The sequence below is a fragment of the Coregonus lavaretus genome (assembly GCF_964263955.1).
Source record: "Coregonus lavaretus genome assembly, chromosome: 12".
NCBI classification, from domain to species: Eukaryota; Metazoa; Chordata; class Actinopteri; order Salmoniformes; family Salmonidae; genus Coregonus; species Coregonus lavaretus.
The window spans coordinates 43,748,295-43,892,473 of NC_139999.1; the positions used below are offsets into that span (position 1 = coordinate 43,748,295).

General features: G+C 43.4%; 1 protein-coding gene across 1 annotated transcript; it reads right to left on the bottom strand.

The window, feature by feature from the left end:
- Nucleotides 1–27,136: 27,136 nt before the first annotated feature.
- On the bottom strand, nucleotides 27,137–92,031 carry LOC311138222 (uncharacterized protein; the record flags this gene model as incomplete). The annotated part of the gene is made up of 10 exons (XM_084172898.1): nucleotides 27,137–27,211; nucleotides 30,561–30,623; nucleotides 31,521–31,567; nucleotides 32,644–32,837; nucleotides 39,287–40,192; nucleotides 44,581–44,758; nucleotides 46,856–47,026; nucleotides 63,792–63,854; nucleotides 66,018–66,131; nucleotides 91,999–92,031. 9 exons carry the CDS (start codon nucleotides 92,029–92,031, stop codon nucleotides 30,569–30,571), a joined length of 1,761 nt encoding a protein of 586 aa, XP_084029024.1. The 3' UTR covers nucleotides 27,137–27,211; nucleotides 30,561–30,568.
- Nucleotides 92,032–144,179: the final 52,148 nt, after the last annotated feature.

The window sequence follows — 144,179 nt, forward strand, 5'->3', positions numbered from 1 at the left end:
TATGAAACAAACAGTTTCCCAGTTTATTCTACAAAACCAACTTCATAAGAGGTTTTAAAAATAGGTTATATTTGACTCAACGTTCGATGACGTACACAAAGGTATTTCTTTATTTATTATTATTATTTGATCCCCTGCTGATTTTGTACGTTTGCCCACTGACAAAGAAATGATCAGTCTATAATTTTTATGGTAGGTTTATTTGAACAGTGAGAGACAGAATAACAACAACAAAATCCATAAAAACGCATGTCAAAAATGTTATAAATTGATTTGCATTTTAATGAGGGAAATAAGTATTTGAAACCTCTGCAAAATATGACTAAGTACTTGGTGGAAAAACCCTTGTTGGCAATCACAGAGGTCAGACGTTTCTTGTAGTTGGCCACCAGGTTTGCACACATCTCAAGAGGGATTTTGTCCCACTCCTCTTTGCAGATCTTCTCCAAGTCATTAAGGTTTCGAGGCTGACGTTTGGCAACTCGAACCTTCAGCTCCCTCCACAGATTTTCTATGGGATTAAGGTCTGGAGACTGACTAGGCCACTCCAGGATTGTAATGTGCTTCTTCTTGAACCACTCCTTTGTTGCCTTGGCCGTGTGTTTTGGGTCATTGTCATGCTGGAATACCCATCCACGACCCATTTTCAATGCCCTGGCTGAGGGAAGGAGGTTCTCACCCAAGATTTGACGGTAAATGGCCCGTCCATCGTCCCTTTGATGCGGTGAAGTTGTCCTGTCCCCTTAGCAGAAAAACACCCCCAAAGCATAATGTTTCCACCTCCATGTGGGGATGGTGTTCTTGGGGTCATAGGAAGCATTCCTCCTCCTCCAAACACGGCGAGTTGAGTTGATGCCAATGAGCTCCATTTTGGTCTCATCTGACCATAACGCTTTCACCCAGTTCTCCTCTGAATCATTCAGATGTTCATTGGCAAACTTCAGATGGGCATGTATATGTGCTTTCTTGAGCAGGGGGACCTTGCGGGCGCTGCAGGATTTCAGTCCTTCACGGCGTAGTGTGTTACCAATTGTTTTCTTGGTGACTATGGTCCCAGCTGCCTTGAGATCATTGACAAGATCCTCCCGTGTAGTTCTGGGCTGATTCCTCACCGTTCTCATGATCACTGCAACTCCACGAGGTGAGATCTTGCATGGAGCCCCAGGCCCGTGTGGCAAATGGCTTGTTTGTATAAAGGCCTGCTCTAGCTCTGATTGGCTATAGCGAACCAGTCTGTGTAGACTCCGGTCCTGGACAAGACAGATGTTTTTATTCAGTTTCATTTACTGCTGTGATGAGGTGATTTTGAAGGAGTCAGACGCAGGAGGGTAAATCACAGAATAACAGGATTTATTCTGAAACACAGAATTACGCAGTAATGCGTCAAAACACTCCAGTGCGCAAAACAGGCACACTGGAAAATGCAAGGCACACGGGGAAATATCCCGGCGATACAAAATACACGGAGCTCCACCAAGCTTCTCTATCCTCCACAATAAACAATCACACACAAAGACAAGGGGGCAGAGGGAACACTTATGCAGGTACTGATGAGGGGATATGAACCAGGTGTGTGTAATAAACAAGACAAAACAAATGGAATGAAGAGATGTGGAGCGGCAGTGGCTAGAAGGCAGGTGACGACGAACGCCGAAAACTGGCGTCATGTTCCAACATTCGGGCCAGCACTTTGCGAACCAGGGACACATCCTCGGCGCGCGTAGCGGAATACACCAGAATGTCATCGACGTAGACCACTACATCGCAACCAAGCATGTCCCAAAACACCTTGTTCACAAAGGACTGGAATACAGATGGAGCATTCATCAAACCGTACGGCATCACCAGGTATTCGTAATGCCCCGTGGTTGTGCTGAATGCTGTCTTCCACTCGTCCCCTTCTCGGACACGCACCAGTTTGTACGCACTCCGGAGATCAAATTTTGTGAAGAAGCGCGCCCCATGCATTGATTCAATCACAGATGGAATGAGGGGTAGGGGATAACTACAATGTATTGACCCCTTGTTCAGTGCTCTGTAATCAATGCAAAGGTGCAGACCTCCGTCTTTCTTCTTCACAAAAAAGAAACTTGAGGAGGCACATCGGTGGAGGGACGTATAAACCCCTGGCACAGGGACTCGGAGACGTACAGTATGTCTCCGTTGCTTCCGTTTCAGGGGATACACATGACTCCTGGGAGGCACATCGTCTACCCAAAAGTTTATTGCGCAATCCCCCGCCCGATGAGGTGGTAATTTGGTCGCCTGCGTTTTGGAAAACGCGTGCGTCAAATCTAGGCATTGGGGGGGAATGTGCATGGTGTAGGTACTGTCTGGACTTTCCACCATGGTTGCACCAACGGAAACACCTAGACACCTACCTTGACACTCTCGCAACCACTCCGTGAGAACCCTCTGTGGCCATGAAAAGGTGGGGTTCTGTAGTGCTAACCAGGGAAGACCTAACACAACAGGGAAATCAGGAGACTCAACAATAAAAAAGGTGACTTGCTCTCTATGGGTCTTGTGCATAACCATAGAGACTGGTGCTGTGACCTCCCTAACGAATCCAGACCCTAATAATCGACTATCAAGTGCTCTGATGGGGAGTGGAATGGATAGGTGAACCAATGTAATCCCTAGACTGTGCAAATGACCTGTCCATAAAGGCCCCTTCCAGGACGACCTCTAGAAGCCAGCAGGTTGTCCAACCGGATGGTCATGTCCACCAGTTGATTGAACAGGCTAGCTCCCTTCTGACTTCCTCTCGTAGGTGGCACCGGAAGTGGTCGATGAGGTCCTGCTCATTCCACCCGGACCCAGCCACTAGAGTACGAAACTCCAGGGTGAAGTCCTGCGTGGTTCTTGTCCCCTGCCTCAGGTGGACCAGCCGCTCACCCGCCTCTCTACCCGTAGTTGTCCAACGCGGCTCCTCCTTAACTTCAGACCAAGTTGGCCCACTCCAAGGCTTTCTCCGAGAGGCAGGAGATGAGGGCGGACACCTTCTCCCACTCTATTCCGAATGTCTAAAGAATCCATATGTTGTTCTGAAATATGAACACAGAAATACTGGACATTTTGAACTCTTATTATGGTGGTGGTTTGACAAAATTACAATCATGGTCTGGTCTCGGTCTTGACTCGGTCTCTGACCCCTTGTCCCCTTCCCGGTGTCGGACTTGACTCGGTCTTGACACCAACGGTCTTGATCTTGACTCGGACTCACTTTAGGTGGTTTTGAACACAACACTGGTATAGAGCGTGACCAAGTGCCCCCTGTTGGACAGGGAGAGGTATAGTCGGAACGATGGTATTGCCAGATAAGAGAAATAATCTAGCTTGATGCCTTGGTATTCGCTTCTCTGTTCGGGAACCAAACAGCTCTTGAACCCTAACTCGGAGAGATGGGTCTTTTACAAAACGCTGTTGAGCATCCGTAGGTCCGGAATGGGCTGTATCCCCCACCCCCTTTTTTGGGAATCAGTAAACACCGGGCATGGGAGTGAATATGGCTCCCTATTGCTGGTGTTGCTCTGATAGCCCACTTGCCTAATAGAGAGGAGATATCCTACTCCAGAATGCAAGCCGAGTCACGAGTCGCTATTGGAACAAGAGTTAGTGAAAACACTAGGATTTGGGGACAGTGCTTGCCAAAGTGCAGAGGGGAGAGCTCTTGCACGGGGCGCACTCGGTGGTTGATTGAGACCACCCCCCTCCCCCCGTCTTCCCTGTGAGCGGACACATCGAGATGAGCCGCTGCACGAGCGGCAGGGTTAAATGAGGGTGGAAACAGGACAAAGGGTGACTGTTGGCTGCTCCTCTCCGCCGCTGGGGAAGTACCCCTAGGTCGGATGCTCCTTCTTTCCCCTGCTTCCCCCATTGTTGAATTCTGTTAGGAGAGCCAAACTGTGGGTTTTCAGCCTGCTGCATCAATGGGGGTTTTGCGTTATGGAAAACCTTGGTGCCTGCATTTTGCCCTCTCCCTACTGCAGAGCATTGGCTCAGATCTGAAGGGCAAGCAGAAGTTTAAGGCTTCGCCTTCCTTATTACAAACTTCACAAGGCCCAAACAGTTCCTTCGGTGCGATAGCGTCGAGGAAACCTGCCTTTTCCTTGTCTGAAAGGCTAGACAAGTCGAGCCACAAGGCTCATCCCATAGCCTCTGGTTGACTTTGCCGAAGAGATCCCACATCTCTAGTTGTAAATCTGGCTGGTAAGCCAACAATAAGGACGTTCCATTTAAACGAAGCCAATCTGCTTCATGTCCTGTATGTCCAAGCCCAGAAAATGCATGGTTTGGACACTACTGGACAAGGGCTTGACCCAGTTGCATTTAGTTTTCACTAAGCATGCTGGGGCTGCTGGGGATGCTTGGAGAAATTGCATTCCAGGGATGGTGCGAGAGGAGAGTGTGTTCCTGTCGAACCAGAACCTTTCGTTGCTGCCACCCCCTACAGGTACGAGCCACTCAATATTGAGTCTAGTCGCTGCCAGTTTTCAGACATAAGCCCATGTTTGTCATCGGGTTCCGAAGCTCCACTGAGGGAGGAAGAAGGCCTTGAGCCTGTGGCTTGGGCTTCCTCTTCCTCCTTTTCTTCCTCTGGAAAGATGCCAGGCTCTTCCCTGCCATCAAACTTGTCAATGACGAGGTACCCTTCTCCTCCATCTGCTATCATATCATAGAACAGCAGCTGGAGGTCCTCAGGGTAACCCTCCACTACCTCCACCCAAGTGGGTTGAGGTTGCAGGGTAGTCTCCTCGCACGTAGCTTTGGAGGTTGAAGGGGTAAGCACAGCTGTTTACGCAGCCTTCACTTGCGGGGGGACCTGGTAAAGTCCCTGCAGTCAGTGCACTCAAGACTCCGGGTTAGCGAGAGTGCAGCTCTAGTGTACTCTTTTCCCAGGCAGTGCATTTAGATTATTTTTACATCTTTGGAGGGAGTTGACACGGACTGTCAACTCCCTCCAAAGATTTTCTATGGGGTTGAGATCTGGAGACTGGCTAGGCCTCTCCAGGACCTTGAAATGCTTCTTACGAAGCCACTCCTTCTTTGCCCGGGCGGTGTGTTTGGGATCATTGTCATGCTGAAAGACCCAGCCACGTTTCATCTTCAATGCCCTTGCTGATGGAAGGAGGTTTTCACTCAAAATATCACGATACATGGCCCCATTCATTCTTTCCTTTACAAGGATCAATCGTCCTGGTCCCTTTGCAGAAAAACAGCCCCAAAGCATGATGTTTCCACCCCCATGCTTCACAGTAGGTTTGGTGTTCTTTGGATGCAACTCAGCAGTTCTATTTTGGTTTCATCTGACCATATGACATTCTCCCAATCCTCTTCTGGATCATCCAAATGCACTCTAGCAAACTTCAGACGGGCCTGGACATGTACTGGCTTAAGCAGGGGGACACGTCTGGCACTGCAGGATTTGAGTCCCTGGCGGCGTAGTGTGTTACTGATGGTAGGCTTTGTTACTTTGGTCCCAGCTCTCTGCAGGTCATTCACTAGGTCCCCCCGTGTGGTTCTGGGATTTTTGCGTGGGGTGAGATCTTGCGTGGAGCCCCAGATCGAGGGAGATTATCAGTGGTCTTGTATGTCTTCCATTTCCTAATAATTGCTCCCACAGTTGATTTCTTCAAACCAAGCTGCTTACCTATTGCAGATTCAGTCTTCCCAGCCTGGTGCTGGTCTACAATTTTGTTTCTGGTGTCGTTTGACAGCTCTTTGGTCTTGGCCATAGTGGAGTTTGGAGTGTGACTGTTTGAGGTTGTGGACAGGTGTCTTTTATACTGATAACAAGTGCAAACAGGTGCCATTAATACAGGTAACGAGCGGAGGACAGAGCAGCCTCTTAAAGAAGAAGTTACAGGTCTGTGAGAGACAGAAATCTTGCTTGTTTGTAGGTGACCAAATACTTATTTTCCATCATAATTTGCAAATAAATTCATTAAAACTCCTACAATGTGATTTTCTGGATTTTCTGGACAATGTGATTTCCCAGCTTTGATGCACCTGTACTGACCTCGCCTTCTGGATGATACGGGGTGAACAGGCAGTGGCTCGGTGGTTGTTGTCCTTGATTATCTTTTTGGCCTTCCTGTGACATCGGGTGCTGTAATGGCGCCGGAGGGGATGGCTGCCGTTTTATGCACTCTTAACCAACCGGGCTATTTTTTATTTTTTTTGCATTGTTTGTAACTTATTTTGTACATAATGTTGCTGCTACCATCTCTTATGACTGAAAAGAGCTTCTGGACATCAAAACAGCAATTACTCACCTTGAACTGGATGAAAAATATTTATTTAATGAGATGGACGAGAGGGATTTCCTCCAGACACCCGACAGGGCCCTCATCCCCGTCATTCGCAGTAGAAAGAAAAATAGATATCGTGGAAGGAGATCGGAGTGTCTGGTAAGGAGCCGGCGATGAGTGGCTAATCTGCCTTTGCCATCGATACTATTGGCCAACGTACAATCGCTTGATAATAAAATGGACGAACTACAAGCACGTATATCCTACCAACGGGACATTAAAAACTGTAATATCTTATGTTTCACCGAGTCGTAGCTGAACAACGACATGAATACCATACAGCTGCCAGGTTATACATTGTATCGGCAGGAGAGAACAACAGCCTCTAGTAAGACAAGGGGTGGCGGTCTATGTATATTTGTAAACAACAGCTGGTGCACGATATCTAAGGAAGTCTCAAGGTTTTGCTCGCCTGAGGTAGAGTATCTCATGATAAGCTGTAGACTACACTATCTACTAAGAGAGTTTTCATCTATATTCTTCGTAGCTGTCTATTTACCACCACACACCGATGCTGGCACTAAGAACACACTCAATGAACTGTATACGGCCATAAGCAAACAGGAAAATGCTCATCCAGAGGTGGCGCTCCTAGTGGCCGGGGACTTTAATGCAGGGAAACTTAAATCCGTTTTACCTCATTTCTACCAGCATGTTAAATGTGAACCAGAGGGAAAAAACTCTAGGCCACCTCCTTTACTCCACACACAGACACGCGTACAACGCTCTCCTTCATCCTTCATTTGGCAAATCTGACCATAATTCTATCCTCCTGATTCCTGCTTACAAGCAAAAACTAAAGCAGGAAGCACCAGTGACTCAGTCAATAAAAAAGTGGCCAGATGAAGCAGATGCTAAGCTACAGGACTGTTTTGCTAGCACTGACTGGAATATGTTCCGGGATTCTTCTGATGGAATTGAGGAGTACACCACATCAGTCACTGGCTCCATCAATAAGTGCATCGATGATGTCGTCCACACAGTGACTGTACGTACATACCCGAACCAGAAGCCATGGATTACAGGCAACATCCACACTGAGCTAAAGAGTAGAGCTGCCGCTTTCAAGCTTATAAGAAATCCCGCTATGCCCTCTGACGAACCATCAAACAGGCAAAGTGTCAATACAGGACTGAGATCCAAACGTACTACACCGGCTCCGACGCTTGTCGGATATGGCAAGGCTTGCAAACTATTACAGACTACAAAGGTAAGCACAGCCGCGAGCTGCCCAGTGACAGGAGCCTACCAGACGAGCTAAATGACTTCTATGCTCACTTCGAGGCAAGTAACACTGAAACATGCATGAGAGCATCAGCTGTTCTGGATGACTTTGTGATCACGCTCTCCGTAGCCGATGTGAGTAAGACCTTTAAACAGGTCAACATTCACAAGGCCGCAGGGCCAGACGGATTACCAGGACGTGTACTCCGAGCATGCGCTGACCGACTGGCAAGTGTCTTCACTGACATTTTCAACCTCTCCCTGTCTGAGTCTGTAATACCAACATGTTTCAAGCAGAACACCATATTCCCTGTGCCCAAGAACACTAAGGTAACCTACCTAAATGACTACCGACCCGTGGCACTCCATGAAGTGCTTTGAAAGGCTGGTCATGGCTCACATCAACACCATTATCCCAGAAACCCTAGACCCACTCCAATTTGGATACCGCCCCAACAGATCCACAGATGATGCAATCTCTATTGCGCTCCACACTACCCTTTCACACCTGGACAAAAGGAACACCTATGTGAGAATGCTATTCATTGACTACAGCTCAGCGTTCAACACCATAGTGCCCTCAAAGCTCATCACTAAGCTAAGGACCCTGGGACTAAACACCTCCCTCTGCAACTGGATCCTGGACTTCCTGATGGGCCGCCCCCAGGTGGTAAGGGTAGGCAACAACACATCTGCCATGGTGATCCTCAACACGGGGGCCCCTCAGGGATGCATGCTCAGTCCCCTCCTGTACTCCCTGTTCACTCACGACTCCAACACCATCATTAAGTTTGCAGATGACACAACAGTGGTAGGCCTGATCACCGACAACGAAGAGACTGCCTATAGGGATGAGGTCAGAGACCTGGCCGTGTGGTGCCAGGACAACAATCTCTCCCTCAACGTGATCAAGACAAAGGAGATGATTGTGGACAACTGGAAAAAGAAGAGGACCAAGCACGCCCCAATTCTCATCGACGGGGCTGTAGTGGAGCAGGTTGAGAGCTTCAACTTCCTTGGTGTCCACATCACCAACAAACTAACATGGTCCAAGCACACCAAGACAGTCGTGAAGAGGGCACGACAAAACCTATTCCCCCTAAGGACACTGAGAAGATTTGGCATGGGTCCTCAGATCCTCAAAAGGTTATACAGCTGCACCATCGAGAGCATCCTGACTTGATGCATCGCTGCCTGGTTTTGTAACTGCTTGGCCTCCGACCGCAAGGCACTACAGAGTGTAGTGCGTACGGCCCAGTACATAACTGGGGTCAAGCTTCCTGCCATCCAAGACCTCTATACCAGGCGGTGTCAGAGGAAGGCCCTAAAAATTGTCAAAGACTCCAGCAACCCTAGTCATAGACTTCTCTCTGCTACCGCACGGCAAGCGGTACCGAAGCGCCAAGTCTAGGTCCAAGAGGCTTCTAAACAGCTCCTACCCCCAAGCCATAAGACTCCTGAACATCTAATCCAGTACCCAGACTATTTGCGTTGCCCCCCCCCCCCCCCCCCCCTATTTTAATCTGCTGCTACTCTCTGTTTATTATCTATGCATAGTCACTTTAATAACTCTAAGTACATGTAAATATGACCTTAATTACCTTGACTAACCGGTGCCCCCGCACATTGACTCGGTACCGGTACCCCCTGTATATTGCCTCACTATTGTTATTTTACTGCTGCTCTTTAATTATTTGTATTTATTTCATTTTTTATTATTTCATTTTTTGGGTCTTCTTTCTTAAAACTGAATTGTTGGTTAAGGGCTTGTAAGTAAGCATTTTACTGTAAGGTCTACACCTGTTGTATTCAGCGCATGTGACAAGTAACATTTGATTTGATTTGATTTGTAGGTGTCCTGGTGGGCAGGTAGTTTGCCCCTGGTAATGAGTTGGGCAGACCGCCCACCCTCTGGGGAGCCCTGCGGTTGCGGGCGGTGCAGTTGCCGTACAGCATGCTCTCAATTGTGCATCTCTAAAGGTTTGTGAGGGTTTTAGGTGCCAAGCCACATTTCTTCAGCCTCCTGAGGTTGAAGAGGCACTGTTGCATCTTCTTCACCACCCTGTCTGTGTGGGTGGACCATTTCAGATCGTCAGTGATGTATACGCCGAGGAACTTAAAGCTTTCCACCTGCTCCACGGTGGGCCCATCGATGTGGATAGGGGCGTGCTCCCTCTGCTGTTTTCTGAAGTCCACGATCAGCTCCTTTGTTTTGTCGACATTGAGGGAGAGGTTATTTTCCTGGCAACACACTCCCAGGGCCTTCACCTCCTCTCTATATGCTGTCTCGTCATTGTTGGTAATCAGGCCTACTACTGTTGTGTCGTCTGCAAACTTGATGATTGAGTTGGAGGCGTGCCACGCAGCCATGTGTGAACAGGGAGTATAGGATGGGGCTGAGCACGCACCCTTGTGGGGCCCCTGTGTTGAGGATCAGCGAAGTGGAAGTGTTGATTCCTATCTTCACCACCTGGGGGCGGCCCATCAGGAAGTCCAGGACCCAGTTGCACAGGGCAGAGTTCAGGCCCAGGGCCCCGAGCTTAATGATGGGCTTGGAGGGTACTATGGTGTTGAATGCTGAGCTATAGTCAATGAACAGCATTCTTAAATAGGTATCCCTCTTGTCCAGATGGGATAGGGCAGTGTGCAGTGCGATGGCGATTGCATCGTCTGTGGATCTATTGGAGCAGGAAGCACATTTTTAGTGGGTCTATGGTGTCAGGTAAGGTAGAGGTGATATGATCCTTAACTAGCCTCTCAAAGCACTTCATGATGACAGAAGTGAGTGCTACAGGGCCATTGTCATTTAGTTCAGTTACCTTTGCTTTCTTGAGTACAGGAACAATGGTGGACATCTTGAAGCAAGTGTGACAGCAGACTGGGATAGGTAGAGATTGAATATGTCTGCAAACACTCCAGCCAGCTGGTCTGCGCATGCTCTGAATACGTGGTTATGGATGGTGTCTGGGACGGCAGCCTTGCGAGGGTTAACAAGCTTAAATGTCTTACTCACGTCGGCCACGGAGAAGGAGAGCCCACAGTCCTTGGTAGCGGGGGTAGAAGGTGTTTAGTTTGTACGGAAGCAAGACATCAGTGTATGCGACTTGGCTGGTTTTCCCTTTGTAGTCCGTGATTGTCTGTAGACCCTGCCACATACACTACCGGTCAAAAGTTTTAGAACACCTAGTCATTCAAGGGTTTTTCTTTATTTTTACTATTTTCTAACATTGTAGAATAATAATGAAGACATGAAAACGATGAAATAACACATATGGAAACATGTAGTAACCAAAAAAGTGTTAAATAAATCAAAATATATTTTATATTTGAGATTCTTCAAATAGCCACCCTTTGCCTTGATGACAGCTTTGCACACTCTTTGCATTCTCTCAACCTGAGCACTTGTTGGCTGCTTTTCCTTCACTCTGCTGTCCGACTTATCCCAAACCATCTCAATTTGGTTGAGGTCGGGGAATTGTGGAGGCCAGGTTATCTGATGCAGCACTCCATCACAATCCAGGAGGTGTGTTGGGTCATTGTCCTGTTGAAAAACAAATGATAGTCCCACTAAGCCCTAACCATATGGGACGGTGTATCCCTGCAGAATGCTGTGGTAGCAAAGCTGGTTAAGTGTGCCTTGAATTCTAAATAAATCACAGACAGTGTCACCAGCAAGCACCTACATACCATAACACCTCCTCCTCCATGCTTTACGGTGGGAAATACACGTGTTGATCATCCGTTCACCCACACCGCGTCTCACAAAGACACGGCAGTTGGAACCAAAATCTCCAATTTGGACTCCAGACCAAAGGACACATTTCCACCGGTCTCATGTCCATTGCTTGTGTTTCTTGGCCCACGCAAGTCTCTTCTTCTTATTGGTGTCCTTTAGTAGTGTTTTCTTTGCAGCAATTCGACCATGAAGGCCTTATTCACACAGTCTCCTCTGAACAGTTGATGTTGACATGTGTCTGTTACTTGAACTCTGTGAAGCATTTATTTGGGCTGCAATTTCTGAGGCTGGTAACTCTAATGAATCTGGGTCATCCATTCCTGTGGCGGTCCTCATGAGAGGCAGTTTCATCATAGCGCCTGATGGTTTCTTGAAATGTTCCGTATTGACTGACCTTCATGTTTTAAAGTAATGATGGACTGTCACTTCTCTTTGCTCATTTGAGCTGTTCTTGCCATAATATGAACTTGGTCTATTACCAAATAGGGCCATCTTCTGTAAACCCCCGCTACCTTGTCACAACACAACCCGATTGGCTCAAACGCATTAAGAAGGAAAGAAATTCCACAAATTAACTTTTAACAAGGCACACCTGTTAATTGAAATGCATTCCAGGTGACTACCTCATGAAGCTGGTTGGGAGAATGCCAAGAATGTGCAAAGCTGTCATCAAGGCAAAGGGTGGCTATTTGAAGAATCTCAAATATAAAATATATTTTGATTTATTTAACACTTTTTTGGTTACTACATGATTCCATATTTGTAATTTCATAGTTTTGATGTCTTCACTGTTATTCTACAATGTAGAAAATAGTATAAATAAAGAAAACCCTTGAAAGATTAGGTGGTCTTAAACCTTTGACCGGTAGTGTAAGTCTTGTGTCTGAGGCATTGAATTGCGACTCCACTTTTGTCTCTATATTGATGTTTTGTCTATTTGATTGCTTTACAGAGGGAATAATCACACTGTTGGTATTCAGCCATATTCCCAGTCACCTTGCCATGGTTAAATTCGGTGGTTCGCACTTTCAGTTTGGTGCGAATGCTGCCATCTATCCACGGTTTTTGGTTAGGGTAGGTTTTAATATTCACAGTCGGTACAACATCTCCTATACACTTCCTAATAAACTCAGTCACTATATCCGTGTATTTGTCGATGTTATTCTCGGAGGTTACCCGGAACATATCCCAGTCCGCGTGATCAAAACAATCTTGAATCGTGGATTCCGATTGGTCGGACCATTGTTGAATAGTCCTTAGCACTGGTACTTCCTGTTTGAGTTTTTGCCTATAAGAAGGGAGGATCAAAATGGAGTCGTGATCAGATTTGCCGAAGGGAGGGCGGGGGAGGGCCTTGTAGGCATCCCGGAAGTTGGAGTATCTGTGGTCGAGTGTTTTAGCAGTGTGAGTACTACAGTCAATGTGTTAATAGAGCTTCGGTCGCGTTTTCCTCAAATGTGCTTTGTTAAAATCCCCAGCTACAATAAATGCGGCCTCAGGATATGTGGTTTCCATTTTGCATAAAGTCCAGTGAAGTTCTTTGCGGGCCGTCGTGGTATCGGCTTGAAGGGGAATATAAACGGCTGTGACTATAACCAAAGAGAATTCTCTTGGGAGGCAATACGGTCGGCATTTGAATGTGAGGTTTTCTAGGTTGGGTGAACAAAGGACTTGAGTTCCTGTATGTTATCACAATCACACCATTTGTATTTGTATTTATTATGGATCCCCATTAGCTGCTGCCTAGGCTGCAGCTACTCTTCCTGGTGTCCAGCAAAATTAAGGCAGTTATACATTTTAAAAACATTACAATGCATTCAAAACAGATTTCACAACATATTAAGTGTGTGCCCTCAGGCCCCTACTCTACTACCATATATCTATAACACCAAATCCATGTGTACATGTGTGTATAGTGCGTATGTTATTGTGTGTTTGTTTGCATGTGTCTATGTTTGTGTTGCTTCACAGTCCCCGCTGTTCCATAAGGTGTATTTTTATCTGTTTTTTAAATCTGATTTTACTGCTGGCATGAGTTACTTGATGTGGAATAGAATTCCATGTAGTCATGGCTCTATGTAGTACTTTGCGCCTCCCATAGTCTGTTCTTGACTTGGGGACTGTGAAGAGACCTCTGGTAAAATGTATTGTGGGGTATGCATGGGTGTCCGAGCTGTGTGCCAGTAGTTCAAACAGACAGCTTGGTTCATTCAACATGTCAACACCTCTCACAAATACAACAAGTGATGAAGTCAATCTCTCCTCCACTTTGAGCCAGGAGAGATTGACATGCATATTATTAATGTTAGCTCTCTGTGTACAATTTTTTCCAAAAGTTTACTAAGGGTTGGTAACAGGCTGATTGGTCGGCTATTTGAACCAGTTAAGGGGGCTTTACTATTCTTAGGTAGGGGAATAACTTTTGCTTCCCTCCAGGCCTGAGGGCAAACACTTTCTAGTAGGCTTAAATTGAAGATATGGCAAATAGGAGTGGCACTATCGTCCACTATTATCCTCAGTAATTTTCCATCCAAGTTGTCAGACCCCGGTGGCTTGTCATTGTTGATCAACAATAATAATTTTTTTCACCTCTTCCACACTTACTTTACGGAATTCAAAATTACAATGCTTGTCTTTCATAATTTTGTCAGATATACTTGGATGTGTAGTGTCAGTGTTTGTTGCTGGCATGTCATGCCTAAGTTTGCTAATCTGCCAATGAAAAAATCATTAAAATAGTTGGCAATATCAGTGGGTTTTGTGATGAATGAGCCATCTGATTCATGAGTGGTTAATCATGAAACAAACACCCCCGCCTTTCTTCTTCCCGGAGAGTATTTTATTTCTGATATACTGAGAACGCAGCTGGCTGTATGGACAAAGACAGTATATCCAGAGAGAGCCATGTTTCTGTGAAACAGAATATGTCACAGTCCCTGATGTCTCTCTGGAAGGAGATTCTCACCCTGAGCTCATCTACTTTATTATCCAGAGACTGAACATTAGCGAGTAATATACTCGGAAGTGGTGGATGGTGTGCGCGCCTCCTGAGTCGGACTAGAAGTCCACTCCGAATACCTCTTCTCAGCCGGCGGTGTTTTGGATCAGCCTCTGGAATCAGTTCAATTGCCCTGGGGGGTACGAACAAAGGATCCAATTCGGGAAAGTCGTATTCCCAGTCGTAATGCTGGTGAGTTACTGCTGCTTTGGTATCCAAAAGTTATTTCCGGCTATATGTAATAACACAAAAAAATTCCTGGGCTATAGAAATAACACGCCAAAAAACAAAATACTGCAAAGTTGCTTAGGAGCTAGAAGCAGAGCTGCCACGTCTGTCGGCGACATTTTCCTAAAGGGCACATCGACAGATTTTTCACCTAGTTGGCTCGGGGATTTGAAACAGCGACCTTTCGGTTACACAAAGAGTGTGTGCCCATGCCCATGGGCGCCTAACTTTGCCTGAAAAACCATTTCCTGCAATTCTAGACTGTTTCTTCACAGGGGGAATCCATATTTATGAACAGAACACAACAATTATTATTAGGTTTTGCCACAATAAATTATATTGAAAATGTGTTTTAATGACTAGATTACTAATCTACTGCCTTCCTTGAAAATCCCACCCCCAATAATTAACTGACAGGTCTGAAAACCCTACCAACCCTGTGACTCTCACAAATATCCTGTTCCTCCCCTGACAATCCCACCCACAGTGATTGATTGACAGGCCAAACTGTTAAGAACGTGGCCTGGATAATGCATGACAATGAGGAAATGAAAGGGGTGGAATAATATTGTTTTACCCAATTCTGGCACCGTTGTTTGAAACGCTGTCACAGTGTCACCATGAAAATGTTAAAAACTTGCTTCAGGAGCATTCGTATTTGATGCAAAGAGGGTAGAAATGGCTTATTTGGTCAATATTACTTACCAAGCAAAGCAGAGCTATTTTATCGAGGTACAAATATCATGTGCTTTTTCATTTTGTGCATATACTCATACAGACACACACACCTTGGTTACATTGTAACCGCGAGAGGCCACCGTGGGGCTTGTACAGTGGGGAGAACAAGTATTTGATACACTGCCGATTTTGCAGGTTTTCCTACTTACAAAGCATGTAGAGGTCTGTAATTTTTATCATAGGTACACTTCAACTGTGAGAGACGGAATCCAGAAAATCACATTGTATGATTTTTAAGTAATTAATTTGCATTTTATTGCATGACATACGTATTTGATCACCTACCAACCAGTAAGAATTCCGGCTCTCACAGACCTGTTAGTTTTTCTTTAAGAAGCCCTCCTGTTCTCCACTCATTACCTATATTAACTGCACCTGTTTGAACTCGTTACCTGTATAAAAGACACCTGTACACACACTCAATCAAACAGACTCCAACCTCTCCACAATGGCCAAGACCAGAGAGCTGTGTAAGGACATCAGGGATAAAATTGTAGACCTGCACAAGGCTGGGATGGGCTACAGGACAATAGGCAAGCAGCTTGGTGAGAAGGCAACATCTGTTGGCGCAATTATTAGAAAATGGAAGAAGTTCAAGATGACGGTCAATCATCCTCGGTCTGGGGCTCCATGCAAGATCTCACCTCGTGGGGCATCAATGATCATGAGGAAGGTGAAGGTCAGCCCAGAACTACACAGCAGGACCTGGTTAATGACCTGAAGAAAGCTGGGACCACAGTCTCAAAGAAAACCATTAGTAACACACTACGCCGTCATGGATTAAAATCCTGCAACGCACGCAAGGTCCCCCTGCTCAAGCCAGCGCATGTCCAGGCCCGTCTGAAGTTTGCCAATGACCATCTGGATGATCCAGAGGAGGAATGGGAGAAGGTCATGTGGTCTGATGAGACAAAAATATAGCTTTTTGGTCTAAACTCCACTCGCCGTGTTTGGAGGAAGAAGAAGGATGAGTACAACCCCAAGAACACCATCCCAATCGTGAAGCATGGAGGTGGAAACATCATTCTTTGGGGATGCTTTTCTGCAAAGGGGACAGGACGACTGCACCGTATTGAGGGGGGGATGGATGGGGCCATGTATCGCGAGATCTTGGCCAACAACCTCATTCCCTCAGTAAGAGCATTGAAGATGGGTCGTGATTGAGTCTTCCAGCATGACAACGACCCGAAACACACAGCCAGGGCAACTAAGGAGTGGCTCCGCAAGAAGCATCTCAAGGTCCTGGAGTGGCCTAGCCAGTCTCCAGACCTGAACCCAATAGAAAATCTTTGGAGGGAACTGAAAGTCCTATATTGCCCAGCAACAGCCCCGAAACATGAAGGATCTGGAGAAGGTCTGTATGGAGGAGTGGGCCAAAATCCCTGCTGCAGTGTGTGCAAACCTGGTCAAGACCTACAGGAAACGTATGATCTCTGTAATTGCAAACAAAGGTTTCTGTACCAAATATTAAGTTCTGCTTTTCTGATGTATCAAATACTTATGTCATGCAATAACATGCAAATTAATTACTTAAAAATCATACAATGTGATTTTCTGGATTTTTGTTTTAGATTCCGTCTCTCACAGTTGAAGTGTACCTATGATAAAAATTACAGACCTCTACATGCTTTGTAAGTAGGAAAACCTGCAAAATCGGCAGTGTATCAAATACTTGTTCTCCCCACTGTATATTGGGCTCAGCCAAGACTGTTACTTTTGTAACTGAATTAAAACATTTTATCAATGTGATTTAACTAATTGATGTTGGGAAAATAGATGGTAAAAATGCCGAATGGTGTTAAATGCCTGATGGAAGGCTACTCAACAATGGGAGAATCTCAATTGCTTGTGTCCGCTCGACCTTCTCAAAATCCATTGTGTGAGAAAGCCACAGGTCAGATGATCCCGCAGGTGAAGAAGCCGGATGTTGAGGTCCTGGGCTGGCGTGGTTACATGTGGTCTGCGGTTGTGAGGCTGGTTGGACTTACTGCCAAATTCTCAAAAACGATATTGGAGAATTTATGGTAGAGAAATTAACATTAAATTATCTGGCAACAGCTCTGGTGGACATTCCGGCAGTCAGCATGCCAATCGCACACTCCCTCAAAACTTGAGACATGTGGCATTGTGTCGTGTGACAAAACTGCACATTTTAGAGTGGCCTTTTATTGTCCCCCGCACAAGGTGCACCTGTGTAATGATCACGCTGTTTAATCAGTTTCTTGATATGCCACACCTGTCAGGTGTACGGATTATTTTGGCAAAGAAAAAATGTTCACTAACAGGGATGTAAACAAAACATTTTAGAGAAATAAGCTTTTTGTGTGTATGGAATGTGGGGATATTTTTTTTTAGTTCATGAAACATGGGACCAACACTTTACATGTTGCGTTTATATTTTTGTTCAGTATATTTGTTACCTTTTGTCTTTTATGACTGGTTTGTGGGGCTGTACTTTAGCTGAAGGCAAACTCAATGGCATTGCTCATTGGCCTCACTTTCCATCCATGCAAAACCGCAAAATGTGATTTTTATCAAGTCCAGTTCCTCAAGGTTTTAGCTGGTTGCGTTGGTAAGGGGTTAGTCAGGGGTGTTCTGGGGTGTTGGAGCATGTTACAGGCTGATCTCTCTGCGGTGGAGAGGAGGAATGTTGTGTAGGTCATCCCCTGTCAGAATTGGAGAAATTATCTGGCTCTTCTTGTCATATATCTATTTTAATGATGCAGGGAAAGTGATGGCGCTTAACCCTGCTCTCCTTCTCTTCTCCTCAGTCGCTTAGCCATGGAAGTTATCAGATGGGCTGGCTGGGTATTTTACAGTTCAACCACAGGCCTGTAGCATTTTCATTGTCAGAAAGGAACTTCTGCACACTGGTCTTGTGTTTGTGCCAAATGTTGCTGTGTGATATCCAGTTCTTGTCTACAACAACTGAGGTTTTCAGCTACACCATGTCAGCAGCAACAATGAGCACCTATTACAATAGCCTGATGAGACAGTAAAGGAATAACTAGACAGTAAACTAATAACGTCATTTAGGCTTTCAGACAAGAATACGCAAATAATTGCTGCCGACTTCTAGTCTCCTGGAATAGCCTTTACATCCAGAGAAACTGATTGATCCAATTATGAGTCCAATAAAACTGAGTGTCTCTTGCTAAATTTGTTTGGAGTCTGACCATGTATTTAACGTACAGTATTAAACCTAATTACCCAGTTCAAAAGCTAGCTCAAGGTAGTTGTATAACCCACCCCCACCCAAGAAACACACCAGTTTAGTTTATACACAGTGAGTGTACAAAACATTAAGAACACTCTTCCTATGACATAGACTTACCAGGTGAATCCAGGTGAAAGCTATGATCCCTTATTGATGTCACTTCTTAAATCCACTTAATCAGTGTAGATAAAGGGGAGGTGACAGGTTAAAGAAGGATTTTAATGCCTTGAGACGATTCAGACATGGAGAGTGTATGTGTGCCATTCAGAGGTTGAATGGGCAAGACAAAATACTTAAGTCCCTTTGAACGTGGTATGGTAGTAGGTGCCAGGCACACCGGTTTGTGTCAAGAACTGCAACACTGCTGGGTTTTTCATGCTCAACAGTTTCCCGCGTGTATCAAGAACAGTCCACCACCCAAAGGACATCCAGCCAACTTGACACAACTGTGGAACGCATTGGAGTCAACATGGGCCAGCATCCCTGTGGAATGCTTTTGACACCTTGTAGAGTCCATGCCCTGACAAATTGAGGCTGTTCTGAGGGCAAAAGTGAGGGGTGCAACTCAATATTAGGAAGGTGTTTACTTCCAATAATTTTTTCAACCGGTACCGGGGGACCTTCAGACGAGTCTTGTGAGGCCTGTGGGCGTCATAGAGCAAAACAGCCGCCATGAACGTGTTCGTGAGATTCTCACCTATTAGTGTGTAGCCCAAACTGTTTGGACACTACAGACAGAAGTTGGCATATTAGCTGTACCTACTTCAGACTAGTCACAAGACGCTCTACTGTCACTCTACACCAAACACCTCAAACTGACACAAACTGACAAACTGGCATCCTCATGAACTCGCCTGGGGAGATCTCACATATAAAATTACCCCTTCCCAGAACTACTTTCAAATAACACCTTTGATCCATACCTTAGGGCAATATTCTGGTCAATGTGATGTGAAGTTAAATACTATTATATTTAAACCATCTTTTAATATATAACAGAGGAAACCGAGTCACAATTACCTTTGTTTTATGCATCTGGTAGAATATTTGGTGTAAAATATACAGTACCAGTCAAAAGTTTGGACACACCTACTAATTCAAGGGTTTTTCTTTATTTTTACTATTTTCTACATTGTAGAATAATAGTGAAGACATCAAAACTATGAAATAACACATATGGAATAATGTACTAACCAAAACAATGTTAAATATATCAAAATATATGTTATTTTTGAGATTCTTCAAGTAGCCACAAGATAACAGCTTTGCACACTCTTGGCATTCTCTCAACCAGCTTCACCTGGAATGTTTTTCCAACAGTCTTGAAGGAGTTCCCACATATGCTGAGCACTTGTTGGCTGCTTTTCCTTCACTCTGCCGTCCGACTCATCCCAAACCATCTCAATTGGGTTGAGGTCGGGGGATTGTGGAGGCCAGGTCATCTGATGCAGCACTCCATCACTCTCCTTCTTGGTAAAATAGCCCTTACACAGCCTGGAGGTGTGTTGGGTCATTGTCCTGTTGAAAAACAAATGATAGTCCCACTAAGCCCAAACCAGATGGGATGGCATAGTCCTGCAGAATGCTGTGATAGCCATGCTGGTTAAGTGTGCCTTGAATTCTAAATAAATCACAGACAGTGTCACCAGCAAAGCAGCCCCACACCATAACACCTCCTCCATGCTTTACGGTGGGAACTACACATGCGGAGATCATCCGTTCACCCATACCACGTCTCACAAAGACGGCGGTTGGAACCAAAAATCTCAAATTTGGACTCCAGACCAAAGGACAAATTTCCATTGCTTGTGTGTCTTGAACCAAGCAGGTCTCTTCTTCTTATTGGTGTCCTTTAGTAGTGGTTTCTTTGCAGCAATTCGACCATGAAGGCATGATTCACACAGTCCCCTCTGAGCAGTTGATGTTGACATGTGTCTGTTACTTGAACTCTGTGAAGCATTTATTTGGGCTGCAATTTCTGAGGCTGGTAACTCTAATGAACTTATCCTCTGCATCAGAGGTAAATCTGGGTCTTCCATTCCTGTGGTGGTCCTCATGAGAGCCCGTTTCATCATAGCGCTTGATGGTTTTTGCGACTGCACTTGAAGAAACGTTCAAAGTTCTTAAATTTCTGCATTGACTGACCTTCATGTCTTAAAGTAATGATGGACTGTCGTTTATCTTTGCTTATTTGAGATGTTCTTGCCATAATATGGACTTGTTTTTTCCCCAAATAGGGCTATCTTCTGTATACCCCCCTACCTTGTCACAACACAACTGATTGGCTCAAACGCGTTAAGGAAAGAAATTCCACAAATTAACTTTTAAGAAGGCACACCTGTTAATTGAAATGCATTCCAGGTGACTACCTCATGAAGCTGGTTGAGAGAATCCCAAGAGTGTGCAAAGCTGTCATCAAGGCAAAGGGTGGCTATTTGAAGAATCTCAAACGTAAAATTTATTTTGATTTGTCAAACACATTTTTGGTTACTACATAATTCCATATGTGTTATTCTACAATGTAAAAAATAGTAAAAATAAAGGAAAACCCTTGAATAAGTAGGTGTGTCCAAACTTTTGACTGGTTGTGTACATTGTAGGAAATACTTCTAAAATAAGTTGTAGTATTGGCTTGTTCATTTGAAAATACTCAAATACACAGAAAAGTGTATTTTCAAATACAAATACCTAAATACACATGTATTTCAGCCGGGGCCCGGATTCACAAAACCTTCTTAAGAAGAAATGTATTCAATTTTTCCTTAAAGGAAAAATCCACCCAAAACCACTCGTTCCTTTAATTTACAGTGTTAAATAACGCTAATATGTGAGAACAATATATTTTGTGAACAAATGTTTAATTTTTCCATTATAATAAATTTGGTAGCAACATGGAAAATCGTTGTGGAAATCTGTTGCAGCTCAAGTCGACTAAAAACTCCATGATGCAATGCTCTCTCTATGGGCTGGCTGGCTAGCAAACTTAGCTACACATAATAATGCCAAAGACAATATTAGCACGTAAAGTAGGTAGTTAGTTTTAAAATTGCCTAAATAAACTGCACTATCAATTTAGGAGCCTACAATCTCACCATGTTCCACCTGCAAATCGATGTGCCTCACGGTGGTCTGACATTCGCAACGGCAGATATACTTTTGAGGAGATGGGAAACGTTTCCCATCTACGTCACTGGCCACGCGGTGCATTCTCGGTGATTCTGGAACAAGGAGCCCTTTCCTTCAAGAAGTGAATGGGAGTCTATTGGGCGCTGTCTCAAAAACCCAACATTAGCACGAATTTCGTCAACAAGCAGTACAACATTACATATATTTTCCTAGATGTGAGATAAGTAACTTACTTTCTGTAATATAGTATAGCATTGGAATCGTGACATTACGTACTTTCAAGGAAAATAGGCAGGTTTCTCGATATAGACACTGACTTTGAGAAGGGATTGCATGACGACTAGCTTAGCAACCACATGACGCAGCATGACAACGTGAACGCGATTGGTCGACAGTCTGCTGGGTGGGGTGAATACCTTCTGCTTTCATTGGATTCCTATCTCCTTTCTATAATATCTCTAGCAACGGCACAATGCAATGCACCCTGGACTAAAGAAGCAGATAAATAAGAAAATGTACTAGACCCTCTGTTAAATTACTAATTTCTTGAGGTAGGAATAACGCAAAAATATGACCAATGGCTCATTCGAGAAAAGACATCCTCCCGAGTTATGACAGTATTGAAATCTGACATGTATGATAGCCGTTTTCGCAATCTTATTTTTTATTATTGAAATCATCTTACACCTTGATGACATTTGCATAGGATACAAGACATCAAAGCAATAAGGAGCTGAACAGAATCATCACAATAACAGACAACACCATTAATCAGTCCAATTGTATGGAGGATTCCTTTAATATAATGTTCTTTCTGGATTAAGACACTAAAACCGGGATTCAATATGATTGCTCATGTAGATAATGCCGCTTTTAAAGACAATGTTCCCGCTTTTCTGGAGATTGTATTCACAGTAAACGCTGCAGATGCCGGATCAATCGTATATTACCTTTAAATGTCGACTCAAGCGAGCTATAACTCAGATCTAACGCGGATCAGATTGAATCCCGGCCTAAAATATGAGGGTCTACCTATATAAAGCAAGGCAAAATGGACCAATATAAACAGACCACCCCTCAACTTCAATTTACTGCAATTGTACATAAGTCAAAATATTTAACAGGTGTCAACCTTCATTTTTTTATTTTATTATTATTACTATTATACAGAAGTAAAGTAATACATACATGATCCTGGGGCTTACCATTATATAATAATAATACATACATGATCCTGGGGCTTACCATTATCTAATACATTGCGTTGAATCATCCCATTTCTTAGAAATACAGCATAATCCGATGGTGACACACATGGGTTATCACAGTCATGATGTTCAATTGCACTTATTACAGGGCACAAGTAATATTGAAACATTTCAGAATTTAGGTAACATACTGAAAATCGAATTGCAGTTTCTATTTAAGTGTGTAAGCCTAATGCTAGTTAAAGGTTCTAGACACAGTCATCAATTAGCAGAACTAAAAATGTATTCTCTTACTTCACAAACTGTAGTATACAAACTGACAGAGAGGTTACTTAAGCAATAAGGCATGAGAACCCATGTATTATTGTGAATAACACACGGCTAAGGTTGCCTTGCTACCCAAACTCCTTGCGCCGGCCAAACGCTATGCCACGCCCACAGACATTCGTTTCTTCTCCACAATGAGTCTCGATCTGAGTACCTCCCTGACGATTTCTAGAACGCAAACACATTCTAACCGTTCTGATTGGTCCCATAAACCGATGGGTTGTGCCAGAGCCAGAACACATATTGGTAAAGCTGCGAATTTTGAAAATTCATAATTGTCTTTGATACTCTGATTGGTTAGAGATGATCCATTCGCTGATTACTTTGTTTTGTACAACACCCCTCATTTTAACGTCAGTACAAACAACTTCAACAATGGCAATAAACTTTGATTTGATTTCTATTGCAACGTGGCACAGATTGGAGAGGCAGACAGAAAGGTTTATACAACCCCCCGCTGTTGAAAATGAAATGATAGGCTAGAAGTAATAGCAAAACATTATACAGTGAGGGAAAAAGGTATTTGATCCCCTGCTGATTTTGTACGTTTGCCCACTGACAAAGACATGATCAGTCTATAATTTTAATAGTAGGTTTATTTGAACAGTGAGAGACAGAATAACAACAAAAAAAATCCAGAAAATGCATGTAAAAAATGTTATAAAGTGATTTGCATTTTAATGAGGGAAATAAGTATTTGACCCCTCTGCTAAACATGACTTAGTACTTGGTGGCAAAACCCTTGTTGGCAATCACAGAGGTCAGACGTTTCTTGTAGTTGGCCACCAGGTTTGCACACATCTCAGGAGGGATTTTGTCCCACTCCTCTTTGCAGATCTTCTCCAAGTCATTAAGGTTTCGAGGCTGACGTTTGGCAACTCGAACCTTCACCTCCCTCCACAGATTTTCTATGGGATTAAGGTCTGTAGACTGGCTAGGCCACTCCAGGACCTTAATGTGCTTCTTCTTGAGCCACTCCTTTGTTGCCTTGGCCGTGTGTTTTGGGTCATTGTCATGCTGGAATACCCATCCACGACCCATTTTCAATGCCCTAGCTGAGGGAAGGAGGTTCTCACCCAAGATTTGACGGTACATGGCCCCGTCCATCGTCCCTTTGATGCGGTGAAGTTGTCCTGTCCCCTTAGCAGAAAAACACCCCCAAAGCATAATGTTTCCACCTCCTTGTTTGACGGTGGGGATGGTGTTCTTGGGGTCATAGGCAGCATTCCTCCTCCTCCAAACACAGCGAGTTGAGTTGATGCCAAAGAGCTCGATTTTGGTCTCATCTGACCACAACACTTTCACCCAGTTCTCCTCTGAATCATTCAGATGTTCATTGGCAAACTTCAGACTGGCATGTATATGTGCTTTCTTGAGCAGGGGGACCTTGCGGGCGCAGCAGGATTTCAGTCCTTCACAGCGTAGTGTGTTACCAATTGTTTTCTTGGTGACTATGGTCCCAGCTGCCTTGAGATCGTTGACAAGATCCTCCCGTGTAGTTCTGGGCTGATTCCTCACCGTTCTCATGATCATTGCAACTCCACGAGGTGAGATCTTGCATGGAGCCCCAGGCCGAGGGAGATTGACAGTTCTTTTGTGTTTCTTCCATTTGCGAATAATCGCACCAACTGTTGTCACCTTCTCACCAAGCTGCTTGGCGATGATCTTGTAGCCCATTCCAGCCTTGTGTAGGTCTACAATCTTGTCCCTGACATCCTTGGAGAGCTCTTTGGTCTTGGCCATGGTGGAGAGTTTGGATTCTGATTGATTGATTGCTTCTGTGGACAGGTGTCTTTTATACAGGTAACAAACTGAAATTAGGAGCACTCCCTTTAAGAGTGTGCTCCTAATCTCAGCTCGTTACCTGTATAAAAGACACCTGGGAGCCAGAAATCTTTCTGATTGAGAGGGGGTCAAATAATTATTTCCCTCATTAAAATGCAAATCAATTTATAACATTTTTTACATGCGTTTTTCTGGATTTTTTTGTTGTTATTCTGTCTCTCACTGTTCAAATAAACCTACCATTAAAATTATAGACTGATCATTTCTTTGTCAGTGGGCAAACGTACAAAATCAGCAGGGGTTCAAATACTTTTTTCCCTCACTGTATATATATTTTTTTGTGGAGATAATGTTTATGAATTGCCTGGCTGGTCTGTGGGACAGTGGATGCACAGTGATAATTAAAATTTAAAATAATTAAAATGGATTATCGTGAATAACTAACGCCTATCAACCAATCAGCATCCAATATCCAAATTACCCATTTTATAACATACACTTTCATTGGCATCAGCGCTAGGGTTGAATATGTTTTTGGTATTTTACAAATGTTCCATCCAGAGAATAAATTACTTTTCTTCCGGGTAACCCGGTATTTCCCGCCAAAACCGGAAGGGTCATTCAAAAGCATTATGAAGCATATAAATAGGCCTATATTATAAATATATTATAAATATATTAACATTCATAATAAATAGGCCTATTAGCTCCAGTAGTGAACTGTATTAATGTACTGCAGTGGTGGAAAAAGTACCCAATTGTCCTACTTGAGTAAAAGTAAAGATGCCTTAATAGAAAATCACTCAAGTAAAATTTAAAGTCACCCAGTATAATACTACGTGAGTAAAATTAAAAAAAGTATTCAAGGCAATTCAAGCAAAGCCAATATGCGGTGATAATGTATTGGGCCTATAGCCTACTACACAAACCTCACTGCTACAGTACTGTTGTTTATAGGTTAATGTTGCATAGGCTTAATTTTTTAAAAGTTATGTTAAAAAAAATCTGAGTGGTTGAATTTTGACTCAAAGTGATCTTGACTGAAAAGGTTGGTGGCCACTGGTGTACAATAATTACCGACAAATTCCCTCAAACCTTTTTGACAGCAAGAAGGGAAGTAAGCCGATATTGTCTAACTTTAATAGCGTAAGATTCTGTGTTTGAAAACATTTCAAGCAATAATAAACAAGCATGTTTAAACCTCCTCTGTTTAAAATCTAATGATAGGCTGGCAAATAATGTCTAGATGCTTTTACTTTGATATAACGTTTATGAATTGCTTTTCTCAGCTGTGGGACAGTGGATGCAAAGTGACAATTAAAAAGGAACTGGCATTTGTCGTGGATTATCGTGAATAACTAATGCTTATCAACCAATCAGCATCCAGTATCCAAATTACCTTTTTATAACATACACTTTCATTGGCATCATGGCATGAGAGACAGGTCCTTATATTCATTTGGTAGGGATAAAACAAGAGATTATCAGAAGTCAAATTAATCTGGTATGCTGCATGGCGTGTACACTCAAAACAAATAACTTTGGGTGTTCTGTTTGTATTTTATCTGTTTGTATTTAATCTATTGATTCCCCAAAATACATCCTCTGTCCACTTGAGGTGATGACACCTGGTCTTGCTTTGGCTCAAGGGCCCAACTCCATTGAACAATGTCATGAGACTCTTTCAGTCACATGGGAAGACTTCATTTAGTTTAATGTTGACTTGCACTGTTGCTCTAATGGCTACTATCCCCACTGGGAGACATGTGCTGGTCAAAACACAGATGCCATTGTAATAAAGAAGGGGGTGCTTCCCCTCTAGAACTCTGAGTCTCACTCTGAGGAGCTATCAGTCACGTTGGAAGATGATAGGGGAGTGTCAGTGAAAGAAACAGGCTAGGGTGAAGTCGTTAACCCCTGCCGTGACGGAGAATCCTTGGTGGATTGTTTGGTCCATTCTATGTCATGGAAGATCAAAGTTGTGTGTGGTGTGCATGACACCGTCCAAACAGTCTTTGAGAGTCAAGTTACCGCTGTGTCTAACAGATCAATTCACTCAAACCTTTTTGACAGTAGAAAGGGAAGCAGGCAGATATTGTATAACTTTGAGAGCATTAGATTCTCTGTTAAATCTTTCAAGCAATATAAACTTAATTTGTATAAAAATAGGTACCTTTAGACATTTGTTGATATTTATATAAAAAAACGATAAACTTTAACATGAGGAAAATAGTTGCCAAATTTCCATGTCTTCCACATGTTTAACGAATTACGTGGTTGTTGGTCTCTTACTGGCAGGTAAAACCAATCCTGCAGATAGAGAGAGAGACAGAGAGAGAGAGAGAGAGAGATGTTACTCAGAGTAAAAGTAAATGAGTTTAAACAAAAACATTAAGGTTAACTGAATGTTGCAACACATTAGCTTTTCCATGCAATAAATTGAAAAATGTAAAGTACTTTAATGACATTTTACTCAAGTAGAAGTAAAATTACTGACTTTGAAAAATACTCAAAAGTACAAGTACTCAGAAAAGCTACTCAATTACAGCAACGAGAGTAGTTGTAATTAGTTCCTTTACACCTCTGGTTATGGGCTATCATGTGACCAGGGACGGCTTGTTCAATAGGGCGATATGGGCGACGCACTGCCAAACGGGAAAAGGAAGGGATTTTTTTTCTAATCAATTATATCACGGCAACAGCAGTTATCAGTGTTCACGTCTGATCTGCCAGCCACTAAATGTCAAATCAGGCTAAAGTCGTGCTTCAAATGGCCCCGCCCGTTTTTGGGGCGATTTCAGTCAAGTTGAAAATCGCCCAGAAGTCTCTCATAGCCTGTCATGTAAAATCTATTTTTTTCACATTTCAAAGCTTTCAATACATTCTCTATGGGTGTCTGTGGGCTTGCACTTACGCGCTTTCGTCATACGTGACGTAACGTTGAACGTAACTAAGACAATGGCGGCTACCAGCGTCTCTGTTGCGACCTGCAGTGCGGCGTTATTTTATGTTTTTAATTTGTAGACTTAGTTTACAAACATTCTGCCAACCATGGATTTCCAGTGGTTGGTTTTGGACTGATCTTGTTGATCGTGTACATACCCGCTACGAACGGACTAAATAATGAAAACGCTGCTGGCAGCTGAATCCCAATACAGCTGGGAGACTTGGCTGGATGAGTCCCGGACAGAGAAGTGGAGCCGGCCACCTTCACCCTGGTCAGAGCGGACCGCGATCCTGGTAAGAGAGCGACTCTGTACCCCGACATTGAACTGCTTTCTGTGTCATTGCGACCTTACTATCAATTCAATTCAATTTAAGGGCTTTATTGGCATGGGAAACGTGTGTTAACATTGCCAAAGCAAGGGAAGTAGATAGTAAACAAAAGTGAAATAAACAATAAATATTAACAGTAAACATTACACTCAGAAGTTTCAAAAGAATAAAGACATTTCAAATGTCATATTATGTATATATACAGTGTTGTTACAATGTGCAAATAGTTAAAGTACAAATGGGAAAATAAATAAACATAAATATGGGTTGTATTTACAATGGTGTTTGTTCTTCACTGGTTGCCCTTTTCTTGTGGCAACAGGTCACAAATCTTGCAGCTGTGATGGCACACTGTGGTTTTTCACCCAGTAGATAAGGGAGTTTATCAAAATTGGGTTTGTTTTCGAATTCTTTGTGGATCGCTGTAATCTGAGGGAAATATGTGTCTCTAATATGGTCATACATTTGGCAGGAGGTTAGGAAGTGCAGCTCAGTTTCCACCTCATTTTGTGGGCAGTGTGCACATAGCCTGTCTTCTCTTGAGAGCCAGGTCTGCCTACGGCGGCCTTTCTCAATAGCAAGGCTATGGTCACTGAGTCTGTACATAGTCAAAGCTTTCCTTAAGTTTGGGTCAGTCACAGTGGTCAGGTATTCTGCCACTGTGTACTCTCTGTTTAGGGCCAAATAGCATTCTAGTTTGCTCTGTTTTTTTGTTTGTTCTTTCCAATGTGTCAAGTAATTCTCTTTTTGTTTTCTCATGATTTGGTTGGGTCTAATTGTGTTGTTGTTGTTGTCCTGGGGCTGTGTGGGGTCTGTTTGTGTTTGTGAACAGAGGCCCAGGACAAGCTTACTTAGGGGACTCTTCTCCAAGTTCATCTCTCTGTAGGTGATGGCTTTGTAATGGAAGGTTTGGGAATCGCTTCCTTTTAAGTGGTTACTATCTGCCCCGTGAGTTCCCCCAATTGTTTGTTACCGTTGTGTACTGTTGATAATCACAAGTTTACTGGAGAACTGAGACCAAGTAGAGACTTTGGACAGGGTGGATATGGTATAATAAAGGCAGTTTATTCAGAGGTAAAGATATCTGGAATCGCGTGCACGGACTCGTGCACGTGTGTAGGTCACCTAAATCATCAGAAAAATTGCCCCTCCTGAGAATTTTTTCAGGAGCCGCCACTGCATGTGACATTACCTAGATTGTAACCTTTTATTTTAAGCATTTTGTAGGAAAGAGAATTACACAAAAAATGAAGTGAATTGTCTGAGGATGATGCTGGACCAATTGACATAAAGAAAAGGGGACAGTTGGATGAAAAAGCTTTAAAAAAGGTTAGAATCCAGGTCATGTGACATGATTATCCAAAACACAGGATCCTAGTCATATTATTACGCTGTTACCCTCAGATCTCAATAGCGGTCCATTCAATCCCAAATATGGGGCTTCAATCCCAGATACCCTTCTTCAGTAATTGAGACAAGTAAATACCATTTGAAATGAAAGGCTCAAAACAAAACCAGACCCTGGCCATTTTAAGGGCTTGTAGAGGAATAAGAGTTGAATATTATATTTCCACAAATTTTTCACATTTGTGTTTTGTAAATCTGAAATTATTGGTTTGTGTGTGTAAAATATAACTGTTCTCAAAAACGTTTTAATTAATAGATTTTAGATGTGTATGATATATTTTAAACACTATATATCCATTGTTTAGCTGAAATGGAATGTTCGTATATCTGTATATTTGACTGTGATAGTGATAGGCTCACCTATCTATCGCTCTGGATAAGAGCATCTGCTAAATGACTCAAATCGAGAGGTTCTATCTGCATTTTTGTCCAAATTAAGTTATTGACATTGCCTTGTTCTGTTCAATGTTCTCTGTCTTATATAGTACTCTAAATACCCCAATTCATGTTGTTAAGTTCAAAACAATACAAGATAAATTGTCTCAGAATCATCTTTTTCCAGATAAAACCTTAGAGTCCCAAGCTCTCAAAATGTCAAATGTAAATGTTTTACATGCAGATCTCATACTGTATTGAATCTTTTTACAGCCTTTTTAAATATTGATGTCACAAATGTATAATTTGTACAATGTATCATTTGTACAAAATTTAGTTATTTGTTACATTTGACTGTGTAAAACCTAGCAGTACTACTGATTTCTCTGAGAGTGAGGTGGATAGCATTTAGCAAAAAACAGATTATTTGTCTCTCTGAAATGAAACCATCAATCAATAAAACCTAGTTTACCAATATTTATGAAAATTGATATATAGCGTTTTGGAATGAAACTCTTCAGATGTTCTCTAATGACATCCATAAATCATTTTGCATTTCACTCTCACTGAAGAAGTGGGAAGGAAGGGTAGTGGCTCTTACCAGCTCTCTCACTCCTTGGCTTTATAATACTGTAGCTCAACATCCTCAATGCTGCTGCATGCCCTGTGGAACATATTACACGGGTTAGGTTTCAGTGCAGACTAGTCAATGGCATTGTAAGGGTGAGGTATCGTGATCATTATGTAAATATAGGCTACCTAAGTTTGTTTTTTAAACAGACAATTGCTGCAGTTTTATCCTAATCAATTATCTGGAACAATACATTTGTCACACCCTGGCTCTGGGACTCTATTTGTTGAGCCAGGGTGTGTTTATTCTATGTGTTATATTTCTATGTTGGGGGTTCTAGTTTGTCATTTTCTATGTTGGCCTGAGTGACTCCCAATCAGAGGCAACGAGTGTCAGCTGTTTGCTGGTTGTCTCTGATTGGGAGCCATATTTAAACTGTCGGTTTTCCTTTGTGTTTTGTGGGTTCTTGTTTCGAGTTGGTTGTGGTTTACCGTGTACTGTCACGTTACCGTCTTTTGTTGTTTTGATCACGTTTCGCTAATAAATGAGTATGTTTGCCTGCAACGCTGCGCCTTGGTCTACTCCTTACCCTGACGATCGTGACAACATTCATTGATCTGAACATGGGGAAGGACACCATGATCACTAGGACAACACTGAACATACAAATAAATGTTGCTGCTGTCTAACATTTATATAGCCTATATTGTAGGTTTCCAGATAACTTTTGAGGAAAAATCAATATGACTGAGTTGGAGTTGATTTATAAGTTGTAAATGATCTTGAGCCAAAACAATGAGTTCATCACCTGACGATTTCTGTAGCTATTGACCGCACCAATACCATGTCCGAATATTTGTGTTGTGGTTATTGTTGCCTAGCAATAGTGCCGCACTGATTAGTGTAAATAGTCTTCAAAGGACTCCACTGTCTTTTAAGTTTTCTGTTTTTACCACCATGACATTTAAGGATATAATTAAATAAATGTACCTCTGGTTTTCAATTATGCTGGTACTGTGGAGAAGGGCTCGGAGTCTCTGAAAAAAAAATAGTTATTAGATTTTCATGTAGGAATTAGAGAGGGAAGGGTTAGCATGGTTTCTCCCTACTGTTAGAGGTAGATGTAAACTACCACTGAACAAAAATATAAACGCAACATGTAAAGTGTTGGTCCCATGTTTCATACGCACAAAAAGCTTATTTCTCTCAAATTTGTTTATATCCCTGTTATTGAGCATTTTCTCCTTTGCCAAGATAATCCATCCACCTGATAGGTGTGGCATTTCAAGAAGCTGATATAAACGGCATGATCATTACACAGGTGCACCTTGTGCTGGGGACAATAAAAGGCCACTCTAAATTGTGCAGTTTTGTCACACAACACAATGCCACAGATGACTCAAGTTTTGAGGGAGTGTGCAATTGGCATGCTGACTGCAGGAATGTCCACCAGAGCTGTTGCCAGATAATTTAATGTTAATTTCTCTACCATAAGCTGCCTCCAACGTCGTTTTAGAGAATTTGTCAGTACGCCCAACCAGCCTCACAACCGCAGACCATGTGTATGGTGTAGTGTGGGCGAGCGGTTTGCTGATATCAACGTTGTGAACATAGTGCCCCATGGTGGGGTTATGGTATGGGTAGGCATAAACTACGGACAATGAACACAAGTGCATTTTATCGATGACAATTTGAATACACAGAGATACCGTGACGAGATCCTGAGGCTCATTGTCTTGCCATTCATCCGCCGTCATCACCTCATGTTTCAGCATGATAATGCACGGCCCCACTGCACTGCATAAGACAAATGGTGGTCACAACAGATACTGACTGTTTTTTTTATCCACACCCCTACTTTTTCTTGAAGGTATCTGTGACCAACAAATTCATATCTGTATTCCCAGTCATGTGAAATCCATATATTAGGGCCTAATGAATTGATTTCAATTGACTGATTTCCCTATATGAACTGTAACTCAGTAAAATCTTTGAAATTGTTGCATGTTGCGTTTATTTCTGTTCAGTATAGTTGTCTCACAGCTTGTTGGTACAGGGGGTTATAGCTTAGTTGAGCACCGCCATTGCTTGTTCAGTGTGTGATCTATCTTACCTTCTTCTCACTGAGACAGAATAGGGTTTTGATCAGGAGTAGTCCACCACACACGGCTGCAATGATAAAGGCTGTCTGGTAGGAGATGCTTGAATCGGAATGACCAGTTTTCCCATTCCGGAATTCCTTCTCTGAGCCTTCACTGGGCCTTTCTGGAGGAGCATCGTCCACATCTGTCCTCTCTGACAGGATATCTGAGGGAGAATGAGGAAGAACATGAGCCATTGTTTAGAGAGGGAATCTTAATTCAAAGCTCAAGGGCAGTTTATTTGATAGTACAAAGTGCAGTGGGGAACCGTGAGGGCCTTCTAGGCCTTCAGAGAAGACCAAAACATTTATACATTTATACAATTTAAAACAAAATGTTAATAATCTTTACAATACTTTTAATGATCTTCTGATTTTATCTATTCAGTTTGTGTTGGAAAGAGAAGGGTTAATGCTGAAAATAAAAGAATATCCAATAAGGATTTTCTTTGGTGGTCTCTGGGTAGAACAATCTAGCTAGCTCAGCCAGCCATTGGCTTGGTCTTCAGAAGCTGGACAGAAGGCCTCTGCCATTCAACAACAGAGTTCCTAAACCCAGAGGTGCAACATCGCGAGCGAAACCAACCAAAGGCCGGGGTTTGGGCTTCGAGAAGTGAAAAATTATGCCTTAGTTATACATTTTCTCAATCTAAAAGCACAACCTAGATTCGAGCCAGTCTTAAGTAGTTAAACATGTTATTACTCCAACCCCATGAAAGTGACAAACTGACACATATCGAAGGAGTGCCTTTTGATTTGACGGCTTGCACATGGCAGTTTGGCGAGAGACGACCGTTAGTAGACCCGATTAAGTGTTTCTAGTACGCATGATCTTTGCTAGCCAACATTGCCATGACATTGTCTAAGTGTGATAGGGGATTCTATTGTAGAAGCAGTTTTAGCTTCATACTGTACTGTCTTTGATTAAACTGTATTAGAGCAGAATTTTGGAGTGACAGTGGAGTGAACCAATCACATTTTGACTTGCAATGGGTGGGACCATTTAAAACAAAAAGGGACGTATCTAGGCCTTCTCGTGGCGCAAGCAGTAGTTTTCCCATGCTAACGGTAGTAATGTTAGCTAGCTTGTGTAGTAGTAGAGTGACAATGATGACAGTGGCTGCAGCAGCTGTTATCATCTTCAAGGTGGATGTTGTTACTAATTTGTTAGCATCACCCTTTTCAAGATTAACTTTCACACTTCATTCAAACTTCGTTTACAAATGATCATCTGGTGAGTGGCACTGTTTTTTGTTGCAGCTCACTTGCTATTAGCGATCTCTTTGAAAATAATGAAACATAATTTAAACTTTAGATCACCGTTTAGGGAGTGAACATTATTTATAATAAGGGTTACATGGAGAAAATCGTACCTCACTGAAATGAAAATGGATGGCCCTCCCTAAATGCTTGAAAAAAAACAAGTGACCCTCCCCTATACCCAAAATAATTATAAAAAGTGGATAGCAGAGAACATGGCTACCGTTTACCTTCACTTCCTGGACAGACCAGCGCCTTAGATATGCAGTTTTAGAAACTGTTCTTCGTCCTGTAAGCATTTTATGGCAACGCAGGAATTTAGATAGTGCACAGGGCTACAGGCCAGAAGGTTGTGTGTTCGCAGACCACCGTGGACAATAGTAGGGCTGGAAAGATCTCCTTTATAGTAAAAGCATTGCATGAATCTATCATGTTATTTGCAGGTCTGAGAAAAAATAGCCTTTTATAAAAATGTCATGCAATTCTGTTTCATTTTACATATTAGCTGAATCTTTTTTTTAATACCACACAAATTACCAAAATTACAGGCTAAGAATGGACATAGAGATAGGCCTATGTGTTCATCTTATCATATTTCTCCAATGCCAAATCAGTGTCTTGTTTACAACAAAACTGCCCCTGTTTGCAAATAATTAAATCCGGGACGTCATTAGGAATCCGAGCATGGTACTTTCAAAAGTTAGGCCTATTTTTCCACCCCAGACAGAGTAGGCCTACCGGCGCAGAAAAATGTAAGCTTTAACTGCTGGCTACTCTTTTTCCAAGGCTTAACGCAACGAGGGGTAGGACTGTGCTTTTTGCCATTTTCTTTTGATAAGGTGGCCTATGGCATACCCCCTCAATTCGAGTCTTGGTTTTAACTTAACAGCCCTTCACTGACACGGAGGTAGGCTATTTAAAGAGTGCATGGTGGGCAGAGGAATTGACCGACAAAAACAGGTCGGCCTATATGGTAGGCCTACCTGTTCTTTCTTAAATATAAATAAATATTATCCAACACAAAGCCTTCTTGTTGTTAGTCTAATTCAAATGAAGACTGTTGAAATGAATTATGCCTACTCGAATTTGCCTACTTTCAGCACCAGCTGTCAATTTCTGATTGATTGTGCCGCAGCTGCTGCTTCAAGTTTCAGCACCACAACGTAAATTACTAGAATCTGGCTTATTGTGAGGTCAATAATTCTGATAAATACATCCTCGGCAAGAAACATATTGTATTTAATAAAATCTATTATAGTAGTAGCAAGCTATCAAAGTTGACCTTCGGTCCTCTTTATCTTCACGCTATCCGTCTCAAACTGAACAGAATATATATAGGCTAGTCCGCACGCAAGATGGTGCATTTCTGGATTAGGCCTAATCAAAAAGTACTTTCGGAAGAAACCTTTGACTCTCCTCCTGAACTGCCACCGTAGGCCTACACAGCACAGCCATTGGTTAAGCAGCACACAACAACGTTTTTGATCAGTAAGAGCAGAGCAGGCCAGGGCTCAGGGTTGGAATATCCATTGCAGTGTGAAATGCAGCCTAGTTTTATTTACACCATCCCAGCAGCTATCTTAGAAATATAAACTTCCTCTGTGCTTATCGGAGCATGCACTTCATAGCCTATAGGCTATGGATCATTTGATTGAGACCACAATAAATAGCCTATAGGCGAAATTTATATTGCGTGCCCAGCGGAGAATCTAAGATGAGGGGCGGCATCGGGCACACATTGATATATAGCCTAATAACCAACAAGTTCTAAAACACTGAGAAATATTGAAATTTCATCAATTACAAATTACATGACCCTCCCCTGGACTAGATTGAAAAAATATCAAATCCTCCCCTTGACTGAAATTGAAAAAGCATGACCCTCCCCCATTTTCCTCCAGGTAACAATTCTGTCCCTTAGTGTGATGAACGTGATAAAATATATTTGCAAGGGAAGTAATAGCTGGTTTGTTCATTTTCATTAAAACAATTATTACATTAAAATAATTAAAAAATCCCCATCAAAATCTGTCTGTTTAAACTAGAGATATCTGTTGTTTTTTAAATGGGGATTTTTGCATGGGGATTCTCAATCCACCTCATCCGCCGATATTGCCCTCCAACATCAGCGGTGAAAGGTGGCAGAGCTAGAGCGTTGTTTGTCAGACAATGAGACATCTCGAAAATTGGTCATCTCACGAAAACGTCTGTAGCGTTCGAACGGTTGGCCTATACACTAATATGACCCTCTGTGGAAAGCTGAGACTCCCACAAACACGATGGTGTTCTCCAGAAGCTTCAAAAGACTTGTCTGAAGGTCCCTGGTACAATATAAAAAAATGAATGGAAGTACAATATTCAGATCCCTTGACTTTTTCCACATTTTGTTACGTTACAGCCTAATTCTAAAATGTATTACATTAAATGTTTTCCTCATCAATCTACACACAATACCCCATAATGACAAAGCGAAAACAGAAAAAACTACCATATTTACATAAGTATTCAGACTCATTGCTATGAGACTCGAAATTAAACTCAAGTGCATCCTGTTTCCATTGATCATTCTTGAGATGTTTCTACAACTTGATTGGAGTCCAGCTGTGGTAAATTCAATTGGTTGGACACGATTTGGAAAGGCACATGCCTGTCTATATAAGGTCCCTTAGATGACAGTGCATGTCAGAGCAAAAACCAAGCCATGGGGTCAAAGGAATTGTCCGTAGTGCTCCGATACAGGATTGTGTCGAGGCACTGATCTGGGGAAGGGTACCAAACATTTCTGCAGCATTGAAGGTCCCCAAGAACACAGTGGCCTCATCATTCTTAAATGTAAGAAGTTTGGAACCACCAAGACTCTTCCTAGAGCTGGCCGCACGGCCAAACTGAGCAATTGGGGGAGAAGGGCCTTGGTCAGGTAGGTGACCAAGAACCCGATGGTCACTCTGACAGAGCTCCAGAGTTCCTCTGTGGAGATGGGAGAACCTTCCAGAAGGACAACTATCTCTGCAGCACTCCACCAATCAGGCCTTTATGGTAGAGTGGCCAGACAGAAGCCACTCCTCAGTAAAAGGCACATGACAGCCCACTTGGAGTTTGCCTAAAGGCACCTAAAGGACTCTCAGACCATGAGAAACAAGATTCTCTGGACTGATGAAACCAAGATTGAACTCTTTGGCCTGAAAATCAATTGTCACGTCTGGAGGAAACCTGGCACCATCCCTACGGTGAAGCATGGCCTCAGACTGGGGCGAAGGTTCACCTTCCAACAGGACAAGGACCCTAAGCACAAAGCCAAGACAACGCAGGAGTGGCTTTGGGACAAGTCTCTGAATGTCCTTGAGTGGCCCAGCTAGAGCACGGACTTGAACCCGATCGAACATCTCTGGAGAGACCTGAAAATACCTATGCAGCGACGCTCCCCATTCAACCTGACAGAGCTTGAGACGATCTGCACAGAACAATGGGAGAAACTCCACAAATACAGGTTTGCCAAGCTTGTATACCAAAGAAGACTTGATGCTGTAATCGCTGCCAAAGGTGCTTCATCAAAGTATTGAGTAAAGGGTCTGAGGACTTACAGTACCAGTTTTTTACATTGTAGAATAATAGTGAAGACATCAAAACTATGAAATAACACATATGGAATCATGTAGTAACCATAGAAGTGTTAAACAAATGAAAATATATTTTATATTTCAGATTCTTCAAATAGCCACCCTTTGCCTTGATGACAGCTCTGCACACTCTTGGCATTCTCTCAACCAGTTTCACCTGGGATGCTTTTCCAACAGTCTTGAAGGAGTTCCTACATATGCTGAGCACGTGTTGGCTGCTTTTCCTTCACACTACCTTCCGACTCATCCCAAACCATCTCAATTGGGTTGACGTTGGGGGATTGTGGAGGCCAGGTAATCTGAAGTAGCACTCTATCACTCTCCTTCTTGGTCAGATATCCCTTACACAGCCTGGAGGTGTGTTGGGTCATTGTCCTGTTGAAAAACAAATGATAGTCCCACTAAGCCCAAACCAGACAGGATGACGTATCGCTTTGGTAGCCATGCTGGTTAAGTGTGCCTTGAATTCTAAATAAATCTCAGACAATGTCACCAGCAAAGCACCCCCACACCATAACACCTCCTCCATGCTTTACGGTGGGAACTACACATGCGGAGATCATCCGTTCACCTACACCATGTCTCACAAAGACACGGCGGTTTGAACCAAAAATCTCCAATTTGGACTCCAGACCAAAGGACAAATTTCCACCTGTCTAATGTCCATTGCTCGTGTTTCTTGGCCCAAAGTAGGTCTCTTCTTCTTATTGGTGTCCCTTAGTAGTGGTTTGTTAGCAGCAATTCGACCATGAAGGCCTGATTCACACAGTCCCCTCTGAACAGTTGATGTTGATATGTGTCTGTTACTTGAACTCTGTGAAGTATTTATTTGGGCTGCAATTTCTGAGGCTGGTAACTCTAATGAACTTATCCCCTGCAGAAGAGGTAACTCTGGGTCTTCCATTCCTGTGGTGGTCCTCATGAGAACCAGTTTTTGAAATGTTTCCGTATTGACTGACCTTCATGTCTTAAAGTAATGATGGACTGTCTTTTCTCTTTGCTTATTTGAGCTGTTCTTGTCATAATATGGACTTGGTCTTTTACCAAATAGGGCTATCTTCTGTATAACCTCTACCCTGACACAACACAACTGATTGGCTAAAACGCATTAAGAAGGAAATAAATTCCACAAATTATCTTTTAACAATGCACACCTGTTAATTGAAATGCATTCCAGGTGACTACCTCATGGAGCTGGTTGAGAAAATGCCAAGAGTGTGCAAAGCTGTCATCAAGGCAAAAGGTGGCTATTTGAAGAATTTGTTTAACACTTTTTGGTTACTAAATGACTCCATGTGTGTAATTTCATAGTTTTGATGTCTTGACTATTATTATACAATGTAACAAAATAAAGAAAAACCCTTGAATGAGTGTGTCCAAACTTTTGACTGTTTTGTTTTACTCATAAATTTGCTAACATTTCTTAAACCCTGTTTTTGCTTTGTAATTATGGTGTATTGTGCGTAGATTGATGAGGGGGAAAAAACAATTCAATCCATTTTAGAATAAGACTAATGTAACAACATTTGGAAAAAGTCAAGGGGTCTGAATACTTTCCTAATTTACTGTGTGGAGGTAGTTTAGTTCTTAAAATAAGGGGATAAATACATGTTTAAAAAAAGACTAGTGGAAACAGTACAGTAAAATAAAGTGCTAAGCAAATCTCTATGAAAGTGAATTTGTGTAGTTTGAATCAGTAGGAGGACACAAAGTAGATCAAACAGGGTTCTTTGCTTTACCTGTGCTGAAGACATCCTCATAGGATGTCCTGCTATGGTTTGGCTCAGTCTTCGTTACTTGGTCCAGTACCTCTGTAGTGGTGTGTAGTTTGTCTGGCTCCTCCTCTGTCGTCTTCAAATGTGGGAATGCTTCGGTCGTAGTGCTTTCAATCGGAGGGTTCCAGTCATGTAAATATCTCTCTGTGCCTGGATATTTTTCTCTAGTGTCCTCTAGTTGAGGGGTCTCTGTTGAAACCCCATCCTGAAGTATTCCATAGTTCCTGGTGTCCAGCGACCTCTTGGCCAACACATAGGCAGTGCTCTCATCACTACTGGGGGTGATGCCAATAACCTTGTACAGGAAAGGGACAGGTGTAACCAGCTTGGCCCCAGCAACAGCGACGGGACTGTGGGGTGAGCCTGCTGCTCCTCTCCCTGCTGATCTGTCTGTGGAAGCCTCTCTTGTCTTCTCAGTCTGGGGGTAGTAAAAAGTCTCGTCATGGGAGCCAACGGTCCCCAGGAGAATCAGACTGGGAGGGGAAGATGTGGAAGCGTCGTTCGTGGCAGAATGGGGGTCTGCAACTGTGTGGTAGAGTGCAGAATCTGACTCAGTTCCATTGGGTGAAGGTGGACGAAAGTCCCAGTGTATCTCCCCCTCTCTGCCCCCTTCAAGTGAACGTCCATCGGGGACAGTCCGCTGCAGCTCCCTGGGGAAGGGAGGTCTTACGGTACCAGAACTTGCAAGGAACACCTGGGGCTCAGCGCTCTTGGTACCCAGGGGTAGGTGAGTCGGCCTGGGAGGCACAATCGTGTTGAGTTGGGAGAGGGTGGGCTGTGGGGGACTGCTCCATACGCTGTGGGACACCAGGGAGACATCAGGGGTCACCAGACCCACTGTTGGACATGCACACTTGTGTTCAGGTTCAGCTAGGGCAGAGGAGAGGGACATGTAACATGGGAATGGTTAGGGTAAATAAGACTAAGAGAACAGTCTGAAAACAGCTTGGAGTAATCATGGGTGGCCAGATGTTTGATTGCGAAACAGCAAAGTAAACATATACAGTGCCTTGCAAAAGTATTCATCCCACTCTGTGTTTTTCCTAATTTGCTGCATTACAACCTGTAAATTAAGTTGATTTTTATTTGGATTTCATGTAATGGACATACACAAAATAGTCAAGTGAAATGAAAAAAATATCTGAAACTTTTAACATCCCACGGAGCACCATTAAATCCATTATTTAAAAATGGAAATAATATGGCACCACAACAAACCTGCCAAAACTCACGGACCAGGCAAGGAGGGAATTAATCAGAGAGTCAACAAAGAGACCAAAGATAACCCTGAAGGAGCTGCAAAGCTCCACAGCGGAGATTGGAGTATCTGTCCATAGGACCACTTTAAGCCGTACACTCCACAGAGCTGGGCTTTATGGAAGAGTGGCCAGAAAAAAGCCATTGCTTAAAGAAAGAAATAAGCAAACACGTTCGGTGTTCGCCAAAAGGCATGTGGGAGACTCCCCAAACATATGGAAGAAGGTACTCTGGTCAGATGTGACTAAAATTGAGCTTTTTGGCCATCAAGGAAAACGCTATGTCTGGCGCAAACCCAACTCCTCTCATCACCCCGAGAACACCATCCCCACAGTGAAGCATGGTGGTGGCAGCATCATGCTGTGGGGATGTTTTTCATCGGCAGGGACTGGGAAACTGGTCAGAATTGAATTAATGATGGATGGCGCTAAATACAGGGAAATTCTTGAGGGAAACCTGTTTCAGTCTTCCAGAGATTTGATACTGGGACGGAGGTTCAGCTTCCAGCAGAACAATGACCCTAAGCATACTGCTAAAGCAACACTTGAGTGGTTTAAGGGGAAACATTTAAATGTTTTGGAATGGCCTAGTCAAAGCCCAGACCTCAATCCAATTGAGAATTGTGGTATGACTTAAAGATTGCTGTATACCAGCAGAACCCATCCAACTTGAAGGAGCTGTAGCAGTTTTACCTTGAAGAATGGGAAAAAATCATAGTGGCTAGATGTGCCAAGCTTATAGAGACATACCCCAAGAGACTTGCATCTGTAATTGCTGCAAAAGGTGGCTCTACAAAGTATTGACTTTGGGGGGGTGAATAGTTATGCACGCTCAAGTTTTCTGTTTTTTTTTGGTATTATTTCTTGTTTGTTCACAAGAAAACATATTTTGCATCTTCAAAGTGTTAGGCATGTTGTGTAAATCAAATATGCAAACCCCCCAAAAATCAATTTTAATTCCAGGTTGTAAGGCAACAAAATAGATAAAATGCCAAGGGGGGGGGGGGGGGGGTGAATCCTTTCGCAAGCCACTGTACACAGAAACTCTTAATCATTTCCAGGAGCATTGCTGGATTTGTAAAAATAGGCATTGTTTAGGTGTGTGTTTTCCAGATTTTCTGGTGGTAATTTAGGTATTGACTAGTTTTTATATGGGATATAATGTTATTTTCCTCATAACATGGAAGCTAACACATCCAAATGAAAGATGATCCTTCCAGCCTATGCTCATAAAAGATTCCACTACGGGAGACAAACAGCAATAACAATCAATAAAGTCTGTGGTAGTTATGGGAGACTGAATGTCACGTTCGTTTAATGACGGGTCAGACCAAGGCGCAGTGTGATATGCGTACATGTTTATTAACGTAATAAAAAACACGACAAACCTGCAAAGGAAACGAAACGTGAAGTCCAAGGTAGTACAGAACAACAAACCTTACACGGAACAAGATCCCACAACTAGACAGTGCCAATAGGCTGCTTAAGTATTGGCCCCAATCAGAGACAACGAGCGACAGCTGCCTCTGATTGGGAACCACACCGGCCAACATAGAACTAGACATACTAGATCCTCATACATAGAACAAGCACAACAATGAATATACACACCCTGACTCAACATATACAGTGGGGAAAAAAGTATTTAGTCAGCCACCAATTGTGCAAGTTCTCCCACTTAAAAAGATGAGAGAGGCCTGTAATTTTCATCATAGGTACACGTCAACTATGACCGACAAATTGAGAAAGAAAAATCCTGAAAATCACATACAGGTAACGAGTGGAGGACAGAGGAGCCTCTTAAAGAATAAGTTACAGGTCTGTGAGAGCCAGAAATCTTGCTTGTTTGTAGGTGACCAAATACTTATTTTCCACCATAATTTGCAAATAAATTCATTAAAAATCCTACAATGTGATTTTCTGGATTTTTGTTTCTCAATTTGTCTGTCATAGTTGACGTGTACCTATGATGAAAATTACAGGCCTCTCTCATCTTTTTAAGTGGGAGAACTTGCACAATTGGTGGCTGACTAAATACTTTTTTCCCCACTGTACCAAAGTATTGAGAAACTTTTGTTATTGACCAAATACTTATTTTCCACCATAATTTGCAAATAAATTCATTAACAATCCTATAATGTGATTTTCTGGATATTTTTTTCTCATTTTGTCTGTCATAGTTGACGTGTACCTATGATGAAAATTACAGGCCTCTCTCATCTTTTTAAGTGGGAGAACTTGCACAATTGGTGGCTGACTAAATACTTTTCCCCCCCACTGTAAGCGTCCCCTGAGTCAGGGCGTGACAGTACCCCCCCCCCCAAAGGTGCGGACTCCGACCGCACAACATAAACATAACAGGGTAGGGGCCGGGTGGGCATTCCGCCTCGGAGGCAGATCCGGCTCGGGGCGTGACGACCTCTCATTCTCCGCCTCCCTGTTGCGCCCCTGGTCTGGTCTAGACCTCGGCGCGTTGCTTCCCCTCTCCTTCCTCCCACGATACGCCAGGCCCTGTCTGGACCCTGGTGTGGGAGACCCCGAACCTGGAGAGGGGCTGACGTCATGGTCTGGACTGGAGCCACTGACCGGAGCCGGACTAGGCACCGGTGGAGCGGACTGCTTTGGCTCCGGAGTGGAGCCGCTGACCGGAGCTGGATCAGGCACCGGTGGAGCGGACTGCTCTGGCTCCGGAGTGGAACGGCTGACCGGAACTGGATCAGGCACCGGACCAGGCACCGGTGGAACGGGCCGCGCCGGACTGGAGAAACGCACCACTGGTCTGGTGCGAGGAGCAGGCACGGGCTGGACCGGACTATGAACACGCACCACTGTCTTGGTGCGATGGGCAGGAACGGGCCGGGCCGGACTGGCGACACGCACCACTGGCTTGGTGCGAGGAGCAGGAACAGGCCGGGCCGGGCTGGCGACGCGCACCACTGGCTTGGTGCCAGGAGCAGGAACAGGCCGGGCCGGACTGTGGAGGCGGACTGGAGGTCTGGAGCGGAGAGCTGGCACAACCCGTCCTGGCTCAATGCCTACTTCCGCACAGTATGTTTGAGGCATCAGCACAGGACGCACTGGGCTGTGCACGCGCACTGGCGATACAGTTCGTAGAACTGGCGCAGGATATGTGGGACCGAGGAAGCGTACTGGAGACCAGGAGCGTTGAGCCGGCACACCCCGTCCTGGCTGGATGCCCATCTTCGCACGGCACGTGCGTGGTGCAAGCACAGGACGTACAGGACTGTGCCGGCGCACTGGCGACACAGTACGTAGCTCCGCATAACACGGAGCCTGCCCAGTCATACGCTTCCTCGCGTGAGTACGGGGAGTTGGCTCTGCTCTGACACTAGGCTCCGCCAACCACCCTGTGTGCCCCCCAATTTTTTTTTATTGGGGCTGCTTCTCGGGCTTCCTCCTCGACCGGCCTCCTCCGTGTTGCCGTTGCACCTCTCCTGCCTGTGCATCTACCTTAGCCCATGGTCCTCTCCCCGCAAATATCTCTTTCCATGACCACAATTTTCCCACCTGTGACATGGCTATTCGCTCCGCCTGGGCACGCTGCTTGGACCTCGTTTGGTGGGATCTTCACAGACCAAGGCGCAGTGTGATATGCGTACATGTTTATTAACGTAATAAACAACACGACAAAACAACAAAGGAAACGAAACATGAAGTCCAAGGTAGTACAGAACAACAAACCTTACACGGAACAAGATCCCACAACTAGACAGTGCCAATAGGCTGCTTAAGTATGGTCCCCAATCAGAGACAACGAGCGACAGCTGCCTCTGATTGGGAACCACACCGGCCAACATAGAACTAGACATACTAGATCCTCATACATAGAACAAGCACAACAAGGAATATACACACCCTGACTCAACATATAAGCGTCCCCTGAGTCAGGGCGTGACACTGAAACCACCAGTAAAACTCTACAAAATGACTAACTATCTCTTTTAATGGATATTATCATAATTATTGTATATCTCCTGCTACCTGTGGTGGGGGTGGTGGATTCTAGGTAATCCTCGGCGTACTCTTCCTCGCAGTTCCAGTCGATGGGCCCGTTGCTCTTGTTCAACAGGGTTAAGTACATCTCAATGACCCCCCGGGCTTTCGTCAGAGCCTCTCTGGGCGAGGTGCTTTGCATTTTGACAAACTTCACTGGGTTGTCCTTTGACACGGACAAAAGGAGAGAGGGAGAGAGGAGACAGAACGGGTCACATTCATTCCCTACTAACAATTCAAAACATCCTGAAACACTTTCAAGTGGTTTTCAATGGCACTTATTGAATAATACCTCATGCGTAATGAATTTTTCTAATGATGAAAACTCAGATCTCTGTGAAGGGCTGCCAGAGAAGCAGGCTATTGTAGATCATTATATACAGTATTCTCACAAAATGAAATCTTGGCTTAAGTCTTAGAGTATTTAAACGTTTGAAAGGGTTTTGTAAAGATCTCTAAAAGTATTTCAAAATATTTTTTGGATTGCAGGAAATCAACTGAGAAATTATACTCTGATTGACTCTGATTGGGTCAAGGAATTTGTTTTGTATAGGGGTTAATTTAATATTTGAAAGGGACAGGTGTGACCAGCTTGGCCCCAGCAACAGTGACGGGACTGTGGGGTGAGCCTGCTGCTCCTCTCCCTGCTGGTCTGTCTGTGGAAGCCTCCCTTGTCTTCTCAGTCTGGGGGTAGTAAAAAGTCGAGAGCCATTCACATTTACTGTAGCTAGCCCAAACTTCACAGTGAAGATGTTGGACAAGGGGTTTCCTTAATAAAGGAAAAATTAACTCAAAAACTATCTTTTGGCATTTTTTCCTTTGGTCCACTGTTGATACAGTTCCAAAATGTTTGGCATGTCAGCAGCAAAGATTATCCATTATATTGACAAGATAGTCAAGTGACCGCTCTTATGGAAATACATGGAAGGCAAGCGGGGGAGGCGAGATTTGGTGGGACAATTCTATCCAATGAGAGGGCAGATGAGTGTGTGAAAACAGGCCCAACTCCGATATAAAGTTGTATTTTGTTAAGTTGCCGAAATGACACTTATATCAGTGCATTCGTAACAACCTAACTTGTAAATTTAGTTGTTGACCAAATTCAACACTAATTGACCTCCATACAAAATTATTCACTTTGTGGTTTTATTTTCTTGGACAGATTTTAGGCAGAGTAAATACTCTCGCTTCGCCTGCCAGCAGTCCAATTTTCAAGACATAGGATTTTCAAGAAGCAAAGTGTCACTTGCCACATCGTCATGATGTGTTTTACATCATATGATGCATTTTGCATCATCATGATGATGTGGCAAGTGACACATGAAAGTCCAATATCTTAACTTGACTGCTGACATGAAAAACATTTCTGGGACTGTATTAACAGTGGACTAATGAAAAAAACAAAACCATTTAAGAGACAAAGGTCTACTGAAGAGGGACCATTACCTATACCTGCGTCACAGGGTACCCAGAAACATACTGGGGCACCAGTCCCATCTCTGACATTAATCTGACACTAATCTAATATAGACAGAAGATGATTAGCCCAGACTTACTGGCTTTTTGATGTCTGCAGTGTAAATGTTATGCACGGTGGGTGCTGTGCAGTGCATAACCATCTCCTGGAGTCTGCCCTGCCCAACGTAATTCAGATCACATTTTTGGCGTACTCTCAAACATATTCTATTAACCTGCCATATCTGAGGTGGCAGTCTCCTTGAAGAAAGAATTGTATTCTAAATTGAACATTTAGAATTGAACACATGGTGACTTTCTTTGTCGTATTTCTGTAACTTCAATTTAAGTTCAATTGATGGTATCTTTATCCTATCTATTTTATCTATTTAACGACCATGACCACTGAACAGCTTAACATGTTTAGAGAACATATATCAAAGTAACAAGCCATATTGTAATTATCAATGTGTTTACAGTTACCGTGTCCTATTAGAAATGAGGACAAATGCTTATGTAGTCCATAAACTACAGTGTGTGGAGGATTCCCAGTGGAATGCTAATTCACTGAATGCATCAAAATAGTTTACCATTATTAGGTACTTTTAAAATGGTCCCGTTTAATAAGGCTGCCACTGCATGTTCCAACCTCCCAAGCCCTGCTTTGTTTATTTCTGAGAGGTTATTTATGCTTCCATCAATAAAAGTTTAATTCTGGCACTTCTTCGCCTTGGCACAATCCAACACACCTTTGGAAGAGACTGTTCCTGGACTAGAGTAGCAAAGCTCATAAGTAAGTAGCACTCACCTCAATCTCCTCGTTGATTTCAGGTATACAGTTTTGGGAGTAGAGGTCATATATGACCTTTTTCAGGGCTTTGACATAGCGCCCATTGTCCGATTTTCTGACATACTTGAAGTGTGTGTTCAGAAGCTCCAGGATTTGTGGAAATGCTGCTTTGATGTAACAGGCTTCACTCTGTGGTTCAAAGCGAAAAGAAACCTATCGTCACTGCATTTTTTAACACTGGTTTTTTATTGAGGCTTGAACCTCCTTTCCAAAGCAAACCAGAGTTAGGGCTTTTAGAGCCATTTTTTAAACATTAAGTAGATGTGGAAATGGCTGGCAAAATGGGCTTTTGGATGTCACATCCAGGCCTGTGCTTAACATAAATGTAGTCTTACTCCACCAATATAGAAGTCCAATTTCAAATTGGACATGCTGTTTTTACCTCTAGTGGGCACTCCACTCAGTCCTCCAGCAAATAGTAGGTGTAGGGATGGACTTAGTAAGGGTCCAATGCCAAGTGTAATCCATGGATGCTCTGATTGGCCAAGAAGTCTTGGGGGGGGGGGGGGGGGGGGGGGGCGTGTCTGGGGGCGTGTCCTATACACTTTCTGGACCTAGTAAGGACTAAGATCAAAGTCTAATCTTTCATTGCTCTGATTGGCAGAAGGAATTTATAAGGCCAATTCTAATATATATTCAACGATTGGCCAAAGACTCAAGTATGCTGATGGAGTGGCCACGCCCATCTCGTTTATGTGCTTTATAATGGCCATTTGTAATATATTGATGCTGCGATTGGCCCAATACTCAAGTATGCTGTTGGCAGTGCCACGCTCAGCCACCCACTGAAGTTACAAGTGTCCAGGGGCAAGCCTTCTGATTGGCCCGAGACTCACATATGCATCTCCACACACACGTTTGAGTGAAAACCCCCCAGAGAAATCCACCCAATGGCTTGAAGGGTTTATAGACTACATATGGATACATACCCTTACTTAGATTAAATTTGGAAGTCTTCATAAAAAGGGCTAAAAAAAAGGCTCAGAAACACCTGGTTTCAACATGTGACTCGTTTCATCCCTGCAGACAAGTATCTGAAGAAAAAAGTGGGAAATTCCCCCCTTTGAAATGTCTTGCCACCTCACTCAATGGGTGTTAGGCTTATACACTGCAAGACCTTTGTGATGACATCTGAAAAACAGGCAAGAGTTGAGCATATTGCAATGTTTAAAAAAATATTCTGGTGTGAAAGACAAGTCCCTGTTGACACCCCTGGTGTAAAAATCCACTCTGTTTGCCCCCCATCCCTCTCTGTAGTCAATCAACCCATTGCGAGCTGTTATCCTACTGACAGTCAAAATCTTGACCCGACAACTTCAGAGACAGCTGATCTTCACATATATTACCCCTTAGATGCCCCCCCCAACAATAATCTGGGGAAAATTTCAATTCAGACAACCCTAAAGGCTTGAAGAGTTTCATTGACTACATATGGATAAATACCCTTACCTAGATTGAATTTGGAAGTCTTCCAAAAAGGGCAAAAAACCCTCAAACACCTGGTTTTCACATCTGTGCCAGTTAATGACGGTCGCCAAACCACACATATGACATTTTGGAAAGATTTGACATTTTTAACCCTTCGAAATAGCCCCTATAACACCCATTGAAGGCACTTCCTGCTCTGCTGGATCACCTGTAGTTCATGTATCGCTCAAAGAGAGGTGTTGACGACGCCAAGCTGTTTTTAATGGATACCATCGACAGCCATCTGGAGAACAGGGGGGCCTTTGTCAGGCTCCTATTTGTGGACTTTTCGTCTGCATTTAACACCATGCAGCCGGCCAACTTCACCAGAAAACTTGACTCAGTTCAATCTCGACCATGGCCTTATCTCATGGATTATGTATTTTTTAACTGACAGGCCACAGAGAGTCTGTTAATGGTGCCATGTCAGACACCCTACTCACTTGCACAGGTTCACCACAAGGGTGTGTACTGTCGCCCCTCCTTTTTATTCTCTACACCAATGACTGTCAGAGTGCCCATGCCCAACGCCATCTTGTGACGTTTGCCAATGACACAGTCCTCTAACTCCTCTCAGGGTCTATGCAGGACCACGGCCCAGCCCTTCAGAACTTAATTAACTGGTGTGACAGTGCACTGCTGGAGTTGAATGTCTCCAAGACGAAAGAAATGGTTGTTGACTTCAGGAGGAAGCCCCCCAGAATGGACCCAGTGATCATCCATGGTGAGGAGGTGGACATTGTGGACCAGTATAAATATCTTGGTACCATCTTTGATAATACCCTGAAGTTTGAACAAAACACAGACACCATCATCAAAAAAGCCTACCAAAGACAATACTTCCTCAGGAAACTGAACACATTTAGTGTCCACAAATCAGTATTGCAAACCTTTTACAGTTCTTTCATCAAGAGCATCCTGTGTTTCTCTTTCAAATGCTGGTTCACAACCCTCTCTGTCAAGAACAGGAACGACCTCCAAGCCATTGTGAATACCTTATTTTATTTATTTTTATTTATTTTTCTTGGGGGGGAATGGATCAGCTTAATATTGCAGATAGATTGTATCTTCTATCAATGTAATTGTCTGCATCACTTCCAATCCCCCATGTTTTTTATATATATTTTCCCCTTTATTACTTTTCAACCCCACCATCCTTTCCCTACTTGGAGTAAATTAGTGAACAACAATGCCCAGGCCTCTACTTCCGGTCTATACTTACTATCTACACCTTATGGACAGAGTTAATTTTACAATAATTCTATTATATATATTTTATTTATTTTTTGCTCCTGAACTTCTTCTACTCTCAACCTCTCCGATCATTTTCATGATGTCCATCCGGTTTGCTTCTATATGCCATATCTTTCTAACTGTGCTCTTTCCCAAAAGCTCCCAACATACAACCTATATACTTATTATGGACACAGTGTGCTTACATTATTAGCTATCTTTGTTATTATTTGTTGTTATTTGTTATTAGTCCCATCCTTCAACTCTATTCAATACCTCCCATCTATCTCTTAACACCATCCATATAGGATTTCTATTTGCCATATATATTTCAACCGTACTGTGATGTTTTACAAAAGTTCTGAACCTTTCTATTCTCATTGCTTCTACAGATTGTGAATTAGAAATAAACATTTTTGCTAAAAGTATTATTATATTATTGATTGATTGACTATGACTTTTCAGATCACCCAGTAATGCTATCTGCAAGGTTAGTTCCAGGTAAATATTGCATTCCAGTCCATTCCTGGACCTGCGTCCATAAACAAGCTACAAATGGACAGAACCAAAACAAATGATCTAATGATTCTGTCTCTTCACAGCAAAATCTGCAGAGCTGGGAAGATTGTATCCCCCATATAAATAACATTCTATTGGTAGCAAGAATTTTATATAATAATTTAAATTGAAAGATTCTAATTTTTGAATCCGGTGTCGTTTTGCGTGTCAGTTCATAAACACTATGCCATGGGATCGGTACGTCAAAGATCTCTTCCCAACTATTTTGCAATCTATATGGGACGGCTGTCAATCCTTTGGTCCTTAAGTGAAACTGATATACTTTTTTATTTATCACAGTTTTCCTTAACCAATTATGTACTTTAATGCAAGGCCGACAGACAAGTTCCTTACTTTCTCCCCCTTCCACTTTCCTCTTCCACTTTTGCGGTAAGGCTGCAATTATTTGGTTGTTATTTTGGGTAGAGCAGACATTTCCATATGTTTTTGTTAGCTGCATGTGCGACATAACTCCACCAGTCCTACCGATGATATCATTTACGAAGATTATACCTTTTTTAAACATTCTGTCAAAAAATAAAGGTTTTTTGTCAATTAGTATATTTGAATTTAACCACAATATTTGTTGCATTATTTGTTCTGTCGTTTCTGGAGGATTAAATTGAAATTGCAACCAACTTTCTATGGCTTGTTTTAGAAATAGTGACATTTGGGAGATTATTTCCTTTTCAAATAACTGAAAGTGAGAGGTTGACTTCAGGAGGAAGCCCCCCAGAATGGACCCAGTGATCATCCATGGTGAGGAGGTGGACATTGTGGACCAGTATAAATATCTTGGTACCATCTTTGATAATACCCTGAAGTTTGAACAAAACACAGACACCATCATCAAAAAAGCCTACCAAAGACAATACTTCCTCAGGAAACTGAACACATTTAGTGTCCACAAATCAGTATTGCAAACCTTTTACAGTTCTTTCATCAAGAGCATCCTGTGTTTCTCTTTCAAATGCTGGTTCACATCCCTCTCTGTCAAGAACAGGAACGACCTCCAAGCCATTTTGAATACCTGCTCTAAGATCACTGGGGTGCCTCTCAGAAGTATGGCCTCATTCTTTGAGCAGCAGGCCAGGAGGAAGGCGTATGACTTCCTGGGGGAGAGCACCCATGTCCTCAACCTGCAGTTCAAACTGCTCCCCCTTGGACGCCACCTGCGCTGTCTCAAGTGCTCCACCAATAGGCGTAGGGCCTCATTTGTGCCAGAGGCCATCTGCCTGGTTAACAGGACCATCAAGGAAGATCTAGGGACTATTCTAGAGATAGTTTAGCCCTGAAATTAAGTAAGAACTGTGGCTACCATGAATTTGTAGTTTCTTAAATTACGCCACACACTTTTCATTGATTCCTTGAGTGTTTTATATTTTATTCTTTATACTGTCTGTGTGTGTTTGTCCTATTTGATGCACCCTTTCACCCCTGAATGAATTGCCCCTCGGGATTTATAAAGTTGTACTGTATTGTAAAATCACCTTAAATTTAGGCCAGGCTTCATTTTGGGCCTTGTGGGGGCGTGTCCTAGGACCTTTCTGGATGTATCAAAGGGTCCAGATCCCATAACTAATCTCTGTTTTGATTGCCCAAAGACCCAAGTATGATGTCGGGCCAGCCACGCCCATCTCGTCTATGGACTTTGAGGGCCTAAGGATGCTGTGATTGGCCCAATACTGAAGTATGATGCCGGGAATGCCACGACGAACCACCCACTGAAGTTACAAGTGTCCAGGGACTCCTGGCAAGACTTCATGTATCCATGCTCTGATTGGCCCAAAACTCACATATGCATCTCCCCGCATCTCCACAGACACGTTTGAGCTAAAAAACAGAGAAATTCTCCCAATGACTTGAAAGGCTTCATAGACTACATATGGATAAATACCCTTACTTAAAAAAGGCTCAGAAACACCTGGTTTCAACATATGTGCCTCGTTTCATCCCTGCAGACAAGTATCTGAAGAAAGAAGTGGGAAATTCCCCCCTTTGAAATGTCTTGTCACCTCACTCAATGGGTGTTAGGCTTATACACTGCAAGACCTTTGTGACAACTGAAAAACAGGCAAGAGTTGAGCATATTGCAATGTTTAAAAAATATATATATATATATATATATTCTGGTGTGACAAATAAGTCCCTGTTGTAAAAATCAACTCTCAGTTTGCCCCCATCCCTCTCAGTAGTCAATCAACCCATTGTGAGATGTTATCCTACTGACAGTCGAAATCTTTCCCCAATAACTTCAGAGACAGCTGATCTTCACATATACTGCCTCTTAGATGCCCCCCAACAATACTCTGGGAAAATGTTTAATTCAAAAAACCCTAAACGCTTGACAAGCTTCATAGACTACATGTGGATAAATACCCTTACCTAGACTGAATGTGGAACTCTTCCGAAAACAGCAAAAAAAAAACTCAAACACCTGTTTTTATTGTCCTATGCTGTTTATGGACTTAGTAAGGGTTGAGGGACAAGTCTAATCTAAAAAGTCTAATCCATGTTCTGATTGGTCAACGAGTTAGGGGTGGTGTGTCCTAGGACCTTTCTGGAGGGTCCAGATCCACATCTAATCTATCTGTGGTCTGATTGCCCCAAGACTCTGTGATGATGTCGGGGTGGCCCATCTCATTTATGGACTTCATGAGGGCTTAAAGCCATTTCTAATATATTGATGCTGCAAGCTTTGGCACAAGACTCAAGTATGATGTTGGCAGTGCCACACCTGGCAACCCACTGAAGTTACAAGTTTCCAGACAAATCCCCCAAATAGATCAAATGTGGATGTCATAGATCAGATGTGGATGTGTAGATCAGATTTGGATGTCATAGATCAAATGTGGATGTACCTTCTATGAGTAACCATAGATCATATTTGGATGTCATAGATCCGATGTGGATGTGTATATCAAATCTGGATGTCATAGATCAAATGTTGACCCTAACTCTAGATCATTATGAGTCCATAATGGAATTATATCTATCCCCTGTTAACCCTAGATTAGATGTGGATCACCAAAGGGTTGAGTGCCATTTCCAATCTATTGTTTCCTAATTTCCCAACACTCAAGTATGATGTTCAGTGTGCTATGCTGAGTCACCTATTCAATTCCCCAGGCATCAGAGCCCAATTTACTATATCTGTACAGTGGCTTTTTAACCCCCTTGGCATTTTTCCTATTTTGTTGCTTACAACCTTGAATTAAAATGGATATTTTGGGGGTTTGTATATTTGATTTACACAACATGCCTACCACTTTGAAGATGCAAAGTATTTTTTATTGTGAAACAAACAAGAAATAAGACAAAAAAACTGAAAACTTGAGCGTGAATAACTATTCATCCCCCCCAAAGTCAATACTTTTGTTAGGCCTACTGCTGCTAGGTAGCTCTCTCTCTGCTCTCCCCCTCCCCTCTGTCTGTTCTTGATTGCAGGAGTGAAGTCTGGTGTGCGGGAGTCAGGGTTCCAGCTGCAGCTCATTCACCATAATCACCTCAGCCTTAAAGACCCGGTCAAACTTACCACTCATCGTCAGATCATAGTCAAGACGACCATGTTAGTCTCGCTGTTGACTCAACCTGCTTGTTTTCGCTCTTTGTGTTTTTGGCCTGTTCTAGTTACTTTTCTCCTGTGCCACAGATTATTGGAACCTGACTCCTGCCTCCGCTTCACTCCTGCCACCACCATCCTGCTTTCCACTACCGGACCTCCCTTTTGGACTCACCACGGACACTAGGACGTTACGGTACCACTCCTGCTCAGAACCTGGATCTGTTACCCTCCCTGTAAACCTGGACTTGCTCTTCCCCTATTTTTGGAAACCTGGACAAATTGAACTTTGTAAATAAACCTGTTAAACCTTCTCTGGCTCGGTGTAGTTGTCTGCATTTGCGTTCATATCCAGTTAAATCGTGACAGTATGATCTGACCCACATGAACCCAGCAGACAGTAGCTCGGATACCACCCCAGAGTGCACTCATTCGGACTGCCATAGCCAATCAGGGCATTTTACTTGGCCAACATGATACTTTGTTTAAGACTATTTCTGAGAACAGTCAGGTGCTGCTTAATCAGGTTCAATTACTCACCAATCAAGTGTCTGCCCTTACTACCCAAGTTAATAATGCACCCCTCGTTCATGGCATACAAACTGCTCCTTCTCCTGCTCCGCCTGTTTTTCCGGCTCCTCCAGCCCAGATCAGAGAGCCTTTTGTTCCTGCTCCAGAGCGCTATGACGGGAACATGGGAACCTGTGGTGATTTTTTTGACTCAATGCTCGTTGGTGTTTGAACAACAGCCCCTCACCTACGTCTCAGAAAGAGCCCGTATTGCCTACCTTATCAACTCTACTAGCGGTTCCGCTCGTTCCTGGGGATCCGCGGTCTGGGAGAGTCAGTCGGACATTTGCAACGCTTACGTTGCCTTCACCACTGAGATAAGGAAGGTTTTCGACCACCCCGTACAGGGCAAGGAGGCTGCTAAACGTTTGTTTTCTCTTCGGCAGGGGTCTCGCAGTGTGGCGGAGATGGCAGTGGAGTTTCGGACTTTAGCGGCAGTGAGTGGTTGGAATGACGAGGCATTACAAGGAGTGTTCATTAATGCTTTGGCTGAGACCTTGAAAGATGAATTGGTGTCATATGATGAATCGCCTACGCTGGATAATCTTATTTCACTCACCATCAGGTTGGATAATCGGATTCGGGAGCGCCGCCGGGAGAGGAGTGGTAGTTCCAAGCAACCTGTCTGTCGTCAACCAACTCCTCCCCGCCTCTTCCCTACGGAGAAGGCCGAGTCTTCCCGAGTCGATACTAGGAGCACTGAACCCGAAGCCATGGAGGTGGGTCGTGCACGGTTGTCCTCAGAGGAGCGTGCACGTCGTATTCAGGCTCGGGTCTGCCTGTATTGTGGAGAAGCTGGTCATTTCGTTCCTTCCTGCCCAGTTCGTCCGGGAAAAGGGCCGGCTCATCATTAATGGGAGAAGTTTTGGTGAGCCGAGCAGCGGATTCTTCCTCTTCTCCCCGCATTCTGCTCCAGGCATCCCTCCAGTGGCAGTCCCATAATTTCCCTGTTCGTGCGCTGGTTGACTCTGGTGCCGATGAAAGCTTTTTGGATCGAGAGTTGGCTCAACAAATGGATTTAGAGACTGTACCTATGGACCGTCCGCTGCAGGCTAAGGGTCTAAATGGACAATTGTTGACCCGTATTACTCATCAGACTGTGCCTGTTTGTCTCAGAGTGTCGGGTAATCATCAGGAGAACATTCAGTTTCACATAATTGACTGCCCACAGACCCCCCTGGTCCTTGGTATCCCCTGGCTCATAAGACACAATCCACACATTGATTGGGTGACAGGTAGAATTGTTTCATGGAGCACATTTTGTCATGTGAATTGTTTGTGTTCTGCTCAGACCCCTGCCAGCACTGTGCCTCAACCTCCACTGGAGTCCATGGATCTCTCTGCTGTCCCTGACGTGTATCATGACCTGGCATCCGTTTTCTGCAAACACAGAGCTACTTCTCTTCCTCCTCACCGGCCTTACGACTGTGCCATTGACCTCCAGCCAGGAGCCCCTCTCCCTAACAGTCGCCTGTACAATCTCTCCCGCCCGGAGACGGAGGCTATGGAGAACTACATTCGGGACTCCTTGGCGGCAGGTATTATTCGTCCTTCCTCGTCACCTGTAGGAGCGGGATTCTTTTTTGTTGGTAAGAAGGATAAGACCCTCAGACCCTGTATTGATTTCCGTGGACTTAACAACATCACCATTAAGAACAAATATTCTCTGCCTTTAATTAATTCAGCTTTTCCCCTCCTTCATGGTGCAACTATCTTTACCAAACTGGATCTACGAAATGCGTATCACCTGGTGCGTATTCGTAAAGGTGATGAATGGAAGACTGCCTTCAACACACCCTTGGGACATTTTGAGTATCTGGTTATGCCTTTTGGGTTGTCCAATGCCCCTGCTGTTTTTCAGGCACTAGTGAATGATGTCCTTCGGGACTTGTTGAATCGTTTTGTTTTTGTCTATCTGGATGATATCCTGATTTTCTCAGAGTCCTCCCAGGAACATGAACTGCATGTGCGCCAGGTGTTGCAAAGGTTGTTGGAGAACAAACTATTTGTGAAGATGGAGAAATGTGAATTTCATGTGTCTGAGACCTCTTTTTTGTGTTACATAATAGCTCAGGGGGAGTTGCGGATGGACCCAGCTAAGATCTCTTCTGTCACGGACTGGCCAGCCCCCTCCACCCGCAAACAACTTCAACGATTCCTGGGGTTTACGAACTTCTACAGGAGGTTCATCAAGGACTACAGCCGCATTGCGGCGCCACTCACCGCTCTCACCTCCATCTCACTACCGTTTGCTTGGAATGAAGGGGCCGAATCAGCGTTCGAAGAACTGAAACATCGCTTCGCCTCGGCTCCCATTCTGATGCAGCCGGACCCCGACCGCCAGTTTGTCGTGGAGGTGGATGCATCCGACACTGGGGTAGGTGCGGTGTTGTCACAACGTTCTCCTGAAGATAACAAACTGCATCCCTGTGCTTTTCTTTCACGGAAACTTTCTCAGGCAGAGAGGAATTATGATGTTGGCAATCGTGAACTGCTCGCCGTTAAGCTGGCTCTCGTGGAGTGGCGGCATTGGTTGGAGGGGGCGGAACAACCCTTCATCGTTTGGACGGATCATAAAAATCTGGCATACATCCAGTCAGCGAAGCAGCTCAATCCCCGTCAAGCCAGGTGGGCACTATTTTTTGGTAGATTCAATTTTTCTCTGTCTTACCGTCCTGGGTCACGCAACGTCAAGCCTGACGCCCTGTCTCGTGTTCATTCTGCTGTTGATACTGGTAGTAACCCTGAGATCATCTTGCCTCCTACCTGCAGTATTGCGGCCATCACATGTGACATCGAAGGGATTGTTAGACAGGCTCAACATCATCAAGCTGACCCTGGGAGGGGTCCTCCTAACCGGTTGTTTGTCCCTGAGTCTGTTCGCTCCCAGGTACTTCAGTGGGCTCACTCGTCTCCCCTTACCTGTCACCCTGGAGTTACTCGGACCCTTGACTTTGTGCGACGGAAGTTCTGGTGGCCCAGGATGGAGGCGGACACTCGAGCCTTCATTGCTGCTTGTACGGTATGTGCACGAAGTAAGAACTCCACCCAGGCCAGCGCTGGTCTTCTACGACCTCTGCCAATACCCAGCCAGCCCTGGACCCACATTGCATTGGATTTTGTCACTGGACTTCCCCCCTCGTCTGGAAAGACTGTCATTCTTACTGTGATTGATCGTTTTTCTAAGTTTGCTCATTTTTTGGCCCTACCTAAACTGCCCACTGCCAGAGAGACGGCTGATATTTTGGTTGAACATGTGTTCCGCTCTCATGGTCTACCCACTGATATTGTCTCTGACAGGGGTCCCCAGTTTGTCTCCCAGGTATGGAAAGCTTTATTTAAAGCTTTGGGCATCACATCCAGCCTGTCCTCTGGATATCACCCCCAGACCAACGGGCAAGCCGAGAGAGCGAACCAGGAGATGGAGACCGCTCTCCGCTGTGTCACAGGGTCTAACCCTGGGTCATGGAGCTCCATGCTCCCCTGGGTGGAATATGCTCATAACACCTTGACTAACGCTTCCTCTGGTTTGTCTCCCTTTCTGTGTGCTCTGGGTTATCAACCTCCCCTGTTCCCTTCTCAAGAGAGGGAACTGGCGGTACCCTCGGTGCAGTCCCACATGCGCCGTTGCTTCAAGGTCTGGAGGAAGGCCAGGGTAGCTCTGTCCCGAGCTTCGTCGTACATGCAGAGGCAAGCCAACCGTCACCGGTCCCAGGCTCCCGGTTACTCTCCTGGTCAAGAGGTATGGCTTAAGTCACGTGATCTTCCATTGAAAGTGGAGTCTAAGAAGATGGCGCCGCGTTTTATAGGACCGTTCAAGATACTGTCTATTGTTAACCCCTGCGCGGTTAAACTACAGCTTCCTGCCTCCCTACGGGTTCATTCCACTTTTCATGTTTCCCAGATTAAGCCTGTGTCGGTTAGCCCTCTGTGCCCGCCCTCTCGTCCCCCTCATCCGCCCAGGATCGTGGGTGGGGGTCCTGTCTACACTGTCCGGCGACTTCTGGATGTTCGCCGCTGGGGTCGTGGTTTCCAGTACCTGGTGGATTGGGAGGGTTATGGTCCTGAGGAACGTTCCTGGGTTCCCAGGAGCTTCATTGTGGATCCTGCTCTGGTCCGTGATTTTCATACATTACATCCTGATAAACCCTGTCGGCCGCCGGGTGGCGTCCGTAGAGGGGGGGGGGGGGTACTGTTAGGCCTACTGCTGCTAGGTAGCTCTCTCTCTGCTCTCCCCCTCCCCTCTGTCTGTTCTTGATTGCAGGAGTGAAGTCTGGTGTGCGGGAGTCAGGGTTCCAGCTGCAGCTCATTCACCATAATCACCTCAGCCTTAAAGACCCGGTCAAACTTGCCACTCATCGTCAGATCATAGTCAAGACGACCATGTTAGTCTCGCTGTTGACTCAACCTGCTTGTTTTCGCTCTTTGTGTTTTTGGCCTGTTCTAGTTACTTTTCTCCTGTGCCACAGATTATTGGAACCTGACTCCTGCCTCCGCTTCACTCCTGCCACCACCATCCTGCTTTCCACTACCGGACCTCCCTTTTGGACTCACCACGGACACTAGGACGTTACGGTACCACTCCTGCTCAGAACCTGGATCTGTTACCCTCCCTGTAAACCTGGACTTGCTCTTCCCCTATTTTTGGAAACCTGGACAAATTGAACTTTGTAAATAAACCTGTTAAACCTTCTCTGGCTCGGTGTAGTTGTCTGCATTTGGGTTCATATCCAGTTAAATCGTGACAACTTTGTAGAGCCACCTTTTGCAGCAATTACAGCTGCAAGTCTCTTGGGGAATGTCTCTATAAGCTTGGGACATCTTGCCACTGGGATTTTTGCCCATTTTTCAAGGCAAAACTGCTCCACCTCCTTCAAGTTTGATGGGTTCCGCAGGTGTACAGCAATCTTTAAGTCATACCACAGATTCTCAATTGGATTGAGGTCTGGGCTTTGACTAGGCCATTCCAAGATATTTCAATGTTTCCCTTAAACCACTCAAGTGTTGCTTTAGCAGTATGCTTAGGGTCATTGTCCTGCTGGAAGGTGAACATCCATCCCAGTATCAAATCTCTGGAAGACTGAAACAGGTTTCCCTCAAGAATTTCCCTGTATTTAGCACCATCCATCATTCCTTCAATTCTGAGCAGTTTCCCAGTCCCTGCCGATGAAAAACATCCCCACAGCATGATGCTGCCACCACCATGCTTCACTGTGGGGATGGTGTTCTTGGGGTGATGAGAGGTGTTGGGTTTGTGCCAGACATAGCGTTTTCCTTGATGGCCAAAAAGCTCAATTTTACTCTCATCTGACTGGCATACCTTCTTCCATTTGTTTGGGGAGTCTCCCACATGGCTTTTGGCGAACACCAAATGTGTTTGCTTATTTATTTCTGTCCTATGGACAGATATTCCAATCTCCGCTGTGGAGCTTTGCAGCTCCTTCAGGGTTATCTTTGGTCTCTTTGTTGCCTCTCTGACTAATGCCCTCCTTACCTTATCTGTGAGTTTTGGTGGGCGGCCCTCTCTTGACAGGTTTGTTGTTTCCATATTCTGTCCATTTTTTAATAATGGATTTAATGGTGCTCTGTGGGATGTTCAAAGTTTCTGATTTTTTTAAATAACCCAACCCTGATCTGTACTTCTCCACAACTTTGTCCCTGACCTGTTTGGAGAGCTCCTTGGTCTTCATGGTGCCGCTTGCTTGGTGGTGCCCCTTGCTTAGTGGTGTTGCAGACTCTGGGGCCTTTCAGAACAGGTGTGTATATACTGAGATCGTGTGACAGATCTTGTGACACTTAGATTGTACACAGGTGGACTTTATTTAACTAATTATGTGACTGAAGGTAATTGGTTGCGCCATATCTTATTTAGGGGGGTCATAGCAAAGGGCGTGAAGACATATGCACCCACCACTTTTCCGTTATTTATTTTTTTGAATTTTTTTAAACAAGTTATTTTTTAAATTTCACTTCACCAATTTGGACTATTTTGTGTATGTCCATTACATGAAATCCAAATAAAAATCAATTTAAATTACAGGTTTTAATGCAACAAAATAGGAAAAACGCAAAGGGGGATGAATACTTTTGCAAGGCACTGTACCTAGACCCTTAGTAAAGCCATATGAGCTGGGCGTGGCCTAACAACCATTTGACCGAACTCCAATGAGATCACAATATACTATATCTGTATCTAGACCATTACCAATACCATACTGTATATGAGCTGGGGTGAGCATGGCCTTAGAAGTCCAATGCCCCCTATAGCACTAGTGGTACTGCAACCAAATACCAGAGTTTGAAAAATCATAATTCCTTAACCAATTAAGACATTTAAAAAATTCAAAATTCTACTCATAACCCACATCTCCCTCTAACCAATGGAGGTGTCATCTCCCCCCCTCCCCCCCCCAAAAAAAAAACTTTCAATCAAAGTCCACTTTGACATTTTCAAAATCCCAAAATAAGAGAAAAAAAAAAACCTGCCAGGCCATTCTTAGTGCCCAGTTTCCAAGGCTTATGAGTGTTTTAACTATACATATTTCCTGTAACATGAGTTTCCTAAAACACCACGCCGAGAGAACGTTTACATGTCTCAAAACTGATAGGATCGAAAGAAAGGCAACGCTGCTCTCAGATCAGCATTCTCCATTCAACTCTTACCTTAACATTAGTATTAATCCACAATACTGACAACGGATCAGCTTCTACAGAGAATTTTATTTTATATTTAATATTCTTCTAAGTAGCCACCCTTTGCCTTGATGACAGCTTTGCACACTCTTTTCATTCTCTCAACCAGCTTCATGAGATAGTCACCTGGAATGCATTTCAATTAACAGGTGTGCCTTCTTAAAAGTTAATTCATGGAATTTAATATGTTTGGGCCAATCAGCTGTGTAGTGACAAGGTATGCAGAAGATAGCCCTATTTGGTAAAAGACCAAGTCCATATTATGGCAAGAACAGCTCAAATAAGCAAAGAGAAACTACAGTCAATACGGAAAATTAAGAACTTTGAAAATTTCTTCAAGTGCAGTCGTAAAAACCATCAAGCGCTATGATGAAATTGGCTCTCATGAGGACCGCCACAGGACAGGAAGACCCAGAGTTACCTTTGCTGCAGAGGATAAATTCATTAGAATAACTGCACCTCAGATTGCAGCCCAAATAAATGCTTCACAGATCTCAAGTAAAAGACATATCTCAACAAACATTAACTGTTTAGAGGAGACTGCGTGAATCAGGCCATGGTCGAATTGCTGCAAAGAAACCACTAGTAAAGGACACCAATAAGAAGAATAGACCGGTGGAAATCTGTCCTTTGGTCTGATGAGTCCAAATTTGAGATTTTTGCCAACCGCTGTGTCTTTGTGAGACGCAGAGTAGGTGAACAGATGATCTCCACATGTGTGGTTCCAACACTGAAGCATGGAGGAGGAGGTGTGATGGTGTGGGGGTGCTTTGCTGGTTACACGGTTTATTTAGAATTCAAGGCACACTTAACCAGCATGGCTACCACAGCATTCTGCAGCGATACGCCATCCCATCTGGTTTGCACTTAGTGAGACTATCATTTGTTATTCAACAGGACAATGACCCAACACACCTCCAGGCTGTGTAAGGGCTATTTGACCAAGAAGGAGAGTGATGGAGTGCTGTATCTGATGACCTGGACTCTACAATCACCCGACCTTATCCCAATTGAGATGGTTTGGGATGAGTTGGACCGCAGAGTGAAGGAAATGCAGCCAACAAGTGCTCAGCATATGCAGGGACTCCTTCAAGACTGTTGGAAAAGCATTCCAGATGAAGCTGGTTGAGAGAATGCCAAGAGTGTGCAAAGCTGTCATCAAGGCAAAGGGTGGCTACTTTGAAGAATCTCAAATATAAAATATATTTTGATTTGTTTTACACTTTTTTGGTTACTACATGATTCCATATGTGTCATTTCATAGTTGATGTCTTCACTATTATTCTACAATGTAAACCCTTGAATGAGTAGGTGTGTCCAAACTTTTTACTGGTAGTGTATATCGCTACTTCCTGTGCTTAGATTTACCATTGTATTAGGTTTGTTAAAATAGAGCCCATAGCATTGAAATGTATTACATTTTGAGTTTGCATCCCAATATTACACTTTATATGCATCACTGAAATATTACAAAACCGTTTGACATAGAAACACCAGATTTACTGCGTTACATTTTTTTATAATGATGTTATGAAAAATATTAATAACATTCCACCCATGAAGCCACTAGAGGACGATTTGGTCATTTGACTGCAGGAAAGGGATACTAACGATGGTTTTGGAAAACAGCTTGGAGATTTAACAATGCTCCTACAAAGGTTCTAACAATGAACTTAGCCTTAAGATGCTTTGGGGAAACCGGCCCCGGCCACTCATAACTCAACAGATAGTCCTTTCCTCTTAGCCAGAGCAACTTTGCTTCCTGTACCGCTAGACTGAAATGGAGGTGCAGTAAAAGTGACCAACATACCAATAGCTTCTCATGGTAGTATTATGGCCTGTCTGTCAGGTACAGCACTTACCCACACACCTTCCTAAAAATGTCTTACATACTTTCCTCTGTCCAAACACTTTCTAACTCCCTCAAATCCCCCTAAAGACATCCCCTGCATGTTCCCATCCCTAGGGCACACAATATATATGCTAGTATTTGGTCTGTCTGTAAGGTACATCACTTGCCCACACTGAAGTGATTGTTTCTCTCCCCAGGGGAGAAAACATTTACATTTACATTTACATTTACGTCATTTAGCAGACGCTCTTATCCAGAGCGACTTACAAATTGGTGCATTCACCCTATAGCCAGTGGGTTAACCACTTTTTTTTTTTTTAAGGGTGGGGGGCGGGGGGGGTAGAAGGATTACTTTATCCTATCCCAGGTATTCCTTAAAGAGGTGGGGTTTCAAATGTCTCCGGAAGGTGGTGAGTGACTCCGCTGTCCTGGCGTCGTGAGGGAGCTTGTTCCACCATTCAGACCTCCATTTGTCAGATACCTTGTTAACCCATAAACCATAAACTGGGGCAAGTTAAACTGTTAAACTGGTTAAACTGTTAACCAGCAAGTTAAACTCGGGGCAGGGGTCCCGACTCCGTGCTGCCACACAGCTCTCTCGCTCTCTATTTACCTCCAGTAACTTGGCACAGTTCAGAGGTATTTTCAAGCCATTTCCCTTCTACGTTATTAACAACCAAGGGCTCTTTCATGGGATTACATTTGTCTTCTAAATGCAATTAGATTTTTGTGTAAAGGCCGAAGGGAGCAAGAGATGTGATGAACTTGAATCTCCTTGACAGATGTGAGAGCATTAGTTTGATTCAGTTTTCCAGCCTGGCACAACTTGAAAGCGCATGACTATCTTAACACTGACTGATTGTGATGTTGTTTATCTTTGGTATACCATTCTTTATCTGCACACATCAAAGTTATTTTGTTGTGAAAGATGTAATTGCAGTGTAGTAGGAAATACTCACCAAACTCTGGCGCTCAGTGAATACGAAGGTTATTGACCAGCCATTCTCCAACTGATTATCAATCTGCATCGCAAACAAAGATACAAACAGTGAAATTTAAAACAGAAGCATGGAATTGGGTTGTTATGATTCTCCAGGATGATGGTGGGAGTAGTCATGCCACCGTAGAGAATTAATGTCAGCCACATATAGTACTCATTAGTTATGTGTGTGGGTCACATAAGGACAAAAATTTACCTTAGAATAATAAAGTAAGTCTAACTTGGGAGGAAACGTTATCATCAATACATTCAGGCATGACTTACAGTGCATTCAGAAAGTATTCAGACCCCTTGACTTTTTCCACATTCTGTTCTGTTACAGCCTTATTATAAAATTGATTAAATCACTTTTTTCCCTCATCAATCTACACACAATACCCCATAATGACAAAACAGGTTTTCAGACATTTTTGCAAGTGTATTAAATATAAAAAACGATCACTTATACATAAGTATTCAGACCCTTTACTACTTTGTTGAAGCACCTTTGGCAGCGATTACAGCCTTGAGTCTTCTTGGGTATGACACTACAAGCTTGGCACACCTGTATTTGGGGAGTTTATCCGATTCTTCTCTGCAGATCCTCTCAAGCTCTGTTAGGTTGAATGGGGAGCGTCGCTGCAATGCTATTTTCAGGTCTCTCCAGAGATGCTCGATCGGGTTCAAGTCCGGGCTCTGGCTGGGCCACTCAAGGACATTCAGAGACATGTCCCAAAGCCACTCCTGCATTGTCTTGGCTGTGTGCTTAGGGTCGTTGTCCTGTTGGAAGATGAGACTTCGCCCCAGTCAGAGGTCCTGAGCGCTCTGGAGCAGGTTTTCAGCAAGGACTTCTCTGTACTTTGCTTCGTTCATCTTTCCCTCGATCCTGACTAGTCTCCCAGTCCCTGCCTCTGAAAAAGATCCCCCAATGCATGATGCTGCCACCACCTTGCTTCACCGTAGGGATGGTGTCAGGTTTCCTCCAGACGTGACGCTTGGCATTCAGGCCAAAGAGTTCAATCTTGGTTTCATCAGACCAGAGAACCTTGTTTCTCATGGTCTGATAGTCCTGTAGGTGCCTTTTGGCAAACTCCAAGCTTCCGTCTGGCCACTCTACCATAAAGGCTTGATTGGTGGAGTGCTGCAGAGATGGTTATCCTTCTAGAAAGTTGTCCCATCTCCACAGTAACTCTGGAGCTCTGTCAGAGTGACCATCAGGTTCTTGGTCACCTCCCTGACCAAGGCCCTTCCCCCCTGATTGCTCAGTATGGCCGGGCAGCCAGCTCTAGGAAGAGTCCTTTAGGTGCCTTTTGGCAAACTCCAAGTGAGCTGTCATGTGCCTTTTACTGAGGAGTGGCTTTCGTCTGGCCGCTCTACCATAAAGGACTGATTGGTGGAGTGCTGCAGAGATGATGGTCCTTCTGGAAGGTTCTCCCATCTCCACAGATGAACTCTGGAGCTCTGTCAGAGTGACCATTGAGTTCTTGGTCACCTCCCTGACCAAGGCCCTTCTCCCCCGATTGCTCAGGTGGCCAGCTCTAGGAAGAGTCTTGGATGTTCCAAACTTCTTCCATTTAAGAATGGTGGAGGCCACTGTGTTCTTGGGGTCCTTCAATGCTGCAGACATTTTTTGGCACCCTTCCCCAGATCTGTGCATCGACACAATCCTGTCTCGGAGCTCTACGGACAATTCCTTCGACCTCATGGCTTGGTTTTTGCTCTGAAATGCACTGTCAACTGTGGGACCTTATATAGGCAGGTGTGTGCCTTTCCAAATCATGTCCAATCAATTTAATGTACCACAGGTAATCAAGTTGTAGAAACATCTCAAGGATGATCAATGGAAACAGGATGTACCTGAGCTCAATTTCAAGTCTCATAGCAAAGGTTCTGAAAACTTATGTAAATAAGGTATTTTTTAAATGTATTTATTTATAAATTGCAAACATTTCTAAACCTGTTTTCTCTTTGTCATTATGGGGTATTGTGTGTAGATTGATGAGGATTTTTTATTTATGTAATCAATTTTAGAATAAGGCCGTAACGTAACAAAATGTGGAAAAAGGGAAGGGGTCTGAGTACTTTCCGAATGCACTGTATATGACAGTTTGAGTGATTGTAATCAACTGTATCTCAAGTTGATATTTAGTTTGTGGAGTCTGTTGATATTACAGCATGATCTTAGTGTGGTATGAGGTGTCCTCACCAGGCAATTGAGGTTGAGGAGGTGACCCCTTGTCACAGAGTGCCGACATGGACCAGGGACGCCACCCCACGCCAAAGGGAAGCACATGAGGAGGAGGAAGCACAGATGCCTAGCCTACAATGGACAGAACATTATTATTACATAACTATTACCACTTTTACTGCTACTGCTGCTGCTACTACTACTACTTCTGCTATTACTACTACTAGTACTACTACAAACTACTACAGTACTACTACTATTACTAGATAGCACTACAACAACAACTTATGTTTACACTACTACTACTGCTCAGGGATCTACAAAGTATTATTGTTCACTGTGAAACATACGGTCCCTTAAAGAAAAGCAAAAGCCAGGAATCTTGCTCAATAATGTTCAATAGTGAGTTCTAAAATTGGTGCCTTTCATCCACACTTGGTAACTTAATATCATATTAAGTGAATACAATTCTAAGTCACATTGGGTATGTTTTATATGTTTTTGAATTTGATATTCAATAAAATCATGCTATTTTTCTTTCATAGCATCTTGGGGCCTGTCTATTTGAGAACACGTTTGAGTTGTTGATGACAGCAAACTTTTAAAGGCCATGTTGAAAGAGCTTGGAAAGAACTACAGTCACTCTGCTACCAATTCCATACTGTTGCAGAACACTGGTTATAAACATCTGGAAAAGCTAACTGCTAACAATATATACTAAATGTCATAATGCTTAATGCCCAAAATCGCTGATAGTACAGTTTTTTCGCTTTATCACAATTACAATTGTATGCAACATTAAGATTTAACTAAAGGGGGCAACAGAGAAAGAGGGATGAGAGAGAGAGAGAGAGAGAGAGAGAGAGAGAGAAAGCGAGAGAGAGAGATTATGAAATTCTAGCAACAGTGAACTTGCTCTATGAATTATTTGTTTTTCACTTGATTGAAGAGAATTGTTTCAAGACAATGTTATCATCGGTTATGCGTAACTGATTAGAAATGCTACAGATTTAGAGAGTCAGTATAATACCATGGATTGTGAATTTAATTAAAAAATATTTTCAAAAAAGGGCAGACATATTCGCTTAGTAATGCCTGTACATATGAAATACTGTAAATGAGTAAGGGGTGATCGAGATGCCATATGGATATCACATTCATGTAAGAGCCAGTATAATGCATCTAAGCTGCAATCTATTTGGAAAACAAATATTGTAGATGGAACCATTGCTAGTCAATGGGTTCATATTTGCACCTTTGGTTAGTCGAGGGGTTCTTGGAGGAACCTTTTTGCTGGCACGTGCGGAGCATTTAAAATGTATTTCGCTGTTGGATTTGCCTGACGGGCTCAGACTCAGCAACCAAGTCAAGGACTGAGATAAAGAAATGTAGCTAGTGTAAGGCTTAATCCCAATACTCCCCCTTAGCCCTCCCCCTCCATTTTGTGCTATCCCGCAAGCCGTATGGATTGGGAATTGTGTCCCAATTCAACTTTGAGCGAGGCGTAGTACCTTTTCAGCCCTCTAGTTGGCCCGCCAAATGAAGCGAATCGAGCATGTAATGATAGGTTAAAGGCTGACATACTGGCGTAGGATCTTAATTTGATCACACTTTTGTAGCTGAGAAATTTCATTCGCCGCAGGAAATGAAGATTAGCTTTGTGATTTACATAAATTCACTGAAAACCTGTACTAACACACGGTTATATAAATAGTGTTGCACTTTTCATATAGCCTACTTTTGTCCAGCTAATAGCCTAACCACCAATCAAGCAACATTATGGACTAAATGTTAAAATCCAGTTGCTGCATTATTTTGCTTCAACAATACTGGTCAAATGAAGATCCTATATCTGTAAGATTATGTGATCCTAAAGAGCCAAATAGCCTTCCATTGTTACAAGTCACCATTTTGTTACAATATAATATTGATTATGTTCAAATATGAATGTATAATACATTCATATTTACAATAACAATGATAATCATGTAAATAACAGTAGCAATACATTATTAAAAAGGATCAAAATGGAACCCTAACCCTGTAGCTCAGCTGGTAGAGCACAGCGCTTGTAACGCCAAGGTAGTGGGTTCGATCCCCGGGACCACCCATACACAAAAATTTATGCAAGCATGACTTTAAGTCGCTTTGGATAAAAGCGTCTGCTAAATGGCATATTATTATTTATTATTATTAACTTGAAATAACCTTTTCAGAGAGGTTCCTTAAAGAACCTTTTTGAACTGAAAAGGTTCCCCCACAGTGGCAATCGATTTGAACCCCAAAAGGTTATTTCAGGCTCCTTTTCTTGATAGAGTGTACTTCAAGGTCATTGCAGTAATAGTCCTCCCAGCACGGATCCGGCAATGTGTCAGGGAAAACTTTGGCACTTTCCCATACTTTATGGAGATGGTTCTTCTCCCCATAATCATTGCCAGATGGAATATGTGGGCTTATTTAGTTTCCTTTCTTTCAAAGCAGAAAACTGCATATTGTATCTAATTGATGAAGTATGTTTTGCAACAGTGTTATTTGGATTCATAAGAGTTTGTTACTTATGGTTCCGGTGGCATACATTGAAACTTGTGGCTTTCTCGTAGCTTTCCTTTGCAAAATACCTATGAATTAACAGACTTATTTTCAAATAATTGTCAACACATAACACCATAATATGGTGTGGGACGTTCATTGTATTACAAGGAACAATAGCAGGTCTATTTTGCTCCAGCATCTGGCATATTCTGTCCGTTCACAATTCACCTGTGGGAACATGGCGGCTCTCAACACCCGACAACATAAAGAGTTGGCCACTACTATCCGAGAGATTGTTTGTGAGGAAATTACCTCTGCCATCGACTTGCAATTAAAACCGGTAAATTAATCTCTTGCACTGCTCACTTCTAAGGTGGATACCTACTCAAATAAAGTGGAACGTTTGGAGACAGCGGCCAATGTGAGAGAGGAGCGACAGTCACACTTTATTTGGATAGTCCAGATTTTTCATCTGTAGATGCTATCAACAAACTATCTGTTGATAAGCAACTGCTTGCTAAGGTTAGGGTTAGGTTTAGAATAAGGGTTAGGATAAGGGTTAAGGTTAGGGTTAGAGCTAGGGTTAGTAGATAGTTAGTTGAAATGTTACTCATAGTCAGAAGGTATTCATACCCCTTGACTTATTCCACATTTTGCAAAATTGATTAAATCTACAACAAAAAAATGTCCCATACCCCATAATGACAAAAGTGAAAACATGTTTTTAGAAATGTTAGCAAATGTATTGAAATACAGAAATATCTCATTTACGTAAATATTCACACCCCTGAATCAAATACATGTTAGAATCACATTTGGCAGCGACTACAGCTGTGAGTCTTTCTGGGTAAGCTTCTAAGAGCTTTGCAAATCTGGATTGTACAATATTTATACTTTCTTCTTTTTTATTCTTCAAGCTCTGTCAAATTGGTTGTTGATCATTGCTAGACAGCCATTGTCAAGTCTTGCCATAGATTTTCAAGCCAATTTAAGTCAAAACTGTAACTAGGCCACTCAGGAACATTCAATGTCGTCTTGGTAAGCAACTCTATTTGGCCTCGTTTTAGGCTATTGTCCTGCTGAAAGGTGAATTTATCTCCCAGTGTCTGTTGGAAAGCAGACTGAACAAAGTTTTCCTATAGGATTTTGCCTGTTCTTAGCTCCATTCTGTTTCTTTTTCTCTTAAACTGCCTAGTCCTTGCTGATGATAAGCATACCCATAATATGATGAAGCCACTGCCATACTTATGAAGAGTGGTACTCAGTGATGTGTTGTGTTGGATTTGCCCCAAACATAACGATTTGTATTCACGACATAAAGATAATTTAATTTTTTTAGCAGTTTTACTTTTGTGCCTTATTGCTAAAAGGATGCATTTTTTTTGAATATTTTTTATTCTGTACAGGATTCCTTCTTTTCACTCTGTCATTTAGGTTAGTATTGTGGAGTAACTACAATGTTGCTTATCCATCCTCAGTTTTCTCCTATCACAGCCATTAAAACTTTTGTAACCATTTTAAAACCACCCTTGGCCTCATGGTGAAATCCCTGAGCAGTTTCATTCCTCTCTGGCAATAGAGTTAGGAAGGGCGCCTGTATCTTTGTAGTGAATAGGTGTATTGACTCAAAGGGGTGTCTGCTTTTTTTTACCCATCTATCAATAAGTGCCCTTCTTTGCGAACCATTGGAAAATCTCCCTGGAATCTGTGCTTGAAATTCACTGCTCGACTGAAGGACCTTACAGATAATTGAATGTTTGGTGTATAGAGACAGGGTAGTCGTTTAAAAATCATGTTAAACACTTATTGCACACAGAGTGAGTCCATGCAACTTATTATGTGACTTGTTAGGCACATTTTCACTCCTGAATTTATTTAGGCTTCCCATAACAAAAGGTTTGAATAATTACTGACTCAAGACATTTCAGCTTTTCATTTATTATTAATTTGTAAACATTTCTAAAATCATAATTCTACTTTGACATTATTGGGTATTTTGTGTAGGTCAGTGACACAAATCTCAATTTAATATACACTACCGGTCAAACGTTTTAGAACACCTTCAATTTTACTATTTTCTACATTGTACAATAATAGTGAAGACATCAAAACTATGAAATAACACATATGGAATCATGTAGTAACCAAAAAAGCGTTAAACAAATCAAAATATATTTCATATTGGAGATTCTTCAAATTGCCACCCTTTGCCTTGATGACAGCTTTGCACATTCTTGGCATTCTCTCAACCAGCTTCACCTGGAATGCTTTTCCAACAGTCTTTGAAGGAGTTCCCACATCTTCACTTTATTCCACAATGTAGAAAATAGTAAAAACAAAGAAACACCTTTGAATGAGTAGGTGTTCTAAAACTTTTGACCGGTAATGTACAGTGGGGAAAAAAAGTATTTAGTCAGCCACCAATTGTGCAAGTTCTCCCACTTAAAAAGATGAGAGAGGCCTGTAATTTTCATCATAGGTACACGTCAACTATGACAGACAAATTGAGATTTTTTTTTCCAGAAAATCACATTGTAGGATTTTTTATGAATTTATTTGCAAATTATGGTGGAAAATAAGTATTTGGTCACCTACAAACAAGCAAGATTTCTGGTTCTCACAGACCTGTAACTTCTTCTTTAAGAGGCTCCTCTGTCCTCCACTCGTTACCTGTATCAATGGCACCTGTTTGAACTTGTTATCAGTATAAAAGACACCTGTCCACAACTTCAAACAGTCACACTCCAAACTCCACTATGGCCAAGACCAAAGAGCTGTCAAAAGACACCAGAAACAAAATTGTAGACCTGCACCAGGCTGGGAAGACTGAATCTGCAATAGGTAAGCAGCTTGGTTTGAAGAAATCAACTGTGGGAGCAATTATTAGGAAATGGAAGACATACAAGACCACTGATAATCTCCCTCGATCTGGGGCTCCACGCAAGATCTCACCCCGTGGGGTCAAAATGATCACAAGAACAGTGAGCAAAAATCCCAGAACCACACATGGGGACCTAGTGAATGACCTGCAGAGAGCTGGGACCAAAGTAACAAAGCCTACCATCAGTAACATACTACGCCGCCAGGGACTCAAATCCTGCAGTGCCAGACGTGTCCCCCTGCTTAAGCCAGTACATGTCCAGGCCCGTCTGAAGTTTGCTAGAGTGCATTTGGATGATCCAGAAGAGGATTGGGAGAATGTCATATGGTCAGATGAAACCAAAATATAACTTTTTGGTAAAAACTCAATTCGTCGTGTTTGGAGGACAAAGAATGCTGAGTTGCATCCAAAGAACACCATACCTACTGTGAAGCATGGGGGTGGAAACATCATGCTTTGGGGCTGTTTTTCCGCAAAGAGAACAGGACGACTGATCCGTGTAAAGGAAAGAATGAATGGGGCCATGTATCGTGAGATTTTGAGTGAAAACCTCCTTCCATCAGCAAGGGCATTGAAGATGAAACGTGGCTGGGTCTTTCAGCATGACAATGATCCCAAACACACCGCCCGGGCAACGAAGGAGTGGCTTCGTAAGAAGCATTTCAAGGTCCTGGAGTGGCCTAGCCAGTCTCCAGATCTCAACCCCATAGAAAATCTTTGGAGGGAGTTGAAAGTCCGTGTTGCCCAGCGACAGCCCCAATACATCACTGCTCTAGAGGAGATCTGCATGGAGGAATGGGCCAAAATACCAGCAACAGTGTGTGAAAACCTTGTGAAGACTTACAGAAAACGTTTGACCTGTGTCATTGCCAACAAAGGGTATATAACAAAGTATTGAGAAACTTTTGTTATTGAACAAATACTTATTTTCCACCATAATTTGCAAATAAATTCATTAAAAATCCTACAATGTGATTTTCTGGATTGTTTTTTCTCATTTTGTCTGTCATAGTTGACGTGTACCTATGGTGAAAATTACAGGCCTCTCTCATCTTTTTAAGTGGGAGAACTTGCACAATTGGTGGCTGACTAAATACTTTTTTTCCCCACTGTATATACACAGTGAGCTCCAAAAGTATTTGTACTGTGATGTTAAATTGCAGACTGTCAGCTTTAATTTGAGGGCATTTTCATCCATATCGGGTGAACCGTTTATAAATTACAGTAATAATAATAATATGCCATTTAGAAGACACTTTTTTCCAAAGCGACTTACAGTCATGTGCGCATACATTTTTACGTATGGGTGGTCCCGGGGTTTGAACCCACTACCCTGGTGATACAAGCACCATGCTCTACCAATTGAGCTATTCAAATTCACTGGCACTGTGGTATGGAACCTGGCTCAAACTGTCCAGACACAGTGTATTCTGCAACATGCAACAGTGGTAACCCCAATGGAAAGGTATCATGTACAGAGTTCAGACAGTCACATTTTGTGACGCAACATTTTTCCATTATTCTGTTAGTATCTGGGTACGATGGAAGGATTGATTGATGGAATGTAACTTCTTTTTTTGTAAGCAGGATGAAGAGAAGATTTTGGATTATGCTGCGTTCAAAATGTGATCCATACATTTCTGAATCTGGTCAAAATGATTGTCTTTGTATGTATGGCAAGCTACTAATAAAATTATTACAACTTTTTGACATGAGGCGCTTTTCTCAGAAAGGCAATTTCAAGTCTACCTCTTTCAGGAAATAGCTTCAAGATGTAATACGATTATTTTATTAGTATTCGTTTTTTCATGAAAAAGACACAACTTATTCGTTTTAAAGCTGTCATTGTGACCAAAATAATCTCTAGTTGGACTTTTTTCAACAAAAGCCCTGTTTGATAAAGTGGCTCACAAATAGTCTTTGTATTAAACAAGTAACTCCTGTACTCATATTGTAGAGATATTGGAAGCAGGGTGTTTACATTAGTTGAGTTATTTGAATAAGCAACTCTTTAAAAATACTTATCTTCAGCACTGTTGGAGTGTTTCATTAGAACAACAGCCACCATGTACAATATCAAGAAAGTTAAACAAGAAGTGACGAGAGGGTCTTAATTTAAGGACGCAAAGGGACATTGTATGGATGCAACACTGTTGTTTTTGGCCTCCACCGTGCTAGCCAATAGGTACATTAAGACATTTTTCACATGAAGTGTATATAAACGATATATTATATTTTCTATGTCAAAGATGGACTGAAAGTGACCAGTGCCTGATGTCTGAGTGGGGTTTTGAAAGAAGTGCTCTCTGGTGTATGGGATGGGCCATGTCGGAGTCATGCAAAATATTTTATCTATTATTTAAGACAAAACATTTCTTAGGACCAAATTGTTATATATTTTGTCATTTTTTTGTTAGGGAAAAGGTGGGGGGGGGGGGGGGGTAGTCAAACTTGATGTAGTCATTGTGTGCTATGAATATGGGACCAAATAATAAACGTTTTAGTACATTAATAAACATAAGTTAACTTGTCCAAATACTTTTGGTCCCTTAAAAATGGGGGGACTATATACAAAAAGTGCTGAAAAGAGGAATCCCTAGACTTGAAATTGCCTTTCTGAGAAAAACGCCTCATGTCAAAAAGTTGTAATAATTTTCTTAGTAGCTTGCCATACATACAAAGACAATCATTTTGACCAGATTCAGAAATGTATGGATCACATTTTGAACGCAGCATAATCCAAAATCTTCTCTTCATCCTGCTTACAAAAAAAGAAGTTACATTCCATCAATCAATCCTTCCATCGTACCCAGATACTAACAGAATAATGGAAAAATGTTGCGTCACAAAATGTGACTGTCTGAACTCTGTACATGATACCCTTCCATTGGGGTTACCACTGTTGCATGTTGCAGAATACACTGTGTCTGGACAGTTTGAGCCAGGTTCCATACCACAGTGCCAGTGAATTTCATAAAATATTGCAGGGAGCGAGAGAAGGAGAGAGGGAGAAAAACAAAACACATTAAATCCCATTACCATTGTAAAATGTCAGTCTAAAGCATTTAGCTAGGCTTTTAGACACGCAAAGCCGCTGCCGTCTCTTCCTGTTGAACGTGGAATGAGGGAGAGATTGGTTTGTTGTTTTGGAATGTTTTGAAAGTCTTTTGAAAAAGCTTGCATACTCGCTAGCTACCTTTTGAGTTTGGATCCCGTGACACGGTTGGCATCAGTTGCTGGGACCGCTACTATCTGTCCATTGATCCTGCCGACCAAGGCCGGGTCTGAGGAGCTGTTTGGTGTAGCAGCTAGCCTAACTACTAGCTAGCTGGCTATCAAGCTAGTGGGCTTGAACGCAGCCCGCAACGTGGTTAGCCATTGTGGCTGGGACCGGGAATTGTCCCGGGCTTGTGGCGGTCTAGACCGCTGCTGTTTGTTGTTTTCAATCTTCACTGCGAACTGCCCTGTCTGGAAATGCAAGGAGTAACAGCATATCACAGGTGAAATATATTTTAAAACAAACAAAAATAGTTCTACAAGCAGTTGTTACAATAACAAGAAAATAGCTTCATGTGTTTTGTCCAAATACTGGTGGAGTCAACTCATAAATGAATGGAGGACCTGGCCAGAGAGGTCCGGTAACTGAAGAACAGTTTACAGTTCTCCCAGGGTCAGCTCGATGAGTTTAAACAGGAGAACGGCAATCTGTAAGTCATTGTGAGAGGACATCAGTTCTGTATGGGAATCCATGATAACAATGACAGAGAAATCAGATTATCTCGAGGGACAATGAAGGCGGAACAACATGGTTGTGGACATAATTGCAGAATCTCCACGTGAGACCTGGACAGAGTCTGAGGACAAAGTGAGGGAAATGATCTCGGAGAAACTGAGGGTGGACCACAGGAAGATTGAGGTGGAGTGCACCCACAAGACTGGAAAGCCCACCACCGGCCAAGGTGACAGGCCCAATAGTGGTCAAGTTCCTGAGGTTCAAGGACAAGGTGGCTGTTCTGGAAAGAGCCAAGAACTTGAGAGGAACGTATATCTCAAATCAAATCAAATCAAATGTTTTGGCCACATGCGCCGAATACAACAGGTGCAGACATTACAGTGAAATGCTTACTTACAGCCCTTAACCAACAGTGCATTTATTTTTAATAAAAAAGTAAAATAAAACAACAACAAAAAAAGTGTTGAGAAAAAAAGTAGTAAGAAGTAAAATAAAATAACAGTAGGGAGGATATATTTACAGGGGGGTACCGGTGCAGAGTCAATGTGCGGGGGCACCGGCTAGTTGAGGTAGTTGAAGTAATATGTACATGTGGGTAGAGTTAAAGTGACTATGCATAAATAATTAACAGAGTAGCAGCAGCGTAAAAAGATGGGGTGGGGGGGCAGTGCAAATAGTCCGGGTAGCCATGATTAGCTGTTCATGAGTCTTATGGCTTGGGGGTAGAAGCTTATGAGAAGTCTTTTGGACCTAGAATTGGCACTCCGGTACCGCTTGCCGTGCGGTAGCAGAGAGAACAGTCTATCACTAGGGTGGCTGGAGTCTTTGACAATTTTGAGGGCCTTCCTCTGACACCGCCTGGTATAGAGGTCCTGGATGGCAGGAAGCTTGGCCCCAGTGATGTACTAGGCCGTACGCACTACCCTCTGTACTGCCTTGCGGTCGGAGGCCAAGCAGTTGCCATACCAGGCGGTGATGCAACCAGTCAGGATGCTCTCGATGGTGCAGCTGTATAATTTTTTGAGGATCTGAGGACCCATGCCGAATCTTTTCAGTCTCCTGAGGGGGAATAGGCTTTGTCGTGCCCTCTTCACGACTGTCTTGGTGTGTTTGGACCATGATAGTTAGTTGGTGATGTGGACACCAAGGAACTTGAAGCTCTCAACCTGTTTCACTACAGCCCCGTCGATGAGAATGGGGGCGTGCTCAGTCCTCTTTTTTTTCCTGTAGTCCACAATCATCTCCTTTGTCTTGGTCACGTTGAGGGAGAGGTTGTTATCCTGGCACCACACGGCCAGGTCTCTGACCTCCTCCCTATAGGCTGTCTCATCGTTGTCGGTGATCAGTCTACCTACCCTTACCACCTGGGGGCGGCCCATCAGGAAGTCCAGGATCCAGTTGCAGAGGGAGGTGTTTAGTCCCAGGATCCTTAGCTTAGTGATGAGCTTTGAGGGCACTATGGTGTTGAATGCTGAGCTGTAGTCAATGAATAGCATTCTCACGTAGGTGTTCCTCTTGTCCAGGTGGGAAAGGGCAGTGTGGAGTGCAATAGAGATTGCATCATCTGTGGATCTGTTGGGGCGGTATGCAAATTGGAGTGGGTCTAGGGTTTCTGGGATAATGCTGTTGATGTGAGCCATGACCAGCCTTTCAAAGCACTTCATGGCTACAGACGTCAGTGCTACGGGTCGGTAGTCATTTAGGCAGGTTATCTTAGTGTCCTTGGGCACGGGGACTATGGTGGTCTGCTTGAAACATGTTGGTATTACAGACTCAGTCAGGGACATGTTGAAAATGTCAGTGAAGACACTTGCCAGTTGGTCAGCACATGCTCGGAGTACACGTCCTGGTAATCCGTCTGGCCCTGCGGCCTTGTGAATGTTGACCTGCTTAAAAGTCTTACTCACATCGGCTACGGAGAGCGTGATCACATAGTCATCCGGAACAGCTGGTGCTCTCATGCATGCTTCAGTGTTGCTTGCCTCGAAGCGAGCATAGAAGTGGTTTAGCTCGTCTGGTAGGCTTGTGTCACTGGGAAGCTCGCGGCTGTGCTTCCCTTTGTAGTCTGTAATAGCCCTGCCACATCCGACGAGCGTCAGAGCCGGTGTAGTACGATTCAATCTTAGTCCTGTATTGACTCTTTGCCTGTTTGATGGTTCGTCGGAGGGCATAGCGGGATTTCTTATAAGTGTCCGGGTTAGAGTCCCGCTCCTTGAAGCGGCAGCTCTACCCTTTAGCTCAGTGTGGATGTTTCCTGTAATCCATGGCTTCTGGTTGGGTATGTACGTATGGTCACTGTGGGGACGACATCATCGATGCACTTATTGATGAAGCCAGTGACTGATGTGGTGTACTCCTCAATGCTATCTGAAGAATCCCGGAACATGTTCCAGTCTGTGCTAGCAAAACAGTCCTGTAGCTTAGCATCTGTGTCATCTGACCACTTTTTTATTAACCGAGTCACTGGTGCTTCCTGCTTTAGTTTTTGCTTATAATCAGGAATCAGGAGGATAGAGTTATGGTCAGATTTGCCAAATGAAGGGCGAGGGAGAGCTTTGTATGCGTCTCTGTGTGTGGAGAAAAGGTGGTCTAGAGGTTTCTTTCCTCTGGTTGCACATTTAACATGCTGGTAGAAATTAGGTAGAACGGATTTAAGTTTCCCTGCATTAAAGTCCCCGGCCACTAGGAGCGCTGCCTCTGGATGAGTGTTTTCCTGTTGACTTATGGCCTTATACAGCTCATTCAGTGTAATCTTAATGCCAGCATTGGTTTGTGGTGGTAAATAGACAGCTATGAAAAATATAGATGAAAACTCTCTTGGTAAATAGTGTGGTTTACAGCTTATCATAAGATACTCTACCTCAGGCGAGCAAAACCTCGAGACTTCCTTAGTATTTGATTTTGTGCACCAGCTGTTGTTTACAAATATACACAGACCGCCACCCCTTGTCTTACCGGAGTCAGCCGTTCTATCCTGCCGATGTAGCGTATAGCCCGCTAGCTGTATGTTATCCATGTCGTCGTTCAGCCACAACTCTGTGAAACATAAGATATTACAAATTTTCATGTCCCGTTGGTAGGATAACCATAATCTTAGGTCATCCCATTTATTTTCCAATGATTGAAGATTGGCTAACAGGATTGATGGGAGCAGCAGTTTACTCGCTCGCCGTTGGATCCTTACAAGGCACCCCGACCTACGTCCACGATATCTCCATCTCTTCCTCATGCGAATGACAGGGATTTGGGCCTTGTCGGGTGTCTGTAGGATATCCTTCGCGGCCGCCTCGTTGAAGAAAAATTATTCGTCCAATGCGAGGTGAGTAATCACTGTCCTGATATCCAGAAGCTCTTTTTGGTTATAAGAGACGATGGCAGAAACATTATGTACAAAATAAATTACAAATAACGCGGAAAAACACACATAATAGTACAATTTGGTTAGAGGGCTGTAAAACAGCAGCCATGTTCTCCGGCGCCATTGAGAGGAACGTATATCTTTCTCAATGAGGACTATCCTGAAGCTGTGCGCCAGAAGAGGAAAGAACTTATCCCAGCCATGAAACCTGCCAGAGCGCGTAGGGACATCGCTTACATTCGCTATGACAGGCTCATTGTCCACCCTCCCTCCCTCCCAAAAGCCTGTAAGGGATGAGAGAGCCAGTCCTATGGGTTTGTAGCTTCAACCCCGCAGCACACACACACACACTTACACACACCAACTGATTAATGGACTGCTGAATGTATATTTTTTTATCTTGCTTTGTTTGCTCTTTTTCAAATTAAGTCTATCTCTGATAAGCTACCAAGGAAAGGGCTGACAATTGCCCATATTAACATATGTAGCCTTAGAAATAAGGCTCATGAAATCAATAACTTACCAACATCAGATAACATTCACATTAGCCATTTCTGAGACTCACTTAGATAATTCATTTTGTGATACAGCGGTAGCAATACAAGGATATAATATCTATAAAAGATACAGGAATGCTTATGAGGGAGGTGTTGCTGTATATATTCAGAGCCATATCCCTGTAATGCTTAGAGAAGATCTTATGTCAAATGTTATTGAAGTGTTGCGGTTGCAGGTTCACCTTGCACATCTAAAGCATTTTCTTTTGGGGTGTTGTTATAGGCCACTAAGTGTCAGTATCTAAATAATGTGTGAAATGCTTGATAGTGTATGTGTTGTAAACAGAGAGGTCTACTTTCTTGGGGACCTGAATATTGACTGGTTTTCATCAAGCTCTCCACTCATGAGGAAGCTTTTCACTTTAACCAGTGCCTGTAATCTGGTTCAGGTTAATAATCAACCTACCAGGGTGTTTACAAACACTACAGGAACAAGATCATCCACATGTATTGATCAAACGTTTACTAATACTGTAGAACTTTGTTCTAAAGCTGTATCCGTACCCATTGAATGCAGTGATCACAATATAATGGCTATATCAAGGAAAGCCAAAGTTCCAAAAGCTGGGCCTAAGATAGTGTATTAGAGGTCATACGAAACATTTTGCTCTAACTCTTATGTGGATGTAAAAAAAAAAATAGATTGTCTGATGTGATTAATAAGGAGCATCCATACGCTGCACTTGATACATTATGGAATTGCTTCTTCCAATAATTGTTAAACATGCACCTGTTAAGAAACTGACTGTTAGAACTGTTAAGGCTCCATGGATTGATGAGGAATTGAAAATCTGTATGGTGGCAAAAGAAGTGGCTAATAAGTCTGGCTGCACATCTGACTGGCTGACTTAATGCAAATTGAGAAATTACATGACTAAACTCAACAAAAATATGAAACTGTATTATGAAGCCAAGATCAATGATATAAAGAATTATGGAATTTTTGTAAAGTGAGTGTGGGAGAGGTGGGAAAATTGTTATTTATCAATAATGACAAACCTCCTGGCATTGACAACTTAGATGGAAAGCTACTGAGGATGGTAGCTGACTCTATAGTCACTCCTATCTATCATTACTTTAACCCTTTGACGCGTATCAACACATGGGTGTTGTCATTCTACAGTGGTCCCTGCAGTGTACGCTCAAGCCGGTGTGACCAGAACGCTTATTTAGAATGTTCAGTTTCGATTGACGCAACAGTCAGTATTTGAGCCGGCAACACAGTTTTTTTCACAGAAACATTTTGCTCAAACTCGGTCCTTACAATGTTATGTCCTGTATGTGACCAGCTTATTTTTGGATGCAATGTTCAGACATTCACACAAGTAAATGTAGGCTACATTAGTCCTAGCGCTAACTGAGGAAAGATTGACCTAACACAAGCGGTCATATTTAGCTAACTCTCGGCTTACAGAAACCATAATATGAATTAGCTAATAGCAGTGGCAATTTTAGCATGTAAATCTTGGGGGTGCAAACTCAAATATGTTTTGGGGATGCATGCCAGCAAAGCCACTACACAACACAACACTAAACAATACATTAATTGCACTATAATGGTGACAAATGGTGCCCACAAACTGTTAGGGCCTACATAAAGCTGTCCCAAAAGCAGAGCTTTCTTTTCAGCACCTTGGAGTGAATCCTTACCACCGCTACACGCAGACCCTTGTCTGGCAGTGAAACAGTTCATTCGGCCTCATTTTCTGCCTTTTTAAAAAACATAGCTGATATGGCTGACTTGCTTAAACAAATGTGGTTTCTACTCACAACTGAGATGTACAAACTATGGCATAAGGGAACGATAAGCGGATAAAGACATTAATGAGCGAGCTAAGACGGACGTAGTCAATTTAACTATTTGTTCAGCACTTTTTAAATGTACAGCGACAGAATTCAGAACATTGGCCGTTCTTACAGTATTCTCCCTGTACACCAAGTCAGAACCGTAGGATAAATAAAAGGGGCATGTCAGCAGACAATGAAATCTCTTACAATATTCGATGATTACATTTCTCTAAAACAGGCTATAGGCTAAATGTGCACCACCAAGTCAGAGCAGTAGGCTAAGTTATGAGGGGGAAAGGGACCAAATTATTAAGGTGAGGCACATGGGCTGCTAAAAGCTTGCTACAGTATATACAGTGCCTTGCGAAAGTATTCATCCCACTTGCCGTTTTTCCTATTTTGTTGTATTACAACCTGTAATTTAAATGGATTTTTATTTGGATTTCATGTAATGGACATACACAAAATAGTCCAAATTGGTGAAATGAAATGAAAAAAATAACTTGTTTCAAAAAATTCTAAAAAATAAATAACGGAAAAGTGGCGCGTGCATATGTATTCACCCCCTTTGCTATGAAGCCCCTAAATAAGATCTGGTGCAACCAATTACCTTCAGAATGCACATAATTAGTTAAATAAAGTCAACCTGTGTGCTATCTAAGTGTCACATAATCTCAGTATATATACACCTGTTCTGAAAGGCCCCAGAGTCTCCATCACCACTAAGCAAGGGGCACCACCAAGCAAGCTGCACCATGAAGACCAAGGAGCTCTCCAAACAGGTCAGGGACAAAGTTGTGGATAAGTACAGATCAGGGTTGGGTTATAAAAAAGTATCAGAAACTTTGAACATCCCACGGAGCACCATTAAATCCATTATTTAAAAATGGAAAGAATATGGCACCACAACAAACCTGCCAAGAGAGGGCCGCCCACCAAAACTCAAGGACCAGGCAAGGAGGGCATTAATCAGAGAGGCAATAAAGAGACCAAAGATAACCCTGAAGGAGCTGCATAGCTCCACAGCGGAAATTTGAGTATCTGTCCATAGGACCACTTTAAGCCGTACACTCCACAGAGCTGGGCATTACGGAAGAGTGGCCAGATAAAAGCCATTGCTTAAAGAAAAAAAAAATGGTTTGCCAAAAGCCATGTGGGAACTCCCCAAACATATGGAAGAAGGTACTCTGGTCAGATGAGAATGAAATAGAGCTTTTTGGCAATCAAGGAAAACGCTATGTCTGGCGCAAACCCAACACCTCTCATCACCCCGAGAACACCATCCCCACAGTGAAGCATGGTGGTGGCAGCATCATGCTGTGGGGGTGTTTTTAATCGGCAGGGACTGGGAAACTGGTCAGAATTGAAGGAATGATGGATGGCACTAAAAACAGGGAAATTCTTGAGGGAAACCGGTTTCAGTTTTACAGAGATTTGAGACTGGGACAGAGGTTCACCTTCCAGCAGGACAATGACCCTAAACATACTGCTAAAGCAACACTCGAGTGGTTTAAGGGGAAACATTGAAATGTCTTGGAATGGCCTAGTCAAAGCCCAGACCTCAATCCAATTGAGAATCTGTGGTATGACTTAAAGATTGTTGTAAACCAGCGGAACCCATCCAACTTGACTGAGCTGGAGCAGTTTTGCCTTGAAAATTGGGCAAAAATCCCAGTGGCAAGATGTGCCAAGCTTTTTTTGTCTTATTTCTTGTTTGTTTCACAAGAAAAAAGATTTTGCATCTTCAAAGTGGTAGGCATGTTCTGTAAATCAAATGATACAAACCCCCCAAAAATCCGTTTTAATTCCAGGTTGTAAGGCAACAAAATAGGAAACATGCCAAGGGGGGTGAATACTTTCGCAAGCCACTGTATATCTTCCTGGCATATTACATAATTTATTCAGCAGTATTCAATACATTTCAACAGGAAGGTGGTGTGGTGGTCCTCCTTGTGGGCAAATTGTGTCATTACATTTTGTCATCAAAGTCTGGCATTCTCTGGATTTATGGTGCAGACAACTGGGAACTCTGAGAAAAACAAGGTCGAATCGTGACGTCAGGGATCTTCAGGTCAGAGCTCTAGAAAGAGGCCTGAGTCCCCGACTTGGAATTCGGAGATGGATGACCGGCAGAAATCATGCTGGATTGACAGCATGGCCAATGTATTCAACCTTTTCTGGCCCATGGTGTTGCATGTGAATGTTTATCATTTTAAGCTTGGAAAAGAGACCCTTAAACCCAGACTTGAACCACACATCCTCTCCACCGAATAGCAGGCCGGGGAAGCAAAATAGGGATTGTTTTGCAATGCCTGCAGTTAGCTACTGATTCCTTCCAAACCTCTCATTGTTGAATTTGCGATTTACAACTTGTTGTGTAATGTTTATGTCCAATGGCCGATGAGCACCGATACGTTTTATCTATAATTTCTCTTCATATGACAAGGATTGAAAAGGATTTACCAGTAGATTGTCGACCTGATTGATGATGATGACTGATTGTCTAGCTTGCTAGCTATGATTTTGAAAGTATGATGTTGACATGATCAGTCCAATCAAAGCTATGGTAGATATAACGTGATTTGACATTTTATCTGTGGTCAATGACATTAAGCCTTCTTGGATGGGCACTTCTAATGTAAATCTATGTCCCCATGAGTGACAGAACACTGAGCCAATCACGGCGCAACTAGAGAAGATTACCAACCCCTATGCTCTGTATTTTCCACTGGCTGCCCCTCCACCACAGAAGGCACAGAGCTAGGCTGAAACACCTGCATTTTGGAGCTGCCTTACTCAAGAAAGCGGCTTTATTAACTAAATATATCTATTATTTTACATTGTTTGCAAACTGATATATGACACGTATTAATTCCAAAATAACATGCAAAACACGCAAACAGGTGGGGCTCAAAACAGGTGGGGCTCTGTCCCAACTGCCCTGAATGACGGGTCGCCACTGGCTAATATGAATTACTATTTACAATTCATCACATCACGGGTGAGCTCACCATTGATCTAAGTCATTGAGTAAAACACTTTTCGACCAAAGATAAGAAGTGGAGACAAGATGAGTTTGGTCTGTTTGCGGTATGCATGTTGAAGGGGGTGTGTCGTCTACCATCATTCACTTCCCTTAATTTACTTCCGGAAGTTTACTCAAAAGATGAGTGAACCATCTCTCACCTCATTTGTTTTACATTTTGGGTCTGACAGACGTTTACGTGACACCCAGAATGCATTGTATAATGTCAACAAACATGGTGACACACATAGCTGGCAAATAGCTTAGCATTAGCTCATCATAATCAGTACAACCTCCAAAAAAGTATTTTACACACATCATATGTGTCCATTATAATCTATGCAAGAATAGGAATTAATGATTTGTCACCAGTACTTAAAAACATCTGAATAAAACAGTAAATACATTATGCTCTATACACACATACATACGTTATGCTACAGTAGGAATTACAACACGATATACAGAAAATAAAGCACTTACTTTGATTGGAATGCACACATGTCCACAGTTATTATTTGTAAGGTAAACAACAATGAAGGCAATGCGAGCGCCAGCCAGAAAATGTGCCAGGGGGGGAAAGTTTGTGCTAGACTGCGCAAATGTCTGCATACTTGACTGGGGAAACACTGGGGAAGTGCTTGGGCTCTCATTGAAGAGAGAAGTGTGTCCGGTTTAGTAAAGCCTCAAACATAAATTGTCCGCAACAGTGAAATGGGCTACATTCTATGGGAATTAATGAGGCGGAACACACCTCAATTAAAACTGTTGTTACAAAATAAAACTTGTTAGAAAATAATATATCCTACAGATAATTAGCAGGCAGCATGTGTCTTTGATTTATATTATTCCGATTAAAGACGCCATGTCTTTTTTTTGTTCGCATGAATGCTGAATAAAGTGATCAAAGTCTAAGAAATCTGAATAGAATGGAAATTTTGGTTAGAACCACTTATAATTTTAGCCTTGTAATGGGCAGTGTTCAAATATTTCCAAAAATAGGGTCCATGAACTGAAGTCTGAAGTTGCCGTGAAGTCCACACTGCTTCTTTACATCATTCAAAAGGTCAGTCACAGATTCAGGTAGTCAACAAGGGAAGGTCAGTCTCTGGCAGCTGCCATCAATCAGGATGATCTTCATGATTGCAGGAGTTGACATCATCTTGCTTCTTAGTCTGCAAAGAAGACAGACAAGAACGACAGGCAAGGATTATTCTTCATGGTCCATAAAAAGTTAATTATATTTAAAAGTTGTAAGAAATATAGTTTTCATATCTATTTTCTACTGATTAGGCAGGCATTCATATTAATTGATATTCAACCAGTCTGTGCTAAACATACTTAAACTGCGGACTGATCCAATGATGTAGTCAACCAGTGGATAACTGTCTGCCAATTCACTTAGTGCCACTAGAGTGACATCTCCTGTGGGAGCAGGATAAGTTCAAAGGCTCTATAATGTTCTCTGTACCAACCACACAGTTCCTTGACAATGAAAAACACACTCTCATCAAATTTGAAACATTTCACCAAAATCTGGTAATCCACCTGCTAATTTATGGGCAACTATCATTCCCTTCATGTAGGTTATGCACTTACTTGTCACACACTGGGAGAGATGAACCTCAGTTGTTTCAGGGTACTTCTGTCGAATGGCTTCAGCTATTTCATTTTTGAGTAAATCCACTGGGAGAGTGGAGACAGTTGAGACCTCAAGTTCAGACTTGCTAAGATATTGAGAGCTCAACTGGTAAGCAATCATCATCTGATGCTCAGAGGCTAATGAAAGAGGCAAATTTTTTAAGCACCTTGTGTGTCTGATAACTTGCTTAAAAAAAGCTATTTTTAGCCTCAAACCGCATTGTCCATAGCCTTGCAAGAGGACCAAAAAACCTAATCAGGGAACATCTCTTTGTATCTATGCCTGTGCTCAATTATTTTGCTTTCTAGATAAGAAATAGAGTCATCACTATGCACAGGGGCAACAACAAGCTCAATGATGTCTTTCAGGTCCATAAGTACCAGCCATGCTGGCTCATATTCAGGTACAAAGGGGCCGATCAAAAATGGTAACAACCTTAGCAAGCAACAGTTTTCATGAGCATTTCCACCCACAAATGAGATAAGTTGCTTGTGAAAACAGTCTTTCTTCACCCAAAACATTTTTGTACAAGTATCTTGAGCTTGTTTAACATGAGTCTCATTAAGTTATTTTGTTCTCAAGCTGAAAGCACCAGATGCAACTTAATGTAACTGAATATCACAACTCTTTCCTGTGCAAAACCTGCAATAGTACTCCCCTGAGAAACTCTAAATGAAAACAGCTATGCTTTGAGCTCCCAGATTGTCAGCCATTACACTCTGTACTGTACCTTTGACAGATACACCTAATAGAGGGGCATAAACACCACATTCCTCCAGAGTTCGTAGATCTTGTAGAAAAGGTTCTAAAACCTTACCATAACCATAGGTTTTAACATCATTGCTCTTGCACAGAACCGCTAAATAAATGGATGATTAAGATGAATGAGACCCATGGGGCAAGTTAGCCAACACCCAAGTCATCCACATAAAGACCTAAGAGTGTCCGTAGCTCTTCTCCAGAGAGAAAACAGTTATCTTTAAAATGTGAGCCATCTTTGTAGGGCTTGTATTGATATGATGGTCCAATATTAATGTCCTGCTGTCCCCAATGACTCTCAACTACTTTATCAACAATGTCTCTTCTACTTAAAAGCTTCTGTAATGACTTTAGTATTGGGACATACTGGAAAGTGTGTCTCTTTTTAGCGTTGAGTATGTATTCAATTGGCTCCACAACACTGAAGTTCTCCTTGTAATACTGCTTACGCTGATAAGCAGTGCTAAGACGACCACCTTTTTCAATAGACTTGTGTACAGGATTACCAGAACAAACTGCAACAGCAATTTCTTTAATGATCGATTCATCCACTTGGAGGTTATGTTGACGAAAGATGCCACTTACAAAGTCACTAGATAAAGGGACAGGTGTGGAACAAATCAAATGATGGAGCTCCCTTAAAACCTCATTAATAGCTGAGCTTGGCACATGGACCAAATGCTCTAATTTCAGTAGAGAAGCTGCAAATCTTTCCTCAATAATAGTTGCTAAGCCTTTATCTGTACAATACAAATCAGAAGAAGCATTGGCATCATCAACAAACTCTTCTTCCTGATTATTTGCAGGTGATTAATCTGCTGATGGTGAAGATACTCTAGTAGTTGTGACTACTCCAGGTTTAAAATCCAACCATGTATGAGAGCAATGTTTGCGATTTTTGTGAGATTTAAAGGTACCATTAATGTTTGTCTGAAAATTACAGCATACAAACATATAAGTGATAGTTTCATTACTCTTGAGATGGCTGTTGATGTGTACAAAATAATCATTTTCTGATGCTAAATCATCACAAGCACATAGATGACAACTGAATATTGCCAAATTTGTGAGATTGTTAGTAACCTCTGTTGAGTGGACTTTACTTTGGTGCACAATTAAGGCATTCCAGGTCTTAAATGTGCATGGACAGTCAATGTATGTACATGGGTAACGGACAGTACGGCCGTAATGTGGGTGCTTTAACTTGTAATGATGCAAAATTTGGGAACTACTTGACCCCAATTCTGAACATCCCTTACATTTCCACATTCACACAACACTGAAAAAAAGAGAACAGAAATACCATAAGACCTAAAGACTGACATTTGGAGCGACATTTCTTTTGATATTAAAACAACCTCTGATAAAAGTACTCACCAACACTATATAGCCTTTGAATGGGTAGACAAAGCAGCACAAATGTAGTAGGAAAACATGATGGACCTGTAAATATACATTTTGTTCATGAAATTATTATTTTTTCATTATGAAATGTTTCATTCAATTATCTATTGATGTATGCATGCATCCACTCATATGCACATATGTTGAATTATTTTTATTTTTGTCAAATAATGCTAAAATGAACTCCACATCCCATTTCAATAAGTCTGTATTTCACCTTTGCACCACGTTTTACAACATGGAGGCAGCCATGGGCAAACTGTTAAACTGCACGAAGTACCAATGTCATAGGATTAGGTGTATAATCATTAGATCTTAAATATGTAATGAAAACATTTACAGTTTTTCTGACTACAACCAAACAGACAAACGTTGAATAGAATCAATCACCATGCTTACCTTGACCAAGATTCTAGGTACTGTCTTCTCCGCTAACGCTCCAGCGTTCTTTCTGGAAAATTCTTATCTCGCACGGTTTTAATTGTTCCTCATTACTCGTCATGAATTAGCTTTATTGGTTCACACTGCCCCTACATGATTCAAACTAGTAGATCTTATTTTGATTTGTGTTGCATTGATTGCAAGCAATGAAATCGCATTGAGAGGAGAAATTACATATGTTTGAGTAAATCACACATAATATGTTTTCGTAAAACTGACAGCCCATCTTGTCCGGTTTTTTCAGTGCAGATTGTGGCAAGTTTTTCATGCAAATCACTAATTCATCCCATAGATGTAGTCATGCCATTGGAATTATTTTATTCCTGTCTGGTTTCAGCCATCTGAAATGTGACACCTTTAGTTTCAGCAGGTCCTATATGGCCGATATTGCAACTACAGGCTTTTCTGTGTCCCAGGTTTAGTTTTTATTTTATATACACTACCAGTCAAAAGTTTGGACACACCTACTCATTCAAGGATTTTCTTTATTTTGACAAATTTTTACATTGTAGAATAATAGTGAAGACATCAAAAACGATGAAATAACACATATGGAATCATGTAGTAACCAAAACAGTGTTAAACAAATCAAAATATATTTCTTCAAATAGCCACCCTTTGCCTTGATGACAGCTTTGCACACTCTTGGCATCCTCTCAACCAGCTTCACCTGGAATGCTTTTCCAACAGTCTTGAAGGAGTTCCCACATATGCTGAGCACTTGTTGGCTGCTTTTCCTTCACTCTGTGGTCCAACTCATCCCAAACCATCTCAATTGGGTTGAGGTCGGCTGATTGTGGAGGCCAGGTCATCTGATGCAGCACTCCATCACTCTCCTTCTTGGTAAAATAGCCCTTACACAGCCTGGAGGTGTGTTGGGTCATTGTCCTGTTGAAAAAATAATGATAGTCCCACTAAGTGCAAACCAGATGGGATGGTGTGGTAGCCATGCAGAATGCTGTGGTAGCCATGCTGGTTAAGTGTGCCTTGAATTCTAAATATATCAACGACAGTGTCACCAGCAAAGCACCCCCACACCATCACACCTCCTCCTCCATGCTTCACGGTGGGAGCCACACATGCGGAGATCATCCGTTCACCTACTCTGCGTCTCACAAAGACACGGCGGTTGGAACCAAAAATCTCACATTTGGACTCCAGACCAAAGGACACATTTCCACCGGTCTAATGTCCATTGCTCGTGTTTCTTGGCCCAAGCAAGTGTCTTCTTCCTATTGGTGTCCTTTAGTAGTGGTTTCTTTGCAGCAATTCGACCATGAAGGCCTGATTCACACAGTCTATTCGGAACAGTTGATGTTGAGATGTGTCTGTTACTTGAACTCTGTGAAGCATTTATTTGGGCTGCAATTTCTGAGGCTGGTAACTCTAATGAACTTATCCTCTGCAGCAGAGGTAACTCTGGGTCTTCCATTCCTATGGTGGTCCTCATGGGAGCCAGTTTCATCATAGCGCTTGATGGTTTTTGCGACTGCACTTGAAGAAACTTTCAAAGTTCTTGAAATGTTCCATATTGACTGACCTTCATGTCTTAAAGTAATGATGGACTGTCGTTTCTCTTTGCTTATTTGAGCTGTTCTTGCCATAATATGGACTTGGTCTTTTACCAAATAGGTCTATCTTCTGTATACCCCCTCTACCTTGTCACAACACAACTGACTGGCTCAAAGTCATTAAGAAGGAAAGAAATTCCACAAAATAACTTTTAAGAAGGCAGACCTGTTCATTGAAATGCTTTCCAGGTGACTACCTCATGACGCTGGTTGAGAGAATGCCAAGTGTGTGCAAAGCTGTCATCAAGGCAAAGGGTGGCTATTTGAAGAATCTCAAATAGAAAATATATTTTGATTTGTTGAAAACTTTTTTGATTACTACATGATTCCATATGTGTTATTTCATAGTTTTGATGTCTTCACTATTATTCTACAATGTAGAAAATAGTAAAAATAAAGGAAAAACCCTTGAATGAGTAGGTGTTCTAAAACTTTTGACCAGTAGTGTATATTAAGTTGACCCTAAAATAACCGTCAACTTTAAACAAAATATATTTTTATATATATGTTTTTCTGTTCATTTTGAAGAGCATTTTATTTCAGGATTTTACTGTTTCGTATTGACAAGGCAGTTGTCCCAGAACCTGACTTTTGAACTTCTTCTATATGTTTCAACATGAACATTTTTAATAATACATTTTCAATGTGCATAAGCACTAAATCAATATTTTCCACGAAATACAGTTGTCCCACAGATGTCCCACAGTATTGCGTCGTTACCATCGCACTGTGCTTTTTCAACATTATACATATCAAGTCACACAAGAACTGGGAAGTGACAGTGAAGAACAAGGATATGACATATGATATTATATCTCCACCTCCAAGAAAAGTCACTTTGAATGCGTCAAATTAGGAAAATATTTGTGTATTCTGCGTCATTACCACAACTGTTGTAACTCATCTAGATTGTCCTCTATTTGGAAGAATACATCTCATTCTATTGTGGTTGGAGTATATCAAATGGGAGCTGATCATATTAACAAAGTAAACCTCATGGCCTGATAGTTAAATCCCAAAAAATAGTATCGGTAATGACAATTTCCAGGTTATTGCCATCAGAAAATAATGACATTTTGTATAACTTTTGTATAAAATGGGTAAACCCCTGCTTAATACTGCTTATCACATAATCTTTTACGGTTTTTATAGCAATCGATGATATTGTAAATACCCATTTCCATGCAGTTTTTTTTAACAACTAATGCAATTGATCATTACCCTCTCATTACCGCCACACAGTCATTACCACCACAATCTACACATATTTTTGAAGAAAAAATATATTTACACATTAAATATCACACTCCTGTTTTCATCAAGTGTAAAGCACTTACTTATCCTCAATAGATCAACTTAAAATTGAATAAATACATCACCATTTAAGCAGGTAATCGCAAATACATTTTAACTAGGTTCCCACCCCTGACCTTCCCGATCAAAAAAAAATTGTCCCGCGGCTGAATCTAGTTGATGATCCCTGCCCTAAAATCAACGAGCCACTTTCCAATGGCACCACTTCTTAATCAAACTATCTTCCTTCCCTAAAACCAAACAATTAAACCTGTCACATATGGGCACATGGATTTCAGGGACGTACAGACAAAACTATCTTACTATATTTAAAAGTTGGACTTGTGAAGTCTTTGTGCAGGAAATGGACAAATCCTATTGATGGGGCTCTTTGTCTAGTTCAGTCACTCCTCTTTTCACAACACATCCCTGCATCCAGCCCATCCAGTACGGCCCCACATATACATATATAAAACAACTAAAGGATTTACTTTCTGGCATTAAAATAGTTACACAAACTAGCAGCTCAAAGAACCAAAAAGAACCAAAGACGAGAGAGCTCCCTTTTGAGTTGAGTTATTGAGTCAAGAAAATACATTTAAAAAGATACATATATCATAGATGTTTTGAGTGTGATACTGTGTGTTCTAACTGCGCCACAGAAGTTGTTTCATAAACCTGTGACGCGTCCTGGGCTCATTTCATAAACATAAAAATGCTTACAATATTTATTGTCACTCCCCTAAAATCTACTGGCTACACATCTGGGTTTCACGTTACAGATCATGTACTTCACAGTAACCACTCTGTGCATTCGCTAGGCTACTACAGTAAATTACTCAGATAATACAATTCAATAACTGTCTTGTCAAATTCACACATGCATCAATGGCTTAATAAAATAGTTATAGTAAGTGCTTACTATTTGCAGCCCATCATTTATTACCTTTAACAAAAAAGCTTGGAACGATTACTATTTGCCCAAAATGCGCAGGTTCCAGAGTAGGGGACCTACCTTGGCTTTGTGGGCTGGTTTGTGTGTGTTCATCTGGCTGACCTAGGCAAGTAGAACAGAGTAGAGTCCACTTTTAGAGTCATTGGAGCAGAGTTCCTGTCTCTGGTGAAGATTAGATTATTTCCCACTTGATGTGCATAACGATGAAGAGCAAAGAGAAGGAAAGGAGTGATATTCCGAATGAGGGAATGATCAATGTCCGGATGTTGACTTACAAGAAGTCTAGGGTCCAATGATCAACTTTGCTTAGCCATCTCTGTCTTCAATGACTGACTGAGCGAGTATGGGTGTTGGTGTGTGTGTGAGTGACCGCCTCTCCTCACTGGTACCTCATTGAGAGGCAAAGTCTTAAAACACCTCCTCTTTCTTTCTTTCTCTCTCTCTTTCTCCCTCCCCCACCCTCTCTCTCGATCTTGTTCCTCTGACTTGCACTCTCATTTTCTGACTCACTCTTTCCCCTCTCATTCTCACCCTCACTCTCCATCTCTCTCTCTAACTTGTTGTCAATGTCCATCAATCTCTCTCTCAATCTTGCTGAAGTCCTCATACTTTCCTTGCGACATGGAGCGATACCCCTGTTGACCACTCATTAAACACAATGCAGTCCTATTAGATGTTTATGTTAGTTTAACTTCACACAGTACGACCTCTAGTTACTTGTCTTGTAACTTGCCCATAATCTTTTCAAGACACTATGTGAAGCTACTTTGAGCAGCTCTAGCGACACGAAGGGTCTTTTCTCATTCAACTCGTGTAGAGACAAGCAAAAAGCTCTGTTTTTGTGTTTTAATAATTCTCAAGAAGTCTCACATGATCAGGGTGAATCCTCTTAGCTACAGTTGACCATGGTGAACATTGTGGCGGTATGCAGGGGTGGAAATGGAAACAAATCACTCTAGGAACCCTCAAATTGTAAATCCTTGAATTCAGTGCATTTTTACATATCACAATGATTTCACTCATTGAATTCAATTTTAAATGCTGAGGGTTCATATTTAATTTCCCTTGCCCTCAGTTCAGAAAATAAACATTTCCAAAATTATATAATTAGACATGATTGATGTCATATTGTACAATATGTTTGTCTCCCCTATGTTTATAAACCGGTTATATTGGTTATATTCAAGACAATGTTGTTTTGATTGATCTCAGTTGTCCAGTATCAAAGTAGCCTGTCATTTGGGTCATTTTTGTGGTATTAAAATATATTCTGTTAATGTCTCCAGTCTGTAAAATGAAGTATAATTGCATGAAATGCATTTATAAAAGGACACCATTTGACTCTGGGGCTGAGCCCCAAATGTACGCTCTTTACAGAACGGTCTTTTTTGCAAACAGTCTTGAGTTAAATAACTTCTTAACCTGCAGTGACTAGGCTACTGGTATCCAATCTAGGCCTAGGCCTACTCATCACATTAGGAATTGTATTTTAATATTAGTCTGCAAATGCAACAATATATGCATATGGTTTATTATTAAGGTCAATTCTTCAGTGCTGTTCATGTGTTTCAACCATAGCCCCGGGAAGATGTTTTGATTAGGGGTGGGGGGTCAGCACCCCCTAACCTAACCCTTCCCACAGCTATGGTGAAAACTCAAGACCAGAACTGATGAATACTAGCCCTAGGCTTTGGGTCAGCCAATTAATCTATAGACATGTGTCTGCATGTCCTAGACAAGACAACTGGTTCCATGCCTTTTTCATTACATATTGACGTTCAAAATGTCCAATTATGACCACTAAATCATGAGACCAGGCTGCTGGGGCAGAGTTTTTCCTGATCTGGTAGTAGGCATACCTAACCAACTCCGGACCTAAGTTGTAGCGTATGGCATAGTAATAAATCAGCTGTAAAAAAAATTTGCTTTATGTGGGCTATGATGGGACCAGATAATTTTTCTAAAAAGGTACTTATACAATATGGCATCACTATTGTGTTGATTGATTAATTCCAGTCAATAATTTTGGGGGAAAAAGGCCTAGGTAGCCCAGCCATGTCACGACTTCCTCCGAAGCTGCCTCCCCTCCTTGTTCGGGCAGGCTTCGGCGTTCGTCGTCACCGGCCTTCTAGCCACTGCCGCTCCATATCTCATCATTCCATTTGTCTTGTCTTGTCAATTACACACACCTGGTTCATATTCCCCTCATTAGTTTGTGTTTAAGTGTTCCCTCTGCCCCCTTGTCCTTGTGGGTGATTGTTTCATGTGAGATGAGTGTAGCTCGTGTGCCTGTATTTGTTCCAGTGCGCCTGACTGTTGACGCTATCTAGCGTAACTTTGTACTATGGAATAAACTCTGTATTCTGTGTTTTACCCTCCTGCGCCTGACTCCTTCAAATCACACTCTCACAAGCCACCCAAAGTGTGAATATAAAGCAAATTTGATCACATTCACATGTTCTAAGAACACAAATAAAAGGGCCTATTTTAGGCTATTAATACATAGCTTAGGCTATAAAAACATGACGTTATGTTTCCCCTGGCTATGCTACCTACAGATGTAGTTGTTATCAGTAGACTACAGTTGATCAGACTGAAACACAGACTAATTGTGCACGTTGACAAATCATGAGGAAATGTAATTAAATTTGTAAAAAATTGTGGCGGGTATGAGCTTCTATATAAAACAGCTCATCACGGTGAATTCACTTATACCCACATTTTCAGTCGCATTTTGCTTTTACCACATGTAATAATTTGCATGATATTGATAAAAATGAAGCTTTGTTTGTAATCTAAGGTAGGTCTACTGTACTTTTATATTCAAATGACTGGGACAAGTTATTTCCTCTTCTGGCGCACATCTTCAGGATACAGTGCCTTCGGAAAGCATTCAAACCCCTTGACTTTTTCCACATTTTGTTACATTACAGCCTTATTCTAAAATTGATTAAATCATTTTTTTATTTCAGAAATCTGTACACAATACCCCATTATGACAAAGCGAAAACTGGTTTTTAGATGTTTTTGTAAATGTATTAGAAAAATAATAAAACAGAAATACCTTATTTAAATAAGTATTCAGACCCTTTGCTATGAGACTCGAAATTGAGCTCAGGTACATCCTGTTTCCATTGATCATCCTTGAGATGTTTCAACAACTTCACACACCTGTCTATATAAGGTCCCACAGTTGACAATGCATGTCAGAGCAAAAACCAAGCCATGAGGTCAAAGGAATTGTCCATAGAGCTCCGAGACAGGATTGTGTTGAGGCACAAATCTAGGGAAGGGTACCAAAACATTTCTGCTGCATTGAAGGTCCCCAAGAACACAGTGGCCTCCATCATTGTTAAATGGAAGAAGTTTGGAACCACCAAGACTCTTCTTAGAGCTGGCCGCCCGGCCAAACTGAGCGATCGGGGGAGAAGGGCCTTGGTCAGGGAGGTGACCAAGAACCCGATGGTCACTCTGACAGAGCTCCAGAGTTCCTCTGTGGAGATGGGAGAACCTTCCAGAAGGACAACCATCCCTGCAGCACTCCACCAATCAGGCCTTTATGGTAGAGTGGCCAGACGGAAGCCACTCCTCAGTAAAAGGCACATGACAACCCGCTTGGAGTTTGCCAAAATGCACCTAAAGACACTCAGACCATAAGAAACAAGATTCTCTGGTCTGATGAAACCAAGATTGAACTCTTTGGCCTGAATGCCAAGTGTCACGTCTGGAGGAAACCTGCCACCATCCCTAAGGTGAAGCATGGTGATTGCAGCATCATGCTGTGGGGATGTTTTTCAGCTGCAGGGACTGAGAGACTAGTCAGGATCGAGGCAAAGAACTGAGAGATCCTTGATGAAAACCTGCTCTAGAGTGCTCAGGACCTCAGACTGGGGCGAGGGTTCACCTTCCAACAGGACAACGACCCTAAGCACACAGTCAAGACAGCGCAGGAGTGGCTTCGGGACAAGTCTCAATGTCCTGAGTGGCCCAGACAGAGCTCGGACTTGAACCTGATTGAACATCTCTGGAGAGAGCTGAAAAAAGCTGTGCAGCAACACTCCCCATCCAATCTGACAGAGCTTGAGAGGATCTGCAGAGAAGAATGGGAGAAACTCCCCAAATACAGGTCTGCCAAGCTTGTAGCGTCATACCCAAGAAGACTTGAGGCTGTAATCGCTGCCAAAGGTACTTCAACAAAGTACTGAGTAAAGGGTCTGAATTTATTTTTAATAAATTAGCAAACATTTATAAAAACCTGTTTTTGCTTTGTCATTATGGGGTATTGTGTGTAGACTGATGAGGGAAATAAAACAATTTAATCAATTTTAGAATAAGACTGTAACGTAACAAAATGTGGAAAAAGTCAAGGGGTCTGAATACTTTCCGAAGGCACTGTAGTCCTCGTTGAGAAAGGTGTAAGTTCCTATCAAGTTCTTGTCTCTTTCCAGAACAGCTACCTTGTCCTTGAACCTCAGTAACTTGACCTCTATCGGCCTGGGCCTGTCACCTGGGCCGGTGGTGGGTTTTCCAGTCCTGTGGGCGCGCTCCACCTCAATTTTCCTGTGGTGCATCTTCACTTTCTCCAAGATCATTTTGTTCACTTTGTCCTCCGTCCAGGTCTCATGTGGAGATTCTGCATTCCGTCCACAACAATGTTGTTTCACCTTGATTGTCCCTCAAGATAATCTGATTTCTCTGTCATTGGTATCATTTATTCACATACAGAACTAATGTCCTCTCTCATTGACTTACAGATTGCTGTCATCTTGCCGTTCTCCTGTTTAAACTCATCAAGCTGACCCCGGGGAAATGGCAAACTGTCCTGGACTTCTCTGGTCAGGCCATCCATTATTTTATTAGTTGACTCCACCGGTATTTGGGCAAAACACTTGAAGCTATTTTCTTGTTATTGTAACAACTGCTTGTAGAACTATTTTTGTTTGTTTAAAAAATCCTTCACCTGTGATAGAGAGACACCACTGTCCTCAACGGTACTCCCGCCGGCTTTGGTCTTTGTCATTGAAACAACGTAGGTTACACTGTTTCTACTCGCAGTTCCAGACAGGGCAGGTCTCAGGGAAGATTTGAAACAACAACAACAAACAGTAGGGATCTAGACTGCCACAAGCCCAGGACAATCCGCTGTCCCATTCACAATGGCCAACCGCGTCACGGGCTGCTTTCAAGCCCTTAACCCTCCCGTTGTCCTAGGGTCAAAATGACCCACCACTGTGTTGAACCAACTTTATTAAATTTTTATATTTTTGGGATCATTTGTGAGAAGGAGGCAGTGAGACTTTAAAGAAAGTATCACTGCCTCCTTCTCACAAATGATCCAAAAAATATAAAAATTAAATAAAGTTGGTTCAACACAGTGGCGGGTCATTTTGACCCTAGGACAACGGGAGGGTTAAGAAAACCCTGCTAGCTTGATAGGAAGTTAGCTAGCAGCTAGGCTAGATGCTACGCCAATCAGCTCCTCAGACATGGCCTTTGTCGGCAGATCACTGGACAGATAGTAGCGGTCCCAGCAACTGATGCCAACCACGTCACAGGATCCAAACTCAAAATGTAACTAGCTAGTAACTAAACTTTTTCAATAGACTTCCAAAACCCTCCAAAACAACAAACCGAGCTCTCCCTTGTTTCGCGTTCAACAGGAAGTGATCAAGGAAGTAATACTTTTTTCATTGCCAAGGTTAGCAAACTTAGGCATGCCATGCCAACAACAAATTCTGAAACTACACATTCATGCATAACAGACTAAATTATGAAATACAATCATTGTAATTTTGAATTCTGTAAAGTGAGTGTGCAAGAGATGAAAAAAACAACAATGACAAGCCACCTGTGTCTGACAACTTGCCACTATTTGCCATCTCTTCAATCTAAGCCTACAGAAAAGTGTGTGCCCTCAGGCCTGGAGGGAAGCAAAAGTAATTCCGCTACCCAAAAATAGCAAAGCACCCTTTACTGGCTCAAACAGCTGACCAATCAGCCTGTTACCAACCCTTAGTTCACTTTTGGAAATAATTGTGTTTGACCAGATACAATGCAAACAAATTAACAACAGATTTTCAGCACACTTATAGGGAACAACATGTACAACACTTACACAAATAACTGATTGACTGAGAGAAATTGATAATACAAAGATTGTGGGAGCTGTTTTGTTAGACTTCAGTGCAGCTTTTGACATTATCGATCATAATCTGCTGCTGGAAAAACGTATGTGTTTTGGCTTTACATTCCCTGCTATATTGTAGATAGAGAGTAACGTATCTAAAAGAACACAGAAGGTGTTCTTTATTGGACGCCTCTCCAACATAATCCAGGTAGAGTCAGGCATTCCCCAGGGCAGCTGTCTAGGCCCTTTATTTTTTCAATCTTTACTAATGATCGGCCACTGGCTCTGAGTAAAGCCTGTGTGTCTATGATTGCTGATGACTCAACACTATACACATCAGCTTCCACAGCAAGTGAAATCACTGCAACACTTAACAAAGAGCTGCAGTCAGTTTCGAAGAAATAAGTTAGTCCTAAATATTTCAAAGACTAAAAGCATTGTATTTGGGACAAATCATTCACTAAACCCCAAACCTCAACAAAATCTTGTAATTAATAATGTGGAAATTTAGCAAGTTGAGGAGACTAAACTGCTTGGAGTAACCCTGGATTGTAAACTGTCATGTTCAAAATATATTAATGCAGCAGTAGCTAGGATAGGGAGAGGTCTGTCCAGCATGGCTGGCCCTTAAATGTAGACGGAGAGCTAACATTAAAAATATGCATGTCAATCTCTCCTGGCTTAAAGTAGAGGAGAGATTGACTTCATCACTACTTGTATTTGTGAGAGGTATTAACATGTTGAATGCACCAAGCTGTCTGTTTAAACTACTAACACACAGCTCGGGAGGCACACAGTACTATATAGAACCATGACTACATAGAACTCTATTCCACATCAAGTAAGTCACGGAAGCAGTAAAATTAGATTTTAAAAAAAAAGAAGATAAAAATACACCTTATGAAACAGTGGGGACTGCGAAGAGACACACACACAGGCACAGACGATGCATTCACATACACATAATAACATACTGTATGCGCTATACACACATGTACACATGGATTTTGTGTTCTAGACATGTGGTGGTAGAGTAGTGGCCTGAGGGCACACACTTAATATGTTGTGAAATGTTTTGTAATGTTTTTTTTTATTGTATAACTACCTTAATTTGTCTGGACACCAGGAGCTAATGGGGATCCATAATAAATACAAATACAAATATGTGTGTGTTTTGATTTTCCGTGGCAATTCTGTGTCTGTACGATTAACCTCAAAGTACAGATTTCTGGTAGACATCATTCTGGGTGGATGGGGTGAATTACATAATTTGATTTAAAGTGCTATGAATATCGAATTTACTTTTGTAAAAGACAAAGAACAAAATGTACATTGTGGACCCAGAGGATAGCACTTGAAAGTATTAATTAAAACACTTGTTTCCAAAGCTGTCCTCAAAAAGTGCTACATAAACGCTATACATTATTGTTTTCACCTGTTGCTCAACACAAGCTCCTACCAGCTCTCCAGTGGAATGTGAATGGTGTTGGTTTCTCCCTGCCACAGCTGGAAGCCCCCAGGTCTCTGCCAGTTTACACTCCTCTTACACATCCAAGAATGGGCTCCTACTGGAATGTCAGCCTGGGAGAGCAGAGGAAAACTTCCCAGCAAGCCAAAATTGGTTCTGTGAAAGTTCCCAGAACATTCATTAGGTTGCGGCAAATGTTCTCATAACACAAAAACTGTCCATTTGTGCTCATGATTATACTTTTTTTCCGCTTGACGTTGCAAGAAAATACATGTGCATATGTTCTGACATATATCCATAGTTTGGATCATAATTTAAGGATTTCAGTACAAACGGAAATACACCAGAAACATTAGGATCCTGGTGGCGCAGCAGACTAAGTTGCCTACTGGGCTTGAAGATGGCAGAAAACAGTTTCAAATCTGCTTGATTACCATTCTTTAAAAAAGCTGTAGCTACAGGTAACTGCCAAAAATAATTGAAACATTTGAGTAAATGAGGGATACAAAGTATATTGAAAGCAGGTGCTTCCACACATGTGTACTCTGAATTAATTAAGCAATTAACATCCCATCATGCTTACGGTCATGTATAAAATGCTGTGCAAGCCATTATTTTGGCTACCATGGCTATGCCCCCATAGGATGACAATGCCCCCATTCACAGGGCACGAGTGTTCACAACCCAATTGAACACTTATGGGAGATTCTGGAGTGGCGCCAGAAACAGCGTTTTACATCACCATCAACAAAACACCAAATGATGGAATTTCTCTAGGAAGAATGGTGTCGCATCCCTTCAATACATTTCCAGACACTTGTACAATCTACAGTGCATTCGGAAAGTATTCAGACCTGTCACGCCCTGGCTCTGGGGACTTTTATATGTTGAGCCAGGGTGTTAGTTTCTATGTGTTAGTTTCTGGGTGTTAGGTTCTATGTTTCGTTTTCTATGTTCTTGTTCTAGTTTATGTGTTTCTATGTTGGCCGGGGTGGTTCCCAATTAGAGACAGCTGTGGCTCATTGTCTCTGATTGGGATCCATACTTAGGCAGCCTGTTGTGCACTTGTCTTTTGTGGGATCTTGTTCCGTGTAGGTTTGTGTTTATGACCGAGGACTTCATGTTTCGTTTTGTTGTTTTGTTGCTGTGTGTAAGTACTCAATAAAAGATGTCCGCATTGTCGTTTGTCTTTTTTCGCTATATGTTGTGCTTAGTGTAGTTTACGCGTTGCGCGTACTCTTTGCCTCCTGTGTGTTCGAGGCCATTTATTTTGGATTGTCTTTGAGTCTCAGTAAAGTCGTTTTGACTTATCCGCTGTGTCCTGCGCCTGACTTCACCACCACATCCACAAATATACCGTGACAGAAGATCCCACCATACAAGGACCAAGCAGCGTGTGCAGGAGCAAACGCCGGGTAAGGAGCTGGAGAGGTTGGCGATGGCCCAGGTGGGCCAATGGTGGTTTAACTTCTTCACACAGTACGACCTCTAGTTACTTGTCTTGTAACTTGCCCATAATCTTTTCAAGACACTATGTGAAGCTACTTTGAGCAGCTCTAGCGACACGAAGGGTCTTTTCTCATTCAACTCGTGTAGAGACAAGCAAAAAGCTCTGTTTTTGTGTTTTAATAATTCTCAAGAAGTCTCACATGATCAGGGTGAATCCTCTTAGCTACAGTTGACCATGGTGAACATTGTGGCGGTATGCAGGGGTGGAAATGGAAACAAATCACTCTAGGATCCCAAAAATTTTAAATCCTTGAATTCAGTGCATTTTTACATATCAAAATGATTTCACTCATTGAATTCAATTTTAAATGTTTAATTTCCCTTGCCCTCAGTTCAGAAAATAAACATTTCCAAAATTATATAATTAGACATGATTGATGTCATATTGTACAATATGTTTGTCTCCCCTCTGTTTATAAACCGGTTATATTGGTTATATTCAAGACAATGTTGTTTTGATTGATCTCAGTTGTCCAGTATCAAAGTAGCCTGTCATTTGGGTCATTTTTGTGGTATTAAAATATATTCTGTTAATGTCTCCAGTCTGTAAAATGAAGTATAATTGCATGAAATGCATTTATAAAAGGACACCATTTGACTCTGGGGCTGAGCCCCAAATGTACGCTCTTTACAGAACGGTCTTTTTTGCAAACAGTCTTGAGTTAAATAACTTCTTAACCTGCAGTGACTAGGCTACTGGTATCCAATCTAGGCCTAGGCCTACTCATCACATTAGGATTTGTATTTTAATGTTAGTCTGCAAATGCAACAATATATGCATATGGTTTATTATTAAGGTCAATTCTTCAGTGCTGTTCATGTGTTTCAACCATAGCCCCGGGAAGATGTTTTGATTAGGGGTGGGGGGTCAGCACCCCCTAACCTAACCCTTCCCACAGCTATGGTGAAAACTCAAGACCAGAACTGATGAATACTAGCCCTAGGCTTTGGGTCAGCCAATTAATCTATAGACATGTGTCTGCATGTCCTAGACAAGACAACTGGTTCCATGCCTTTTTCATTACATATTGACGTTCAAAATGTCCAATTATGACCACTAAATCATGAGACCAGGCTGCTGGGGCAGAGTTTTTCCTGATCTGGTAGTAGGCATACCTAACCAACTCCGGACCTAAGTTGTAGCGTATGGCATAGTAATAAATCAGCTGTAAAAAATTGCTTTATGTGGGCTATGATGGGACCAGATAATTTTTCTAAAAAGGTACTTATACAATATGGCATCACTATTGTGTTGATTGATTAATTCCAGTCAATAATTTTGGGGAAAAAAGGCCTAGGTAGCCCAGCCATGTCACGACTTCCTCCGAAGCTGCCTCCCCTCCTTGTTCGGGCAGGCTTCGGCGTTCGTCGTCACCGGCCTTCTAGCCACTGCCGCTCCATATCTCATCATTCCATTTGTCTTGTCTTGTCAATTACACACACCTGGTTCATATTCCCCTCATTAGTTTGTGTTTAAGTGTTCCCTCTGCCCCCTTGTCCTTGTGGGTGATTGTTTCATGTGAGATGAGTGTAGCTCGGTGGAAATACCTGTACCTTGTATTGCCGGGGTATATTTTCCCTGTGTGCCTGTATTTGTTCCAGTGCGCCTGACTGTTGACGCTATCTAGCGTAACTTTGTACTATGGAATAAACTCTGTATTCTGTGTTTTACCCTCCTGCGCCTGACTCCTTCAAATCACACTCTCACAAGCCACCCAAAGTGTGAATATAAAGCAAATTTGATCACATTCACATGTTCTAAGAACACAAATAAAAGGGCCTATTTTAGGCTATTAATACATAGCTTAGGCTATAAAAACATGACGTTATGTTTCCCCTGGCTATGCTACCTACAGATGTAGTTGTTATCAGTAGACTACAGTTGATCAGACTGAAACACAGACTAATTGTGCACGTTGACAAATCATGAGGAAATGTAATTAAATTTGTAAAAAATTGTGGCGGGTATGAGCTTCTATATAAAACAGCTCATCACGGTGAATTCACTTATACCCACATTTTCAGTCGCAATTTGCTTTTACCACATGTAATAATTTGCATGATATTGATAAAAATGAAGCTTTGTTTGTAATCTAAGGTAGGTCTACTGTACTTTTATATTCGAATGACTGGGACAAGTTATTTCCTCTTCTGGCGCACATCTTCAGGATACAGTGCCTTCGGAAAGCATTCAAACCCCTTGACTTTTTCCACATTTTGTTACATTACAGCCTTTTTCTAAAATTGATTAAATCATGTTTTTATTTCAGAAATCTGTACACAATACCCCATTATGACAAAGCGAAAACTGGTTTTTAGATGTTTTTGTAAATGTATTAGAAAAATAATAAAACAGAAATACCTTATTTAAATAAGTATTCAGACCCTTTGCTATGAGACTCGAAATTGAGCTCAGGTACATCCTGTTTCCATTGATCATCCTTGAGATGTTTCAACAACTTCACACACCTGTCTATATAAGGTCCCACAGTTGACAATGCATGTCAGAGCAAAAACCAAGCCATGAGGTCAAAGGAATTGTCCATAGAGCTCCGAGACAGGATTGTGTTGAGGCACAAATCTAGGGAAGGGTACCAAAACATTTCTGCTGCATTGAAGGTCCCCAAGAACACAGTGGCCTCCATCATTGTTAAATGGAAGAAGTTTGGAACCACCAAGACTCTTCTTAGAGCTGGCCGCCCGGCCAAACTGAGCGATCGGGGGAGAAGGGCCTTGGTCAGGGAGGTGACCAAGAACCCGATGGTCACTCTGACAGAGCTCCAGAGTTCCTCTGTGGAGATGGGAGAACCTTCCAGAAGGACAACCATCCCTGCAGCACTCCACCAATCAGGCCTTTATGGTAGAGTGGCCAGACGGAAGCCACTCCTCAGTAAAAGGCACATGACAACCCGCTTGGAGTTTGCCAAAATGCACCTAAAGACTCTCAGACCATAAGAAACAAGATTCTCTGGTCTGATGAAACCAAGATTGAACTCTTTGGCCTGAATGCCAAGTGTCACGTCTGGAGGAAACCTGCCACCATCCCTAAGGTGAAGCATGGTGATTGCAGCATCATGCTGTGGGGATGTTTTTCAGCTGCAGGGACTGAGAGACTAGTCAGGATCGAGGCAAAGAACTGAGAGATCCTTGATGAAAACCTGCTCTAGAGTGCTCAGGACCTCAGACTGGGGCGAGGGTTCACCTTCCAACAGGACAACGACCCTAAGCACACAGTCAAGACAGCGCAGGAGTGGCTTCGGGACAAGTCTCAATGTCCTGAGTGGCCCAGACAGAGCTCGGACTTGAACCCGATTGAACATCTCTGGAGAGAGCTGAAAAAAGCTGTGCAGCAACACTCCCCATCCAATCTGACAGAGCTTGAGAGGATCTGCAGAGAAGAATGGGAGAAACTCCCCAAATACAGGTCTGCCAAGCTTGTAGCGTCATACCCAAGAAGACTTGAGGCTGTAATCGCTGCCAAAGGTACTTCAACAAAGTACTGAGTAAAGGGTCTGAATTTATTTTTAATAAATTAGCAAACATTTATAAAAACCTGTTTTTGCTTTGTCATTATGGGGTATTGTGTGTAGACTGATGAGGGAAATAAAACAATTTAATCAATTTTAGAATAAGACTGTAACGTAACAAAATGTGAAAAAAGTCAAGGGGTCTGAATACTTTCCGAAGGCACTGTAGTCCTCGTTGAGAAAGGTGTAAGTTCCTATCAAGTTCTTGTCTCTTTCCAGAACAGCTACCTTGTCCTTGAACCTCAGTAACTTGACCTGGGCCGGTGGTAGGTTTTCCTGTCCTGTGGGCGCGCTCCACCTCAATTTTCCTGTGGTGCATCTTCACTTTCTCCAAGATCATTTTGTTCACTTTGTCCTCCGTCCAGGTCTCATGTGGAGATTCTGCATTCCGTCCACAACAATGTTGTTTCACCTTGATTGTCCCTCAAGATAATCTGATTTCTCTGTCATTGGTATCATTTATTCACATACAGAACTAATGTCCTCTCTCATTGACTTACAGATTGCTGTCATCTTGCCGTTCTCCTGTTTAAACTCATCAAGCTGACCCCGGGGAAATGGCAAACTGTCCTGGACTTCTCTGGTCAGGCCATCCATTATTTTATTAGTTGACTCCACCGGTATTTGGGCAAAACACTTGAAGCTATTTTCTTGTTATTGTAACAACTGCTTGTAGAACTATTTTTGTTTGTTTAAAAAATCCTTCACCTGTGATAGAGAGACACCACTGTCCTCAACGGTACTCCCGCCGGCTTTGGTCTTTGTCATTGAAACAACGTAGGTTACACTGTTTCTACTCGCAGTTCCAGACAGGGCAGGTCTCAGGGAAGATTTGAAACAACAACAACAAACAGTAGGGATCTAGACTGCCACAAGCCCAGGACAATCCGCTGTCCCATTCACAATGGCCAACCGCGTCACGGGCTGCTTTCAAGCCCTTAACCCTCCCGTTGTCCTAGGGTCAAAATGACCCGCCACTGTGTTGAACCAACTTTATTTAATTTTTATATTTTTGGGATCATTTGTGACTTTAAAGAAAGTATCACTGCCTCCTTCTCACAAATGATCCAAAAAATATAAAAATTAAATAAAGTTGGTTCAACACAGTGGCGGGTCATTTTGACCCTAGGACAACGGGAGGGTTAAGAAAACCCTGCTAGCTTGATAGGCAGTTAGCTAGCAGCTAGGCTAGATGCTACGCCAATCAGCTCCTCAGACATGGCCTTTGTCGGCAGATCACTGGACAGATAGTAGCGGTCCCAGCAACTGATGCCAACCACGTCACAGGATCCAAACTCAAAATGTAACTAGCTAGTAACTAAACTTTTTCAATAGACTTCCAAAACCCTCCAAAACAACAAACCGAGCTCTCCCTTGTTTCGCGTTCAACAGGAAGTGATCAAGGAAGTAATACTTTTTTCATTGCCAAGGTTAGCAAACTTAGGCATGCCATGCCAACAACAAATTCTGAAACTACACATTCATGCATAACAGACTAAATTATGAAATACAATCATTGTAATTTTGAATTCTGTAAAGTGAGTGTGCAAGAGATGAAAAAAACAACAATGACAAGCCACCTGTGTCTGACAACTTGCCACTATTTGCCATCTCTTCAATCTAAGCCTACAGAAAAGTGTGTGCCCTCAGGCCTGGAGGGAAGCAAAAGTAATTCCGCTACCCAAAAATAGCAAAGCACCCTTTACTGGCTCAAACAGCTGACCAATCAGCCTGTTACCAACCCTTAGTTCACTTTTGGAAATAATTGTGTTTGACCAGATACAATGCAAACAAATTAACAACAGATTTTCAGCACACTTATAGGGAACAACATGTACAACACTTACACAAATAACTGATTGACTGAGAGAAATTGATAATACAAAGATTGTGGGAGCTGTTTTGTTAGACTTCAGTGCAGCTTTTGACATTATCGATCATAATCTGCTGCTGGAAAAACATATGTGTTTTGGCTTTACATTCCCTGCTATATTGTAGATAGAGAGTAACGTATCTAAAAGAACACAGAAGGTGTTCTTTATTGGACGCCTCTCCAACATAATCCAGGTAGAGTCAGGCATTCCCCAGGGCAGCTGTCTAGGCCCTTTATTTTTTCAATCTTTACTAATGATCGGCCACTGGCTCTGAGTAAAGCCTGTGTGTCTATGATTGCTGATGACTCAACACTATACACATCAGCTTCCACAGCAAGTGAAATCACTGCAACACTTAACAAAGAGCTGCAGTCAGTTTCGAAGAAATAAGTTAGTCCTAAATATTTCAAAGACTAAAAGCATTGTATTTGGGACAAATCATTCACTAAACCCCAAACCTCAACAAAATCTTGTAATTAATAATGTGAAAATTTAGCAAGTTGAGGAGACTAAACTGCTTGGAGTAACCCTGGATTGTAAACTGTCATGTTCAAAATATATTAATGCAACAGTAGCTAGGATAGGGAGAGGTCTGTCCAGCACGGCTGGCCCTTAAATGTAGACGGAGAGCTAACATTAAAAATATGCATGTCAATCTCTCCTGGCTTAAAGTAGAGGAGAGATTGACTTCATCACTACTTGTATTTGTGAGAGGTATTAACATGTTGAATGCACCAAGCTGTCTGTTTAAACTACTAACACACAGCTCGGGAGGCACACAGTACTATATAGAACCATGACTACATAGAACTCTATTCCACATCAAGAAGTCACGGAAGCAGTAAAATTAGATTAAAAAAAAAAAGAAGATAAAAATACACCTTATGAAACAGTGGGGACTGCGAAGAGACACACACACAGGCACAGACGATGCATTCACATACACATAATAACATACTGTATGCGCTATACACACGTGTACACATGGATTTTGTGTTCTAGATATGTGGTGGTAGAGTAGTGGCCTGAGGGCACACACTTAATATGTTGTGAAATGTATTGTAATGTTTTTTAAATTGTATAACTACCTTAATTTGTCTGGACACCAGGAACATTAGCTGCTGCCTTGGTAGCAGCTAATGGCGATCCATAATAAATACAAATACAAATATGTGTGTGTTTTGATTTTCCGTGGCAATTCTGTGTCTGTACGGTTAACCTCAAAGTACAGATTTCTGGTAGACATCATTCTGGGTGGATGGGGTGAATTACATAATTTGATTTAAAGTGCTATAAATATCGAATTTACTTTTGTAAAAGACAAAGAACAAAATGTACATTGTGGACCCAGAGGATAGCACTTGAAAGTATTAATTAAAACACTTGTTTCCAAAGCTGTCCTCAAAAAGTGCTACATAAACGCTATTCATTATTGTTTTCACCTGTTGTTCAACACAAGCTCCTACTAGCTCTCCAGTGGAATGTGAATGGTGTTGGTTTCTCCCTGCCACAGCTGGAAGCCCCCAGGTCCCTGCCAGTTACACTCCTCTTACACATCCAAGAATGGGCTCCTACTGGAATGTCAGCCTGGGAGAGCAGAGGAAAACTTCCCAGCAAGCCAAAATTGGTTCTGTGAAAGTTCCCAGAACATTCATTAGGTTGCGGCAAATGTTCTCATAACACAAAAACTGTCCATTTGTGCTCATGATTATACTTTTTTTCCGCTTGACGTTGCAAGAAAATACATGTGCATATGTTCTGACATGTATCCATAGTTTGGATCATAATTTAATGATTTCAGTACAAAGGGAAATACACCAGAAACATTAGGATCCTGGTGGCGCAGCAGACTAAGTTGCCTACTGGGCTTGAAGATGGCAGAAAACAGTTTCAAATCTGCTTGATTACCATTCTTTAAAAAAGCTGTAGCTACAGGTAACTGCCAAAAATAGTTGAAACATTTGAGTAAATGAGGGATACAAAGTATATTGAAAGCAGGTGCTTCCACACAGATGTACTCCGAATTAATTAAGCAATTAACATCCCATCATGCTTACGGTCATGTATAAAATGCTGTGCAAGCCATTATTTTGGCTACCATGGCTATGCGCCCATAGGATGACAATGCCCCCATTCACAGGGCAAGAGTGTTCACAACCCAATTGAACACTTATGGGAGATTCTGGAGTGGCGCCAGAGACAGCGTTTTACATCACCATCAACAAAACACCAAATGATGGAATTTCTCTAGGAAGAATGGTGTCGCATCCCTTCAATACATTTCCAGACACTTGTACAATCTACAGTGCATTCGGAAAGTATTCAGACCTGTCACGCCCTGGCTCTGGGGACTTTTATATGTTGAGCCAGGGTGTTAGTTTCTATATGTTAGTTTCTGGGTGTTAGGTTCTATGTTTCGTTTTCTATGTTGTTGTTCTAGTTTATGTGTTTCTATGTTGGCCGGGGTGGTTCCCAATTAGAGACAGCTGTGGCTCATTGTCTCTGATTGGGATCCATACTTAGGCAGCCTGTTGTGCACTTGTCTTTTGTGGGATCTTGTTCCGTGTAGGTTTGTGTTTATGACCGAGGACTTCACGTTTCGTTTTGTTGTTTTGTTGTTGTGTGTAAGTACTCAATAAAAGATGTCCGCATTGTCGTTTGTCTTTTTCCGGTATATGTTGTGCTTAGTGTAGTTTACGCGTTGCGCGTACTCTTTGCCTCCTGTGTGTTCGAGGCCATTTATTTTGGATTGTCTTTGAGTCTCAGTGAAGTCGTTTTGACTTATCTGCTGTGTCCTGCGCCTGACTTCACCACCACATCCACAAATATACCGTGACAGAAGATCCCACCATACAAGGACCAAGCAGCTTGTGCAGGAGCAAACGCCGGGTAAGGAGCTGGAGAGGTTGGCGATGGCCCAGGTGGGCCAATGGTGGTCCTGGGAGGACATGTTCGCGGGCAAAAGGCCATGGGCTAAAGTTAAAGCCCTGGCGAGAGAGGAGGTACGGCGCCAACAGTGTCGTCGTCGGACAGGCGAGAGTCAACCCCAAGACATTTTTTGGGGGGGGGCACACGGCATGGACGACGGGGCTGCTGGAGGCAGCTACAGGGCGAGATTGTGGACTAGGAGAGAAGGCCACCAGGTTACGGGGTCCATTGGGCATTAGAGGGAAGGAGAGTGTAGAGGCACGGCGAGAGGTACTGGGGTGTGTTACCAGTCCGGTCCGGCCCGTTCCTGATCCCCGCACAAGGACAGTGGTGTGTGTTCCCAGTACGGTCCGGCCTGTTCCTGTCCCTCGCTCCAAGCCTGTGATGCGCGTCGCCAGCCCGGCCTGGCCTGTTCCTGCCCCTCGCACCAAGCCTGTGGTGCGCGTCGCCAGCCCGGCCCAGCCTGTTCCTGCCCCTCGCACCAAGCCTGTGGTGCGCGTCGCCAGCCCGGCCCGGCCTGTTCCTGCCCCTCGCACCTAGCCTGGGGTGCGCGTCGCCAGCCCGGCCCGGCCTGTTCCTGCCCCTCGCACCAAGCCTGGGGTGCGCGTCGCCAGCCCGGCCCGGCCTGTTCCTGCCCCTCGCACAAAGCCTGGGGTGCGCGTCGCCAGCCCGGCCCGGCCTGTTCCTGCCCCTCGCACCAAGCCTGTGGTGCACATCGCCAGCCCCCCGGCCTGTTCCTGCCCCTCGCACCAAGCCTGTGGTGCGCGTCGCCAGCCCGGTCCGGCCTGTTCCTTCTCCCCGCACCAAGCCAGTGGTGCGCGTCCCCAGCCCGGTCCGGCCTGTTCCTGCTCCCCGCACCAAGCCAGTGGTGCGCTTCGCCAGCCTGGTCCGGCCCGTTCCTGCTCCCCGCACCAAGCCAGTGGTGCGCGTCGTCAGCCCGGTCCGGCCCGTTCCTGCTCCCCGCACCAAGCCAGTGGTGCGCGTCGCCAGCCCGGTCCGGCCCATTCCTGCTCCCCGCACCAAGCCTGTGTTGTGCGTCGCCAGCCCGGCCCGGCCTGTTCCTGCCCCTCGCACCAAGCCTGGGGTGCGCGTCGCCAGCTCGGCCCGGCCTGTTCCTGCCCCTCGCACAAAGCCTGGGGTGCGCTTCTCCAGCCCGGCCCGGCCTGTTCCTGCCCCTCGCACCAAGCCTGTGGTGCGCGTCGCCAGCCCGGCCCGGCCTGTTCCTGCCCCTCGCACCAAGCCTGTGGTGCGCGTCGCCAGCCCGGTCCGGCCTGTTCCTGCTCCCCGCACCAAGCCAGTGGTGCGCGTCGCCAGCCCGGTCCGGCCTGTTCCTGCTCCCCGCACCAAGCCAGTGGTGCGCGTCGCCAGCCCGGTCCGGCCTGTTCCTGCTACCCGCACCAAGCCAGTGGTGCGCTTCGCCAGCCTGGTCCGGCCCGTTCCTGCTCCCCGCACCAAGCCTGTGTTGCGCGTCGCCAGCCCGGCCCGGCCTGTTCCTGCCCCTCGCACCTAGCCTGGGGTGCGCGTCGCCAGCCCGGCCCGGCCTGTTCCTGCCCCTCGCACCAAGCCTGGGGTGCGCGTCGCCAGCTCGGCCCGGCCTGTTCCTGCCCCTCGCACAAAGCCTGGGGTGCGCTTCGCCAGCCCGGCCCGGCCTGTTCCTGCCCCTCGCACCAAGCCTGTGGTGCGCGTCGCCAGCCCGGCCCGGCCTATTCCTGCCCCTCGCACCAAGCCTGTGGTGCGCGTCGCCAGCCCGGTCCGGCCTGTTCCTGCTCCCCGCAGCAAGCCAGTGGTGCGCGTCGCCAGCCCGGTCCGGCCTGTTCCTGCTCCCCGCACCAAGCCCGTGGTGCGCGTCGCCAGCCCGGTCCGGCCTGTTCCTGCTACCCGCACCAAGCCAGTGGTGCGCTTCGCCAGCCTGGTCCGGCCCGTTTCTGCTCCCCGCACCAAGCCAGTGGTGCGAGTCGTCAGCCCGGTCCGGCCCGTTCCTGCTCCCCGCACCAAGCCAGTGGTGCGCGTCGCCAGCCCGGTCCGGTCCGTTCCTGCTCCCCGCACCAAGCCAGTGGTGCGCGTCGTCAGACCGGTCCGGCCCGTTCCTGCTCCCCGCACCAAGCCAGTGGTGCGCGTCGTCAGCCCGGTCCGGCCCATTCCTGCTCCCCGCACCAAGCCTGTGGTGCGCGTCGTCAGTCCGGCACAGCCCGTGCCTGTTTCACCGGTGCCTGGTCAGGTACCGGTCAGCTGCTCCACACCGGAGCCTAAGCAATCCCCTCCACCGATGTCCAGTCCAGCTCCAGCCAGCGGGACCAGACCAGGGGCGCTACGGGGGGTTAGTTAGAGGGTGGTGGTCACGCCCGGAGCCGGATCCGCCTCCGAGGCGGAATGCCCACCCGGCCCCTCCCCTGTTGGGTTTAGTTGGCGCGGTCGCAGTCCGCGCCTTTGGGGGGGGGGGGGGGGGGGTACTGTCACGCCCTGGCTCTGTGGACTTTTATATGTTGAGCCAGGGTGTTAGTTTCTATGTGTTAGTTTCTGGGTGTTAGGTTCTACGTTTCGTTTTCTATGTTCTTGTTCTAGTTTATGTGTTTCTATGTTGGCCGGGGTGGTTCCCAATTAGAGACAGCTGTGGCTCGTTGTCTCTGTTTGGGAACCATACTTAGGCAGCCTGTTGTGCACTTGTCTTTTGTGGGATCTTGTTCCGTGTAGGTTTGTGTTTATAACCGAGGACTTCACGTTTCGTTTGTTGTTTTGTTGCTGTGTGTAAGTACTCAATACAAGATGTACGCATTTCACGCTGCGCCTTGGTCTAATCATTACGACGATCGTGACAAGACCCCTTGACTTTTTCCACATTTTGTTACGTTACAGCCTTATTCTAAAATGGATTAAATAAAAAATGTCCCTCATCAATCTTCACACAATACCCCATAATGACAAAGCGAAAACAGGTTTTTAGACATTTTTGCACATAAAAAAATAATATATAAACCTTATTTACATATGTATTCAAACCCTTTGCTATGAGACTCGAAATTGAGCTCAGGTGCATCCTGTTTCCATTGATCATCCTTGAGATGAAACCAAGCCATGAGGTCGAAGGAATTGTCTGTAGAGCCCCAAGACAGGATTGTGTCGAGGCACAGATCTGGGGAAGGGTACCAACAGTTTTCTGCAGCATTGAAGGTCCCCAAGAAGACAGTGGCCTCCATCATTCTTACATGGAAGAAGTTTGGAACCACCAAGACTCTTCCTAGAGCTGGCAGTCCGGCCAAACTGAGCAATCAGGGGAGAAGGGCCTTGGTCAGGGATGTGACCAAGAACCCGATGGTCACTCTGACATGGGAGAACCTTCCAGAAGGACAATCATCCCAGTAGCACTCCACCAATCAGGCCTTTATCGTAGAGTGGCCAGATGGAAGCCACTCCTCAGTAAAAGACACATGACAGCCCGCTTGGAGTTGGCAAAAAGGCACCTAAAGGACTCCGACCATGAGAAAATATATTATCTGGTCTGATGAAACCAAGATTGAACTCTTTGGCCTGAATGGCAAGCATCACGTCTGGAGGAAACCTGGCACCATCACTAATGTGAAGGATGGTGGTGGCAGCGTCATGCTGTGGGGATGTTTTTCAGCGGCAGGGACTGGGAGACTGGTCAGGATCGAGGAAAAGATGAACAGAGTAAAGTACAGAGAGATCCTTGATGAAAACCTGTTCCAGAGCGCTCAGGACCTCAGACTGAGGAAAAGGTTCCCCTTCCAACAGGACAATGACCCAAGCACATAGGCAAGACAACACAGGAGTGGCTTCGGGACAAGTCTCTGACTGTCCTTGAGTGGCCCAGCCAGAGCCCGGACTTGAACCCGATCGAACATCTCTGGAGAGACCTGAAAAAAGCTGTGCAACGACGCTCCCCATCCAACCTGACAGAGCTTGAGAGGATGAAATCAAACTTTGTCACATGTTCCGAATTCAACAGGTGTAGACCTTACCGTGAAAAGCTTACTTACAAGCCAACAATGCAGTTCAAGAAAAGTTAAGTTAATATTTACCAAATAAACTAAAGTAAAAAATAATAAAGAGGAACACAATAAAATAACAATAACGAGGCTATATACAGGGGGTACCGGTACAGAGTCAATGTGCAGGGGTACAGGTTAGTCGAGGTAATTTGTACATGTAGGTAGGGGTAAAGTGACCATACATAGATAATAGACAGTGGGTAGCAGCAGTGTAAAAACGAATGGAGGGGGGCTATCAATGTAAATAGTCCGGATGGCCATTTGATTTATTGTTCAGCAGTCTAATGGCTTGGGGGTAGAAGCTGTTAAGGAGCCTTTTGGTCCTAGACTTGGCACTCCGGTACCGCTTGCCATGCGGTAGCAGAGAGAACAGTCTATGACTTGGGTGACTGGAGTCTTTAACAATATTTTGTGCTTTCCTCTGACACCGCGTAGTATATAGGTCCTGGATGGCAGGAAACCTGGCCCCAGTGATGTACTGGGCCGTACACACTACCCTCTGTAACGCCTACGGTCAGATGCCGAGCAGTTGCCATACCAGGCGGTGATGCAACCGGTCAGGATGCTGTCCATGGTGCAGCTGTAGAACTTTTTGAGGATCTGGGGAGCCATGCCAAATATTTTCAGTCTCCTGAGGGTCAAAAGGTGTTGTCGTGCCCTCTTCACGACTGTCTTGGTGTGTTTGGAACGTGATAGTTTGTTGGTGTTGTGGACACCAAGGACCTTGAAGCTCTCTACCCGCTCAACTACAGCCCGTCTATGTTATTGGGGGCCTGTTCGGCCCGCCTTTTCCTGTAGTCCACAATACGGTCCTTTGTCATGCTCACATTGAGGGAGAGGTTGTTGTCCTGGCACCACACTGCCAGATCTCTGACCTCCTCCCTGTAGGCAGCCTCATCGTTGTCGGTGATCAGGCCTACCATATCTGTAGAGAAGAATGGGAGAAACTCCCCAAATACTGGTGTGCCAAGCTTGTAGCGTCATACCCAAGAAGACTTGAGGCTGTAATCGCTGCCTAAGGTGCTTCAACAAAGTACTGAGTAAAGGATCTGAATACTTATGTAAATGTGATATTTCTTTTTTGTATTTGTAAATTAGCAAACTTTTTCTTTTTTTGCTTTTTCATATGGGGTATTGTGTGTAGATTGATGAGGAATAAAACAATTTCATCCATTTTAGAATAAGGTTGTAACGTAACAAAATGTGGAAAAAGTCAAGGGGTCTGAATACTTTCCTAAGGCACTGTAATAGCCTCCACTATCCAATGGCATAGCAATTTCCGAATGTACTGTATACCGAGGTGCATTGATGCTGTTCTGGTTCGTGGTGGCCCAACGCCCTATTAAGACACTTTATTTGGGTGTTTCCTTTATTTTGGCAGTTACCTGTATGTTTTGACAATACCCTAATACTATATAATGATATAAGAAGATTGAAATGTAATTTGATTAAAAGTTTGAGAACTTCATATAATAATATTACATTACACATCAATATTAGCAGAACATTGCAGCAATGTTTTCAGAACTACTCCCATTATCGTTGAAATATGTTTTTAGAACAATTCTGGATCATCATGTCATAACCTTGCAGGAATGGTTCTTGTTTGGTCTTATAGTTGTTAGTAGTAATATCTCCATCAACATTAGCTGAATATTCCAGGAATGTTTTTTTAGAAAAACTTCAATTGCTCCAACATTGTTTTGCTGAAGTATATTCAGGGAATGTTATTGGAACCATCATGTCATAATGTCACACTATAACTTTGTGACCATTGTAGGAATATTCCCTGTTTGTTATTATGGGTGTTTTAAATCACATATCCATCAACATTAATAGAAAGTTCCTGTAATGTTTCCTCAGAACCACTTCCATTGGTCCCACATTTTGTTGAGGCAGTATGTTCTAAGAACATTACCTGAACATTGTGTTATTAGATTCCCTGGCCACCTAATGAGAACCTAAGGGGAATGTTGTGTGGTAGTTTTTACAGATGCTGTGGACAATATTTTTGTGAACTTTATATAATTTCAAACATTTTCTTAGGGGGAAAAATGTGGTGATCCAAAACATTTTTTTTGTGGGACGTTATCATCCTATTGTTAGCTCAAACCATAACTAGAACTCAATGGGAATGTTCAATTTTTGTATCAACCCATACAAAAATGTCCATGAATTATAATCCACATAGTAATTCACGTTTCATGTTGCTGCAGGATTATTCACCTGCTGTGAGAAATTTGTCAAATTAAGATCCTATACCTGGGTAGCTGTCTCGGATGACATCTCCATTCATGTTAGTGGAACGTTCCAGTAAGGTTTTCTCAGATCCAATTTAATTAAATCCAGACATGATTGCTGAAGAATGTTTAGGGAACGTTAATGGAATAATCATTTCACAATGTCACAATATAACTTTATGAGAGCATTGTGGGAATTTGTTGTTATGGGTGTTTTTAAATACATCTCCATCAACATTAGCAGAACGTTCCCATAATGTTTTCTGAGAACATTTTCTTGCTATCACATTTTGTTGCGACAGTATGTTCTAAAAACATGACTGGTACATTGTGTCATTACCTGGAAACCTGATGAGAACATTTGGGGAATGTTCTGTGGTGGTTGATACAGATGTTGTGCACAACATGTTAGTGAAAGTTAGGAGAACATTCAAAGAATATTTATATATATATTTCTTTACAATTCAATTTTTTTTTAAACATTTTTATTTTATTTTAATGTTTTTGGGATGTTATCATCCTAATGTTAGATAAAACCCTAACTAGAACTTAATGGGAATCTTGGGTAATGCTGTGTTAGTACTCCAAGGAAAATAAGGTAGGAAGGAAGGGTAAAGGAGAGGAAGAACATTGAAGGAATGGTAGAAAGAAGTTATATACTGACAAAGATGCACCTAGGCCAGACAGCATGGAGCTACTGAACACTTACTCTCTGACTCTACTGACTATGTCAGTGGTCATAGTTGATTATGGTTCTCCATGACACATCTTTACCCAGAAATACATCCTTCCTTTGGGAAAGAGGATAGCTCTAATGGATTGAACAGGAAGAGGGGGTGGGGACTCATCAAAGAATGTCCTGATTAGGAAATGTTCCAGTGTTTTTGCAATTCGGGTACTTCTCAGCTTTTAAAGGAATTTGTACATCCCACTCCCACTCCTTAGTTTTTGTGTTATTTAGAAATAGAACCAGTCTGAAATCTATATGACCCTATGACCTCCTCCCTACTGAGGGAGTGAGAGAAGTGGGTGCTGACAAATTCCTTAAAAAAAAAAAAATTAACAGCTGGGGAAAGTACACTAACCATATTAACATCTGAAAAATGTTGGTCAGGATATTGCACGACTATACTGCACTTGCGTTTGTGTCTGAATAAATTTCTCTGAACATACCATGAAATGATTCAAAAAGACTGCAACAACAAGAGTTATATTTCGAATACTTGTTCCGATGTGTCACTTATGGGCAGTGCTTAATTTTTAATTTGTGGGGAGCTCTGAGGTACTGGAACGCATGGAAGAAAAAAAAACTTTAATTATGGGGGTTCCATCTGTGCCAATAAAGTGTTTAATTTATTGCATAATGCATTTGCTGATGTCTATTGTTTTGTAGTTTGCTATTCACCATTCACAGGTTGATGTCGATTGCTATTAAAGATGTGTACATACAGTGTATTCGGAAAGTATTCAGACCCCTTTAAGTTTTCCACATTTAGTTAAGATACAGCCTTATTCTAAAATTGATTAAATTGTTGTTGTTTTTTCCTCAATCTACAAACAATACCCCATAATGACAAAGCAAAAACAGATTTTTAGAAATGTTTGCACATGTATTAAAAAACAACAACTGAAATATCACATTTACACACAGTGAAGGAAAAAAGTATTTGATCCCCTGCTGATTTTGTACGTTTGCCCACTGACAAAGACATGATCAGTCTATAATTTTAATGGTAGGTTTATTTGAACAGTGAGAGACAGAATAACAACAAAACAAATCCAGAAAAACGCATGTCAAGAATGTTATGAATTGATTTGCATTTTAATGAGGGAAATAAATATTTGACCCCTCTGCAAAACATGACTTAGTACTTGGTGGCAAAACCCTTGTTGGCAATCACAGAGGTCAGACGTTTCTTGTAGTTGGCCACCAGGTTTGCAGACATCTCAGGATGTATTTTGTTCCACTCCTCTTTGCAGATCTTCTCCAAGTCATTAAGGTTTTGAGGCTGACGTTTGGCAACTCGAACCTTCAGCTCCTTCCACAAATTTTCTATGGGATTAAGGTCTGGAGACTGGCTAGGCCACGCCAGGACCTTAATGTGCGTCTTCTTGAGCCACTCCTTTGTTGCCGTGTGTTTTGGGTCATTGTCATGCAGGAATACCCATCCACGACCCATTTTCAATGCCCTGGCTGAGGGAAGGAGGTTCTCACCCATGATTTGACAGTACATGGCCCCGTCCATCGTCCCTTTGATGTGGTGAAGTTGTCCTGTCCCCTTAGCAGAAAAACACCCCCAAAGCATAATGTATCCACCTCCATGTTTGACGGTGGGGATGGTGTTCTTGGGGTCATAGGCAGCATTCCTCCTACTCCAAACACGGCGAGTTGAGTTGATGCTAAAGAGCTTAATTTTGGTCTCATCTGACCACAACACTTTCACCCAGTTCTCCTCTGAATCATTCAGATGTTCATTGGCAAACTTCAGACGGCCCTGTATATGTGCTTTCTTGAGCAGGGGGACCTTGCGGGCGCTACAGGATTTCAGTCCTTCACGGCGTAGTGTGTTACCAATTGTTTTCTTGGTGACTATGGTCCCAGCTGCCTTGATATCATTGACAAGATCCTCCCGTGTAGTTCTGGGCTGATTCCTCACCGTTCTCATAATCATTGCAACTCCACGAGGTGAGATCTTGCATGGAGCCCCAGGCCGAGGGAGATTGACAGTTTTTTTTATGTTTCTTCCATTTGCGAATAATCACACCAACTGTTGTCACCTTCTCACCAAGCTGCTTGGCGATGGTCTTGTAGCCCATTCCAGCCTTGTGTAGGTCTACAATCTTGTCCCTGACATCCTTGGAGAGCTCTTTGGTCTTGGCCATGGTGGAGAGTTTGGAATCTGATTGATTGATTGCTTCTGTGGACAGGTGTCTTTTATACAGGTAACAAACAGAGATTAGGAGCACTCCCTTTAAGAGTGTGCTCCTAATCTCAGCTCGTTACCTGTATAAAAGACACTTGGGAGCCAGAAATATTTCTGATTGAGAGGGGGTCAAATACTTATTTCCCTCATTAAAATGCAAATCAATTTATAACATTTTTGACATGCGTTTTTCTGGATTTCTATGTTGTTATTCTGTCTCTCACTGTTCAAATAAATCTACCATTGAAATTATAGACTGATCATTTCTTTGTCAGTGGGCAAACGTACAAAATCAGCAGGTGATCAAATTCTTTTTTCCCTCACTGTAAGTATTCAGACCCTTTACTCAGTACTTTGTTGAAGCACCTTTGGCAGCGATTACAGCCTCGAGTCTTCCGGGGTATGACACTACAAGCTTGGCACACCTGTATTTGGGTAGTTTCTCCCATTCTTCTTTGCAGATCCTCTCAAGTTCTGTCAGGTTGGATCGGGAACGTCGTTGCACAGCTTTTTTCAGGTCTCTCCAGAGATGTTAGCTCAGGCTCAAGTCTGGGCTCTGGCTGGGCCACTCAAGGACATTCAGAGACTTGTTCCAAAGCCACTCCTGCGTTGTCTTGGCTGTGTGCTTAGGGTTGTTGTCCTGTTGGAAGGTGAACCTTCGCCCCAGTCTGAGGTCCTGAGCGCTCTGGAGCAGGGTTTCATCAAGGATCTCTCTGTACTTTGCTCCGTTCATCTTTCCCTCGATCCTGACTAGACTCCCAGTCCCTGCCGCTGAAAAACATCCCCACAGCATGATGCTGCCACCACCATGCTTCACCGTAGGGAAGGTGCCATGTTTCCTCCAGACGTTACACTTGGCATTCAGGTCAAAGAGTTCAATCTTGGTTTCATCAGACCAGAGAATCTTGTTTCTCATGGTCTGAGAGTCCTTTAAGTGCCTTTTGGCCAACTCCAAGCCGGCTGTCATGTGCTTTTTACTGAGGAGTGGCCTCCGTCTGGCCACTCCACCATAAAGGCCTGATTGGTGGAGTGCTGCAGAGATGCTTGTCCTTCTGGAAGGTTCTCCCATCTCCACAGAGGAACTCTGGAGCTCTGTCAGAGTGACCATCGGGTTCTTGGTCACCTCCCTGACCAAAGCCCTTCTCCCCCAATTGCTCAGTTTGGCTGGGCGTCCAGCTCTAGGAAGAGTCTTGGTTGTTCCAAACTTCTTCCATTTAAGAATGATGCAGGCCACTGTGTTCTTGGGGACCTTCAATGCTGAAGTCATTTTTTTGTACCCTTCCCCAGATCTGTGCCTCAATACAATCCTGTCACTGAGCTCTACAGACAATTCCTTCGACCTCATGGCATGGTTTTTGCTCTGACATGCACTGTCAGCTGTGGGACCTTATATAGACAGGTGTGTGCCTTTCCAAATCCAATGAAATGTCAAATGAATTGAATTTACCACAGGTGGACTCCAATCAAGTTGTAGAAACATCTCAAGGATGATCAATGGAAACAGGATTCACCTGAGCTCAATTTGTGAGTCTCATGTCAAAGGGGCTGAATACTTATGTAAAATGTATACATTTGCAAAAATGTCTAAAGACCTGTTTTCACTTTATGGGGTATTGTGTGTAGATTGATGAGTGAAAATGTTTTATTTAAACCATTTTAGAATATGGCTGTAACGTAACCAAATGTGGAAAAAATCAAGGGGCCTGAATACTTTCCGAATGCACTGTATGGCTATGCCTTTTATGAAATATTGACATACTTTTGTTAGGTAGTAGTGCGTAATAGTATCCAATTTTCTATTTATTGTGTCCCCATCAATGGCTCATTTTCGGATGCATGGTGCTCATAATAGAAAGTTAGTTATTGCCTTGCATTGACTCCCGAGTGGCTCTGTCGCAGCCGTCTTAGGTAGGGGAGGCTTTGGCCGGCAGGGATGTGGGTTTGTTTCCCACTGGGGGCCAGTAAGAAAAAACACACAAAAAAACGTATGCGTTCACTAACTGTAAGTCGCTCTGGATAAGAGCGTCTGCTAAATGACGTAAATGTAATGTATTGTCTTGTCATTCTTCAGCACCGTTGTGGCGTACAATGGCTTATTAGGTGCCTTATTTTGCGCAGAGAAAGGGAGCTCCCATCTCACTTTGTTCATGGTGCAGACTAGGCTTGTTTATTTGCAGACTAGGCTTGTTTTATTTGCAAGTGTTGTGTCGAGAAAACGTTGCTAATTATGCTATGAGACCAAGGAGAACCGCTGACGCTGTATTTTCATCATAAAGGTTTATTCATAACAAAGGGTTACAGCGTCGATTTACAGATACCTGCAGATATCTGGAGAACAATCGCCCCATCTCAAATATGATTTTCTGTCTTCCTTTGTCCTAACTGTGGTATATATCCTATGTAATCTGATATGGGTGGTTCTTCCTACCAACCAATCCCCTGTCTCCAAACAACAGACTTCCTCTGTTCTATGGGGTGTCCCCCTAAAACTACTCCCCAGATGCTCCCTCTAAGCTGAATAAACCTCCTCTCAGGTTCCATTTGAAAACGTTAGCAAAGTCATAATTCCTCAGATACTACATATTCCCCCCTTCGAGACAAATTAAGTCTCGAAAACAAAAATAATAGGATTATGACAAATAACATTCTCTCTTATTGAGTATTTTTAACAATAAACCAAAAACAAATTTTTCTATGGAGTGTAAATACATTTCTATGAAATATTAACAAATCTCTATGGAGTGTGAATACATTTCTATGAAATATGAACAAATCTTTATGGAGTGTGAGAGCGAAAAACCTGACAGTAAAATTCTCTCACGGCCCCTCTGCCCCAGGCAACCACCTAAGTACTCCAGATCAATTCATAAATCTTTATCAATGCATTTGAAACTATGATGCAATTTGAATACACATGAAAGCCTCAGCAAACAAAATACAATCCAAAATGTCCACACTCAGGCTGGTCGACCCATCGGACCCTCCTGTGGATTCTCTCTATCCCTGCCTAGACCCAATATCCCTAAGCATTCACGAAATAAACAAAAACATCTGAGATCCCCACATGTACCCAATAACAGCAAATATCATTCTACAAAAATGTATACAGAAAGAATATGACACAAATTATGTATTACACATGCAAATATGTCTATATATCATTGCAGACACTGGAATGTAGTCCACTACACTTCATCTCCTCAGCAGTGTCGACTTCCAATGCATCGTCGATGATGGAATCGGAACATTTCCACACCTTCCTTGTTCCACCTCCTCCAGTCCATTCATATTGTCCTTGTTTGAGCTTTTGAATCCCCTCTACATATTCCCCCATATGCTTCTGGAAGAAAAGAAAAGACCAAACAGTATATTTTGCAAAACAACACATTCAAATTAAAACATCAATATCAACTAAGAATATTAAAATGATATATAAAATGAATCACATTCTATTTCCCCCCTTTGATTCATAACAAAATACTAAAATCAAACTAATATTTAATCCTCAGATATTCAAAATTGATATCTATCTATCAATACTCCTTTGAGTCTTGACAGAAGGTTAAACCCTCTTATCGTTTCATTTGCAAAACCCTTCAAATTATAGGTAATATTTTCTATGTTATCTCCCCAAATTTTACACCATACCATGGAAAAATTCCCCACTTCTCTCTTAGACTTATCCTCCAATGATAGGCTTCCCAGACTATGAAACTTCTCTCTTTCATAATCAGATTTATCTATGTCCCTTTCTTCCCCTCTTTTAATTTTAAAAACCTCATACGGAAGCTTCAACTTCAACATGTAACAACATCCTATCCATCCATAGGGTAAGAATATATTCTCTCACCACAAACCCCAGATGTTTCTAAAATCCCCCAATAGTCACATTACCATGCAAAAACTTCTCTCCTTACTAAATGAAACCTCAAAAGTTACATTATATTTCTCATTACTAACCTTATGTTCATGCTTACCCCAAATCATCATATAATCATCATCATCTGATATTCCCATAAACATCCGCTTTCCATCATATGTTTTATTAGAACAAAAACAGCTTTTAGCCCTCACTGGTTTCCTCTCCAATGCTTCATGAAGCGCTATTAACTGATTTTCCTTCCCATCTAACAAATTCACATAGGGTAATTCATTTAACCAATAACACTTAGACCTATACCTAAACAAATGTTTCCACAACTACATTATTTTCTCTCTTAATGATTGTTGCTAATACAACATTCCTTATAAAACACAAGATTTACACATACTTGATAGAAATTTAGCTACCTTCTAAAATTCAACCCCATTTTCTTTATGCTGAAATTCTCAACAGACAATTACCCTCAAGATTCCTCACCGATCTTACAGAATGAGTTAACTGTTGGAACTAAAGATTCCTACCTGCCCATCCATCTTTAATTTTCAAAACAGAAGAATCAAATCCATATGCCTTCCAATTAGTTTCTCTCTTCCCTAACTGTTAGGCCTACTGCTGCTAGGTAGCTCTCTCTCTGCTCTCCCCCTCCCCTCTGTCTGTCCTTGATTGCAGGAGTGAAGTCTGGTGTGCGGGAGTCAGGGTTCCAGCTGCAGCTCATTCACCATAATCACATCAGCCTTTAAGACCCGGTCAAACTTGCCACTCATCGTCAGATCATAGTCAAGATGACCATGTTAGTCTCGCTGTCGACTCAACCTGTTTGTTTTCGCTCTTTGTGTTTTTGGCCTGTTCTATTTACTTTTCTCCTGTGCCACAGATTATTGGATCCTGACTCCTGCCTCCGCTTCACTCCTGCCACCACCATCCTGCTTTCCACTACCGGACCTCCCTTTTGGACTCACCACGGACACTAGGACATTACGGTACCACACCTGCCCTGACCTGGATCTGTTACCCTCCCTGTAACCTGGACTTGCTCTTCCCCTATTATGGGAAACCTGGACTATTGAACATTGTAAATAAACCTGTTAAACCTTCTCTGGCTTGGTGTAGTTGTCTGCATTTGGGTTCAAATCCAGTTAAATCATGACACTAACGAGCGGTACTGATCAAATATATCTTCTTGTCTTCCATTAAAATCAAAGAACTCATCCTGTACCTCCATGATAGTATCCTGCACTATTTCAGATGAATCTTGTCAAGGATGTAGTAGGTGGGTGTGGTGGTGGAATCAGGCGCAGGACGCAGAAGTATATTCCAAAGACTTTAGTGAAAATACTCACAGTACCAACACTAAATAGCCCGAAGGCGAAACTCCGCACGCAGGCGAAACAAATACGCGCGCACAAACAGGTGCGACGAAAACACTCCAAACTATGGAGGAACAGCTCAACCGAGCAAAATGCACAATACGTCTGGCAACAACCAAGACAGTGGAAACAATAACACACAACACTAGGCAAAACACAACGAGAACTTATAGGAAACTAATTACACTAAACGAGAAACAGGTGTACAACAATCAGACAAAAGCAAACGAACACAGAAACATTCAACGGTGGCAGCTAGTATTCCGGAGACGACGAACGCCGAAGCCTGCCCGAGCAAGGAAGAGAGGCAGCCTCGGCCGAAACCGTGACAGTACCCCCCCCTTGACGCGCGGCTCCAGACGTGCGCCGACTCCGGCCTCGGGGACGACCAGGAGGACGCGGAGCAGGGCGCGTCGGGTGCCCACGATGGAATTCCGTCAGGAGAGACGGGTCCAAAACGTCTCTCCTCGGCACCCAGCACCGTTCCTCCGGACCGTACCCCTCCCACTCCACTAGATACTGGAGACCCCCCATCCGACGTCTCGAATCCAAGATGGACTTCACGGAGTACGCCGGTGCCCCCTCGATGTCCAATGGGGGCGGAGGAGTCTCCCTGATCTCACTTTCCTGGATTGGGCCAGCTACCACCGGCCTGAGAAGAGACACATGGAACGAGGGGTTAATACTTTTATATTCAACGGGTAGTTGTAATTTGTAACACACCTCGTTCAACCTTCTCAGGACTTTAAATGGCCCTACAAACCGCCGACCCAGTTTCCGACAGGGCAGGCGGAGGGGCAGGTTTCTGGTAGAGAGCCAGACTCGATCACCAGGTGCGTACACCGGTCCCTCACTGCGGTGGAGATCGGCGCTCGCCTTCTGACGTCGGAGGGCCCGCTGCAGGTGGACGTGTGCAGCATTCCATGTCTCCTCCGAGCGCCGCGCCCACTCATCAACCGCAGGAGCCTCGATCTGGCTCTGCTGCCAAGGTGCCAGAACCGGCTGGTAACCTAGCACACATTGAAAAGGGGTTAGGTTAGTGGAGGAATGGCGTAGGGAATTCTGGGCCATCTCGGCCCAGGGAACGTACCTTGCCCACTCCTCCGGCCGGTCCTGGCAGTATGTTCTAAGAAACCTACCCACATCCTGGTTCACGCGTTCCACCTGCCCATTACTCTCCGGGTGGTAACCCGAGGTGAGGCTCACCGAGACCCCCAACCGCTCCATAAAGGCTCTCCAGACCCTGGAGGTAAATTGGGGACCCCGATCAGACACAATATCCTCGGGTACCCCGTAGTGCCGGAACACATGGGTGAATAGTGCTTCGGCGGTTTGCAGGGCAGTAGGAAGGCCCGGCATGGGGAGCAAACGACAGGCCTTAGAAAACCGGTCCACAACGACCAGTATAGTGGTGTTCCCCTGTGAAGGAGGAAGGTCAGTAAGGAAATCCACCGAGAGGTGAGACCATGGTCATTGTGGAACGGGCAGGGGTAGTAACTTACCCCTAGGCAGATGTCTAGGCGCCTTACACTGGGCGCACACCGAGCAGGAGGAAACATAAACCCTCACATCCTTCGCCAACGTGGGCTACCAGTACTTGGCACTAAGACAGTGCACTGTCCGGCCGATACCAGGATGTCCAGAGGAGGGTGACGTGTGAGCCCAATAGATCAATCGATCCCGAACCTCGAGCGGAACGTACTTCCGACCCTCAGGGCATTGCGGTGGACTAGGGTCGGTGCGTAACGCCCGCTCGAGTTCAGCATCGACCTCCCACACTACCGGTGCCACCAGACACGACTCCGGCAGTATGGGAGTGGGCTCCACGGACCTCTCCTCCGTGTCATACCGCCGAGACAGCGCATCTGCCTTACCGTTCTGTGACCCAGGGATGTACGTGATCTTAAATGTAAACCTGGTCAAGAACATATTCCATCTTGCCTGGCGAGGGTTCAGCCTCCTCGCTGCCCGGATGTACTCCAGGTTACGGTGGTCCGTCAAAATGAGGAAAGGATGTTGAGCCCCCTCAAGCCAGTGCCTCCACACCTTTAGGGCCTGTACCACGGCTAACAGCTCCCTGTCCCCTACGTCATAGTTCCGCTCCGCCGGACTGAGCTTCTTAGAATAAAAAGCACAGGGGCGGAGTTTAGGTGGCGCGCCAGACCGTTGTGAAAGCACGGCTCCTAGACCGGCCTCTGACGCGTCCACCTCTACCTGGAACGGCAAAGAGGGATCCGGATGCGCCAGCACCGGGGCCGAGGTAAACAGGTCCTTCAGCCTCCCAAAGGCCCTGTCCGCCTCGGCCGACCACTGCAGACGCACCGGACCCCCCTTCAAAAGAGACGTGATGGGAGCTGCCACCTGTCCAAAACCCCGGATAAACCTCCGGTAGTAATTCGCAAACCCCAAAAACTGCTGCACCTCCTTCACAGTGGTTGGTGTTTGCCAATTACGCACTGCCGACACCCGGTCTACCTCCATCTTCACCCCTGACGCAGACAACTGATACCCCAAAAAGGAGACCGACTCCTGGAAAAACAGACACTTCTCTGCCTTAACATACAGGTCGTGCTCCACCAGCCTCCGCAACACTCTGCGCACCAGGGCCACATGCTCGACACGGGTAGGCGAGTACACGAGAATGTCATCTATGTACACAACCACCCCCTGCCCCTGCATGTCCCTGAAGATCTCATCCACGAATGATTGGAAAACTGACGGAGCGTTCATCAACCCGTATGGCATGACCAGATACTCGTAATGGCCCGAGGTGGTACTAAAGGCTGTCTTCCATTCATCGCCCTCCCTGATGCGTACCAAGTTGTACGCGCTCCTGAGATCTAATTTAGTGAAGAAACGCGCCCCATGCAATGACTCAGTCATGGTCGCAATCAGCGGGAGTGGATAACTGTACTTCACCGTAATCTGATTGAGACCACGATAATCGATGCACGGGCGTAAACCACCATCCTTTTTCTTCACAAAAAAGAAACTCGAGGACGCAGGGGAAGTGGAAGGCCGTATGTATCCTTGTCTCAGAGATTCGTCTATGTAAGTCTCCATAGCTTTCTTCTCCTCCTGAGACAGAGGATACACATGGCTCCGTGGGAGCGCAGCTCCTGCCTGGAGGTCTATCGCACAATCTCCCTGCCTATGGGGCGGCAACCGCGTCGCCCTCGACTTACTAAATACAATAGCCAAATCCCCATACTCAGGAGGAACGTGCAATGCGGGCACCTGGTTTGGACTCTCCACCGAGGTAGCCCCTACGGAAACGCCCAAACATCGACCCACACACTGGGCAGACCACTCCATCAGAGCTCTCTCCCGCCACGAAATAGATGGGTTGTGGGTACTTAACCAGGGCATGCCCAGCACCACCAGATACACAGGCGAGTCGATTATAAATAACTGAATCATCTCCTGATGACCCCCCTGCGCACACATCCTAAGTGGCGCAGTGACCTCCCTGATCAAGCCCGCACCCAACGGACGGCTATCTAGGGCATGAACGGGGAAAGGGACATCAACAGGGAGAAGGGGAATCCCTAAGGCTAAACAAAACTTCTTATCAACAAAGTTCCCAGCTGCGCCTGAATCTACCAGCGCCTTATGCTGGGAATGAGGTGCTACCTGTGGAAAACGCACAGGTATACAGAAATGTGCAACAGAGAGCTCTGGGTGAGTGGGGCGCCTACTCACCTGGAAGGAATCCCCAGTGCGGGACCTGTCGTTGTCTCCCCTAGGAGGCCATCCCCAGCACCTAGCCGCGGTGTGTCCTCCCCGACCACAGTTGGTGCAGGAGATGGACCCCCTTGTAAGCCGACCCCTCCTCTCTCTAGCGCCAGCGCCCCCGAGCTCCATGGGGCACGGCTCGGAGGCGCTGGAGGGTGAAATGGACGGACCCCCCTCGGAACGTCCGCGGGTAGCTAGTAGGTTATCCAGCCTGATGGACATGTCGACCAACTGGTCGAACGAGAGGCTGGTGTCCCTACAGGCCAGCTCCCGACGGACGTCCTCGCGAAGACTACATCGGTAGTGATCGATGAGAGCCCGCTCATTCCACCCTGCATCCGCCGCTAGAGGACGGAATTCAAGGGCGAACTCCTGGGCACTCCTCCTCCCCTGCCGGAGGAAGACCAGACGCTCCCCCGCCGCTTTCCCCTCCGGAGGATGGTCAAACACCGCCCTGAAGCGGCGGGAGAACTCGTCGTAGGTGATGGTGTCCGCGTCGATCCTCCTCCACTCCGCGTTGGCCCATTCCAACGCCTTCCCGGAAAGGCAGGAGATCAGGGCGGACACGCTCTCATGTCCCGAGGGCGCCGGGTGCACGGTGGCCAGGTACAGCTCCACCTGGAGAAGGAATCCCTGACACCCGGCCGCGGTCCCGTCGTAGGCTCTCGGGAGCGAGAGTCGAACTCCCCTGGGTTCCGGAGCGGGAACGGGCTGACTGGCCGATGGTGCTGGCAGAGAGGATGGCGGTGGAGGCGTTCCCCAGCCTCGGATGGTGGTGATCACCTCCTGCAGGGCGGACCCCATCTGCAGGATCTGGTCCCTCTGTTCCCGGACCTTTTCCTCCAGCGTCGCCTGGGCTGCTGCGGCTCCTGCTGATTCCATACTTAAAGGTGTGTTATTCTGTCAAGGATGTAGTAGGTGGGTGTGGTGGTGGAATCAGGCGCAGGACGCAGAAGTATATTCCAAAGACTTTAGTGAAAATACTCACAGTACCAACACTAAATAGCCCGAAGGCGAAACTCCGCACGCAGGCGAAACAAATACGCGCGCACAAACAGGTGCGACGAAAACACTCCAAACTATGGAGGAACAGCTCAACCGAGCAAAATGCACAATACGTCTGGCAACAACCAAGACAGTGGAAGCAATAACACACAACACTAGGCAAAACACAACAAGAACTTATAGGACACTAATTACACTAAACGAGAAACAGGTGTACAACAATCAGACAAAAGCAAACGAACAAAGAAACATTCAACAGTGGCAGCTAGTATTCCGGAGACGACGAACGCCGAAGCCTGCCCGAGCAAGGAAGAGAGGCAGCCTCGGCCGAAACCGTGACAAATCTGCATCATTCTCTACTACCATCTGCTCTCCTATCTCAACACTATCCTTACTACCATTGACAGCACTCTCCATCCGTATCATAAACTCCTGAGTCACTCTTGCTACATCCTTTAGTTTCAGAAAAGTTGTTGTTGGTGTCTGTGTCGTATTTCCTACATTTGTTATTGCCGTCGTACCATTAATCTCTTTCAAAGTTACTATTAAAATAGTTGCTTTAGTTGATTTATTAACACCCTTAACTATTTCCAGTGGGAAAGTTACAGATATCCTCTGTGTAGTATTTACTGTTGGAGTGGCTACTGTAATATACTTCTCTTGAACTCCCTTGGTGACTGTGGAAGCTTCAACAGACTTCAAATCTTCCATCATGAGCGTCACCTTACGAGTTACATAGCCTTTTAAACAATAATTCTTAACCGGAACAAATGTTAATGCTTGCACTAGATAAGTACACATATATTCTCCCTGATCTTTCCATGTAACATTACTCAAAATAAGTGAGCAATCACTCATAACCCTCTTCCACTTCATATCGTTGTACAAAATATACTTCCTTTGACTAGGTGAAACAGCTTCTACTTCTTGTCCTCATAACACTTCTTCTCCATAATTATCTCTCCACATATAGATCCGGATATAGATCTCATTCCGTCAGTAGAGGATGCCTGGATGCCTGGTTGTTCCTTAAAAGTAATTTCCTCTCAATCTTAAATAAACATGCCCCATTCAAAAAATACAGAACTAAGAACCGATATAGCCCCTGGTTCTCCTCAGACTTGACTGCCCTTGACCAGCACAAAAACATCCTGTGGCGTACAGCATTAGCATCAAATAGCCCCCGCGATATGCAACTTTTCAGGGAAGTTAGGAACCAATATACACAAGCAGTCAGGAAAGCAAAGGCTAACTTTTTCAAACAGAAATTTGCATCCTGTAGCACTAACTCCAAAAAGTTTTGGGACACTGTAAAGTCCATGGAGAATAAGAGCACTTCCTCCCAGCTGCCCACTGCACTGAGGCTAGGAAACACTATCACCACCGATTAATCTACAATAATCGAGAATTTCAACAAGCATTTTGCTACAGCTGGCCATGCTTTCCATCTGGCTACCACTAACCCGGCCACCAACTCTGCACCCTCTGCTGCAACTTGCCCATGCCCCCCCCGCTTCTCCTTCACACAAATTCAGACAGCTGATGTTTTGAAAGCGCTGCAAAATCTGGACCCCTACAAATCAGCTGGGCTAGACAATCTGAACCCTTTCTTTCTAAAACTAGCCGCCGAAATTGTCGCAACCCCTATTACTAGTCTGTTCAACCTCTCTTTCATAACGTCTGAGATCCCCAGAGATTGGAAAGCTGCCGCGGTCATCCCCCTCTTCAAAGGGGGTGACACTCTAGATCCAAACTGCTACAGGCCAATATCCATCCTGCCCTGCCTTTCGAAAGTATTCGAAAGCCAAGTTAACAAACAGATCATCGACCATTTCGAATACCACCGTACCTTCTCCGCTATGCAATCCGGTTTCCGAGCTGGTCATGGGTGCACTTCAGCCACGCTCAAGGTCCTAAACGATATTATAACCGCGATTGATAATAGACAGTACTGTGCAGCCGTCTTCATCGACCTGGCCAAGGCTTTCGACTCTGTCAACCACCGCATTCTTATTGGCAGACTAAATAGCCTTGGTTTCTCAAATGACTGCCTCGCCTGGTTCACCAACTACTTCTCAGATAGAGTTCAGTGTGTCAAATCGGAGGGCCTGTTGTCTGGACCTATGGCAGTCTCTATGGGGGTGCCACAGGGTTCAATTCTTGGGCCGAAACTTTTCTCAGTGTATATCAATGATGTCGCTCTTGCTGCTGGTGACTCTCAGATCCACCTCTACGCAGATGACACCATTTTGTATACATCTGGCCCTTCATTGGACACTGTGTTAACAAACCTCCAAACGAGCTTCAATGCCATACAACAATCCTTCAGTAGCCTTCAACTGCTCTTAAACACTAGTAAAACTAAATGCATGCTTTTCAATCGAACGCTGCTAGCACCCGCCCACCCGACTAGAATCACCACTCTCGACGGGTCTGTCCTAGAGTATGTGGACAACTACAAATATCTAGGTGTCTGGTTAGACTGTAAACTCAACTTCCAGACTCACATAAAGAATCTCCAATCCAAAGTTAAATCTAGAATCGGCTTCCTATTTCGCAACAAAGCCTCCTTCACTCATGCTGCCAAACATGCCCTCGTAAAACTGACTATCCTACCGATCCTTGACTTCGGCGATGTCATTTACAAAATAGCCTCCAACACTCTACTCAGCAAATTGGATGTAGTCTATCACAGTGCCATACGTTTTGTCTCCAAAGCCCCATACACTACCCACCACTGTGACCTGTACGCTCTTGTTGGCTGGTCCTCACTACATGTTCGTCGTCAAACCCACTGGCTCCAGGCCATCTATAAATCACTGCTAGGCAAATCCCCGCCTTATCTTAGCTCATTGGTCACCATAGCAGCACCCACCCGTAGTCTGCGCTCCAGCAGGTATATCTCTCTGGTCATTCCCAAAGCCAACACCTCCTTTGGCCGCCATTCCTTCCAGTTCTCTGCTGCCAATGACTGGAACAAATTGCAAAAATCTCTGAAGCTGGAGACTCTTATCCCTCAATAACTTTAAGCATCAGTTGTCAGAGCACCTTACCGATCACTGCACCTGTACACAGCCCATCTGAAATTAGCCCACCCAACTACTTCATCCCTATATTGTTATTTATTTTGCTCTTTTGCACCCCAGTATCTCTATTTGCACATAATCTCTTGCACATCTAGCATTCCAGTGTTAATACTATTGTAATTATTCTGCACTATAGCCTATTTATTGCCTTACCTCCATAACTTGCTACATTTGCACACACTGTATATATATTTTCTGTTGTATTTCTGACTTTATGTTTTTTTTTTTACCCCATATGTAACTCTGTGTTGTTTTTATTGCACTACTTTGCTTTATCTTGGCCAGGTCGCAGTTGTAAATGAGAACCTGTTCTCAACTGGCTTACCTGGTTAAATAAAGGTGAAATAAAAATAAATAAAATATACATGAGAAAAATCTCACCTCTACACATTCCTTCTCTCACATCTACAAGGAAGATGAGCTGTATCACCCATCCTAACCCTAATGACAGTCTTTTCCTCTAAAATTGGTGCTGGAGCGATTGGCTCCCTTGTAATCAAATGTGATATATTTATAGCTTTAATAGCTGTCAATGTTGAAGGAGTTAAATTGCTTCTCACTGTTGTTATAATAGGCTGAAGTGTTGATGTCAATGTTGTTAATTCACCCATTCTCCCTAAGGCTTTGAACTCTTTACTTGTATTTCCATCTATCACCACTAGTGTCACTACATTAACTCTCAGTCCCAACTCTAATCCCTCACTTTCAACCTGTTGATTATAAAAAATACACTTACAATCACCTTGATCTTCCTGCTGGGAATTGTAAATATAGATACTGCAATCATCCTCAATCTTCATTCTTCTCTCATCATTCAGCAACGCATACTTTCTCAATGCAACTGCTCCTAACAGATCTAAACTCCTACCATATCTATCTTCCCACTGAACTCTAAATTTCCCTTCACCACTGTTCTCTCTCTCTTACTACTAACATTGAAGCTTAGCTGACTGTCCTAGAGTTCCTTCAACCCTAGTTTTCCTAACTTTTTAAATCTGACTTTTCTCCTAACTTTTTCAAAAACCATTTCACTGATTTATCCACAAATTCCTTTCCCACTAATTTTAGAAAAACCATTTCACTGATTTATTCACAAAATCCCGTCCCACTAATTTTAGGACATGTGATCGGGTAATCCCCACCTGCTTATGATTTCTTTACACACAGACTTGGCAAACGATTGAGCATCTTTTAGCCTAGTTTGACATCTTATTCACCTCTTGGTGTGGGAATGTAACCAAGAATAACAGTCACCCCCTGTAAACATTATTTTTCAGACAGATTGTCCTCCTTCCTATGATATAATCAACCTTTTCAAGCAAATATGATTCCCAAAAACCATACTCCTTTGTAATCTTTCTCCTAACCTTAGCCTTCTTTCAACATTAGCTAACCCCTAGCTTCCTAAATCATCAGACCTAATAGGTCCAGAGGCGCTACTATCAACCCCTCATGGTTTCTCCCCAAAACAACAATTGATTCCTATTCTAACGATTTTTTCTATTGTCTTCAAAACACCTGCTTTTGAAAGTCCTTCAATTTCTGGTTCAATCCCATGAATTGCTTCATCTTTCAAATGATACTCATTCTTCCAAGGAGGTCTTCCTCCTCAAAATCTTCACTGAGATTTCCCATCCAGAATCCTAAAGACAAATCCATCTCTGTCATCATCAACCATTGGTAAACCTTTTCCTTTGGCACTTCTACCAGACAGCCGTCTGGTGTACATCTTATTGTACAGTTCAACTTACACAATGCATCTCTTCCCAACAATGCAATAGGTGTATGTTCTGATACCAGTATGGGTATTGTAATTTTTTTTTTTATATAGCAGATCTCAATTGGTTCCGTAAGAGTAATCAACTGTTTTACTCCCTCAAATCCCTATCCTAATTTAGTTAATTTTACATAATTTTACTTCAGGCTGAACACAGGTAAAAGCTGTTCCGCTATTCACCATCACTTCTCATGGTCCTTTGTTTTCACTTCAATTGTTGGATCTTTTTCCGGTCCTGATGCTACCAGCTGACACCCCCCTTTCGGATCTTCTAGGCACCCCTAGAATCCTTGCTCCTTGCCCCTATAAGGGTTCACCTGCCCTCCAGATGATCTTCACTTGCTCCTGTATCTTCCTCTGAAATTCTTTCTTTCCAGAAACTATCTATGGATATGAAACAACTTGTACCACTAGTTGTGGCTGGTACAATTGCATTTGACCTTGTTCAGTTGAAGCTGTGGCAGTAATTGTTGATTTGGTGCACACTGATTCTTCATAACCAAAGCTTTTCTTCTCCTTCTTATTCTCCCCCAGTTGTATTTGATTGAGTTTTCTGAGAGTTTCTTGGTCCCGTTCTTTCTTGTTGTTGACATATCGGTATTCTTCAAAGGCTTATATTCTAGGCTCTGTCCTCGAAATATCATCTTCTATCATCTTCTTACTGGTGCCCTCTTTCCTTGGCCTCAATGTATACTTCTCAAATTCTTGGGATCCTTTTCTCAGCAGTTTTTCCTCTCTTCTGTATCTTCAGCTTCTTGAGTTGTTGTTCCAGTTCTCTTACTTCTTCTAAATTATTCCCCTTATCCAGGCATAATACACATCAGTCTATATCTCTTTCTATTTCTTCTTTACTAATCATTGTAGGATAAAATCCTCTTGAATATGAAGCACCTTTAATCTCCAAATCTTTATCGCTGTCTTCATCTTCGCTTTCATCAGAACTGGAATATCTTGTATTCTTCTTCTTCAAACATCCATCACCCCTTCTTTCCGCTCTGGCCAACCTCCGTCTGATCACAGGGTCATATCCACCCATGATCTCTTCTCAATCACTCTGATCATCATCATCATCATCTTCTTCATCTTCATCTTCAAGTTCCATCTTCCTGAACCTTATTCCACCCTTAGTTTCCAGACATCTCGGTTTTCTTCCTACTTTTGGAGTTTTGGATTCATCTATATGGTCGTTTCTGCTTTTCCTCTCTATTATTCAATCACTTTCATCATGTTGATGACGTCAGGGTTAAGATTCCCTTCCACCAGCTATGGTTGTTCAATGTCATGCCAACTTTTATTCCCTTTTCCAGATAACCTTTAGTTAATGGTATTGCAAGGTTTACTATTTTCAACTATATCAACAGGTGTAATTACTTTCATAGTTCTGATGTCCTTTTTCCCCATTGTAACAACTATTTTTTTATATTCCTTTATTGTGAATTATTTTTATTTTAGACTATATAGCCTATGGTTTCCTCCCTATTTTTTTCCCCAAATTAATTAATTAATCAATTAATTTATTCATCAATTTATTTATTTGTTCATTTTATTTTATTTTACCAAATTATTGATTAGTGGCAATCTTACCACATCCAATCAGGAAAAGTAAAGGAAAGTAGTCAACTTCAGAGCAATCCAAAAAAGAAAAGACCTATAATCCAGCAACACTACTGTACTCATAAACCAATTGCTTAATAAGCACCCAATGACCTTAATTTTACAGAATAATGTCAGTTCCCGATCCCCAACACAACTCTAATCAAACCCACTCATGCACAAAAACTCCAATATGCAATTACGTCAATTGATCAGTCTGTTGCCAAGTCCTTGTCAAATTGTCATAACATCAAATATGCTAGGCACACAAAATATCCTGTATGGGAAGGTAGGTTTTGTAAATAGAACAGTACTGGCCTTAGTATGACTGGGTCCCGTAGCAGCAGACTCTGTCGCGTGATGTACACGTCAGCACTTCCGCTCTCTCTCTCTCTCCTCCTTCCTCTTATCGTCTCTCATATGACAGAATAACAAAGGACAAACAAGAATTTAGTATTTTATGCACTCACTCAGTTATTTCAATCATTCAATACTCCTCTGTTCACATTCGCGCTAAGAAATAAGCAAACAACTTAACTCAGGAATATTATAAATAGCTCAATAACATTTTGTTTTATTTATTTAATAACACCAATACGATTTCAGCATGGACGGAGCTCTCTCCCAGCTCTCTCCAAGCTAGACAACAGAAAGTTAACAGTCCCGCTGTACTTTCTCTCTTTTACCCCTCATAGACAAACAATAACACTTAATAGAGCTCACGAACCATAGGACACAAATCCTACACTATTCTACACACATAAACACAGTTTAAGAGGCTTAATCCATTCCTATGGACCCCTAAGGTAGCATGTAGCATGTATCATGTAGCATGTATCATGTAGCATGTAGCATGTAGCATGTTACCTCCATTGCGCCGTATAATTCCTTTGTCTCTAAATTTAGGCTGCCACGAGATCCGCGGAAATTCAATGAGCGGTCACATCAATCATATGATTCGTCAACCACATGCTGAGAGGTAACTTACAACCGAATATATATACCACAGCCTCAAGTCCCCTAACGTGTTTTTAGGATTTTTGGCCCATCATAATGATGGCCTCCTGGGAGGGCTACCGTAGATTCACAATGGTTCTAAATTGTACACATTTACCCTAGTTTCTGGCCATATTCCCTCTATTCTTCAATAGTTATAGACACTCCCCCCCTGTTTGCGTTGTTTTACCAGCGCAAACAAATTTAGAATTTTTAGAACAGACTCCTATCCCACAGCAAATAACAGCAACATCTGCACACATAAGTCCTTTACACGGTACATCCCTCCAGCGCACACACCCATAAGCAAGCGAATCAACCCGCGCACAAAATTGTGAGAAATCTCACCTCATGAGCCGGCGTCTTGAGCGGGAGTCACTTCGCTGCTCATGAATGTTACACTGGAGAGACGCAGACCGCCCCAAACACTCATCGCCATTTTGTTGTGTCGAGAAAACATTGCTAATTATGCTGTGAGACCAAGGAGAACCGCTGATGCTGTATTTTCATCATAAAGGTTTATTCATAACAAAGGGTTACAGCGTCGATTTACAGATACCTGCAGATATCTGGAGAACAATCGCCCCATCTCAAATATGATTATTCTGTCTTCCTTTGTCCTAACTGTGGTATATATCCTATGTAATCTGATATGGGTGGTTCTTCCTACCAACCAATCCCCTGTCTCCAAACAACAGACTTCCTCTGTTCTATGGGGTGTCCCCCTAAAACTACTCCCCAGATGCTCCCTCTAAGCTGAATAAACCTCCTCTCAGGTTCCATTTGAAAACGTTAGCAAAGTCATAATTCCTCAGATACTACACAAGCAACATGTTCGCAAGTGACGTGAAGAAATTGTCTATAGTGACATTTCTCTCCTTGCTAACATAACGTTCCACAAGCCTCATCACCACATTATCTGACACTCGCTCACCTGCTGCCCGATGTGGATCTTTTCCCAGATGTGGAAAGCAATTAAGCACGTCAGCAGCGAACCTAAACTTAATTCCAAACTTGTCGGCTTTACTCACAATACATTGCGTAAAGCCGCTTTTGTTGGGAACAATTGTTAATCAACAGGGATGTTCTCTCCTGGTTTGTAAATTGAAATGCTGTTCTGTACAAACTTGTTCCAAACATCGAATACCATGGCAAATTTGTCAGTTTCCAGGTGTCGCATTCTCATTTCTTTGTCATCAAAACGGAGGAAACGCATGATCTTTCTGAAGCGATCCCGTGACATGGTTTCTCCAAAGAAAGGTATCCCATACATGTCTGACCAGAAGCTCTCCATATACACGGTCTTTCCGCCAAATGCTCCACGGACATACAGGATTGAAATGAATGCTTCCAGCTCATCAACAGACAGTTCCCAGGCAGTGTCTCATTTATCCCTGTGCGCCACAGCACAGTCCCTGATGTGCTCTAGTATATCCATGTCACATAAACAACGAAAGCTGGTGAGTGTGTTGCTGATGTTGTTTTTTGCTTGAGATGTAGGGCCTGCTCTCTCAGTGATTACATTTTGTGTGATGGATTGTTCTATCCAAACGGTACCATCCCTTCGGCTCTCCTGTCTCACCTTTTCATTTGGTGGTGGGGTGGGCACTTGCTCAGAGTGTACCATTCTGGCTTTTTTGTGCTTAGGCCTCGGAGATGTAGGTTCGGGCTGGGGCTCAGAATCAGAAGAATAATCATCAGAGATGTCATGATTCATTTCTTCCCCGCCATCTGAGTCGTTTTCATCCAGATCTTGTAGCAGCGCAAACGCAGCATGTGCATCCATTCATCTTGGTCTTCCTGCCATTGTAAATTACGCACGCTCTCAATGTGTAATCCAAGAAGGCCGGAGTAGACTGATAAGACTGCTTGGATTTGGTGGACTGACATTTGGTGGACATACCATTTTGAGATTATAATTAGAAAATAACAATACCATAGAATGGCCCGCCCTGTTCTTCATTCACAATTGATGATAACATAATTATGCATTGTTAGCTTCCTCTCGCTTATCAACTTACCCATTCCCCTCTTTTCTCCCCCATCAAACTTTATTTCATCTGTTGTTATATGTGTGTAATTAGTTTAGTTATAGTTTAGGTTCAGTTTCGAGGCAATTATGGGGGTAATTATCAATTGGGAACTAAACCTTCCAATGTTGGGAGAGTGAGCAGAGCAGGCCCTACTGTCGGGAGAAGGAGGGCCAACGGGGGGAAACCATTAAAATAATGACATGCCCTCCTAAAACTGGTTATAACTCCAGTTCTGTTTGTGATAACGGCAGTGGGTTATTTAGACTTACAGTGCCTTGCAAAAGTATTCATCCCCCTTGGCGTTTTTCCTATTTTGTTGCATTACAACCTGTAATTTAAATGGATTTTTATTTGGATTTCATGTAATGGGCATAAACAAAATAGTTGGTGAAGTGAATTTAAAAAATTACTTATTTCAAAGAATTATAAAAAATAAATAACGGAAAAGTGGTGTGTGCATTTGTATTCACCCCCTTTGCTATGAAGCCCCTAAATAAGATCTGGTGCAACCAATTACCTTCAGAAGTCACATAATTAGTTAAATAAAGTCCACCTGTGTGCAATCTAAGTGTCACATGATCTGTCACATGATCTCAGTATGTATACACATGTTCTGAAAAGCCCCAGAGTCTGCAACACCACTAAGCAAGGGGCACCACCAAGCAAGCAGCCCCATGAAGACCAAGGAGCTCTCCAAACAGGTCAGGGACAAAGTTGTGGAGAAGTACAGATCAGGGATGGGTCATAAAAAAATATCTGAAACTTTGAACATCTCACGGAGCAGCATTACATCCATTATTAAAAAATTGAAAGAATATGGCACCACAACAAACCTGCCAAGAGAGGGCCGCCCACCAAAACTCACAGACCAGGCAAGGAGGGCAATACTCAGAGAGGCAACAAAGAGACCAAAGATATCCCTGAGGAGCTGCAAAGCTCCACAGCGGAGATTGGAGAATCTGTCCATAGGACCACTTTAAGCTGTATACTCCACAGAGCTGGGCTTTACGGAAGAGTGGCCAGTAAAAAGCCATTGCTTAAAGAAAAAAATAAGCAAACACGTTTGGTGTTCGCCAAAAGCCATGTGAGAGACTCCCCAAACATATGGAAGAAGGTACTCTGGTCAGATGAGCTTTTTGGCCATCAAGGAAAACACTATGTCTGGCGCAAACCCAACACCGCTCATCACCCCGAGAACACCATCCCCACAGTGAAGCATGGTGATGGCAGCATCATGCTGTGGGGATGTTTTTCATCAGCAGGGACTGGGAAACTGGTCAGAATTGAAGGAATGATTGATGGCGCTAAATACAGGGAAATTCTTGAGGGAAACCTGTTTCAGCCTTCCAGAGATTTGAGACTGGGACGGAGGTTCACCTTCCAGCAGGACAATGACCCTAAGCATACTGCTAAAGCAACACTTGAATGGTTTAAGGGGAAACATTTAAATATCTTGGAATGGCCTAGTTAAGGCCCAGAACTCAATTCAATTGAGAATCTGTGGTATGACTTAAAGATTGCTGTACACCTGCGGAACCCATCCAACTTGAAGGACCTGGAGCAGTTTTGCTTTGAAGAATGGGCAAAAATCCCAGTGGCAAGATGTGCCAAGCTTATAGAGACATACCCCAAGAGACTTGCAGCTGTAATAGCTGCAAAAGGTGGCTCTACAAAGTATTGACTTTGTGGGGGTGAATAGTTATGCACGCTCAAGTTTTCTGTTTTTTTTTGTGTCTTATTTCTTGTTTGTTTCACCCCCCAAAATATTTTGCATCTTTAAAGTGGTAGGCATGTTGTGTAAATCAAATGATACAAACCTCCCCAAAAAACATTGTAATTCCAGGTTGTAAGGCAACAAAATAGGAAAAATGCCAAGGGGGGTGAATTCTTTCGCAAGCCACTGTACTAAGGAAAAGTCAAGGACGGAGGGGGCATGACTTAAAAAATGGCTGAATAATAAAATAAATAAATTCACGAGCAGTCAAAATGACTGCTGTAGTGGTTCTAGTGTTAATCATACTATTGTCCCGTCACCTTGCCAAGTATTTAAGTAGCATCTCTCTCCTTCAGTTTCCCTTTGAGGCTGCCATCAATCCACGTTTTTTGATTTGTTAAGTTTTGAAAGACACCCGGTATCCCATTTATGCATTTATTTTATGAATCTGGTAAATGAGTCGGCGTATTAATTTATGTTATCCCCAGAGGCGACCCGGAACATATTCCAGTCGAAGTGATCAAAACAGTCTTGAGGCATGGATTCTGATTGGTCTGAACAGCATTCCGGGTCCAATGAAGATCTTTGAGAGCATTTCCGGTGTCGGCTTGGGGCAGGATGTACACAGCCATGGCGATAATCCCAGAGAACTCTCTGGGATGGTAAAAAAGGGCGACATTTGTTGACCAAGTATTCCAAGTGACCGGGCTCGGTAATGACTGGCCTGCACCCTTGGGGGGTGGCAGCGCCGAAAGGGACTGGTTGGACTGGAAAAAACCTCCCCTCTCGCACCATCCCGGGAAAATAACTCCTCCCAGCGGTTACAGTATGTGTGGTGGTAGCCAAACGTAAGTGGGACAGGCCTCTGTCATGGACATCCAAGTCATTTATTTAACCAGGTAAGCCAGTTGAGAACAAGTTCTCATTTACAACTGCGACCTGGCCAAGATAAAGCAAAGCAGTGCGATAAAATCAACAACACAGAGTTACACATGGGATAAAACAAAAGATACAGTCAATAACACAATAGAACATCTATATACATTGTGTGCAAATGTAGTAAGTTATCGAGGTAAGGCAATAAATAGGCTATAGTGGAAAATAATTCCAATTTAATATTAACACTGGAATGATAGATGTGCAGAAGATTATGTGCAAATAGAGATACTGGGGTGCACATGAGCAAAATAAATAACAATATGGGGATGAGGTAGTTGGGTGGGCTAATTACAGATGGGCTTTGTACAGGTGCAGTGATCGGTAAGCTGCTCTGACAACTGATGCTTAAAGTTAGTGAGGGAGATTAGTCTCTCCAGCTTCAGAGATTTTTGCAGTTCATTCTAGTCATTAGCAGCAGAGAACTGGAAGGAATGGTGGCCAAAGGATGTGTTGGCTTTGGGGATGACCAGTGAGATATACCTGCTGGAGTGCATACTACGGTTGGGTGTTGCTATGGTGACCAATGAGCTAAGATAAGGCGGGGATTTGCCAAGCAGTGATTTATAGATGACCTGGAGCCAGTGGGTTTGGCGACGAATATGTAGTGAGGGCCAGCCAACGAGAGCGTACAGGTCACAATGGTGGGTAGTATATGGGGATTTGGTGACAAAACGGATGGCGCTGTGATAGACTACATCCAATTTGCTGAGTAGAGTGTTGGAGGCTATTTTGTAAATGACATCGCCGAAGTCAAGGATCGGTAGGATAGTCAGTTTTACGAGGGCATGTTTGGCAGCATGTGTGAAGGAGGCTTTGTTGCGAAATAGGAAGCCGATTCTAGATGTAGCTTTGGATTGGAGATGCTTAATGTGAGTCTGAAAGGAGAGTTTACGGTCTAACCAGACACCTAGGTATTTGTAGTTGTCCACATATTCTAAGTCAGACCCGCCGAGAGTAGTGATTCTAGTCGGGCAGGCGGGTGCAAGCAGCGTTCGATTGAAGTGCAGGCATTAATTTTACTAGCGTTTAAGAGCAGTTGGAGGCTACAGAAGGAGTGTTGTATGGCATTGAAGCTTGTTTGGAGGTTTGTTAACACAGTGTCTAATGGAGTCGTCTGCATAGAGGTGGATCTGAGAGTCACCAGCAGCAAGAGCGACATCATTGATATACACAGAGAATAGAGTCGGCCCGAGAATTGAACCCTGTGGCACCCCCATAGAGACTGCCAGAGTTCCAGACAACAGGCCCTCCGATTTGACACATTGAACTCTATCTGAGAAGTAGTTGGTGAACCAGGCGAGGCAGTCATTTGAGAAACCAAGGCTATTTAGTCTGCCAATAAGAATGCGGTGATTGACAGAGTCGAAAGCCTTGGCCAGGTCGATGAAGACAGCTGCACAGTACTGACTTTTATCAATCGCGGTTATAATATCGTTTAGGACCTTTAGCATGGCTGAGGTGCACCCATGACCAGCTCGGAAACCAGATTGCGTAGCGGAGATGGTACGGTGGGATTCGAAATGGACGGTGATCTGTTTGTTAACTTGGCTTTCAAATACTTTCGAAAGGCAGGGCAGGATGGATATAGGTCTGTAACAGTTTGGATCTAGAGTGTCAACCCCTTTGAAGAGGGGGATGACCGCGGCAGCTTTCCAATCTCTGGGGATCTCAGATGATACGAACGAGAGGTTGAACAGGCTAGTAATAGAGGTTGCTACAATTTCGGCAGCTAATTTTAGAAAGAAAGGGTCCAGATTGTCTAGCCCAGCTGATTTGTAGGGGTCCAGATTTTGCAGCTCTTTCAGAACATCAGCTATCTGAATTTGGGTGAAGGAGAAGCAAGGGGGGGGCAGAGCTGGTGGCCGGGGTAGGCGTAGCCAGGTGGAAAGCATGGCCAGCCGTAGCAAAATGCTTATTGAAATTCTTGATTATCGTAGATTTATCGGTGGTGACAGTGTTTCCTAGCCTCAGTGCTGTGGGTAGCTGGGAGGAGGTGCTCTTATTCTACATAGACTTAACAGTGTCCCAAAACGTTTTGGAGTTAGTGCTACAGGATGCAAATTTCTGTTTGAAAAAGCTAGCCTTTGCTTTCCTAACTGATTGTGTATATTGGTTCCTGACTTCCCTGAAAAGTTGCATATCACGTGGGCTGTTCGATGCTAATGCAGTACGCCACAGGATGTTTTTGTGCTGGTCAAGGGCAGTCAAGACTGGGGTGAACCAGGGGCTATATTTGTTCTTAGATCTGAATTTTTTGAATGGGGCATGCTTATTTAAGATGGAGAGGAAAGCACTTTTGAAGAACAACCAGGCATCCTCTTCAGATGGAATGAGGTCAATATCCATCCAGGATACCCGGGCAAGGTCAATTAGAAAGGCCTGCTCGCTGAAGTGTTTTAGGGCGTGTTTGACAGTGATGAGGGGTGGTCATTTGACCGCGGACCCATTACGGACGCAGGCAATGAGGCAGTGTTCGCTGAGATCCTGGTTGAAGACAGCGGAGGTGTATTTAGAGGGTAAATTAGTCAGGATGATATCTATGAGGGTGCCCATGTTTACGGATTTAGGGTTGTACCTGGTAGGTTCCAGGGCACAGCTGGGGGCTGAGGGGGGTCTGTAGCAAGCGGCAACAGTGGTAGACTTATTTCTGGAGAGGTGGATTTTTAGAAGTAGAAGCTCAAATCGTTTGGGCACAGACCTGGATAGTACGATAGAGCTCTGCAGGCTATCTCTACAGTAGATTGCAACTCCGTCCCCTTTGGCAGTTCTATCTAGACAGAAAATGTTGTAGTTGGGGATGGACATTTCAGAGTTTTTGGTGGTCTTCCTAAGCCAGGATTCAGACACTGCTAGAACATCAGGGTTGGCGGAGTGTGCTAACGCAGTGTGTAACTCAAACTTAGGGAGGAGGCTTCTGGTGTTAACATGCAAAAAACCAAGGCTTTTAAGGTTACAGAAGTCAACAAATGATAGCGCCTGGGGAGTAGGAGTGATACTGGGGGCTACAGGGCCTGGGTTAACCTCTACATCACCAGAGGAACAGAGGAGGTGTAGAATAAGGATACGGCTAAAGGCTTAAAGAACTGGTCTTCTAGTGCGTTGGGTACAGAGAATAAAAGAGGCAGATTTCCGGGCGTTGTAGAATAGATTCAGGGCATTATGTACAGACAAGGATATGGAAGGATATGAGTACAGTGGAGGTAAACCTAAGCGTTGGGTAACGATGAAAGAGATCACATCACTGGAGGCACCGATTGAGCCGGTCTCCGCGTGTATGGGGGGTGGGACAATGGAGCTCTCTGAGGCTGGTTGAGCGGAACTGGGGGCTCTACAGTGAAATTGTATGATTAGAACTAACCGGAACAGCAATAGGCAAGGCATATTGACATGGGAGAGAGGCATAAAGCAATCACAGGTGTTATTCGAGAGAGCTAAGACAACAACTGGTAATGGCGAAAAAGGTTTGGGCTGAGGCTAAACAGATAAACAGGACAGATAAACAGGATGGG